The 124,097-nt window shown below is 37.4% G+C and overlaps 2 protein-coding genes and 1 long non-coding RNA gene across 5 annotated transcripts; 1 reads left to right on the top strand and 2 right to left on the bottom strand.

The window, feature by feature from the left end:
- Positions 1-4,969: 4,969 nt before the first annotated feature.
- Positions 4,970-32,425, bottom strand: LOC127516645 (uncharacterized). Of its 2 annotated transcripts, XR_007931043.1 has the most exons (4): positions 32,169-32,425; positions 13,309-13,876; positions 11,473-11,633; positions 4,970-5,577 (listed from the first exon to the last, which is right to left on the bottom strand). It is a non-coding gene; the product is annotated as an uncharacterized LOC127516645 (long non-coding RNA). The 2 variants fall into 2 exon arrangements; XR_007931042.1 differs by lacking the exon at positions 32,169-32,425 and having other exon boundaries at positions 13,309-14,522.
- Positions 32,426-61,964: 29,539 nt separating this feature from the next.
- Positions 61,965-92,687, top strand: slc12a4 (solute carrier family 12 member 4). Of its 2 annotated transcripts, XM_051899400.1 has the most exons (24): positions 61,965-62,227; positions 74,121-74,218; positions 75,176-75,307; positions 75,397-75,543; positions 76,705-76,759; positions 76,851-76,981; positions 77,068-77,309; positions 77,433-77,647; positions 78,779-78,943; positions 79,601-79,699; positions 79,848-79,905; positions 79,995-80,169; positions 80,551-80,669; positions 81,426-81,524; positions 81,776-81,895; positions 82,001-82,105; positions 82,738-82,906; positions 83,722-83,917; positions 84,022-84,191; positions 84,455-84,586; positions 84,685-84,792; positions 87,538-87,725; positions 88,095-88,228; positions 91,206-92,687. In XM_051899400.1, exons 1-24 carry the CDS (start codon positions 62,089-62,091, stop codon positions 91,295-91,297), a joined length of 3,288 nt encoding a protein of 1,095 aa, XP_051755360.1. In that variant the 5' UTR covers positions 61,965-62,088; the 3' UTR covers positions 91,298-92,687. The 2 variants fall into 2 exon arrangements, with proteins under 2 accessions (XP_051755360.1, XP_051755361.1); XM_051899401.1 differs by lacking the exons at positions 88,095-88,228; positions 91,206-92,687 and having other exon boundaries at positions 87,538-87,729.
- Positions 92,688-101,569: 8,882 nt separating this feature from the next.
- Positions 101,570-120,641, bottom strand: dpep2 (dipeptidase 2). The gene is made up of 11 exons (XM_051899402.1): positions 120,443-120,641; positions 118,283-118,425; positions 117,949-118,075; positions 110,132-110,261; positions 107,702-107,843; positions 107,451-107,520; positions 106,548-106,724; positions 105,669-105,753; positions 105,494-105,569; positions 104,952-105,087; positions 101,570-102,903 (listed from the first exon to the last, which is right to left on the bottom strand). Exons 2-11 carry the CDS (start codon positions 118,414-118,416, stop codon positions 102,715-102,717), a joined length of 1,266 nt encoding a protein of 421 aa, XP_051755362.1. The 5' UTR covers positions 118,417-118,425; positions 120,443-120,641; the 3' UTR covers positions 101,570-102,714.
- Between the last annotated feature and the right edge of the window lie 3,456 nt (positions 120,642-124,097).

Below are 124,097 nucleotides of genomic sequence, written 5' to 3'. Positions count from 1 at the left end.
ATGAATCATTTGATGATGCGCAAAATTCTAAGGTCTCTACATTATCAACATGCGGAAACTACAGGTCTTCTGTCATCCGATTGATAGTTTATAATTTTTTAGCAAGTAAAAGGCATTTTAATATAATTTTAAAAATGTCCAGTGTAATCCACTGATTTTCATGAAGTACACTGTAAAAATGATTGAAATTTTAACTGTAGAAGACAGTAAAATGTGACTTTAAAACACTTGTTAATTGGTTAACAGCAATTTCCCATAATATATACAGAGAAAAACATCTTGGTTACGTATGTAACCCTCGTTCCCTGAAGGAGGGAACGTAGATGTCACGTCGAGTGAACCGACGAATTGGGTTTCTTACTAGAGAGATCAATCTACTTCGAGTGTAACTAAATGAGCCAATGCACATTGGCATGTGATTTTTGCATCTGACTGCCACGCCCTGCAGCGTGGGTACAAATCTACTTCACTGAGGAGCCGAGCCGGTGACCCAGCAGCCCAGCAGTGGTACAGCAACTGTGGTGACGGGAGGTGACGTCTCCATCCCCTTCTTCAGGGAACAAGTGTTACATACGTAACCAAGACCTTCCCTTTCAGTCCGTCGCGTTCAACGTCACGTCAAGTAAACCAACGAATTGTGAATCCCTACCGAAGCACCACTGATGCTGTCCCTTCCAGTGCCCTGTGTAAGCCTCCTGATCACTCTATGCCTATTGGGGCAGAAGATGGAACAGGGCTCCTGAAGGGAGGTCTTATGTGGAATTTTACACATATGGACTAACCCCATAGGGCCGTACTACATATGGAAAATCCCTGGGGTGGCTCCGGCCCGGTTATGGAGGAAGTTACATCTGGCAGAGACGGCAGAGTGGGCTCTGCCAAGAGAAAGACACAGGCTTCCGATTAGGTCTCTACGTATGGGCACCCAGCCTAGCACCGGTTTTCAAGAATACAATGAGTGAAGGCCTGGCGCCGGGCACGCCGCCATGTCCGGCTGCTGAGGGTGATGGAGGAACTCAAGAGGGTTTGCCCCACAGGGAACTCTCTGGAGCAATATAAGCGCATACTAAGCGCGTCTTGTAGCTGGTGCTCGCACCGAAGTGATGGTGTCTGCTACCTCCAGGGGGAGGTCACCTAGAACCTTCGCATCCCGTCCAGAGACCAAACATGGAGTTTCCAGAGGTCTGGATGCGAGTGCCACAGGGAGCCCCGTCTCTGAGAAAGCAGGTCCTTCCTCAGAGGAATGCGCCAGGGAGGGGCTGTTGCGAGAAGCATCAGTTCTGGGAAGTAGGTCTGGCTGGGCCAGTAACAAGACCTGCTCTTTGTCCTCCCTGACTTTGCACAGTGTCTGTGCAAGTAGGCTTACTGGGCGAAACGCATATTTACACAGGCCCTGGTGCCTGCTGTGTGCCAGTGCATCCATACCGAGTGTTCCCTTGGTTAGGGAGTTAAAAAAGCTGGCAGTGAGATGTTTCTGGAGAGACAAATAGGTCTACCTGTGCAGATCCGAAGCATCTTTTAATCAACTGGACCACCTGAGGATGGAGTCTCCATTCTCCCAGAAGCACAGGCTGTCATGAGAGTTTGTTGGCTGCATGATTGAGCATGCCTGGGATGTGAATGGCACGAAGCAACCTAAGATGCTTCCAACTACAGAGGAGGAGATGGCGGGCGACAGGCTGGTGTGATTGTCACCATCTTGAGACGGCCGTGAAGCCAGTGCTGAAGCAGCCTCATATGAAGCAAACCGAGTGGTGTTACTGCCGCTGCGACTGGCATATGCCCCAAGAGCCTCTGAAATAATTTCAGTGGGGCCACTGTCCTGCCTTTGAATGAATTCAAGCAGTTCAACACTGACCGAGCACGTTCCTTTGTGAGGCGTGCTGTCTGTTCAACCGAATCCAGCTCCATCCCGAGAAAAGAGATCCTCTGCACAGGGGAGAGTTTGCTCTTTCCCAGTTGACCCGAAGTCCCAACTGGCTGAGGTGACTGAGCACCAAGTCCCAGTGTTCGCACAACTGATCTTTTGACTGTGCCAATATGCTGATATAATATGCTGTCGTCGAGATAGTTGAGAATGCGAACGCCGTGTTCTCTCATGGGAACAAGGGCCGCCTCCACGACTTTCGTAAGGACGCAGGGAGACAGGGACAGCCCGAAGGGAAGGACTTTGTACTAATATGCTTGACCCTTGAACGCAAAGTGCAGGAATGGCCTCATATCATCAAGATATGAAAGTACGCGTCCTTCAGGTTGATCACTGCAAACCAATCTCGGGGAAGGATGCATTCGAAAATGTGTTTCTGCATTAGCATTTTAAACGGTAGCTTGTGAAGGGCTCGGTTCAAAACTCGCAGGTCCAAGATTGGCCGTAACCCACCACCTTTCTTGGGTACAATGAGGTAGGGGCCTGTAGAACCTTATTGCGTCCTTCGCCAGTAAGACTGCGATCTCCGCCCGCAAGACATGAGCATTGCCAGCCTTCACTGAGGTGAACTGGATGCCCATGCACGCTGGGCGTGATGGTCCAGATGAGCCATCAAGACAGGCTGGGGAGTGCTAGCCAGTCTCTCAGAGACTGTGCAAGCAGGACCAGTGGGACCACATACGTACCCGCAGTGGGGTGAGTGTGCGGTGCAACACTTACCTGGTTCCACCATTGGCCAGAGGGTGCATGAGAAGGCTTGGTTGCATTGCCCGCTGGGGATGGAAGAGGAGGATGAGAGTGGTATGGTTCTACACTGCCCACTGCTCTTCGTACCCCCTTGGGACCCAGAGATGAGGAAATTGCTCTTTCTTTGATAATTTGTGTACTGCTGGGTGTAGGGCCAGTGGTAGAACAGAAACAAAATGAAACAAAAGATTCTCCACCCGGCCATCTTCCGGGGGGAGGGAGTGGTGCAGTCACCATCTCCCAAAGAGTTGCTCCCTCCATCTCTGGGTCGCCCGTCTCAGGGCCTCTTATGCTTACCGCCTCGCTCTAGTGAAATTCCCAAATCGCCGGTTCACTCGGCGTGACGTCAAACATGACCTACTGAAAGGGAACTGTAATTGACTTTACATTTAATGTAATTTTACAGTAAAATACTATTAAATGTACAATTTTACAAGTAAAAATAAGCTACTTGTGATGAACTTTCATTCATCCTCTTCATTCTCTTGTGTTACTCAGCATGTTTGAGCTTCTGGAAGAGGTATGTTCTCACACGTCATTCAGGTTTGGTTGAGCTTCTGTTTATGTACGCTGATCAATGTTTATATGTGATTAAAAGGCTAAATTAAATCTGTTCATCACAAAAAGCGATCGGGACAGAAAGCTCTCAGATTTCATCAAAAAGATCTTCATTTGCATTCCGAAGATGAACAAAAGTCTTACAGGTTTGGAACATAGACTGTAAAAAATATGGATGTTGTGTCCTTGACTGCACCCGTAGGTTTCTGAAGAGCATTTTTGAAGCCTAAAGTGGGACATCGCCATCTTGGCATCGCATCACTGCGCGTCACTCCCGGATAACAGAAAATGGGCAAAAGGCGGGATGTGGGTGGAGCTGAGGTGCTTAAGTATCTTAGACACTATCTAAAATATTAATAAAGATAACAAGTTATATCATGTTAAAATTCTAAGGGTTTACTGTCAATCTATGCTGTCTATTTTACAATATAGATGCTCCAGCAACAGTAATATTGTAATTTGTGTCGGGTGTGCAAATGACAACACGCAAAATCAAAACGGGACTTTATACCTTTGTAATTAAATAGTGATTGCAAGATGAGTCCAATCCGTAGCACTTGGGTAAAATGTCCATGAGTGTCCATTGAAAAACATCCAACCGCACTTTTTGTCCACAAAAGCATTAAATCCATGAAATATTGTTATATTGTCCATTGTTTGCATCACATTTTTTCTGAACGACCTGCTTTCCAACATTGTTCTTTAAGAAATTATGCAATCTGAGCACCGTTTATGTTGTAAAATTGTATACGATCATATACATTGGACTCTCACAAACAAATGAGCCCGCATCCAAAGTATAACTTTTCAAAATAGTGCAGCAGTTTTAGTTATAATATCCAAGCAGTGCTGTCAGAATTTGTGGTGTCTTGAGAGGCATATTCTCCAGCCATTGTCATTGTAGTAAATCTGGCGGACTTTTAGCCAATGACAAGATGATCCAACAACGTGTGTTGTGTTTATCTTCTGCATGCGTGCACATGTACACAGACGTACTGTCTCGACCATTAACCACACAGCAAGCCATATTATTTGATAATTGTATGAAATAATCCCGAAAAAAAGCACAAACATGGCAGAGATGCCAAGTTCAGTGGCTGGAATTAGCTAAGGTGACGTGATGTCTCACAGACAGCAGACAAATAGCTAGTAGTTACAGCAACTGCAGTCCACCTGTCACTCAAGTGGCCACTCCCTTAATTATGCAGAACTTTAAGGTTTAATATAATTTAAATGGATGAGTTATAAAAAAATTCACCCCCTCACAAAACCAAAACCACTTTTTGTACCAGGCTGTAAACATATTTTTTTTTCTGCTGTAAATTCTAGATGACAAGCCTGCAACCATTAGCCAAAAAAGCGTAACGGCTAATGCTAACGCTGCAGCTGCGATACTAATGCTAACGCTGCATCTGCGGTAAAGACTGCCAGTATGCAGGAAAGGAGACCTGAGGCCATTACACGATAGGCTGAGAGGTGTCGCACATGGTTATGTTAGCCGTTACGCTTTCTCCAAGAGAAACAGACCCTCTCCTCTCCCTATAATAATACAATCTCTGATTTGACTCCCTTTTGGAGTCTGTCTCTAGGGGCCAGTCGATGAATTGCAGTGTAAGTCACTTCCGTGTTGGCTTCAAGAGAGACCGCGGGAGGTTGCCGCTTGGTTTGGAATGATATGAGGGTGAGTAATTAATGACAGAATTTAAATTTTTGGGTTAACTAACCCTTTAAGTCAAGTCAAGTCAAGTCACCTTTATTTATATAGCGCTTTTTACAATGTAGATTGTGTCAAAGCAGCTTTACATTGATAACTGGTACATTGTTTGGCTGCACAGCAGCTCTTAAAGAATAGTGTCAATGCAGGCAGATCAAAAGCACTGTTGAATATCAAAATGTCAAGTCAAGTGTCCCCAACTAAGCAAGCCAGAGGCGACAGCGGCAAGGAACCCAAACTCCATCAGGTGACATCAGGTGGCAGACAAGTGGCAAATTGGTGTTAAAATGGAGAAAAAAACCTTGGGAGAAACCAGGCTTAGTCGGGGTGCCAGTTCTCCTCTGGCCAACAGTGCTTTGTTACAATTCAGGTTGCTATCATAAGTCCAATAGGATCGCAACATTAAAAGTATTTATTTCAGTTCCATCCAATTGAGGATCGTATTCATCACGCCGGTATGGACGGTTGTTGAGGAACTGTGTCGTGGCTGTCGTGTCGATGAGGCCTTCACAAGTGATGATCTAGTTGACTCAATCTCTGCTGATACTTCAGGGCTGCGTTGTGGTCGTGTCAAGGTGCAGGTCCTTGGTCTCACCTGGATACGGCCCGGATCCGGTTGACTACGGTGAACCTCGGGATAAACAGAAAGACTAATATTAGCATAGATGCCATTCTTCTTCTGATGTAACGAGTACATCAGGTGTTATAGGAAGTGTTCCCGGTTCCGGCTGACCTAATTTATGCAGCCTAATAATCCTTTAACGGATTTGGAAATATAAATTGGTAATGTTATGTGTATGCCAGGTTAAAGAGATGCGTTTTTAGTCTAGATTTAAACTGACAGAGTGTGTCTGCTTCCCGAACAATGCTAGGAAGATTGTTCCAGAGTTTAGGTGCCAAATAGGAGAAGGATCTACCACCTGCAGTTGATTTTAATATTCTAGGTATTATCAGCTGGCCTGAATTCTGAGATCGCAATAGACGTGAAGGACTATAATGAATTAGGAGCTCGCTCAGGTACTGGGGAGCTAAACCATTTAGTGCTTTGTAAGTAATTAGCAAGATTTTAAAATCTATACGATGTTTAACAGGAAGCCAATGCAGTGTTGACAGAACTGGGCTAATATGGTCATACTTCCTGGTTCTAGTAAGAACTCTAGCTGCTGCATTTTGTACGAGCTGTAGTTTATTTATCAGGCGAGCAGAACAACCACCCAGTAGAGCGTTACAGTAATCTAGCCTTGAGGTCATGAACGCATGAACTAACTGTTCTGCATTTTTCATTGAGAGCATATGTTGTAGTTTAGATATATTTTTAAGATGGAAGAATGCGGTTTTACAGATGCTAGTAACATGGCCTTCAAATGAAAGATTGGTATCAAAGAGCACACCCAGGTTCCTAACTGACGACGAAGACTTAACAGAGCAGCCATCAAGTGTTAGACAATATTCTAGGTTATTACGTGAAGAAGTTTTTGGTCCAAAAATTAGAATCTCTGTTTTTTTCTGAATTTAGTAGTAGGAAATTACTGGTCATCCAATTTTTTATATCAGCTATGCACTCCGTTAATTTTGTGAATTGGTAAGTTTCGTCAGGGCGCGAAGAAATATAGAGCTGAGTATCATCAGCGTAACAGTGAAAACTAACGCCATGCTTCCTAATGATATCTCCCAAGGGTAGCATGTACAGAGTGAACAGTAACGGTCCTAGTACTGAGCCTTGTGGTACTCCATATTGAACTTGTGATCGATATGACATGTCTTCGTTTACTACTACAAACTGATAACGGTCAGATAAGTATGATTTGAACCATGACAATGCAATTCCACTAATGCCAACATAATTTTCGAGTCTATTTAAAAGAATATTGTGATCAATAGTGTCAAATGCTGCACTAAGATCCAGTAACACTAATAGAGAGATACAACCACGATCTGATGATAAGAGCAAATCATTAGTAACTCTAATGAGAGCAGTCTCAGTACTATGGTACGGTCTAAATCCTGACTGGAAATCCTCACAGATACCATTTCTTTCTAAAAAGGAACATAGTTGTGATGATACTGCCTTTTCTAGTATTTTTGACAGAAAAGTGAGATTTGAGATCGGCCTGTAATTGACTAATTCTCTAGGATCAAGTTGTGGTTTTTTAATAAGAGGTTTAATAATAGCCAGCTTAAAAGTTTTTGGTACGTATCCTAATGATAAAGATGAATTGACGATATTGAGAAGAGGGTCTATGACCTCTGGAAGCATTTCTTTCAATAGCTTAGTCGGTATAGGGTCTAACATACATGTTGTTGATTTTGATGATTTAACAAGTTTAGACAATTCTTCCTCTCCTAAAGCAGTAAATGAATTGAATTTTTCCTCAGGGACACTACAATGCACTGTCTGACACAATACTGTAGTAGACGGTTGCATGGTTATTATTTTTTCTCTAATATTATCAATCTTGCAGGTAAAGAAGTTCATAAAGTCATTACTGCTGTGCTCTTTGGAAACATCAGAAGTTGAAGCTTTATTTCTTGTTAATTTAGCCACTGTATCAAATAAATACCTAGGGTTGTGTTTATTTTCTTCTAAGAGTTTTGAAAAATAGGCAGATCTAGCAGATTTTAAGGCCTTTCTGTACTCAATCATTCTCTCTCTCCACGAAATACGAAATACTTCTAGTTTTGATTTCTTCCAGCTGCGCTCCATTTTTCTGGCTGCTAACTTTAGGGCCCGAGTGTGGTCATTGTACCATGGCATTGGATTAATTTCCTTAATCTTTTTTAAACGCAAAGGAGCAACTGAGTCTAATGTGCTGGAAAAGACAGAGGCAATAGTTTCTGTTGCAACATCGAGGTCTTCTAAGCTGTCTGGTATGCTAAGGCGATGAAAATGATCAGGAAGATTATTTATAAAGCAATCTTTAGTGGTAGAAGTGATGGTTCTACCATATTTATGGCATGGAGGCAGTTTTGCCGCCTTGACTAAATGTAGTATACACGAGACTAGATAATGATCTGAGAATGTTGTCACTCTGCTGCAGAATTTCAACAGCATCAATATCGATTCCATGTGACAATATTACAATATTTAAGTAGCATCAAGGCCTTGCTAATTCATCAGAAAAGGGCTTTCAGGTTGTTCTGTAAATATGTGTACATTTTTACTATATTTGTATTGTTTGTTATAGTAAATAATTTTTTTTATTTTTATTTTTTTTTCAGTGTAACAACTTGTATACTATATTTTATTTATATTTTATTTAATTTATTGTAGTTTAATTTTGTAACTACAGAGCTTTGTCATGCTTTTTAGGGTTATCTAGTACATTCTGGAGTACATATTAAAAAAGAGGATCCCCACAAAACTGTATCTGAATCTTGAAATCAGAAATAAACATGCGGACAGTCATTTCAGTATTTTTAATGGCAACAAAAAAGTATAAAAAAATCAAATAAAATTCATTTCTTTTCTATTTCACCATGACACATTTGGCAAAGGGAAAGGGACTTCTTTCTCTCTTTTCTCAGACACTCACGCACACCGTATGTAATCTTACAGGACAAATGAAACAATGTACCCATGACCTTGTATTGAGAAATTAATGATTTGCTTATAAAGAAAAAAAAATGCTGAAAGACAAAAAAGTGGGAACGACGCCAATTAGTCTGAAAGACAGACAGACTACATGAGCAGGAGACAGCAGGAATTAAGTGCCTGAAAGGAGATTAGAGGCTTTATTCTGCTTCAGTTTGTCTAATCTCGGGACAGAAAATAATGAAGGAGAGAAAATGACAACCTTCTGCAACTGAGAGATGAACGCAGACTGGAAGAGACGGAAAACATTGTATAAAGAAAAATATGAAGAAAATTCAAAGACAACCAACATGAGAGTATGCGAGAGTGTGTTTAAAGTAAAAACTCCAGCATATACTATTACTAATACAAACTAGATTGAAAAGTTTGTAGACAAACTTTAAGTTGGCTTGAAAAAGCCTAGCCAGAAAGTTTGCTAAGGTACTCGGGGTGGTAATAGTATTCTGTCAATGAAAGTCTATGGGATTTTTCCATATTTTAATCGTCATTTGTAGGAAAACCATAAGTCGGATCAGTTTAAAAAGATATAGCAACCTGAGTCAGAACAGTCTAAAGGTCTGACCCGAGTTTGGTGGTTGGTTCAAGCCAACTTCATTAACTGTAAACTGTACTGAAATGCCACAAATCAGGGAACCTGGAGGTGAAAGATCTCTCCATCCACAACCTCTTACAGTAAATGTGTCTTTAACAAGCAAAGGTAATGGGTCACCAATGCACCAATGCTCCTCTGCAGAGTGTCTGTGTGTGTAAATAGAGGCACTAGAGTCAGATTACTGTATAATTGCTATTCAAGATTGACATTTTCAAAAACACATTAGGCAAACAATAGCAAGACTGAAACTAATTTATAATTTAAACTGTGCGAGTCAGCATTGCATGAATTGAGCAGTACGTGGTGGTAATTGCAAAAAATGATTAACATTCCTTAAGAGTGATTTCTAGCTTGGTTAAAAATGGCTGCAACATGCTGACTAAATTTGAGAGGAGACTTTTGGACTAAATATATTTATTATCAATTATTATTTGTCTTTAATAATTATATGAAATGCTCTTAATTAACAATCACTTTGAGTTTGTTTGCTATGAGCACAATCAGACCAATCAGTGTGCAATAAATCCCATCATTCCCTGTAAATTTTTTATTAGATTTTTTTAGGATTATGCTGACGGTTGAAGGAGACATGAATGGTAAGACCAAATAGTAAACAATTTGGTTTGATTAAATTCTCTGTTAACTATTCATTTGAATAAAGTTGTTTAAACTAACTTTAATAGTGGAGACTAGATAATCAATCGCAGATCTTTAGGATGTCTAGTGTAGTGTTTCCCAGGATAAGACTATATAAACTGAGGATGAATTATATGAATTCAGCTTCAGGATACCTTATATTTTATTTTATTTGTGTTTTGGTCATCCTCCTAAACTCAGTTATTCTGGTCTGTGTATCCTCCACTGATGAGAGAGAGATGACCTGTTCTGAATTTCCGCACTCTGCTCTCTCAGCGCTCCTGATACTGATAGATATTCGGTGCTGATAACACTTTCTCCTGCCTCTTTCCTTCTGCCTATGTCTTTCTCTCTCTCCTCTGCCCCACTCTTATTCATCTTATCTGCTGTGGTCTGCCCTGTGTTCTTGCTTAATGCACCAAAAAGGTCAAAACCACAAACTTTCATCAAATTTGCTTAGCCAATAAAAGTCAAGCTGGCTCTCCACAGACAGCCGGCTAATTGCAGACTCTCTGCAGCTGTAATGCAATTAAAGAGGTTTTTTGGTTTTCTTCATATTGAGGGCCTTGTTCTCTCCTTGTAATCCAATCGCTGAAGATTAATCCATGTGACCGCATTGATAAAATCTATACTTTCTGTCGACAGCCAGAGAAGACCTAAATCTGCCAAATGAGACAGAGAGTGTGTTGTTGTCCGAAGAAGATTAATTCAACATTTAGCAAAAGCCAAAATGAAAAACCCTGCTGACAAGAAGAAATGTTCCACAGCGGTAAATCATCTCCCGATAATTCCTATCATTATTTTTAATTACACATTGCAGTTTACCACAAAGGCTGTAAATTAATTTCCAATTTAAGCACCACTAACAAATGATCACCTTAACATGCAGCACTCAGAATCTATGTGAGCATTTATTCTGAATGGGTAATTAATATGGCATCAAGTATGAGCATCTGACACTTCAACAAATTGAGGTTTATGAAATTTAATTAAAATTAAAAATAATAAAATAAAATATTAAGATGCTGTATGATAATCCAGGTTCACCATACTGATAAGTAATATATTTTTTCCTTCATTTCTACCATCATATAGTAGGCCACAGGTTCAGCTGTGCTTATATTAGCTTCTGAATGGTAGTATTACACAGTCCACTTCACACGACCTGATTTTGCTGAGTTAGTTCCTGGGTAGATCCTGAAACAACGTTCCTGTCTGAAAATTTACTCCTAACCATTTCGCTAACCCTAAACCTAACCCCACTAGGGTAAAATGATAGGTTAATAACACTGATGCAAGCGCATAACCCTGGTTGTAAGCCTAAACTTGACATAAACTGTAAACATGTCCCTCAAATCTGATTGGCTGATTGGAATGTTGTTCCAGGATCAAAAAAGATGTTGATCCAGGAACATGTTGCACTTAGTGAAATCAGGTTCAGCGTTCACTTCCATTACTGTTTTCCCTATGGAATGACATCTGCCAGTGCTATGGTCTTTCGTAAGAGGGCTGCATCTCTAAAAGTTAGAAAACAGGTTCACTGCAGGGCATTTCCTCCCTTAACAGGGACTATTTGGGTGTAACAGAGGAAGCCAGGAATCAATGGTCTTCTTCAGTAGAGTAAATAATTCCAGTGGTTATTTTTGTTAGGCTGTGCCAGAAAGTAAAAGTATGAATGCAGTCCATAGGGTAGATCAGTCAGTTACCTTTGTAAGGCTGAGTGCAGATAACTGATTCCGGAGAACATGAGGGATATGGAATTTTGTTTTCCGGTAGATGCTAATATTCCATTTAGTTTCCAGTGAGGTGGGCCAAACATATTGCATGTGTAGGAGTACTGCAGCACCCAGATAAGCTGTGTTGTTGTCTGGAGAAATTCAAAACAATGGATGCACTATTACTTTTTCCAAGAAGCCTGCATTAAAAAAAAAACAAAAAAACAACAACAACAACAACAACAACAAAAAAAACTAAATAACTAAATATGTATAAAGCACTTTACAGTCTGAATGTGATACATTTTGACTCCTGAAAAATTGTATATTCATACAAACATTCAGCTTTCCGTACTGAAGATTATTTAACTTTTATGTACCAGGGGTTGATTTTTATTAATACAAATGATGATTATTTTAAATTATTATTAGTAGTAGTATTAGTGTTATTAAATTAAATATAATAGAATTACTAATAACATGTATTATTAAATATTAAACAGAATTACTAATAAAATAAAATTGTTATTTTATAATAATAATAATCATTTTAATAATTAATCAAAATAAAAAAATAATGTTATTTTTTATTAATAAATGTTTAATAATGTTTAATAAAATCATTTGAACAGAAATTTAATTTTTGTGCAGTTTTTCCAGTCACACTGTCATTTTGTGAAACTTTGCAAAAAGTATAAAATATTGTTTAATTGTGTATATTCAGGATACATAAATGCTAGCTATGAAATTAGCCTCTGTGTTACTCAGACTTTAATAAATATTGTATGGTTGATTTCAGTGATTTGGACATGCTTGAGAGCCTTACCATTATAGGTTATCTGATTGTTGAAAATGAGCAGCTAATGCAGGGCTGATGGGTCTTCAGCCGGCCAAAAGAAATTCTGACTGGATCAGCACATGCTGTGGCCACTGCACACTGAGGAATTTACAGTAATAGCAATTGTGGCCACTGAGGGTGCTTTTAATTACCAACCATTCCTTTCTGCCATGATTCTGTTCCACTCTCATGAGCAAAGATTGGTGGTGATGTTCAACTGTGTTTCCTGTTTACTCTCTCAAACACCATAACTTTTGAGACTTCAGACAGCCATCCCTGGAAGTTCTCAAACATGCTATAATTTCCTTATATATAATATTACTTTTAATATTTTTATTGTTTAAGAAAGTACTGTAAAGGGCATAGTAGGTATTCAGTTATACTGCTCACAAAACAAGCAAGAGATAACCATAGTGTGTTTGAGGCACTTACAAGTAAACTATGAACTGAAGTAGAACTGAATATTCTTTTCTATGTATGATAATCTAAATAATCTAATTAAATAAATACATTTTTGATGGACAGAAATTATAATTACCAACTCTACATACAATTGACAATTTATTTGCTGTACAACTATTTTAAAAAATATTATTTCCACGTACTTGGTCTATTTTAGTCATAGAATCAAAATTATCAAGGCCCCGCCCGCACTCCCACAGAATCGTTTAGTACAGATTACTGTAGAACAACTCATTATGTCTGTGTAAAATAAACAGTTATGGAAATGTAAAAATTAAAGTTAAAGCTCCAATCTCCTCCCGAAAAAAGTCTGTTGGTGCATCACTCAGAGAAGCTGTCAATCACAGCTGTCAATCATGACGTCACACCCCTGTTTTTATAGCATCAAATAACTAACTAAAACCAAACTTATTTTAAAAAACGAACACTTGAACTTACATCAACATGATAAATACTACATAAAATGACAGAAAACCTCTTTGGAAAAAAATAATTTGAGTGTAATTTAATTGTTTAGTTTGTCTCACCTCCTATTACATTATATGGAGAGGGCGGAGTTTATAACTTATACTGGGACCAAGCACCTGGGGGCGATCGAGATGCTTTGGCTTCACTTTTCAGGACTTGTGCAGCACACTTGGTTGACGCTATGGGGGACGCTTCCACATGAGCCGGTGTCTGAAGCACATTTCTATATGTGGTATTCTGATTGGTTGAACGTATGGATGTCGTGACGTAGCGTAGTGCGTCACAGAGTCCATAAATAGACGCCAGAAATGCACGTCGACAGCTTCTTTGTCTTCTTTGTCTGTTGAGCGCGTTTGTCTTGTATGTCTGTGAAAAAAAGTCAGAAGTTATATCTGTCAACATGTCAGGGTCATGTTAGGTTGTGTGTCACCTTATCCCTGCTATATTATTGCGGATGACTCTCACCCGATATGTGTGATGTGTATGGGAGAGGAGCATGCTAGGCAGTAAAAAAGCTTTACCGAGCCATAGATTTAGCCCTCCAGGCAACCAAGCAGACAACCCACACCATCTGATAGCATCCCCAGAGCAGCGTGGCAACTTCTGCCCAACGTCTCTCAGTAGGTCCTGAATTTTATGAGAAAAGGTTACAGAATTAATTTTGCTTCCCGTCTACCTCGGACGGCAGGTGTTGTGGCAACGAAAGTACACCAATTAGGAGACAAGAAATTTCTCAGCTAAGAACTGTGCTCCCACCTGGCAAAAGGGGCCATAGAAGATGTACACCTACCAGAGAGAGAGGCAGGCTTGTACAGTCAGTACTTGCATCTGGGACTCAGGTTAAACCCCAAGAAAAGTGTTCTTTCTCCCAAACAGAGAATCATTTTTTTAGAGGTAGTGTGGGATTCGACCACGATGCAGGCACATCAGTCTCCTGCACATGTGATTTCAAGTCTGATTACTGTAAAAGACATCAGGCTAGGTCAAGAGCTTTCTGTTTTAGATATTCAGAGGCTTTTAGGTCCTATGGCAGCAGCAGCCAACATTATTCGCTTGTGTCTGCTCAACAACAGACCATTTCGGTTCTGCGTCAAGAGCTCAAGAGTAGAGGTTTTCTTCCTTTGAATCATCACTCCAGGGTTGTAAGGGACACACGGCACAGGCTACGTGCTCTATGACTTTGGAAGAAGCCAGGGTTCAACCATCATGCTTCACAGTGGTAAGGAGGTACTTTTTACATTTGATCCATACAGTTTGTTTGGCAACTCAAACCATCCTCCTCCGTGCGTGTGGGGCCAATATAGACTAGTGTTGTCAAAAGTACTGACCGCGATACCAAGCCGGTAATGAAATTTTAAAAATGTGTGGAGCAGATTCTTAAACACCTCTGATTGGCCTTTGTGTTCACGTGCTCATCAGATATGTCTGTGATTGACCACAATGATCAACGCACAGGAGCATTTGAAAGCCCACGGAAGTGTTTGAATTTAAAAGCTTTTTTAAAGCAGGAGTGGGAACGTTTGAAAGCAGGCGTCTATGCTCCCATGCGTATCTGTCTAAGCGCTCGGTGAAGAGCCTCACTGATGTCTATTTACAACATGTTTTTGAAGCATTGATCATTGTAGCCAATCACAGACATATCTGATGCACGCATGAGCACAGCTGCCAATCAGACATGTTTATGAATCCACTCAACAGCGCTCAAAGCGTCACATTTTTAAAATTTCAGCACCGAATTGGTATCGCGGTCTGTAATTTTGACAACACTAATATAGACACACGTCCCCTTCCAGGCAGATTGTTACCATCTCCAGTTAATTTAAACCCATTGCCCATGTAGTGGAAATGAGTATTACTATAGTAATGTGACCTGTGTGTCACATCATATTTAGAGATGAGTGAAACAGGAAGTCATGACTTATCACTTAAGTTTTCCTGATCACTAATTGGAATATACTTCAGTTATATATATTTTTTTATTTATTTAATTTATTCCATATTTATATATGTTTGTGTAACTTAAAGGTCCCATGACATGCTACTTTTTGGATGCTTTTATATAGGCCTAAGTGGTCCCTAGTACTGTATCTGAAGTCTTTTTCCCGAAATTCAGCCTTGGTGCAGAATTTCAGCCACTATGAGACAGTCCCACAATGAGCTTTCCTCAGGATGTGCCATTTCTGGGTCTGTAGCTTTAAATGCTAATGAGGAGGAGAGAGGCGGGGCAAGGTGGAGGGTGGGTGTGGTCTTAACCAGCTTGCGGCCACGCTACCATGCGCTGATGTTGACAGTGGATGTATCGCAATGGCTCATAGACCCGCAGTCGTTCAAGCGTTTCAGTTCGACCCAGAATCCGATCCGGATGGAGAAGCACCGGATGAAGAAGCTGCAACTCAGCAGCTACAGCAGGACGTCTCAGAGTGGTTAGTTTAAAATTATCATTAAATTTTAATTTAAAATGTATTATCATGTAGCTAATGCTAGCCTACGTTGTTGGCTTTTCATGTTGCTCAGATTTGCTATCATATATATATATATATATATATATATATATATATGTGTGTATGTGTGTGTGTGTGTGTGTGTGTGTGTGTTTGTGTATGAAGACTTAAGATGCAAAAGCCTCTAAGTGCCGTCTGAAATTTTCTTCTAAAATGAGCATTTTTATCAAGCTTGTTTATGTTCAGTTATTTCACTTTAATGGCAATGAAAAGGACCTATTAATTGCCATTAATGTAAAAATTCTGAACCTAAACAAACAAGCTTGATAAAAAAAAAAAAAAAAAAAAAAACTCATTTTAGAAGACGATTTCAGACGGCACTTAGAGGCTTTTGCATCTGAAGTCTTCAATTACATCAAGCTCTGCAATCTGTAAATGTGGATATCGTGTGCACCGTAACACCAACAGCAGAACGGTTATCCAAACAAAAAAAAGAAATGTACAATACTCGCATTACAGTGTGTGTTTTGACACACATACTTGATGCTATCTACCTTTACATTAGCGACATTAACTGGGCTGTTAGCGGCAGAGCTAATGTTACAGCTACATTCTAAGGATAACAAGCTAGGTAACCATATACAGTAAAGCAAAAGAATTGTATAGTGTTACTTGACTTACTTGTCCGAGGTTTGTAGCTGCGGCAAGAAGAGTTGGTACTGATCCAGACTTTATTTTCAGACGTTCAGAAAGGCCAGCACTGTATTGGCCCAAGTTGAGGAAACAGTCGTCCGTAAAATGTTTGGCACAGACATACAAAACTTTGGGAAGTTGTGTCGGCGCATTGTTTTGGAAAATAAAATTAACCCACTGTTTCTTTATAGGCTCGGATGAAGGAACTGAAAATAGACTCTGGTGTTCATCTGTACATCCAAACACTGAGCAACTGCCATGCTTCGCTCGTTTACAAGCCATGATGTCCTGAGGAAAAAAAAAAAATAAAATCGCGCCCCCTCGCACGGTAGTAGCTCATTTTCTCATGGGCGGGCAAAGCAGAGAAAGGGGAGGTAACCTTTCCCCTTATGATGACATATGGGGAAGATTCCAGATTGGGTCGTCTGAGCTTTCATTTTCTCAAACGCGAAGCAAAACACCCAGGGCTCGGTTTACACTCATCGCCTTTTCTAGCCACTGGGCAACCATAAGCAGGCTAGGGGAACTCATATTAATGTTAGAAAATCTCATAAAGTGAAATTTTCATGCCATGGGACCTTTAACTTCAATTAAAGGTTAGCTTTTTGTGAATATTTTGAATGAAAGACTAGGAGGAGAAATGGCAAAAACAAATGTTCACAGTCAGTTTTGCTCATTTTTACCAAGGTTGCCAATTTTTGTGGAGCCCACTGTATATCACACTGGATTACAGATGCTATCACCCTCTCCAATGAGGTGTGGCTTCGCCTCTAGGGGTCAGGGCCCACTCCACTAAGAATGTAGCATCTTCTTCTAGTGATATTGCAAGACAGGATGTTTGTGTTGCCGCAGGCTGGTCCTCTCTGCACACATTCATCAGGTTCTACAGTTTGGACATGGATTTAACCCCATGATCTCATGTCCTTCAGGGATGATCCAAGTCCAATCTGCGCTCAACAATCATCTGTGCCTATACACAGCCTTGTGGGCAGGCTCTTTGGCTTGGGCCTGGCGACATTGGAATTGAAGTTCCCATAGCATCAACGCCATGACACAGTGTTGAGTTCCACTTGAAAGGGAACGTCTCAGGTTACGTATGTAACCTTGTTCCCTGATAGGGGAATGAGATGCTGCGTTGTGTTGCCACGCCCTGGCTATGTCTGTGCGTCTTCTTCAAACAAATTCAGTCTGTTGACACACATTTCTGGCATCTATCTATGGACACGTTGATACATTAAGACACGTGCTTCAAACACAGGCTCAGATGGAACCGCTCCCATAGCGTCAACACCATGATGCAGCGTCTCGTTCCTCTCTTAGGTTACGTATGTAACCTGAGACATTTTATTTTAGTATCATTTGTATACTATTATAGTTTTTGTTAATATTTTGGATTAAATTTTATTTTTATATTTTCCGTTTTCATTTTAGTTTTTGTTAAAGTTTTAGCCATTTTAATGTGTTTTTGAATGTTTGCTCCTTCAATCCATTTGAATATTGAAAAATATTTTCCAAGAATAAAAAGGCCACATCCTGAGGAGGCACAAACAGTGATATCGGCAAAACAGCATTAGAAACGTACACAGCGGAAAAATACACGGTGGAAAAATCTGATCAGTCCGACCTGTATATTAACTATCCAGTTAATTTGATTTGAATACAACCATTGCAGTTGTGGCAGCTGAAACAGATAGGGAGTGTCAGGAAGAGATCGATAATGAAGAGAGAGATGTGGATGCAACAGGTAGTTCGGACACATGTTCAAACAAAGAGTGCAAAATGTGCCATAAATAGTAAGCTGTCGTGTGGAGTAGATGTTTAAATATGTAAACAAAGTTCTTTGCAATTTGAAATATTATGAGAAGTTTTTATTGTTATTATTTTATTGTTGTAATGCATTTTAAAAAATTGCTCTCACAAATTTTTTAATACTTGCTCTAAGAAAGCTGCAGTAATAGTAGAATATTACTCCGTATAAGGAGGCAATCAGTGGATCCTAGAGAGTGTAGGGGAACAGAGCAGAGGCAGAGATTATGCAAGTTAAAAGCAGAGACAAAGACAGATTTTTCACAACAAAGATGTAAGCTTTGACTGACAACATCAAAAACCCTGTACTCCTGTGGGAATTCTCCTATCTCAAGGACTCCCTGGTGTGTAAGTAATTGGCAGTTGTAAACTGGTAGAAAAAAAGGATCAAATTTAGCAATAATAGAGAGAGACAGCAGAAAGAGAGAGAGAATTGTCATTTCTTGATGTTCAAAAGTGAGACAATCCTGTATGTTCATGCGCACACAGGCCTAAATGAAGTTGTGAACATATAAGGTGGGTGTTTTTGTTACATGGTTAATGGAGAGGCACACTCAATCAAAGTTGTTTTTCTGCCCTAATAACACACAACAGCACAGAAGCACACTTGTCATCAAACAGACTCCCACTGAGGCTTAAAAAGGAGACATGAAGAGAGACTGGCACTGAGCACAGACTTTGTGGACTAAACCAAAATCTACGACTAATTGGACTCTCATAACATTGGACTATAAATAACATTGTCGGTCCAATGGAGCATTCAGAGTTATTTGGAGAAAAGATGCTTAAACATTAGTCTATTTGTCATATTTTGATTACCACAGACCTATATTAGCTAGCCAAAAAAATACTTTAACTTACAGTTAGACATAGTATTCGGTGGAAAACAATGAACTGTCACTGTGCATAGGGTATCTGATTTTGATAGAGTAAAGCCATGGGTTCTAGTCTTTATTATGATTTTTGAGAGATTGAAATCATCTGTCTGAGAATGCCTGGGCATAAATCACTTTAATACATTCAATCCATGTAATCCATTTCCAAATGAAATTTTGTGTCCCCAGCCATAAGAGATACACAGTGGCACTCATAAGTAATCCTGTTTAGTGACATATCTCAAACAAACAAACTTTCTGTCTGTTCAGCCTTCCCTACTACAGAAGTAAACTACAGTGGATTAAATTAGCTTTAAAGCAGAAAGTTATGCCATACATGGGAATGGGGAATGATCTTCCCATCTTCCCTTGCATATTTAATTAAAAGAGGGTCAACCAAGCACCAAATGCAAGAAGAAATTGGCTTTGTCAAATAAATAAAACTCATCAGTTGGCCAGTAACTTCATTAGGAACTGCAACTTAATACTTGATATAAATTTAACTGTAAGAAAGATACTCTGATCTATGGAGCCCCGCACATGTCATGCAAGAAAAAAAAAAAATTTAATTGTGCGCACGATTTACTATTTGCATGATTTATAAATCGAGGGAACGAAATAGTAAATTGCATCCTTTGAAAAAGTTTTTTTTTATTTTTACATTTGTATCATTAGATATTTGTTACCCCTTTTCCACCAGCATGAACCGGGTGATAGATCAGAGCTAGTGCTATTGCCAGTTCAGAGTTGGTTCGACTGGCGAGCCTTCTAAGAAACGGTTTACCTTTCCACAGGCTAGAGAGCCACCACAGAGCCAGGTCTTATGTCACTGTATATGTCTCATTTTTCCCAGCAACACTAGCGCAGCAGCCCAAAACACAAACAGACCATCAACAATGGCTGACGTTGCGTTATTATTGATGGTTTGAAAACCTACATCAGCATCCAAACATGGTGAATCCAACGTGTTCGTGCAGCTCGCCGTAATTTGTATGGATGAAGATTACAATCGAGCTGCTATTAGCTCAATTAGCTGCTATTTCAAAAATGGCAGTCAAAAGTTCATCTTGTTGGTCACGATAACCCCACCCCCAGCCTCTGACGCAAGTGTTTTTTACTTCTAGAACAGCAATATTTTGGTGCTACTTACGATCCACTTTTCCTGGTTCAGAGCTGGTATTTTGGGTGTCGAAAGACAAAGAACTGATTTGAAACTAGGCTCTGGCTTTGAACCGTGGTGGAAAATGGGTACGAGTAAGCTGAAACTCAATACTTGCGTTTAAAAGTGTAATTCAGCAATTTCTCTCTCTCTTTCTTTCAAAAAAAAAAATCCTGTCATCACTGGTGCGCAATGAATTCTGAGGCAGGCAAGGCCGCAATGGATCCATCTGTTGTATCCTTCATTGCACGGGAAACAAAGGATGCATTCAGAGGCCGCTTTTGAAGGAGCCTTCATATTGGGACAGCATTCGTCGCGTCATTGTGATGCAATCGGCCTTCGAGGGATGCGGCCTGAATTGGGATGGAGCTTTAGGCAGATCGATTGTAATGACTGGACCAATCAAACACGCTATTGTTCCACTTAATCTTCACAACCCCTTAACCAGGCAGACTCCGTTTCCCCACTGAGAATTATCACCCCTTTTGCTTCACTCATACACTTCAAAGACATTTGGGACATTGATTGTTCTCAATGAGAGAACAGTACAGGCTACAAGAAACAGACGTGCAGTCCCATAGAAATGGAATCCTTTCCACTAATTCATTGACAAAACTGTCTAATGAATGGACATGCATTTCCTCAGTACTTTTTATGTATTATTACTGTTTGTATATTGTTTTTTATATTGTATAGTGTTATGCATGCTTGATGATAGAACTACTAGATAATGTAGCTCCATCTAGGTAGTGTCGCCTATCAAAATATTCTTTGTTTAATGACTCACACTTTGGTGGACATCACCTTCTCATAGGATGCAGTGTGTGTTTGTTATATTTATCAGAGTATAAATGGACACAAACTGCCAGCTTACTCCCCTTATGCAAATGAGTTTGCTTTCAAACAAAGGAACTTTCCCGCTTGAGAATTGCACCTTTCTAGGTAGACAATCAATACTGAGTGTTTGGTGGACGAACAGATTAATTAATTGTAATATTAATTCAGCTACATTAAGTTAATTTGCTTAACTGATCCAAATATTTGTAATTAATTAAAAAATTAAAATGAGTAATGATTAATTATTCTTATAAAATGGTTAGTTCCTGTCTTTGATTCTGATTGGTCAATAGCTGTGTTTTATTCATGATAAAACACGGCTATGACCGCTTCACCCAATGGTTCTGTGCATCACTACACAACACCCTTAGCAACCACTCTTAGCAACGTAAACTGTATGTTCTCAATTAATATTGTTCATTGAAGCTTACTGTATTATGTAGAAGAGTATTGTGCGAAAAAGATCGGGTGAGCGAGTTTATTACCTGCATTCAGATTTAGCATTTTCCTTCAGGTCAGTCCTATGTTCATAATAAAAAAAATCTGTTTAAATGTCCGATATATTATCTTTGCCTTTTAACAGTTAAGGGGTTTTCCCATGACTGACAGCGCTAGTCAAAGCATTTGTCAGTTGCGTCTTGTTCCGTGTTCACAACAGTTTAGTCTTTTCAATATAAAAGTCTTCGCTACTGACTGACACACTCTTAAAGACAGTCTTTGCCGCCATCTAATGGCGTAATAATGTAGCTTCTGTTGCTGTTCACGGCCAGGGACTATTTTTCCGGCGGAAGGAAGGCTTTTAGTGAAAGTTTACTTCATTAAAGTTGCATGATACATATTTTTGGCTTTAATAATTGTATTGTGTGGTAACCGTTTTATAAAAGCAATAAGGTACGAGAGGCTAGTGCTGTATCCACTTCGCGTCGTGCCTAAGAACAGCCGTGACTTATTCATGATACAGCACAGCCTCTCGTACCTTATTGCTTACATATTTCCCTTTTGAGCTAATTTGCGACACCATAGACCACAATGCAACATGATTGTGACGTCAAAGCAAGTTGCACTTAATTTAGCATCACCCCACACAACTCTAGTGTATGATATTAAGAGTTATTTTGACAATTAGCTGCATTTAATACTTAACATTAACTTTTTTGCTCACCAGCCACTGTGGCTACTGGCTCCTAGCCTTTTGACATCGATACCATGGGGAAAAACTTCCATATAGATATTTTTATTATCTCATTATTTGGCAGCAGGTATATTAGGCTGCTGTCACTTTAAGACCTGCCATACAGATCCATTATACTGTTACACATGCGTTAAAACATAACTAACTGTGAATAACTGTAACTGTTTACGTGAATACTCACCAAGACTGGCATTTGACATTATTTTGTGTGTATTTGACTGTTAAGCAGCGAAAAACATCTCAATTTAGTACTGAGAGTCGGCTTTATGCTCGCGTACTTTGGGTGTGAGCACAAAATCTGCATGAATGAGTAAAATTATGTGCAATATGAGCAATCCCACGTCGAAATTCAAGCTCTCTAACACCAACAACATTTATCCGGAACAAATGAAATGAGTGAGTGAGGGGAGGTGGGTTTGTGTGTCAACTAGCTGCCGGAAAGATGAGAGAAGCGAGAAAGCACAACTGGTAGCGTGACTATTCTGTGGAAATTGTATTGGAAGTGTTTCAGATATTTCAAAACCGATACGTACCGAAAATTGTAAAAAAAAAAATTATTATTATTTTTTTTTGGACAAAATTTCTCTTAGTTTATTATTTCAGATAGCTTTTTAAAAGACTACAATTGAAAAATGTATATTTAGGGTATATATAAATTAAAATTTAATCCGCTGTCAATGTCAAGCCCTGCTTGTAGCTACTTTAAGCTGACTGTTTTGTTGTTGTTGTTGTTGTTGTTGTTGTTTTACACAGTTTATTGTGTTAAGTTACATTATTACGCCATTAGATGGTGGCAAAGACTGATTTTATGAGTGTGTCAGTCAGTAGCGAAGACTTTTACATTGAAAAGACTGAATTGTTGTGAACATGGAACAAGACGCAAAAATGCTTTGACTAGCGCTGTTAGTCACGGGAAAACCCCTTAACTGTTAAAAGGACAAGATAATACATCGGACATTTAAACAGATTTTTTATTATGAACATAGGACTGACCTGAAGGAAAATGCTAAATCTGAATGCAGGTAATAAACTCGCTCAGTCAATCTCTTTCTCACAATACTTTTCTAGTTCTACATAATACAGTAAGCTTAAATTAACAATATCAGCTGAGAACAAACAGTTTACATTGCTGAGAGTGGCTGCTAAGGGTGTTGTGTAGTGATACACAGAACCGTTGGGTGAAGCGGTCATAGCCATATTTTATCGTGAATAAAACACAGCTATTGACCAATCAGAATCGAGGACAGGAACACATTAATATATTAAAAACACATTAATATATTAATATTTGTTTATATAAAAAATTTTAACAGCCCAAAGCATACATACAGGCCTACAGAATGGTGCGTAAACAAATTTATAAGGGAAAAATAATAAATAAAAATAAAATAATAAATCAGCTCCATATCGGATTCCAAGTGATCAAGGGCTTAGGGTGTTCCATTTAAACACATTTACGGGGTTTACGATATAATTTACATTCTATACTATATATTTACACACTTTTAAGTCAACCTGTGGCCCCCTTGGAAGTTTGCTGAGGCACCCTGGTTGAACATCACTGCCATAGAGTATGACAGGTTAACAGGCTGACTTTAGCAGTATGCTAAGACATTGGGCTAACCGCAGACTAAAAAAAAAGAAACAAAGAATAAGAAATATTTAAGTTGAGCATTTATAGTTTTAGTTATATAATGTGATAAGTGTATGATCTAAAAGATATGAAATTATGTAATGGCTGTCCATTACATCAAAAAGCCTTATGTAAAACTTTTAATGAAGACGTTTTGGTAGTAATCACAGCTTCCTATCAGCTGTTTAGTCTGATAACATGTTCTATCTCAGTCGTTTTAGTGGGGGTTATTTTGATGCTACAAAACTGCCTCACAAATGCAGAAGGAAATCCACCAGGTCACAGCAGTGGGGGAGTACAACAGCCAGTAATTCTTAAACCAAACCAGTGTTTGGAACGGAAGCACACTTGCTGTTTGCCAGCACGTGAATTCAGCTACAAAACTGCACAGGTTTGTTTAACACTACATAGCACGCATGCTTCCGGCACAGATGCTTAGTGTTTTGTCTGCTATGAGGGCTTGTTGACATGTCTTAAGTGTCACCTAGTGTGCAGTTTTAGCATGTTTTATTATCCCAAGTTGTATTACATATGGAACAAGTGGAAGAAAAATGGCTTTGAATGTGTTTGGAGTGCATGACATTGACTTTAAGAACATTTACTGAGGTGCAACTCAAGAGGAAATGAGAAATAAACAATATTTTCCCAAGGATATTGTGGACATTTGCCATCAGGCATGACATGTGTGTTTCACGTAAGCAAGTGCACGCGATAGAGAAAAGCAATGGGTGAAAGTTCATTTGGTCAGGAATGTTTATGAATTATCAATTTATCTATTAACAACACACTTTCCAGCATTAACAAAAACTATTATGAACTTGCAGTTTGGTCTTGGTGTAAGTCAAGAGATCACAGTATAAGTCAAACTCACTGGAAGTGATTTAAACTAAACACATAACATCCATTGTATTTGTAAGATACTTTTCCCATCATAATACTTTAAGAAGAGACAAACACAGATTCAAGGCAGAACTTACAGACTTGTGTTCTTGTTCCAAACCTGAGACATATTGAACTCAGGAAGCTCTCAGGAGCCAAAACAAACACAGAGACTGACAGTGTGGAGGGTGTTCCCCAAATAACAGAGATCTCCTCCAAAACCTGTGTGTGTGCTTCAAAAAAAAATAAAAAAAATAAAAAAAGTCAATTTAAAGGGGAAGCATCAACTTGTCAATACACTTAGAATCAACAATGTTTTATAAATGTTTCTGTAAATATTTGTCATAGTTGTGACAACTAAAATGAAAATAGGCCAATATCCTCTGGTTTAAAAGGTTGTGTAATATCTCCTCTGATTGTCCAGCTTGGTTATGCATTTATTAGTAACAGCAAAGAGGCTTTCAAAGTAAATTAATTATAGCACAGTGTAAACTCTTGTAATTATAGATCCACTGATTTACAGATTAAGCAATGGGAAATGAGTGTTTTTTTTTAGAAAGAGGCAATTCAATGGTTCATTTGGGGGCACTTCATTTTGTTAATTTAAGCGTTAACTTACACATAAATGTTACCTTATTGCTGGCAGATTCACATTTAAGTCATTGTTTTATTGTTTTACCTCTAATAAACAACCAAAAAGGCGTCTCTGTGTTCATAGAGGATAATATTGTGTATGTTTTATTTTTTGACTTTGATTTTTGGAAACTGGCTTTAAATGTTAACAGTACTGTAAACTCAAATGCTTTCTCATTATCTCTCCATCTCATTTCTTTTATTTATTTGTATTTTTACTTTATATTGTAAGGACCACCCATTGGCCAAATGACAAAATGCACTTGTGTGGGCAATAATATATGTAGTTCCTTTATTTGCACTTCTGTAAAGCTCACTTAATTTATTAGAATTTAGTTTCAATTTGATTCTAGCTATGTGCTTAATCTGACTCCAATTTCAAATGATTTTAAAACTTAAATAGTTTTGCTTTATTTTGGATATTTGATTATCTCACAGTCACAAACTCCACATCAGAGGATGTAGGGTTGACTAATACCTTTAAGTCGGCCACCACATGCTTGTTCATAACAAAGTGAAATCAAAAGCTCCAGGTGATGCGCCACATGCTCCATTCATTAATGGCCTTCAGTTTGAGCTATCCTGGACGCAGATTTGTGGTAGATTTTTTAAGAATTTAGCGTAAATCAAATATAACTTTTTGTTCATCAGGTTAAAATGTATCATGCCAGTTACATAATTATAAGCTTTTTCTTTCCAGATTAGTTGGTTTATTGTGTTATTGCATGCTGTTTGTTCTTGTAGAGATTCTTGTATTCTGTCTTATCAGGAACTTCAGCCTTACAATATCTTTCTCAGAATCAGCTTTGAAAATTTGCACCAAAATAATCGCTAAAAAGATGGTGGAAATGTATTTCACCAAGTCCACCACTAAAGCATCAGAGGAACGGTCAATCCAAATTGACGTTCTTTTCTTAGGAGATTTGAACAAAGTGGTACAGCAATCACTTTTGTTATCAGATGTCTAAATCACATTGCATGTCATTACATAATCATCTTCAAACATCAGCAAATGTGATGCAACATCACAGGGATTATTTCCCCATGTGAAAAAAAAAATCCATCAACATCCGTGACAAGAGCAACATTTAAGGAAAACAAACAGAGAACTGGATGGAGTCTGGATGTCAGGGACCACAGTGGCGGTGGATTGGTTTAGATGATATCTTAACCCCTTTAGGCTGAGGGGACAGAGACACACAGCAGAGAAAGCAAAGAAAATACATTTTCTTTGCTTTTGTAATTCAGAATAAATGTTTCACTGCATTTCATCTCACTCCATATACAGTACCTGCATATATGTTTTTTTTCTTGAATTGGCCTTTGAATTGAATGGTCTTTGTCCAGTCATATCTAGGCTGCTTCAGTTTTATTTTAGACCACAAGAGAAGGAAGTGATGTTGTCATCATGTCCATACCACAGAGTGGAGCAGCTCTCTTTGGCCCCATGAAAGATAAGGATTATTTGTAGCGCAGTCTTATTATTTGAAATGCTTTCTTTTAGTCATTTTGAGTGGAAGTTCCCCAAAACAGAAATGCCACTCATGATTTAAAATGTAGTAGGCTCATTTGGAAAAAAGGTGGATACTGGAAGCTAGCACAGCACTGAGATTTTAAAGTAAATACATAGTCTGCATAAAGTCCATCCGGTTGTCTGACATCACACATCAGTGTTTTTGGGTCCAAATATCCCAAAAGCAAAAAGCAAATAGCCACCTTGGAATTAAAAGTTCTATCTGTATTCTGAGAGGTTTTGAGATATTGAGTAAGGGTGCTCCGATTAGGATTTTTGGTCGATCATAGGAAGCAGTATGCCAATCACCCGATATCGTTCTAATTGAAGCCTTCTTTTTATCATGTAGAATTATTTATGGGAATGCTCCAATCAGGATTTTTAAGACATTAATTCAGGGCCTGAATTTTATTTTGGAAAATGGGGGGAATACATCTCACAGAAATGACTATAAGTTATTTAATAAAGAAATACGAATTGTATCTCACCTTCATTATAATTATTTTACCTGTGCCGGACAGAGATTGAGACAGCGCTGCTACATGCCATGTCATACCTCTCACGGCAGACGCGAGTCTTTATGATCCAATCATTAGAAGCGATTATAGCGATCAGTAGCTAATCAATCGGAGCAACCCAAATATTGAGCTTCAAAGTTTTTGCATTCCATTCAACTTTGTAGATAGAACGGATCTACGGAGTATTTGAAACATCGCGTCAACAAGTGGATTGTAGCTAACAGAGGTTAACAGGTTTCAAAATCTTTTCCTCCTCCAACCACACTTGGAGCTGATCGTAAACACACATGACCAAACTGTATTCGTACTAGTGTAAACGCTCATCAGTTTGAACAACAATGAAGGACCGTCTACTCACCTGTCAATCAACCACTGAGCTAAAACAAGAGATAAAACTTTGCTGGTGTTGTGCTGATTTCTGTGACCCAACGAATTACATGACCATAGTAGGAGCTGTATTGAGCTAATCTTAATCCCAATCCCAATCCTAATCTTAACCCTACTGTCTCTACATTATGAGTATATTCACATAATTCTGTGGGCCAGAGAATTTGGTGTGACACCAGTAACATCAGCATTAACTGTCCGATTGGAGAAGTGCATATATATACAAGCACAAGACTTGACGAAACTTCAGTATGTCTGATATCAACATCATGTGAAGCTCTTCTAAAGTACATCGCAGGTAATGCATTAAAATAGCATATAATTCTGCACGGAACATCATGGTTGTGCTTCTATTAAAGGGGTCATGACATAAGAAATCAAATTTGCCTTTTGATTTATAAGAGGTCTTTGTACCATTAAAACATCCTACAAGTTTCATAGCTTAAAACATCCTCTTCGTTATAAACAAAGCATTTATTTAACCAAGTTCCAAAAACAGCTTGTTTGGATATTGGGGGATTTGTGACATCACACAGGCAAATGTATTTGCATATGCCCTCCTCCAGAGCAAGACATCAATGAATAGTTTTATATCATCGCACCATAGGCCCCGCCCACTGGCGTTCAGTCGCTTAATGGCTGACACTTGCCTACACTAAATGCAAGCTGCATCAAAAGCAGATAGAACCCATTATGATCACTGACACTGTTTACACTGGATACAGATGCCATTCACTTTACTCCATGAGCTTGAGTCTGCCAACAAGAGGACAAAATAAGAATAAATAGAAGCGTAAAGGAACATTTACTTTTGATGCATCCTGTTTAAACAGCTTGTTTGCATCTCTCTCTCTCTCTCTATATATATATATTATGGCATGCCATTCAGGAAATTATTGTATTTATAATATGAAGTTTGAGTATATGGAATGAAAGTCTGAATATATGGAATGAAACTTGAATATATGGAATGAAAGTTTGAATATATGGAATGAACATCTGAATATATGGAATGAAAGTTTGAATATATTAAATGAAACTTGAATATATGGAATGAAAGTTTGAATATATGGAATGAACATCTGAATATATGGAATGAAACTTGAATATATGGAATGAAAGCCTGAATATATGGAATGAAACTTGAATATGTTGAATGAAACTTGAATATATGGAATGAAAGTTTGAATATATGGAATGAAAGCCTGAATATATGGAATGAAATTTGCAATATATGGAAAGAATTACAGTTACATCCTAAAAGTATTTTAGATTACCGAAGTGATTACTTTGAATTTTAATGTCATTTATTTCATTGAAACATTAATGTAATCAAAAACCTCTCTGAGTCTGATAGTCTGCAAAAGCATCCAAGCTACAATTCTACTCATAAGTTTCAAATCCTTGCAAAATACGCAAAATTTTAATAATTTAATAATTGAATCAAATGACGTGTGGGCGGAGTTTTGAGGCGTAAGAGGAAACTTTTTTTGTGTGTAGTATGGGTAACTGCCGCACTTCAGTAAAAAATATGATTCTGTAAAACATAATAATAAGAAACTTTCTCGTAATTATGACATTTTCTCATAATAATGACTTAGTTTCTCATAATACATCTCTCATATTACTTCTAAGCATGCGGACCAGAAGGGAGTAAAAGGCGTGAACACAGTAGGCATGGCACGTTCTGCAAAACAGTAGTTTTCATTAAAGTCAGTGTAAAATACAAAGTGTAATCTATAATCTATCAATAAATAACATTAATGATAAATGATCAGTAGGCCTATAGGCCATTCATTTTTTGCACCTATTTTGTGTATCAACAAGTCAGTACGTTTTTAAAATAATAGTGTACAACTTTACACACAGCACTCACTGATAGAAAAACGGTTTTACTGTACATCATGTATACAGTATAACACTGATATTTTTGCATGAATTGTGCTTTACTTAAATAGAGCACCCTAGTATCTCCTTAGACATAAAAACAACAAGTGACGATTCTCTGTCAACCAATCAACGTTCTGCAGAGTGTAGCTCCACCCTTTTGGTACGGTACTATCGTGCTTAGTACCCCAACGAAAGGGTCCCAAAAAAGTGGTACGGTACGGTTCGGAATTAGGGTACCATTCACAACTTTTGACAATGGAAACGGCAAAAATTGTGTATATTGTACCATACTGTACCGAACCGAACTGTACCGCTCAGTGGAAACGAGCCATGATTCAGATAATAAGTTATCTAGAATTATTAATTGACTCATCCTGTTTCTTAACAACAGTTTAAAGGAATATTAGATTTATCTTTTTTTTTTTTTTTTTTAATTTGGTCAATACTTTATTTACACATATAATACAAGATAACATTATGTTGCAAGTTAAATCTGTCCGTAGTTGTTAATGCTATTATTTTAATATTTGAGCTGTTGTTGCATTTATTAAAAACTTAACAGCTGAATTTTATTTTTATTTTCTTTGGGGGGAGGTTTGTTAAGATTTTGAATGTTAAAATAGGGGTCTCCTGGAAAAAAGGTTGGGAACCACTGGCTTATACTATACCGGGCTGTGGGTGTGCTGGATGATTACTGACATACAGCATTACTGACGTACAGGAGAGTTCTTGGAACATTAGAATATCGTTAGGGGAATGTTAGTATAACGTTAGAATAACGTTATAGGAATGTCAGAATAACATTAGGGGAATGTTGGAATAATGTTGGAATAACATTAGGAGAACATTATAGGAACATTAAAATAACGTTAGAGGTACGTTAAAATAACGTTAGTGTCACGATCTAGGTTTCAAAAGCATGACGAAGGAGATATCTTCAATAACATTTAAAGGAATACTAGGAACAAGGAACAAAAAAAATCACCAGGATATTATACTACAAACACCATGTAACTTAAACAAAGCTAGACAAAGGACAGACTGAAACTAAGGACATATATACACAGTGAACTGCGGAGTTAACAAGACTAATTAACAAGAAATACCTGAATTGAAGACACTAATTAATCTGTAAACCAAGGAGACAAACAGGCAGGCGCACAAGGAGAACTGAAACAATTAACAAAATAGAAAACTGACTATGAAACTGAAGACAGGGAAAAAGCATGAAAACAGATCAAAGACAAACTCAAAACGTGAAAGTTAGGGGAACTTTACAATAATGTTAGGAGAACGTTAGAGGAACATTAAAATAATGTTAGAATAAAGTTAGGAAAATGTTATAAACAATAGATAAAAACAAGATGGTTTGTAATACTGATTATAGTCCTCCATATATAGGATGGTTATCTTTAAATAACCAAAAAATAACTTATCATCAATGTTGTAATACATGTTCTATATAAGCCTCCATACATCCAATTTCCATATGGCTTATATTATACTGGATTGCGGGTGAGCTGGATGATTACTGACGTACAGCATTACTGACGTTGGAACATTAGAATATCGTTTGGGGAACGTTAGTATAACGTTATAGGAACGTTAGAATAACATTAAGGGAATGTTAGAATAACATTAGGAGAACGTTATAGGAATTTTAGAATAACGTTAGGGGAATGTTAGAATAATGTTAAGGGAATGTTATAATAATGTTAGGGGAACGTCAGAATAACATTAAGTGAACATTAAAATAACATTAGGGGAACGTTAAAATAACGCTATAATAATATTAGAATAACATTAGAATAGCGTTAGAATAATGTTAAGGGAACGTTAGAATAATGTTAGGAGAACGTTAGAATTACGTTATAGGAACGTTAGAATAACATTAGGGAAACATTAAAATAAAATTAGAATAATGTTAGGGGAGCGTTTGAAAAACGTTATAATAACATTGGGAGAACGTTAGTATTACGTTATAGGTATGTTAAAATCACATTAGGGAAACGTTAAAATAACGTTAGAAGAACGTTCTACAAACCAAAAACTAACATTGTATTTCCGTTTAGAAAACTTTCCTGGCTAACCAAAAACAAACCGTAAAAAAGTTAGAATAACGTTAGGGGAACGTTAGAATAACGTTAGGGGAACGTTAGAATAACGTTATGGGAATGTTAGAATAACGTTAAGGGAATGTTAAAATAACATTAGGGGAACGTTAAAATAACGTTAGAATAATGTTAGATTAACATTAGGGGAACGTGTCACAGACACGCCAGGCTCAACCATCACCCAATCACAGCGCACTCCTTCACCCGAATACTAAACACGCACACCTGCACCTCATCATCACAGCAATCACGGCACTTCAAAAGACGAACTCACACACTCACTGTCCGGACTCGTTAGCATCAAGACCTACGTTCATGCTCACCTTAAGGACTCCTTCAAGCTACTTACCTGTCTTCAGTGTGTTCCCAAGTCTCCTTCGTGATTCCTCCTCTCGTGTGAGTTCTCCTGTGTCTCCTTCATTCCAGCCAGTCTCTGCTTCCGCTACCTCTGCAAAAGAAAAGGACAGTATCAGTTCCATTACCATTACCAGTCACCTGCATTTACCTGTTCACTTACCTACACTGTTGATACTCTCTTCTCGTTGTTCAATATAACCCGTTACCTGCATTCCAGTGCCTCAGTCCCTTCTGTTTGTAACAGAACGTTATAATAATGTTAGGGGAATGGTAGAATAACGTTAAAAGAACATTAGTATTACGTTATAGGAATGTCAAAATAATGTTAGGGGAATGTTACAATAATGTTAGAATAATGTTAGAATAACATTAGGGGAACGTTAAAATAACGTTAGAGTAATGTTAGTTTAAAGTTAGTGGAACGTTAGAACAATGTTAGAATAATGTTAGGGGAACGTTAAAATAATGTTGAGGGAATGTTAGATAACGTTAGGAGAATGTTAGAATTACGTTATAGAAACGATAGAATAAAGTTAGGGGAGCGTTAGAATAACGTTAAGGGAATGTTAGAGTAACGTTAGGAGAACGTTAGAATTACGTTATAGGTACATTAGAATAACGTTAGGGGAATGTTATAATAACGTTAGGGGAATGTTAAAATAATGTTAAGGGAATGTTATAATAACGTTAGGGGAATGTTAGAATAACGTTAGGGGAATGTTAGAATAACGTTAAGGGAACGTTAAAATAACATTAGAGGAACGTTAAAATAACGCTAGAATAATGTTAGAATAACATTAGAATAGCGTTAGAATGTTAAGGGAACGTTAAAATAACGTTAGGAAAATGTTAGAATTGTGTTATAGGAACGTTAGAATAATGTTAGGAGAATGTTAGAATTACGTTATAGGAACGTTAGAATAACATTAGGGAAACGTTAAAATAACATTAGAATAATGTTAGGGGAACGTTTGAAAAACGTTATAATAACGCTAGGAGAATGTTAGTATTACGTTATAGGTATGTTAAAATCACATTAGGGAAACGTTAAAATAACGTTAGAAGAACGTTCTACACACCAAAAACTAACATTGTATTTCCGTTTAGAAAACTTTCCTGGCTAACCAAAAACAAACCGTAAAAAAAAAAACTGTCTAGAAACCAGAAAGTAATGTTCTGGCAACCAAACATTTTTAGCTGGGCCACAGCAAAAAAAACAAAACATTCTCCTAATGTTAGTATTTGGTGCCTGTTTCTTTGTTTTTGTTTTTTTGAGAATTAAATAATAAAGTTCTGGGAACATTCTTTTTAGGTTTTCTTTTTGCAACCAAAAAATAACGTTCCCAGAATGTTGCAGTGTGGTCATCTTTCAATAACCTAAAAAAAACTTATATATAGCGTTTATTATAACGTTGATGATAAGCCTCCATACATCTAATTTCCAAACTTTAGGAGAACATTAGAAATACGCTATAGGAACGTTAGAATAACGTTAAGGGAATGTTAAAATAACATTAGGGGAACGTTAAAATAACGTTATAATAATGTTAGATTAACATTAGGGGAACGTTAAAATAATGTTATAATAACGTTAGGGGAATGTTAGAATAACGTTAAGAGAACGTTAGTATTACATTATAGGAATGTTAAAATAACGTTAGGGGAATGTTAGAATAATGTTAAAATAACTTTAGAGGAACGTTAGTATAAAGTTAGAATAACATTATAGGAATGTTAGAATAACGTTAGGAGAACGTTAGAATTATGTTATAGGAACATTAGAATAACATTAGGGGAACGTTAAAATAATGTTAGAATAATGTTAGGGGAACATTAGAAAAACATAATTATAACGTTAAGGGAATGTTAGTATAACGTTAAAATAATGTAGGGATGTTAGAATAACATTAGGGGAACGTTAGGGGAACGTTAGAATAATGTTATAATAATGTTAGGGGAATCTTAGAATAAAGTTAGGAGAACGTTAGTATAACGTTAGGGGAATGTTAGAATAACGTTAGTATTACGTTATAGGAATGTTAAAATAACGTTAGGGGAACGTTAGAATTACGTTATAGGAATGTTAGAATAACGTTAGGGGAATGTTATAATGACGTTAGTGGAACATTAGGGGAACGTTAGGGGAACGTTAGAATAACGTTAAGGAAATGTTCTAATAACGTTAGGGGAACATTAGAATAACGTTAAGGGAATGTTAAAATAACATCAGGGGAACGTTAAAATAACGCTAGAATAATGTTAGAATAACATTAGAATAGCTTTAGAATAATGTTAAGGTAACATTAGGAGAACGTTAAAATTACGTTATAGGAACGTTAGAATAACATTAGGGAACCGTTAAAATAACGTTAGAATAATGTTAGGGGAACATTTGAAAAACTTTATAATAACGTTAGGAGAACGTTAGTATTACATTATCATATGTTAAAATCACATTAGGGGAACATTAAAATAACGTTAAAATACTGTTAGATTAACATTAGGGGAGCGTTAGAATAACGTTATAATAACGCTAGGGGAATGTTAGAATAACATTAAAATAACTTTAGAGGAACGTTAGTATAAAGTTAGAATAACGTTATAGGAATGTTAGAATAACGTTAGGAGAACGTTAGAATTACGTTAGGAGAACGTTAGAATTACGTTATAGGAACATTAGAATAACATTAGGGGAATGTTAAAATAACGTTAGAGTAATGCTAGAGTAATGTTAGTTTAACGTTAGGAGAACGTTAGAATAACGATAGAATAACATTAGGGGAACGTTAAAACAACGTTAGAAGAACGTTAGGAGAACATTAGTATTACATTATAGGAATGTCAAAATAACATTAGGGGAATGTTAGAATAACGTTAGAATAACATTAGGGGAATGATAAAACAACATTAGAATAATGTTTGAATAACATTTGGAGAATGTTAGTATTACGTTATAGGAATGTCAAAATAACGTTAGGGGAACGTTAGAATAATGTCAGAATAATGTTAGATTAACATTGGGGGAACGTTAGAATAACGTTATAATAACGTTAGGGGAATGTTAGAATAACGTTAGGAGAACGTTAGTATTACGTTATAGGAATGTCAAAATAACATTAGGGGAACGTTAGAATAATGTTAGGATAATGTTAGATTAACATTGGGGGAACGTTAGAATAATGTTATAATAACTTTAGGGGAATGTTAGAATAACATTAAAAGAGCGTTAGTATTACGTTATAGGAATGTTAAAATAATGTTAGGGGAATGTTAGAATAACATTAAAATAACTTTAGAGGAACATTAGTATAAAGTTAGAATAACGTTATAGGAACATTAGAATAACATTATAGGAACATTAGAATAACATTAGGGGAACGTTAAAATAATGTTAGAATAACGTTAGGGGAACATTACATTTACATTTAGATTTAGTCATTTAGCAGACGCTTTTCTCCAAAGCGACTTACAAATGAGAATAATAGAAGCAATCAAATCAACATGAGTACAACAAAATGTAAGTTCCATGTCAAGTCACAGTTTCATCAGTAAAGTGCTCGGGGTTTTTTTTTTTTTTTAAATATACGCAAATAGATGGAGAAAGAGCATAGAAAATCGCAAAAAGAAAAGTAAAATAAAAAGTGCTAATATTGCTGGATCAAGTGTTGATGAAAAAAATATGTCTTTAGTAGATTTTTGAAAATGGCTAAAGACTCAGCTGCTCGGATAGAGCGTGGTAGGTCATTCCACCAACCAGGAACAGACCAGGAGAAGGTCCGTGAGAGTGATTTTGTGCCCCTTTGGGATGGCACCACAAGGCGCCGTTCACTTGCAGAATGCAAGCTTCTGGAGGGCGCGTAAGTCTGAAGTAGTGAGTTTAGGTACATTAGAAAAATGTTATTATAACGTTAAGGGAATGTTAGTATAACGTTAGAATAATGTTGTAGGAATGTTAGAATAACATTAGGGGAACGTTAGGGGAACGATAGAATAACGTTATAATAATGTTAGGGGAATGTTAGAATAAAGTTAGGAGAACGTTAGTATTACGTTATAGGAATGTCAAAATAACGTTAGGGGAACGTTAGAATAACGTTAAGGGAATGTTAGGAAAACGTTAGTGTTACGTTATAGGATTGTCAAAGTAAAGTTAGGGGAACGTTAGAATTATGTTAGAATAACATTAGGGGAACGTTAAAATAACGTTAGAGTAATGTTAGTTTAACGTTAGGGGAACGTTAGAATAACCTTAGAATAACATTGGGGAACGTTAAAATAACGTTAGAATAATGTTAGAATAACATTAGGAGAATGTTAGTATTGCGTTATAGGAATGTCAAAATAACGTTAGGGGAACGTTAGAATAATGTTAGAATAACATTAGGAGAATGTTAAAATAAAGTTAGAATAATGTTAGAATAACGTTAGGAGAATGTTAGTATTACATAATAGGAATGTCAAAATAATGTTAGGGGAACATTAGAATAATGTTAGAATAACATTAGGGGAACATTAAAATAACGTTAGAATAACATTAGTAGAACGTTAGTATTACGTTATAGGAATGTCAAAATAATGTTAGAATAACGTTATAATAACGTTAGGGGAATGTTAGAATACCGTTAGGAGAAAGTTAGAATTACGTTATAAGAATGTCAAAATAACGTTAGGGGAATGTTAGAATAATTTTAGAATAACATTAGAGGAACGTTAAAATAACATTACAGTAATGTTAGTTTAACGTTAGGGGAACGTTAGAATAATGTTAGAATAACATTAGGGGAACGTTAAAATAACGTTAGAATAATGTTAGAATAACGTTAGTATTACATTATAGGAATGTCAAAATAATGTTAGGGGAACGTTAGAATAACTTTAAGGGAATATTAAAATAACATTAGGGGAACGTTAAAATAACGTTAAAATAATGTTAGATTAACATTAGGGGAACGTTAGAATAACATTATAATAACACTAAGGGAATGTTTGAATAACATTAAAAGAATGTTAGTATTACGTTATAGGAATGTTAAAATAACGTTAGAGGAATGTTAGAAAAGCGTTAAAATATCCTTAGAGGAACGTTAGTATAAAGTTAGAATAGCGTTATAGGAATGTTAGAATAACGTTAGGAGAACGTTAGAATTACGTTATAGGAACATTAGAATAACATTAGGGGAACATTAAAATAATGTTAGAATAACATTAGGGGAACATTAGAAAAACGTTATTATAAGGTTAAGGGAATGTTAGTATAACGTTAGAATAATGTTGTAGGAATGTTAGAATAACATTAGGGGAACGTTAGAATAACGTTATAATAATGTTAGGGGAATGTTAGAATAAAGTTAGGAGAACGTTAGTATTACGTTATAGGAATGTGAAAATAACGTTAGGGGAACGTTATAATAACGTTAAGGGAATGTTATAATAGCATTAGGGGAATGTTACAATAACGTTAGGGGAATGTTAGAATAACGTTAGTATTACGTTATAGGAATGTCAAAATAACGTCAGGGGAACGTTAGAATAATGTTAGAATAACATTAGGGGAACGTTAGAATAACATTAGAGTAATGTTAGTTTAACGTTAGGGGAACGTTAGAATAACGTTAGAATAATGCTAGAATAACGTTAGGAAAACGTTAGTATTACGCTATAGGAATGTCAAAATAATGTTAGGGGAACGTTAGAATAACATTAAGGGAATGTTAAAATAACATTGGGGAACGTTAAAATAACGTTAGAATAATGTTAGATTAACATTAGGGGAACATTAGAATAACGTTATAATAACGTTAGGGGAATGTTAGAATAACGTTAAAAGAACGTTAGTATTAGGTTATAGGAATGTTAGAATAACGTTAAAATAACTAGAGGAATGTTAGTATAAAGTGAGAATAAAGTTACAGGAATGTTAGAATAACGCCAGGAGAACGTTAGAATTACGTTATAGGAACATTAGAATAACATTAGGGGAACGTTAAAATAACGTTAAAATAATTTTAGAATAATGTTAGGGGAACATTACATTTACATTTAGATTTAGTCATTTAGCAGACGCTTTTCTCCAAAGCGACTTACAAATGAGAATAGTAGAAGCAATCGAATCAACATGAGTACAACAGTATGTAAGTGCCGTGTCAAGTCACAGTTTCATCAGTAAAGTGCTCGGGGTTTTTTTTGTTGTTGTTTTTTTTTTTAAATATATGCAAATATATGGAGAAAGAGAATAGAAAATCGAAAAAAGTAAAATAAAAAGTGCTAATATTGCTGGGTCAAGTGTTGACGAAAAAAATATTTTCAGTTTATATTTTTGCAGTTTTTTGAAAATGGCTAAAGACTCAGCTGCTCTGATAGAGCATGGTAGGTCATTCCACCAACCAGGAACAGACCAGGAGAAGGTCCGTGAGAGTGATTTTGTGCCCCTTTGGGATGGCACCACAAGGAATAATGTTAGAATAACATTAGGGGAACGTTAAAATATCGTTAGAGTAATATTAGTTTAACGTTAGAATAATGTTAGAATAACATTAGGGGAATGTTAAAATAACGTTAGAATAATGTTAGAATAACGTTAGGAGAACGTTAGTATTACATTATAGGAATGTCAAAATAATGTTAGGGGAACATTAGAATAACGTTAAGGGAATGTTAGAATAACGTTAGGAGAATGTTAGAATTACGTTATAGGAAAGTTAGAATAACGGGAATGTTATAATAATGTTAGGGGAACGTTAAAAAAACATTAAGTGAACATTAAAATAACGTCAAAATAACATTAGGGGAATGTTATAATAATGTTATGGGAACGTTTAAAAACATTCAGTGAACATTAAAATAACAGTAGGGGAACGTTAAAATAATGTTAGGGGAATGTTAGAATAACGTTAAGGGAATGTTACATAACGTTATGAGAACGTTAGAATTACATTTTTGGGACGATAGAATAAAGTTAGGGGAATGTTATAATAACGTTAGGGGAACGTTAGGAAAACTTGAAGGGAATGTTAAAATAACATTAGGGGAACATTAAAATAACGTTTAGGGAATGTTAGAGTAACATTAGGAGAACGTTAGAATTACGTTATAGGAACGTTAAAATAACATTAGGGGAATGTTAAAATAACTTTAGGAAAACGTTAGAGTAACGTTATAATAACATTAGGTGAATGTTAGAATAACGTTATGGAACATTAGAATAATGTTAAGGGAATGTTAGAATAACATTAGGAGAATGTTAGAATTACGTTAAGGAAACGTTAAAATAACATTAGGGGAACGTTAAAATAACGTTAGTATAATGTTAGAATAACATTAGGGGAACATTAGAATAATGTTATAATAACGTTAGGGGACTGTTGGAATAACTTTAGGAAAGTGTTAGCATTATGTTATAGGAATGTTAAAATAACGTTAGGGGAACGTTAGAATTATGTTATAGGAATGTTATATAACACGAGGGGAACGTTAAAATAACGTTAAGGGAATGTTAAAATAACATTAGGGGAACTTTAAAATAACGTTAGAATAATGTTAGGGGAACATTAGAATAACGTTATAACAACGTTAGGGGAACATTAGTATAACATTAAGGGAACCCATCAAAAAATTCAAAGTATCTGCTCTATTACATATAATTTATATTTAAAAAATACCCAAAACAGCGGCATTACAAGATGGAAATATAAACTAGAAAAGATATTTAAACTTGTTCTGCCCTTACTGTATGTCATGACACTGACTCACCGCTGAGTTGCCAGTTTTAGTGGTCTTTCCAGCTCTTAACACCGAATGCGAGCCCGATCTCATTTGGCGTGCTATTTATACGCAGAAAAAAAAAAACTTTGGCATGCATATGATATGCATGTGTTTGACGTGCATATAATACGCAGTTTTGGCATGCATATGATACGCAATTTGTTGGCGTGCATTATATGATATGCAATTTTGGCGTACGTATAATATGCCCCTACCCCACAACACTAATCGTACCCATTGCGTATCATCAGGGGCGCCGCTAGCAATTTTGGGCCCTATGAAAGAATATGAGGTTAGGCCCCCTACCACAGCCATTCCGCACCAAACATATAAGCCAAACTTGTCACGGATTGCTCTGAGACTTTGATTAGATCCAAGTGCAGCTTTTATTTGGAATATCCAGAATCATAGTAATGCCAGGCAAGAGTCAAAACACAAGTAACCAGTCCATAAAACAAGAAAACAAAAACCAGACAGAGTGCTCAGAAGTGCAGGTAACAATTTGCTAAACCTCGATGAAACTGACAGAAACAAACCAGGTATAAATAGGCAGAAACTATTGACATGAGTGAAGACAGCTGTGTGCAATGATCAGTGATGAGTCCGGGACAAAGGATTATGGGAGACTGAGTCCGATATAGTGAGGCAACAGTCCGGGGTGGAGTGCCCTCTGGTGGCTAACAAAGGCACTCCAGCGGGTGATCATGACAAAACTAGCTATCCAATATCTTTGATTGCAATTTAATACTGACCTTGTAGAAGAGGAAAGTCAACTGCGCCATCTCCTGGACACTCTTAGGCACTTAGGTTATCAAGCATCCAGGCCACCATAGTTGCATGCACCGATCACGCGAAGGGACAGCCAATCAAACCACCACATTGTAGGGTGACTGTTCACATAGAACCTTTAGTTTCGTTTTTGCTCAGTCAGAAAAGTACATATACATTATACTTAATGTATATGTACTTTCGTTTATATATGCTGTTCAGTTTCTAAAGCTTATATGCTTAAGGATGCACATTATATACATATACATATATATATATATATATATATATATATATATATAGCATTACAGTACTGCATACAGTTTACATCTAATGATGTTAGCTGATAATTTACATGTGATAATCTTATCCAGTTTGTTCCAAATCACTTAATTTATGTAATTTTATTTCTCCTTTCCTTTGTTTAGACCACACACATACACCTATACACAACCATGCACAAGATTGTATACCAATGTAACCAGTGAACTTGAAGGACATTAAAGTAACCTAACTGGAGTTCCTGTCTCTGTGTCCTTACCGACACTCCATGGCGATGACCAAGTTAACCTAAGAACCAGCAGACCTTCCCTACAGACCTATTACTTTTGCTATTGCTTTTGACCACTAGGTAGCCTATCAATATAGTTAGAGACCTACCATGGCTGTAGCTAGCAGATGATTTATTAGGCAAATGTAAATGTAATAGAAAATACAGTAAAGTAATCAAATAGAAAATGCACCATTCTTATTTGCAACATTCTGAATTGACTATCAGGTAGTGGTTATAGGGTCGATGTCTACTACAGTGAAACATCACGATGGACGATGACATCGGGGTGGGGGAATTTTATTTATTAGAATAAATTAAAAACGCTCGCTCTGCTCCGCGCCAGTGGACACGTACATGTGACGCGGGTCTGGAGAAAGAAGGCTTGTTTAAGATGCGCCTAGCCTAGCCTAGCCTAAAATGTTCATTTATCATTTGCAATGTCCGTTTGAGCATTTGATTTGCCGTTTGCAATGTCGGTTTGAGCATTTGATTTATTATTTGTGATGTCGGTTTGAGCATTTGATTTCAGTCAGGGTATCTTCCGTTCATTTTTTTTTTTTTTTTTTTTTTTTTTTTTTTAATTTGAAATCAGAAAAACGAGAAAATTGGCTTGATTTTTAGTTTTTTCGTTCTGGGATTGGAAACGAATAATCAGCTTGAATATTCGATCTCTACATGTTGGCGGGAATGAAACGCCTCTTTCCGCTGATTGGTCAATAGTCCCTCGCTCTACAGCTGTACGGATTCTTAATGCGTTTATACTAAATTGAATCTCTTTCTCATCAAACAACCAGACTAGTGAATGGCTTGACGCAAATCGTACCGGTGCAGAGTCAGGGCTTAATTCTGTGTAGACATAAATTCATCTACACGTGCAATATTAGTTTATCTCATAAATATTAATTTACTTTGCAGCTGCACACAACTACCCCCTAACCTACAACTTTGGCACACTGTTTGTTTTATTTAACTGACCAACTATAAAAATCTAGGGAAGCTGCTTGACGCACTGGGCAGCCGGAGCGAATGTAGTTCATGCTTCCCCGAATGAGGAAATGAAATTGCATTTAAGCATTTGATTTATCATTTTAGCAGCTGTTTTGAAACTATGATTTATTATTTGGTCTTTTTAAGCATTTGAATGTTCATTTTAATTTTGTTAGGTAAAAAACTTCCATACCCTACATTTAATTCAACAAATGTATAATATTCTAATTGTTCCGAATTCTCCATATAGTGTAATGACGAAGATGCGCACAGAATCAGCGCTGCACGTAACTGAATAGTGCACAACCTGCGCAGTTGCGGAGCCTACGCTGATTTAATAGACTGAGAATAAGCGTAGCGCTATAGAGTTGCATCAGCCGTTCTGACTGGAAAGTTCTCTGGATTGCTCGCATTATAAGGACATTGTATGAGTAACGGACAAGTAAGCCCAGTGTTATTTGAATATAATGTTATATTGCAAGTATATTTCTTGCAGATAGTTTTTCTAAGTTTATTTAATTATATTAATGCGACCTATTTACTGCACATGAATGACGCGCTGTATTGTATGCCGTCAATCCTTTGAAGTTAAATATAGTAATCAATCGCTGTGACTTGTGTAAGAAGAAGATACTTTATGTTGTTTATTATGTATATCTATAATGTAACACTTAAGTGATTCATCTGCTAATTATTATTTTTATTTTATTGTTATAGAAACCTTGCACATGTCCATCTATGTTGATGCCAGAGCAATCATTAAAAGGCTATCATTAAGACATGACTCTGAGTTCTCTGACAAGAATACTGTAGCGGTCAGCACACATCGATCCAGCTATAAATCCTAAATCAGAACATGGTCCTTCGAGCCAGATGCTGACTACTGCAGATATGTCATTGCCTGATGATAACCTGTCCAATCCAGATCATTCAGCTGGGAGACCAGTGAGACAAAGTAAGCTTCCTGCACCTGGAGGACTATGTTGTGGACTATAATTTTCCAAGGTCAGCTAATCTCCCACCATGCTCACTAGAAACACAGCCAAAGCCTTCTGCAGTGAACAGAGCTGGGGAAAAAGCAGTATCCTCGCCGAGTATGTCTACACCAGTACGCAAAGCAGAACAGGTCCAATCAAAAGATAAATTATCCCTGAGAGAATTGATGGAGAACATTTCTGCAACTGAGAGGGAGGAGTCAGCTGAGATTGCACGGCTCACAAGCAGACTGTCTCTTTATGAGAAAAGGCAGCAGTGTCGACAGGATATGTTAAAATGCATTAATGCTTTCCTATTGGAGGAGGAAGCAGACAACCTCTCACTCCAAGAAGCTGATATAGCATCTCAAAAGGGAGCACTGTTCATAACATTTCCTCGACTGCTCCACACTTTACAAAGACACCAGTTAATTTTCCAGAATCTCAGCCTGATATAATGAGCTCCAAACAAAGGAGAGCCGAATTACCTCCGATGTCACGTTCCAGTTATGCAGAACGTGACCCATGGTACCATAAGAGCTCAGTCTGCCCAGCAAACACTTCCACTGAATGAAATGAGTTCAGTCCACTCGATTCCATCGTCATGCTTTGTGTTTCCCCAATTCCCTACAGCTCCTGATACTGCTCTACAAGGACAGTTACTCCCACAAAGGCAATATGAAGACAAGTCACCTCCTGAACTTAGAAGGTGTGTAGGAGTTGAGGGTGCCCCCTTTTGGTCCAAGCAGCAATGGGCTACTAATCCTCCAACTGGATTACATTCGATGCAACACCCTGTACCTTTGGTTTATACTGACTGTCAGCACAATTATCCTGGTGCACACAGTGATCACTACCCAGCACAACAAGTAACTTGGCCACAGTATGGCAATTATCAGGCAGCTCCTTCACCTCCCATTAATTTATATGGAGTGCCAAAACCTTCCATACCAGACTTTGCTGTAGACAGTGAAAAGGATTTCGCCAATCTGAAACTAGCTTTGGATAATCTACTAGACTCTCATCCTGAGCTGTCAGAGAAATAGAAATATCACATGCTACTTGAACATCTTAAGCTTCCAGAGGCTCAAATGATTGGACAGTCTTGTCGACATGAAGCTCGGCCATATACAGCAGCAATGCAGGCTCTACAGTTGCATTACGGACAGCCACATCAATTAGCACAGAGCGAAATAGCAGCCATACTCAATGCTCAAGATGTGAAAGTCGGTGATGCTAGTAGTTTCCAGTCATTTGCCCTAAGGGTTCATCTTCTTGTGAGTATGTTGCTGTCCCTGGAAGGCCTGAGAGGCATTGAACTCAGCTGTTGTTCCCATGTAGACAGGCTCCTCAGCAAACTTCCCAAGTATCTCAGAGACAACTTCATTGAGTTCCTACAGATGCAAGGCAAGCTGAATGTCGCCAGTCTCAATCCATATAATCTTCAGGACTTCTCTGCTTGGCTGCAGGGTAAAGCTCAACAACAGCGTCTATCCAGTAGACTAGTTGAACGTTATCAGAAAGAGAAATCCTGCTACTCACTTCAGGGAAGGGCTTCAACTCGATCAAAAGGACAGGGTGCTTCAGTCTACCATGGAACAGAGCCTCAAATTGTCAAGGCACCTAAGCCGGTACCTCAGCCCTCTCAATGGAAGAAATCCAAAGTCCACTGTCTATTCTGCCACAGCAAAGAGCATTACATAACCCAGTGCAATGCAACCCTCATGCAATGGATAACAGAAGGGAAACGATGCTGGAAATGCAGCCGTTCACACCGTCCAGAGGACTGTAACCTAAGGAAACCATGTGGAATCTGTGGGGAGATGCATCTCCAAGCCCTCCATGGAATCGCTGAACAGCTAGCCAAGGTTAAGCCCACCAGTGCGTTAAACAGTAGGATCTACCTCACACCTTCCAGTCCCTCAGGTCGAGTACTACTGAAAGTTGTGTCTGTGTTTCTACATAATAAGGATAAAACAGTTGAGACCTTTGCAATATTAGATGACGGTGCTGAACGTACCATGCTTTTACCTGCTGCTACTCAACAGCTTCAGCTGGAAGGGAAAGAGGAAACCCTAGCCTTACGCACTATCCGTCCTGATGTCACATTCCTAGCTACCAGGACCAAACCTGGGACCATCCCTCCTTGGGGTCCTACTGCAATTTCAACAGCACAGTGTGGCAATCAGTGGAGACATCAAGGGTATGTTTCACCAGGTTCGCCTATTACCTGAGGACAGACCCTTACTGAGATTCCTTTGGCGGGATTTGCAACGAGAGATTCCACCGCAAGTATATGAATGGCAGGTGCTGCCGTTCGGGACAACCAGTAGTCCCTGCTGTGCGATTTATGCACTACAAAAGCACATCAAAGAACACCCACGCAGCACTTCTGACCTCATCCAGTCTGTCGAATCCAGTTTCTATGTTGATAATTGTCTGGAGAGTCTACCTACTGCTGCAGCAGCCAAGACTAGAGTGGATGACTTGCGAGCAATAATGGCGGATGGCGGATTTGAAATTAGGCAGTGGACGAGCAACCGATCATCAGTAGTGGCTCACTTACCGTCTGATGCTAGATCCCAGGACATGGAACTGTGGCTGGAACACAATCGATGTGACCTTCAAGAACCCACATTAGGACTCTGCTGGAATTGTGAAACAGACACACTGGGTTACAGCTACCGACCTATCGAGCATTCAGCACTGACAATGCCTACAGTTTACAAGATACTAGCGAGTCAGTATGACCCTTTGGGTTTCATTGGGTTTCCTTATACCACCAGATTCTCATACAGCAGCTATGGTCAAAGAAAAGAGACTGGGATGACCCAGACCTCCCTGCAGGTCTGCGTGAATCTTGGAATGTCTGGGAGAGTGAATTACTACTCCTCAGCACAGTTTCAATCCCGCGTTGCTATGTTCCTGTAGCAATGGATAATCCTGGACTTGAGCGTCACCTCCATGTTTTCTGTGATGTGTCAAAAAGGGCATATGGAGCGATAGCATATCTTTCTACAACTCATGAGGGCCTCACTAATGTCTCATTCATTATGGCCAGGTCTAAAGTGGCCCCTAAACATCAACAGACCATGCCACGGTTAGAGTTGTGTGCGGCGCTGGCCGGAGCACAGCTGGCAAAATTAATCCAGACAGAATTGTCATCCTACTTGCAACAGACCACACTATGGACAGACTCTACAATCGTCCTAGAATGGCTACAGTCAGAGTCATGCCGGTTCAAGGTATTTGTCGGCACTCGTGTATCAGAAATACAGGAACTGACAGATCAGCGATCATGGCGTTATGTCGACTCACTCAGCTGACGACTTGACATGAGGCAAAACACTTCTAGAGCTTACTATACCCAGCAAATGGAGTAACGGGCCATCTTTCCTTTTGCAAGCTCCAGATAAATGGCCTAAGAGACCACACATCACTCAGTCATCTAAGTCCAATGAACTGAAAGGTCTGACATTCTGCAGTTTTGCATCAGTACCACAGAATATTCCAGATGCAAACCAGTTTGATTCATGGAAGGACCTTGTCGAGGCTGTACGTCAGCAATGCCATGGGGCGGCTGAGCCAAACCAGATTCAATTGATTAACAGTTACCGTGAAGCAGAAGCTATTTTCCTACGAGCCTGCCAAGCACAAAGTTTTTCAGACGAGCTTGTATCTCTAAGAGCAGGCCAGCCAGTACATATCAGCAGCAAACTCAGAAATCTAGCACCAGAGCTGGACCAAACAACGGATCTCATCAGAGTAGGTGGGAGGCTATGGCAGTTACAGCAGGTCAGTGACCTTGATATCCATCCCATTGTCCTCGACCCTCATCATCCCACTACCATGCTTCTCATTAAAGACTATGATGAACGGCTGCTACATGCTGGCTCTGAAAGATTATTTGCCAAAATCAGAAGACAGTATTGGATCTTGAGAGGTCAACAAGTCATTAAAAAGTACCAAATTCACCAGAATGTCAAAAATGGGGAGCACAGCCTAAAGTTCCTCAAATGGCAGATTTGCTAACGGCTCGCCTCTGCATCTTCCGCGCACCTTTTTTCTCAACAGGTGTTGACTGTTTCGGGCCATTCATTGTGAAGATAGGCAGACAAAATGAGAAACGGTGGGGAGTGATTTTTAAGTGCCTGACGACACGTGCCATTCATTTGGATCTCCTTAATTCACTGGATTCAGATTCCTTCTTACTAGCCCTCCACAGGTTCATTGGTCAGTGAGGCAAACCAGCAGAAATAATTTCTGATCAAGGTACGAATTTCAAAGGAGCTGACAGGGAACTCTAGACAGCTTTCAAGGAATTGGAACCACAGCTTCAATAACAACTGGTAAATTACAAGATTGATTTCAAATTCAATTTCCCTAATGCGCCACATTTCGGAGGAGCATGGGAGCGGGAGATTCGTTCCATCAAGAGTGCACTCCAGGTCGCTGTGGGAACTCAATCACTGTCAGAAGACGTACTTCACACCATCCTAGTTGAAGTGGAAGGTATTCTTAATTCTAAGCCTCTTGCATACGTTTCAGCTGACGTGGCTAATCCCGACCCTGTAACACCGAATATACTTCTCATGGAGCGGCGGGACGCTTCTTTGCCACAAGCCGTTTATGCTTCTGAAACCATAGGACGCCATAGATGGCGGCATTGTCAAAACTTAATAGATCAGTTTTGGATCCGTTACCTACGAGATTACCTGCCAACCCTTCATTCCCGCTACAAATGGCAGAAACCGACAGAGCGCCTTACCCTGGATACAGTGGTAATGATAATTGACCCCAACCTACCACGAGCCCAATGGCCTATAGGTCGTGTGGTGAAACTCATTCCAAGCAGAGATGGTTGCATACGAACTATTGAAATTCAAGTACGGGATAAAATCTACACACAACCTGTAGCCCACCTTGTCCCTCTTCCAGGACTGCCAGATAATACAGAAAATCTGCAAACATAAAGAATTCTACTACTTGACACATTTGCTGCTCAAATGTGGGGGCGGCTGTTCTGAATTCTCCATGTTTAGCGTAATGAAAAAGATGTGCACAGAATCAGCGCTGCATGTAACAGGATAGTGCACAACCTGCGCAGTTGCGGAGCCTACGCTGATTTAATAGACTGAGAATAAGTGTAGCACTATAGAGTTGCATCAGCCTTCTGACTGGAAAGTTCTCTGGATTGCTCGCATTATAAGTACATTATATGAGTAACGGACAAGTAAATCAAGTGTTATAGGAATATAAATGTTATATTCCAAGTATATTTGTTGCAGATAGTTTTTCTAAGTTTATTTAATTATATTAATGCGACCTATTTACGGCACGTGAACGACGCGCTGTATTGTATGCCGTCAATCCTTTGAAGTTAAATATAGCAATCGATCGCTGTAACTTGTATAAGAAGAAGATACTTTATGTTGTTTATTATTTATATCTATAATGTAACACTTAAGTGATTCATCTGCTAATTATTATTTTTATTTTATTGTTCTAGAAAACCTTGCACATGTCCATCTATGTTGATGCCAGAGCAATCATTAAAAGGCTATCATTGAGACATGACTCTGAGTTCTCTGACAAGAATACTGTAGCGGTCAGTGCACATCGATCCAGCTATAAATCCTAAATCAGAACACTAATAGTTAGTTTGTCCTCCATAATTTTAAGTATACTGCTCTGACCCTTCTTGGCACAGAGGGTACAAGTTCATGACAAATTGTCACATCTGTCCTGTTTAACTCCTGGATGATGACCTTTTTAAATGCCCTGATCTTTAATGGGGAGTGTTGCTCAACTTGTCTCTACAGAACAACAACTCAGGCAATGTCGAGAGAGTAGCATCTTCTGTTTCTAGTTTTTGTATTACATCATACAGTGGTGTGTGAATTCATGACAGCATTGATAAAGCACAACTCCCTCACACCTTCAGTACTCATACATCCCTTCATAAGAGCTTTACTACCACTGAACTTCACTGTGGGAACCAGGCACTTCTGGAAGACCTGATTATTTCAGGGCCTTGTCACAAGTCCATTGTTTCTGAATTTCTGTGTTACTTTTGCTATATTTTCACACTTAAAATAATGATTTGGTAATCCTCTTGTACCACTGTCCTCTTTTGTGCTAAGAAATAAGTCTCCTGACAGTTCTCTCCAAAGTGGTTCTATTGTTGTCAGCATTGAGTCTGAGAATGATTCAGTGGGCTATATAACACTTTTAATTGTCAAGAAATTACTTCTCTTTAAATGTTTTTGGTTCAACACTTACATGTTGATCAAAAATTGTCTTAAACTTACATCAGAAAATTTTTATTTAGTTTTATTTAGTAACTTTCAGGAGGGTGTATTAATTTTTGCAACACAACATTTTATCACTTTGTTAAGAAAATCTTGTTTTCCTGAATAACTTTGACATGCTTCTTTGGTAACTGGAACATCATATCTCTAAAGAACCCTAACCTGTTCTAAGTAAAGTGTAATTGCTGAATTTGTTAAGTTTCAGACGGGGTGTACTCATTTATGCTGTGCACTGTATAAAAATATAAATATATATTATTTATTTATTTATTAACATCATAAGTGAAGCTCAAAGAACATATTAAAACCATATTAAAAAAAAAAAAAAAAAAAAAATCCATGTCATGAACACTTTAAAGACCAAGAATGCCTGGGAGAAACGGTGCTTTTGGTGAGATTTTTTCACGCTTTCTTTAACGTGTCTGACCACTAGTGATTAGATCAACTGAGACAAATCCTAATACCAGGTGTAAACATGGCCTTTGTGTCAGTCACTCCTCTCTCTTTTTCTAGAAGTATTTCTGTCTTGAGATCTCACAGCTGACTTGACACCAAAGTAGGCCTTAGCACAGAGAAAATTCACAGACTGTTTCACAAGGACAATAGGTCTACCTTGAAATTATTTGTGAATTTCTTATCGTTTGTAGCTTATGTAGGCCTATTAATTTCTTGATAAAAACACCATTAAAATTAAACATTTCAAGCTAATATTTACCCAGATATTATAATGTAAACACACTTCCTTCTGGGCATAAACAATGTAGTTAATACAGCATCTGAGAGACCCTAGTCCTCCATTATAAGTTTATTCCTGCTGGACGGTCATTAAAGTCACTCTGCTCTCACAACTAGTGCTGTCTGTAAGTCTGCTTGAAAGGGTAAGGCCTGCTCTTCAGCAACCAGATTTATTTTAGTTTTATTTGGCTCTTAGTCAAAAACACTGTCAGTGAAAGTGGCCGTTTAGATGGGAATCAATTCATAGGGCTGTTCTGAAAATTCCTGAAGGGCTTTAGGGTGCCATTAAAAAGGATGTATTTATTTTTTACTTTGAATTACTTGAGGAGACAAAGCTGCATGTGCAGCAGGGCGGGTTGTAAAACGGCATCAGATGAAAGAGTGATTGGAATCTAATAGGAAATGTTTTTGTCACTTTTGTAAGAGTGTAACTGATGAACAAGACCGTTCCTCACTGTTCTTCTTTGTTTCGGAACCTGTCCGTTTAATCCCTTCAGTTCATATAAACGGCAATCGCGCTCGGATCCGAGACAAAACAATCACTCCGAGATCGCCAGAACGTGGTGGTTCTGCCTGACTGAAAATGAACTCTGGAGCGGTTCGGTTAAAGTGAGAAAGCAACCCGACTCAATGATTCTGTTAGCTTTCTATTTGGCTCCTCTTAATCTTAAAATGTTGTGTAATTGCTCTTCTTCGTGCATTGCAAGAATGCTGTCGTCGGGATAAACAGGTAAAGCCACAATAAGCCCGCGGAGCGAATTTGTCAATCTTGATGACGCAGAGGAACGTATAAACAGGTGAACTCTGACCAATAAGAGGACAGAGTTACTCACATGTGTGACTTGCATAAACACATTTTGGTAGGCTTTGAAATGTTGCCTTGCGAGAGCGAACCGAACAATGAAGAAAATGCAACATTGTAACAGATTAAGTCCCTGTTTCGGAACAAAGCAAACAATCTACAGGTCTGAAAACGCCAGACTACAGCCCGGAAACATTCTGTAGGGCCTACTTCCTTTGAATCTGCACTTTATAAAATCAGCCATCGAGCCTCGAAAATGAATTAGGTCCAGTAGGAAATAGAATTTAACTAAATGTTCCAATAAAAAATGTTGAAAGAAATATGATTGTATCTGTTATGTAATAAGAGTGTGTCACACTTCATTTGCGTCAATGCTTTGCAGTGTATACGGTACAGTAAACACCACTGAGCAAACAACGCCATCTTGGGGTTGCTGGAAGTAGACTAAGCAATGTTCAGGTGTTGACTTTAATAGAAGAACATTAGCGACATCTACGGTGCAGTAGTTTAAATTACATATTGATCTACCCTTGACAAGACTGCATTACATTTAGATTTACTATTATTAATATACAAGCATTATCATCATCATTTATTTCTCTCTTCCTACGCAATATGGTGAATTCAGGTTGACTGGGACACCTTTTCCAAGACATCTCAATGTCAAAAAGTGTCCCAATCACCCTGAATTCATATTCACATATATATAGGGGAGAGTGGGACACAAACTAACACTTTTTGACTTTCTCAGTTTGTGTAAATCTATTTAGGGTTCAGAGAATTTCTTTTGTTCCACCTTAATTTCACACGTCTGGTACAATATGTGGCTTTGTTTCATTAATACAGTGTATACTTTTTTCTTTATTTACCCCGAAAGAAGGGAAGTGAAATGTGACAACATGCCCCATAGGTGGGGCACATTGTAACATGTGATGGGGCACGTTGTAAAATTATCATATGCCAGCTTAAAATGTTATCTGATTTAATGGGAAAAAATATATACATGACAAACTAAAATATTTTGTCAATAAAAAATTTTTTTTTTAGAAATTCAAATTTAAATAATTTTGTAGTTTGACAATGAACACTCTGCAGAACACAGCTATACAACCTAGGTCAAAACAATACAGGCAAACATATGAAGAAACATATTCAGCATTCAGAAAAACACAGAGGTGAAAAAAACACTCCCCTTCCTCCACTCACAGCTCTCACAGAACAGGGGATAAATAGACGAGCCAGTACAAATGCTGTAAATTTCTTGAAATGATATTTTCAAAATGTTGAGGATCTTCCTCTCAGTCTTTATTCACCTTTTTTCCCCCATGGTTTCTCAACAGAAATTCATAAAATTCATAAAAGTTAATTATGACAATTATATCTATAACTGTATAGAACAGCATATAGTTCTAATAGCAGGGCACATTGTAACGCAGTGTTACAACAAACCCTATCTGCACAACTGGAATTTAAACCTGGTTAGAGTCTTCTGCTAGTTAGTGAAGCATTAAAGAACTATCTAAACTGCTAAATAACAGATGGGAGATTAAAATAACATCAGATTTGTCTTATTTTAAATAAGCACGAAAAATATAGATGAAAAATTAACTTAAGAAATGTACTTTTAAATTACTTTTTACTTAATTAATTATTACTTAATTTACTTTTTTTTTTAAACCATGTGTGTTACAACTAACCCCGCGTTAGGTTGTGCCTCGCGCTCCCCTATATATATGTGTGTGTGTTTGTGTGTGTTAGTGAATAGCCTACTGTAAGAATGGCAATTTCATAACAGTGAAGCTGCACAAGTTTCAGCAGTTATTATAAGTTATTATAAGCCCTGAAGCAACATACCATGTTCAGCAGCACTTTCTTTAAAATTACTAGAACAAGAGGGGCAGCAACAGCTAACAGTAGTGTTGAAAAAGATGGGGGGAGGGGGAATCAACAGATGCAGATGAACCCAAATGACTTACCAAAGTCATTACCTGCAAAAATTTCTTTTATGGCTGACAATAAAAAAAAAAAACTGTAAAGGGTGTTGGCTGTAATTTTATTTTGTATTGAAAGTCAACCTGATCCTTCTGACTCTTTTCATGTAATTACATGCAAAGCTGCTAGTGCAAAAGAATGAGAATACGATGTTGTAACTTGTTTAAACTGGTCTAGGAGGATTTTAGTTTTTCTTACAGTAGCTTTCGTACAAAACCAGTATCAATATTCAGCTTATACATATAAACAGAAACTTTTCAACTAGTAGCTTCATAGCATAATTGCATTTTTTTTTAAAGTGCCCCTATTATGGCATTTGAAAGGTTCCTATTTTTGTTTTGGGAATCCCCAACAACAGGTTTACAAGCATGCAAGGTCAAAAAACAATTTCATTGTCTTATAATATGCATTTATTTTTATTTATTTTCACCAACGTATTGCTCTATTCTTTATCATAACTCTAAGTAATAACAACGAAAAACATTTGATACATTTCTAGACCATTGCGAGCGAACGCATATTGCTGTTAGCTGGTTAGTCAGAGATCTACAAGCTGTGCGGAGCGTACACAACACACACAACTAAATACATAGTGTGCATGCTACGGAGAACATAACAGCAACCATTATTAATCATACTTACAGGTTGTGATTCAGAGGACGAAGAAGCAAATAAACTGGGTACTGACCCATCCTTCAATAACAGCTTGCAAATCCCTCATTGAACGCATTTAGGTTGAAGAAGCAGTCATTGGTAAAATGACGAGAGCACAGCACAAGGTTCGGGCTATACTGCTGTGGTATCATTGTAAAGATGAACTTTAACCACTGATTCTTCACGTATTGGCAGTGTTTGAGGGGTTTCCTCAAAGTTTTCCCTGGTGTCTGCGCGTGCAATAAGTGGGCGGGCAATATGCTAATGTTTCGTTTTGACGTCACAACAAAACGGCTTGGGATTCATTTTACAAACGACTCGTTTAATTGACTCAGAGTCGACTCTTACATTTGAGAGACAATAACTTTATATACGGTGCACTTTCAGATGTAAAACTTTGCAGGATGTTTTCATTCACTTAGAGCTATGTTACACACTACATGAAAGATAATTTTCAAAAATCCATAATAGGGGCACTTTAAATTAATTTGGTCTTGTATTAAGAGACCATGTTTATCTGGATAGCTGTATGGCTTGAGGCAATGCATATGGTCTCCATTGAAAGCTGCATATAAAACCTCTGCCTTAAAGGTGGGGTAATCATTTTTTCAACTACACTGTTTGGAAGTTAGTCGGGCCGATACCAACAATAAACGTCCAACCAATCAGCATTAGGGGGCGTATGACAGTTGTGGAGACAGAAGGAGCAAGAGGGAGATTTGAAAAAAAAAAAAAAAAAAAATGCAGACAGAGAAATGATGAGACACAATACAAAAGAGCACAAAAGAATATCACTGGACTGAAGGTTTATGACTGGGCAAGTGGTTTAGGACCTGCTGTCATGATTGACTGGGGCTGCTGTGCTGTTTGTGATTAACAACAAATTCTGGTTTGTATTTACTCTTGTGTACTGTACGTTCATTCTTTGTGCTTCTTTGTCGTTCGTTCATCAACTGCACTTTATTTTTCGTGAAGCTTTTTTTTGCGCGTCAGTTGTGATACACAGACATCCACTCTCGTATTGCGTGTGTAACAGTGGCTAGATAGTGAGAGTTATGCAGGTAAACCACTGTGCACTGACAATTGCTTGAGAATGCCATGTTTAGCGTCATTGATAGTGCACTCGCCTCGCATGCCTGCCAGAAGCGGACGGGCGGGGGTTCGAAACCGACTCGGAGCAGGGTGGTTAGGATTGTAGAATGAGTTTTGGAGGTGGAACAATGAAGAGAGGGGTGGGTTTGTTTGGGTTGATTTCAAATATCAACAATGTCCAACAGCGTTGTTGAAAAAATGGATACCCCACCTTTAAAGGGTTAGTTCACCCAAAAATGAAAATTCTGTCATTAATTACTCACCCTTATGTCGTTCCACACCCGTAAGACCTTTGTTCATCTTCGGAACACAAATTAAGATATTTTTGATGAAATCCGAGAGGTATATGACTCATCTATAGACAGCAATATAATCACCACTTTCAAGGTCCAGAAAGGTACTTAAGATATCGTTTAAACAGTCGATGTGACTGCTGTGGTTCAACCTTAATTTTATGAAGTGACAAGAATACTTTTTATGCGCAAAAACAAAAATAATGACTTTATTCAACAATATCTCCTCTTCTGTGTCATTCTCATACGTTGTTTACGTCCAGCACTTCCGGGTTCTACGTCAGAACATGACTCATTATTGGCCGGCTCCTACGTCAGAATCACATGCATGCGTCGTGCTGCTCACATGATCAGCTTTGGCAAATACTGAGCCGGCATTCGGACGTAAACACGGAAGCCTTCACTGTATTTACTGCATCAACTGCGTAAGGATAATGACAGGGAAGAGAAGAGAATGTTGAATAAAGTCATTATTTTTGTTTTGTTTTTGCAAAAAGTATTCTCATCGCTTTATAAAATTTAACATTGAACCACTGAAGTCACGTTGACTGTTTAAATGATGTGTTTAGTATGGTGATTATATTGCTGTCTGTGGACGAGTCACATACCTCTCGGATTTCATCAAAAAGATCCTAATTTGTGTTCTGAAGATGAACGAAGGTCTTACAGCTGTGGAACGACATGAGGGTGAGTAATTAATGACAGAAATTTCATTTTTGGGAGAACTAACCCTTTAAAAGTGGCACAATGTACAGTTGTGAAGTTATTATCTGTCAGATTTTCCTGTCTGAATGTGAAAATAGAAGCAGCTTTGTTTCAAAGAAAGAAACTCTATTGAAAACACATTCAGATTATACTGTTGAGCTTGAGTACAACATGCATGTGTCATTCTCCCAACAGTAGGCCTACTACATGGTGTTTTTCTTTAAATGGATGTATTGTAAAGTTTGATCAGGCTCCAGTCCACCAGCGGGAGCCTTCACCTGAATATTGAACTCTGTCACTTCCTGTTCCTGCCACATTAGTTCCTGTCTTGTCATTTTCTATCACCCTGTATTTAAACCAATTCTGCATCCCAATTCACATACTATCCTTCCTAAATAGTAGGGCTGTCCTCGACTAAAGATTTTTTCCGGTCGACTGATTAGTCGATTAATAAGTGATTAGACTGATAAGTGATTAGTCGACTAATTAGTCGACTGATGACTCAAGCACACACATAAAGCTTGCCACGGCGCACCGGCAGAAGTAATGATCATGAATGTGTCGGGGAAAAACAGCAAGGAGACTGATTTAACATTTTAATAATTAATTGATACACAGTATTTGCCTATATACACATTTCATACGGATTACATAACCTGGGAATATTTGTTTTCCATTTGAATTGGTTAATTTAAAAGTAGACATTTCGCTTTCTATAGATATATTTTTCATGCCTGTGAGGCAAATTTACATGGAGTTTAGGTTCTTTTTTTTTTCTTTTTTTGGCACGCTGAAGTTCACGAAGAGAGACGGCAGAAATTGGACCCTGTTTGCTTTCATTATTTTACAACAGTACAACGTTTTGTTGTTATTGTAAGAGTGCACAAATAAAAGTAGACACTTCACAGATTCAAAAGATGTATTACTCTTATCTGTATGACCAAAAAAATTTTGAAAACAGTGTGCTGTTTTTGTATGACCAAAAGTATTTTAAGTGCAAGTGGTTGCACCGGCGCCTCCATGTTAGCTTTCATGCAGTAAGCATGCTACTATTCAGCTTTCACACTCCGCATAAACACTTGAATAGCCCACATTTTTCTAGGTTAATGTTAGAGCGAGTGGCCATGTAAAGTTGCTACTACTTACATATTTCAGATGATAAGCCATATTTGAGGTCGATGAATGATAGGTGGGCATTTGGATGTCCTGCCCTAAATTAACTCAGTTACATCAAGGCAACAGACCTGCTTCTGATTATGCTATTCAGTTTCGCCCTCTTGCAGCACAAAGTGGGTTTAATGATGTCGCTTTGAAGAACATTTTTCCTTCATGTCTGTCTGTTAAATTACAAGCAGAATTACTATGCAAAGATGACTCCCTCGACATCTCCTCGTTACCCTTGCTATCAAGATTAACAATCTCTTACGAACACAACCAAGTCCGAAGTCTAACTTAGCTTATGTGCCTACTAATACTGCTCAAATATCATTTCAGTCTAGTCCTACTGAAGCCATGCAAATAGGACAAACTCACTTACCGCCTGATGAACGGAGAAGGCAATTACTCGATCAACTTTGCTTCGATTGTGGTGAATCAGGTCATCGCTGTTCCAACTGTCCTGTTAAACCTGCTGCCATTACCTATTGAGTCAGTCACATCTTTAATATTGTACAAATCAGTTTATGCTTGTCACTTCCCATCATTTTGTCAGTTGCTAATCAAGACCACCATTTCTCAGTGTAAATACATTCTGGAGCTGCTGCAAATGTGATTCATGAAGATTTAGTGACGCAGTTGAACATTCCTATGGCCAAATTTGAAGCCCTATCATTGTTACTGCCATTGATGATGGTCCCATCGGTAAAGGTTGTATCACTTGTAAGGCCCGCCCAATTGGCCCAACGATGGTTTCCAATAAACGGGTGAAGGTTTCTGCGTGTTCGGTAGATTAAAGTCATTTAATTCCAATTAAACTATTATCTGACTCCATTTTATTATGACCTCGAATTTAGGTTAGAATGTCAATTGATTATTTAGCTAGACATTTGATTATTCTATTTAACTCTATTGAAATTACACCCGTTCATCTGGATTCCTATAAGGCTTTGAGTATACGATCTCATACTCACAAACTCATCAGTCTTGGTCATTATACAGAGGCGATGACAAATATTCTAGAGGCTGTACCGACTTTGCTCATTCTAGAGTACATTATTTAGTCCCCATAGATCTGAACACACTGAATTAAGGTAAGACTATATCTAACCAGAGGTCATGACCATAGAAATAAGCTGACCAACTTAACTTCCTCTAATGGTAACTTTATATAATCATGCGGTGGTTTCCCACGTACACTTAGTTAGAATAATCCTACAATAATCAGAGGTTGAGGCCCACCCCTATTTAGATTGGCCTAGCAACACTCTGTTGCTCTAAATGGAAAACCCATTATTAGCCTACACAGTCTAAGTATACATAACTAATGGCAATGTGTTAGTCAGAGCTCTAAAATATCAGTTGGTGTGCCCCTCTGCTCCACCTAAGCTGTACTTTAGTCCGTTACTAACCTGACCGTAGATTTATGGGGTTATGGACTTAATGTAATAGATTAAATAATTTCAGAGTAAATCAGAATAAATTCAAATGTAACAATATATTAGTCAGGTAAATGTATCATGCCAATTACATAATCAATTCAAAGATAATCAATACAATACATCAAATGCTCAGAAATAAAGAGTAAAAGATGAATACCTGACATCAGAAAGATACATAATGCTGAATGTTTGAAAGACAACGCATTACGGGCCGAGCTGGCTATGGATTTATTAGACCATCCACCTCTTCTGCTGCATTTAGGTTCTTATTTGCTGACAGGAAAGATGACAGCTTAAGATCCCTTCTTCTATGGAGCAATTATGGGAGGCCCGGCACTACAAGTATCTGGTTATGCCATGTGGGCTGGCCAATGCACCTTCAAAAAAAAAGTTCTATTTTTGGCAAATGTTAAGGCCCTTTCACACCTTTCACACCAAAAGTGAAATGAATAAGCCTCAGGCTGAAGGACATGCCTGTACTGCAGAGGGCGCAGCTCAAACAAACCGTTCAGCTGTGCTGTCATTCTGGATTGCAGCAGAAGATGCAGGAGAAGAAAGTTCAACACTCTTCAACAATAAAAACAAAACAAACAAGCAAAAAAAGAAACAAATGTGATATTTACATAAAGTCTCTTTTACTTATTGGTATGGTTGAATTGGATAATCAAAAGTCAGCAGCGAAGACATTTTATGAGATTAAATACATAAAGTAGGCATATATTTGTGTAATTTAACATTTAATTATTGCAGGTTTGCATAATATTCTGAGTTTGCATTTCACTGTTTTTATTCATTTTGAGGAATACTGAACCTGTAGCCAAGAATCCCTTTTCATTATCAAATAAAGTCCCCAATGAGTATGCTGACTTAGTCAAGGTATTTAGTAAAGACAAGGCCACCAAGTTGCTACTTCATTGCCCCTGGGACTGTCCCATCGACCTTTTTCCTAACACCTCTCCACCTTAGAGCCGTGTTTACCCACTGTCCATTCCTGAAACACGGCTCTGAAACCACGCCTGAAACCAAGACGATGGAAGAATACATTGAAGAAGCATATTTGTGTAATTTAACATTTAATTATTGCAGGTTTGCGTAATATTCTGAGTTTGCATTTCACTGTTTTTATTCATTGTGAGGAATACTGAACCTGTTTCTGTGCAAGTGAGATGAGTAAATGCCTGCTCACATTTAGTCTAAAACTACAATAATCATCATGTTTACACAGCGTACACAATGCCTCTGCACCTCACTCACGATTTCTCTCAACATGGGAACAGGAGAGGTGTCTGTCAATAAATTGAAAATTACTTGAAAAAGGTAATCTGGCTACGTAACTCGGGTTACTTGTAATACTTTACCCCCAACACTGTTCATGTCAATGACCTTCTGTGTCTCTCCCTAAAAGGAATGAAACACTGAGTGTCTGACCATGTCTACACCGGGCGCAACAGTTGTCGCATTGTGTTGCGCTGCACCGCAACAGCTTGAGGCTGTCAACACTGGACGCGACAAAGTGACTGTTGCAAATCCATTTGATCTTCATGTCAGAAGTAGCTGGAGTACTTGAAATATGTTTTAAATAGAATGGAGCATCAGTTTTCTGTCTGGAATTTGTCACGTCGCATCTAGTGTAGACAGCATCACTGATTATGAGTTCTATCAGCTTTTGTCGTGTCATCTTAGTAAAAAAGTATGTTTACTTCTTGAGTCACTGAGAAAAAGTGACAACAGAGATTCTCTCAGAAGGAACATTTTCTCTTTCAGACTGAGACAGGTGGGAGCAAACACAAAGGTGGCCAACAGCTTTCAGAACCATATGAGACATATACAATACCTATGTGAAATCTTTTGTATAAAGTGTGTGTGTGTTTGTGGTTCACGTTTATCCTACATTATGGGAAGAAAATGTCCCCAAAAAGATAGCAATATCTTCATGGTCCCCATGAAGAAAACATCTTATAAATCATAGTAAATAATGTTTTTTTAAAATATAAAAACGCAGAAAGTTTTCTGCTATTGGTAGGTTAATGTTTAGGGTTAGGGGATAGAATATACAGTTTGTACAGTATAATGTCTATGGAAAGTCCCCATAAAACATGGAAACCCAACATGGGTGTGTGTGGCTGTTATCTTCAAACACTCCTACTAATGTGTAATGTTTTAAATGAACACAAATAAGGTGTTTGGCTGCCGAGTATAGTTTTGATAAAACAATGCATGCTGTAGTAAATTTAATATTTTACAATTTTATAATTTTGATATAATTGTTTTCCAGAATTTACACTACCATTCAAAAGTTTGGGACCAGTGACTTTTTTTTTTTTTAGTACTTTTATGCAGCAAGATCAAAAGTGACTGTATAGACATTAACATTGTTACAAAAAAAATCTATTTCAAATAAATGTTGTTCATTTGAACATTCTATTAAATATTTATCATAGTTTCCACAAAAATACTGCAGCACACTGTTTTCAGCGCTGATTATAATAATCTTGAGCACCAAATTAGCATATTAAGGATGATTTCTGAAGGATCATGTGACACTGAAGACTGGAGTAATGGCTGATGAAACTTCAGCTTTGCCATAATAGATATACATTTTAAAATATTTTAAACAGAAAGCAGTTAAATTATAATAATATTTCACAATGTTGCTTTTATGGTATTTTTGATCAAATAAATGCAGCCTTGGTGAGCACAAGAGACTTCTTTCAAAACAACCTTTTGAACGATAGTGTATCATATATAATTCAGTACACCCATTATAAATGTTTGCAAACTGTAAGAGCAAAAGACTCTTTCAATTACATCTTATAGTCCCTTTAAACAAACAAACAAAAAAAATCCAATAGCATTTAGCTTTAGGCAGGGCTACAATATGACCTGACCAAAATAGAAAAAAATGGAAAGCTTAATTACAGACTACTCCAAAGGCTCCACATCTTTTGTGGTCTTGTTGCATGCAGTTCCTTGAAAGGACATGTTTAAACTGACAGACACCAACACCCTTATGTCTTATCACTTAAAGATGAGAATCTCGCAAGAAAAGACTTCACTAAGTTCCAGACTCTAGTTTGCACATATGCTGACGATGCCTAAAATAGGATTTCTACATTTTGGTGCATTTCCAGTATATATTTGGTCAAGGTCAAAACTACTATTTTGTGAATGTGTGATTGAGCTGTTACCTATTAACTTGTTGGAAAAGGCTGCTGTTTGTACACTCATGTCGTGCCAAGGTATTTACCATTTCCTTTTGACATGCAGACAAAATCCATGAAAGGTTTTCCCCTGTAAAACAGAAAACAAAGATTTTAGAATATAAATGGTATAATGTTTTACTTTTAAGCTGCTTTTATGCAAAGACTGTAATGGGTCTGGATTTTATCAGTGGTTATTTTCCTCATAAAGATTGTGATTCACATATGAAGCCGGGAAACATGAGTGAGAGTGAGAGCAGGGGGAAATTGTGAGACAGGCCAAAGTGTCAGAGCCTCTCTATTTGTCCGAACAGGAGGAGGGACTGGGAGAAGAAGGTGGGGACTATGCTAATGGATTGAGAGGAAGTGAGGGAAGACTAGAGGAATGTGTTGGAGATTTCAGGGAGAGTTCAGCTGGCCCGGGAACGTGCTATCTGCCAAAAGAAGGGAACGAGAGGGACAGATACTCACACTGAACAGATGAAAACATGCCCCATTTCACTGTTGTACCAGTACAGGATAACTCACCGTCCAACTATGACAGCCTGGAGGGAATAAACTGGGTGGATTACAGAGACACAGGACAGGGAGGATACCCTGGACATGGAGACACAGTTAGCTCAGATGGTAAGTTTTCATTTCATGTATCACTTTGTGAAAAACATTCCTCTCAGCATAAAACTTGGGGTTAATTGCATCAGGAGCTAAGATCGAAAGTTTATTTAGTTTAAAAGTTAGATTTGATTTAATTTCATTTCATTTAATTTAATTTCATTTCATTTATCATGAAAATTGTTAAGTCACTAACGTCATAGGACACACTACTTACATCCCAGTTGTTGGGAAGTTCTGAGGGACCTTTATCAAGTTGGCAAAGTTTCATTTCTATAAAATGACGTATATTTGATGTAAGGGGAGGGATATAAAAGTAACTCAAGCTGAGACTCTTGGCACAGTGCTGACATGCCAGACACCACTGTGGTGACAAAGGAAAACAATCAAGAGGCAAAGCAGAGGCGGGACTGGGGGGTCTGCAATAATGGGACAGGCCTCAAGTATTCATGGACACAAAAGATGGAGCCCTCTCTTTATGCCAAGACAGCAGCTGAGGGTTTAACTGGCATTTATTTCCTACATATTTTCCCTTCCTTTCTCTAGCGCATTTTAAAGAGAGAAACAAATGGTAAGATGTGCAGCCCTAAGGCATGATTAAAAGACGTCAGGATCTGTTTACTGCAGCTGTAACTGACATGTTGAAAGACCACCATGTCTGTGGAAACACAGTTGTCTTTTTATCCTTTGTGTATCAGGGTAAAAGGGTTCAAATTTGGGTTATATAGTTATACAGAGTGAGGCTTTTCTAAATGGAATATGTACACCATCACACATACAAATATATAGCCAATGTACTGTATACTAATATTTTACCATTAGTAAGGTGAAGGGATGAGAGCATTACTGAAGTTGGTCATGTTTTTGCGTATAGGCTTTTTAAAAAAAAAAAAAAAAAAAATGCATGAATCAGTGTGTGACATTCTGAACTTGCATGTTGAAATGAATGAACAAAGTGAATCATTGAATCAATCACTGCAGGGGGGAAAAAAAAGAAAATTGTATATGCCTTACAGCACACCATAAGGAATAATTATACAGCTAATTATAAATTAATCACTGCAACAGCAGCCAAAAAAAAAAAAAATTATATTACACATAATCTAAGCAAAGCAAAGAATTAGTAGTATATAATCCAAATTAAAGACATACCTAAAAGAACATTTTATCGCAATATATAAACATATATACAAAAACTGATTTTCACGTCACACATTTCCCACACATTTTTGATAATCTAATGTTATCACTAGCACTTTAAATTCTCTCTCACTCTCTTTCTCTATGGAAATGACAGGCTGGAATACTTGCAGAAGTACAATTACATAATCCAATTTCTTAGATTAAAATTTCCTAGCAGAAGATGTGTTTGTCCATGACAGGGCAGGTGTGTATTGAATAAATCCTATGCTGGCCCTGGATGTGTTTGCATGCCTGTTTGCGATTTTGGGGAGTAATTTAACATAAATCATCACTTTAGCATTCTGATCACCTTACAGACACGAGAAAAGATGGCAGCATAAATTATGGGTGATAATTGAGGTGGTAGATCTCTTTATACCAGTTGAGTTTGTATGATTTTCTATGTGTAAGCATGTAGGTTGAAGAAGTCTTATGTAGCAGTCGCACTGGTGTATCATTTAACTTTAGGCAGGGCACAGCAGAAGGAGGGTGTTCACACTGCTAACTTTGTTTTTTAGTGTGTCAGCTCAGCAATGTTTAAAGCAGTACTACACACTGTGGTCTTTGTGCTGAAACAGGCCTGTAATGGAAAAGCATGAGCTCTCATTCAAACCCATACACCACGTCATGCATTACTTCCACGTTACTAAGAGGAAAAGAGATGAAGAGAGGGAGGAAGACAGATAAACAGTCTTTTTCCTAAATATATGATAGAAATAATGTACAGTCCTGTTCTGTGTGTCCAACAGGCTTTCAGAGATCATTAGCAATAGCATTAGCTAAGAGAGAAGATGTTATCCCAGCTGGTTGTCTTTGACAAAGTATTTTCTAACACAACTGAATTTTTTTTTTTTTTTTTTATATATAAGTGGTACAAAACAAACCCAGCTGGTGTTCCACTATACCTCAACTGGCTCCTGGCAACCAGGGAGGTGGTTAACTTTTTTATAACCTGAAGGAGTAGTTATTTGACACAGGAAAAGCAACATTGTGCTATTTTTGAGTAGGACCTGCCTGGCAGTCCTTAACACCACGAATGTCTCTGACTCCTCAAGGTAACAGTGTATTACTTCTTGTTGAAAGACAGCTGTACCTGAGAGACAGGCACAGAATGTCTTAAACTGACTTATCGCTTACTCATCTCATATATGAAATTGTTTGGTTGACTTCATCAAGATCAGGAACAGAGCTAAAAAAACAGGTATAAAAGCAGACATTGATACGCTTTGGATCGTACCGTGGGTTCATCTAAAGCTCATGTGCTGAATAGTGGCATATCAAGCTCTCAAAATCTGCCATCATTGCTACAATTACACTATTGTTCCAAGTTTAGGGTCAGTAAGATTTTTTTATTTTTTTTTAAAGAAAATTATACTTTTATTCAGCAAGAATGCATTAAATTGATCAAAAGCGACAGTAAAGGCATTTACAACTTTAAGATTTCTATTCTATTCTATCTATTCATCAAAGAATCCTGAAAAAAATATGTCAGGTTTCCACAACAATATTAAAGGGTTAGTTCACTCAAAAATGAAAATTACCCCATGATTTACTCACCCTCAAGCCATCCTAGGTGTATATGACTTTATTCTTTCAGACGAATACAATCGGAGTTATATTAAATAAGCTTTATAATGGCAGTAAATATAGGATGAGATTTTGAAGCCCAAAAAAGTGCAACCATCCATAAAAAATAACCACATGGCTCCGAGGGGTAAATAAAGGCCTTCTGAAGCGAAGCGATGCGCTTGTGTAAGAAAAATATCCATATTTAAAACTTTAAAAACTAAAATAATTTGCTTAATTAGCTCTTCGAGAAAAAATAAAGGAGTCCTAAAATTAGGACTGACATGGCAATCATTTTTAAGAGTTTCTCCTAAATCCGCAAGCTACTTTTAGCTTTAAGATGTTTTGTGAATACGGCTCCATGGTATTTTTTTTTTTCCTAAATTTTTGCTCAAAGAGTATTTCACAAAGCTTTTTAGTGCTAAAACTAGCTCCTAAATCTGTGAAAAGCTAGGAGTAGTCAAGAGGACTATTACGTCACTAAAACCAAATCACAAATAATCCTAATGGCTGTTGCTTTCTCCCTTATCTTTTCCACTTCGCTTCTTGTCTACTGACTGTCCTATCATAATAAAAAGGCAAAAATGCAAAAAATAATAAACATTATTTATTTATTTGATAAATAATTAAATAAAAAAAGAAAATAATGTCTGATTACCTGTGGCAGTTGTTTTAAGAGTTCACACTTACCACTTTCATTTTGAAATTTGTGGGGACATCCCAGGAAATGAACAGGATAAAGTATTAAGGTTTTTAGTCAATACTGACCTTAACAATATGTTAATTAATGAATTCAGTAATGTTACAGGTAACTAATAAAGACAAGGAAGCAGTTTAACAGACTTTACTCTGCATAGTGAAATGCAATAGTCAGTGTCAATGTATCTACTGTCTTGTTCCTTGCTATTTGAAGAAGCCAAACAACTCTGCATTTGTCATTAACAGAAATGAACTGTTGATATATTTGTTTCACATCAATATTGTCCAGTTTGTCCTGGTGGGCATGGCACACAGCAATTGTTCTGAGCATGTTTCTAGTCTCCTGGATATTGCCATCTTTGTGGGGACATTTTGTCCCCATAATGTAGGGTTTTACACACACACACACACACACACAAACACACACACACACACACACGTTTAGGTTTGCCACATGCCACTTATCCGTCGATTGTCATTTAGCCCATTTTAAAAAACTGACCCTGAGTCAATATGCGACAAAATTTGCTCCGTACTTTTGTGCAAAGAACTGTTGATTTCACCCTCACTTACCGCATCTAGGTTTCGGACGGAGGAGCCAATTGCCGCTTCGCACAACCAAACGTAGCTACGGCCTCTCGCAAGTTAGAAAGAATAAACAAAGCCAACCAGTTAAGCGATGTGGGTTCAGGAGGCGGGACTCAGATCTATTAAGTAGGCTACCAGGAATTGTGCCTTTTTCACAGAACGCTCTTTTTTATTCTAAATGTGATGTTTCCTGGTTAAACTAAGTAGGCTACTACATAAAAACTACAAGACACAATCGGACAACAGTGGTTATATAACGGTTAGTTCCTATCCTTGATTCTGATTGGTCAATAGCTGTGTTTTATTCATGATAATGACCGCTTCACCCAACGGTTCTGTGTATCACTACACAACACGCTTAGCGACCACTTTTAGTAACATAAACTGTTTGTTCTCAATTGATATTGTTCATTGAAGCTTACTGTATTATGTAGAAGAGTATTGTGAGAAAGAGATCGAGTGAGTGAGTTTATTACCTGCATTCAGATTTAGCATTTTCCTTCAGGCCAGTGTTCATAGGGCCTAATAAAAAATCTGTTTAAATGTCTGCTGCAATCTTGTCCTTTTAACAGTTAAGGGGTTTTCCAGTGACTAACAGTGCTATATAAAAGTATAAAAGTCTATAATATAAAAGTTTTCGATACTGAGTGACTTAGTCATAAAGACAGTCTTTGCTGCCATCTAATGGTGTAATAATGTAACTTCTGTTGCTGTTCACAGTCAGGGACTATTTTTTCCGGCGGAAGGAAGGCTTTTAGTGATTTTACATGAAAGTTGCATTGATACATATATTTTTTGGCTTTAATATTTGTATTGTGTGGTAACCAATTTATAAAAACAATAAGGTACTCGAGGCTAGTGCTGTATCGTGAATAAGTCAAGGCTGAAGGGCGTTGTTAGACACGACGCGAAGTGCCTGCAACTCCTTCAGCTGTGAAAACTTTCGAGGTAACTAGGTGAGTCGGCTGTGTATACTGTATGCCTCCTCTCAAGCTGATTAAATAGTGCTCCTCCCGAACTTTGTTTATAAAACATAATTTGTCGCTTGAATTCTGCAGTCTCTAGAGATGCAGACATGTAAGAGTCTAACAATTAGCCGAACATATACTTGTTTAATTAGTAACACTTAGCCTACTTTTTAAAATCTTTATTTGAAAATAGCAACATGATACATCGTTCTACAATATTTCTGACAGAGACCCCTCCCCTATCAACCAATCACTGTGTGCATAGTTAGTAAGCGTGATGACATCATCCATAGCAACGAGGTCAACCCCACCCTTTCTCTTAGCTTAAGACTTCAATTTCTTAGTAAAAGTTGGTCTCACCTATTTTGTGAATAGGTTTTAAGAGAAAACTCTTAAGAACTTTTACTGCTATTTAGGGGAAGTCTTAATGGTAAGATAAAATGTTTTGTGAATACGGCCCCTGACCTTCTGCCGCCAGTCTGACGGTCTGACTATGCGAGACTAACAATCAGCTAGCTAATAATTTTAGGTAGAGGAACAAATTCATCCTGACATCACAAGATAACAGGTTATTAAACACAACAACAAATTCACAAGGTAAATAAAAACTGGCAAATAGAAAAAAACAATGCAATACTTTTAATTATTCATGCCCAAGTGCATGCTGGGAAAAACACAAATTGATCTTTTTAGGTGTAGGCCTTGTGCTGGTTTGACTTTGTCATCTATTGTAATATAAAAGCTATAATAATAATCATTATATAATAATCAGTTAATTATTTGCAGGGTTTTATTTGCATTATTTACTTGTTTTTTGTTGCTTTCATTGTGCTTTTGAGTAAGTATAGTAGGCTACATATTTTTTGCGTTTTGCTAATGTTTTTAATTATTGTAGCTTCGTCACAGCTTCTTCTCCCTCATTAATGCACATCAAAGCCTTCGTACGTTCTGCTCTCCCAGCATGGTTCAATTCCACAGACTTATTCAACTGTACTCATCTAATTCAGTCTACCAGTGATGGGCTATTGTGTAACAAACTTCTCTTCTCAGAAAAAACACGTAAAACAGGCAATACATCCCTATCGTTTGTAAAGGTTAAAACACTCTTGTAAAAGTTTGCCTGCATAAATGACATCATCTGTAAAATGTTAAAAGTTATTTACAGGGTTAAAATGAAACATGCATATCTAACCAGTTAGCATTAATATGGTGTGAAAGACATTCATTTCCAAAGTATCCTATACACTGCAGTAAATAAATAATGTTACTTGCATTTAATATGACTGTTCTCAAGATACTCACTGGAGCTGGCTGAATGAAGGATGAGGAGAGTGATGTGTCTGTGCAAGGCGAACAGTGTGGGTTATGCAGTTATGTAGTTTATGAGCACAATGGTTAGTCTCAAAATGTAAAACACTAATACAAAGACAGAAAGACTAAACACACGAGTGAACACTTACACGCCGGATATTAGTATGACAATCATGTCAAGCAACCAAGTATGCCATCATAACACAATAGCTAGACCCCCTCCAGGGCTAAATTGGCCTAAACAGCATGACTTTGACTGTTGGGTGTAACGCGTTACTAAGTATTATTATTAAGTATTAAGTAACGCCTTACTGTAATTAAATTACTTATCCACTGAAAAAGTAAAGTAAGGAATTACTGTTCATTTTTAGGTAATTTAATTACAGTTACTTATAATTTACTTGCGTTACATACTGTAAATTAGTTCAACAGTTCTGTATAAATCAATATTTAATTTAAAATCTAAATTGGTCGTCTAAAGGTAAAAGTGAACGCTGCCTCTTTAAAATAGTTAGCTGTAGTGCAGTTGCGCGTGAGTTCGCAAATTCGCACCAGTTGGCTCTCTGAAGATGTCGGCAGAAGCGAGTGGCTGTTTTGCCGAGTGGAAATATTCCAATTACTTCACTTTTTTTTTTTTTGACACAGGTAGGCAAGAACATTACGGTAAAATGTAAGCTGTGTCCTAGGGAGAAAAAACTGCGCGCACTCTCTGAGAGACGGTCTTCAGTCAGTGCGTTCTCAACCAAAGCGCACACACATAGCCGCCTCTCGTGAGTGTCATATTTTCGCAGTTAATTACACATAAACGTTCAAATACACACACAGTTGTCAAAATGACCGTCTTGGCGTATATTCGCGTTGGTAATGTGAATGTGAACAGTGTAACGAAGCGAGACTCAGGCGGGGATCCATTTGCTAGCTTTATTATAAAAGAACGTGGTCGTACAGGCAGGGTCAAAGCAGGGGCAAACAGGAACAGCGGGGACAGGCAGAATCGTAGTCAGGGTACAGGCAATAGTCAGGGCAGGCAGAAAACACTCACAGAACAGTATACCAGGCAAGGATCAAAGGTAGGCAGCAACGGGTCGATAACGGGTAACAGACAGGATCGGAAACAAACAGGCAGACAGGAAATAAACGCTCAGAATTGCAACAAGGGTTAACAAGACTTCGCAATGAGGTGGTGTGTGTGAGAGTCTTTTATAGTCCAGGTAATGATCTGCAGGTGTGTGTGGCAATTGGTGATTGGAGTGGAGTGTGCATGTGATTGGAAGGGAGGATTGTGGGAAGTGGAGTCCAGGAACTGACAGGAACAGACGGTGATCGTGACAAACAGTGTAACAGCATATTGTCTCCGTCCATTAGCAGCCTTTAAAACATGCTACTGTCTACTAGTAGCTGTCTGTATTATAAATGATAATCAAACAACAAAAGAAAAGCTTTAATAAGGATTAATCTATATTTAATTTATACAGTTATGACTATGCAGAGTTATTTTATATTTGATTATTACATATCTGTGGTATTTTTACTTACTACTATTAGACCTACCTGAAAAAATACATAGCATTGTTTTATTTGTATCTGACATCCCTATTTGTTACTAAAAAAATTAAGTATTATAGTATGTTTTAAAAGGCTAAACTATTCCATGTTTGACTCATATTTAAATTCTTAAAAGAGTTTCCTTTCTATTGTCTATCCGGTCAAGGTTTAGAGGGATTTTAAGTAATTAGTAATGAGTCGAATTACTTATTGAGTAATTAAATTACTTTTCAGACAGAGTAATTAGAAAAGTATTTTAAATACAACATTGATGATGTAATTAGTAATTAGTAATTAATTACTTTTTTGAAGTAACTTACCCTGCCAAGCACTGCTCATAATGAAGACATTAAATGTTTAATAAATGGGATGTTTGGATAATTTCATAAATAAGCTTCTTACCAGCCAGTTCATTTCTTACTGAGGTTAATCAGCTTTTGCATTTTCCAACACAGAGTGGTTTTGTCTCTTCAATATGTTCCACTTTGGAGGTAAATTTGCAGTATTTGCACTGAAGCTGGTCTACCTTTGGGCTATTGTCTGAGCAACAATTTGCAGATGTTTGAACTGAACTTTTCTACAGCTGGTTGCCAAATGTGCCTTCACATGTACTGTGGAACAGCAGCTTGTGTGTGTGATGTTTCAAGACTGTTGAAAACAACTTACTATGTAGCATGTAAAAATGATAACTATACAATCTTCACTGTGAACAAATGTTCTTGTTCTCTAAATTGAATAACTGTTGCTATAGTAAGCATGTGAAGTCTCTCAGACTTCAGCTCACACTAAACACTACATTTGTGAGTTTAGTAGGCTTGGCTTTGATCTGCAGCTTTTGGCATAGTCCTGTTAATGTGTTCAGACCTGCCACCATAAAGCTCTTGCTTCCTCCTCCTGCAGACACATGGCAAGAGACATTCTTTGAGCGGGGCCTGTCATTTCTGTTTTGTTTAGAAATAATTAAGTAAAATGCTGTAAACATCTTTGTAAACATCTTTGTAGTGTTCAAAATCGATCCACATTTTATCATTAAAAGATTAGTTCACTTTCAAATGAAAATTAGCCCAAGCTTTACTCACCCTCAAGCCATCCTGTATATGACTTTCTTCTTTCTGATGAACACAATCGGAGATATCTTAATAAATATCCTGACGCATCCAAGCTTTATAATGGCAGTGAACAATACCAATGAGTATGAGCTGAAGAAAATGCTTCTATCCACATCCAACCATCATAAACATACTCCACACGGCTTCTGCCTTCCGTATTCAACATATGAAGAAAGTGTAAAACTCTTGCAGTTCAAAAAGCTTACGCTACGTCCTACGCCTTCTCTATTCAATTTACAGAAAAAGTGTAACTGACACAACGGCAGTTTACACTTTCTTCGTAAATTGAATACGGAAGGCGGTCTGGCAGAAGCTAGATATTTTACTTCATAACTTGTTAAATATGGATATTATTTTACACAAATGCATTTCTTCACTTCAGAAGGCCTTTATTAACCCCCCAGAGCCATGTGGAGAACATGTTTATGATGGATGGATGTGGATGGAGGCACTTTCTTCAGCTCATACTCGTGACCCCTGTTCACTGCCATTATAAAGCTCAGATGGGTCAGGACATTCATTGAAATATCTCCGATTGTGTTCATCAGAAAGAAGAAAGTCATATACAGGGTGGCTTGAGGGTGAGTAAAGCTTGGGGTAATTTTCATTTGAAAGTGAACAAATTCTTTAATACAGATTAAGAAAAGAACAACTGTCAAAGTATAACCCTAGATGGCAGCATTTGACCATTCTTATTTAATAAAGAACATATTCCAATATAAGACTCCATCACTGCAGAACTTCATGGCTGTTACATTTTACACATTACATTAAACGACTGTTTAAAATGTGTTATCATTCTGGATTAGAAGGTCTTTATTGTGATTTTCTTGTGTGTTCTTGACTTTAAACACTTATTGTGTGATTCTGCTTGGATATTGAATCTGGTGTGTAAGATGGTAGCAGTGTTTGTAGTTTGTGATCAGTTGATGGAATGGAAAGCCTATGGAAAGTCCCCATAAAACATGAAAACGTGTGTGTGTGTGTGTGTGTGTGTGTGCGAATATTGATGTCCCTCTCTCTCTCTCAGTAACAGTTAATAGTTCACATTGACCTGGATATAGACTATGACTCCTCAGAGTGCTGCCTGCCTTGCTGTACATAGACAAACATGATCCACAACAATGCTAATGCAAACTCTACCTATAATGGCACATTAACCCTGGACACAGGTGAGTGAGACCTATAGAAAACAAACAGAGAGGGCAAAGAGATTTCAATCTTGACATCAGACCATGCTACTATCTTTTCTTATTATTTATTTATCTTGTGTTTATTTGTTTTTGAGCAAAAATATTTGGTCACATCTCTTATGAGCTTATGAAATTTATTGCAAATGTTGAAATATGAAAATTCTTCTTTCCCCTCTCAGATGGACAGTTAGATGGACTGGCTAATGTATTCAGTGTGGCTGTCCAGTGCAAAAAAAAAAAAAAAAAAAAAATATATATATATATATATATTCTAAGTAGGACAATACAGACCAAACTGCTTAATTGTGATGAACATGACAAATTTAGTAGTGCTGATCTATCACAGAAAGCATAATTAAGACTGGCACTGTATTTGGGTGCCTCGTTTTGGCTGTGTTTGTATTGACATTTGTTGTGAGAGCAGAGAGTGTGAGGACACAAAACAATCAAACTGATTAAGTGTTCAGATTCAGTGACCTGATTAAAAAACATAATGAAATAACGAAAGAAAGGTCAGAAAGAGAGGGAGAGGGAGAAAGAGGCAGGGAAGCAGAAATACAAAATGTGTTTAATGCTCGATGCCAACCTTAGAAAAGGGTTCAAATACTTGAGCAGCTGCATGGCATTTTTTGTTTATTTAGATTCATCATCAAGTTCTTTTTAAGCTGAATCATTAAAAAAGACTATAAATTAAGCTTCATTATTTGACCACTGTTAGAAATCATCAAATGTATAAAGGCTGTGTAGAAAGGGTGCAAAAATACAGGTAAAATTATTTTTGCTTTAAAGAGTTTTTATGTGTATTCCTCTGTACATTTACCTTATGCTTCAAAATGCCATTTTCTCATTGAATTTGTTTGGAGGTTGGGATTATCAGCCTATTAAATCTAAGTAGGCCTAGGACAGGAAATTACATAGTCGTGGGTGAAAAAAAAACATATTCTGAGAAAATAAACCCCACCCTAAAAGTGGCTGGATATTTTTTTTCTTTCTTCCTTTCAGTCTCATTCTCTCTCACTGGTGAAAAAAATCCTTCAACAGTTGGAGGGGATATAAATGTTAAAGCAAGAAATAAGTTATATCATAATATGTGTGATGATATACTAGGTTTAAAAACAGTAAAGTAATTTAAGGATGGAGAAAAAAAAAAAGAAATCTAAAAGCTAATGGACACCATACACATATACACAAAGAAGACTCTTTTCAATAACTCAAAGTACATATAAGGATATGCCTGTTAAATCCAGTAAATAAGGTATAAATGTATTTTTGTCGTGACACCTGTGGTGTTTGGCATGGTAATGGGTATGACAATGTTGTATGTTTGGTCTTGGTGGAATAGATCTGCTACGCTGCTTCTGCTTTTATTGCTGCTGCTGCTGTAGGTTATTGCTGCTGCTTCAGTGCAAGTACGGGACTTGCTACTGCCAATACATACACGACACGCTGCTGTGAGCAAGAAAGAGATGCTGCTGCTGTACAATATAGCACACATGAATTACCCGTAGAAGATCTATACAGGTGGAGCTGGGGAAGGTGAAGGGTTTCTGAAGCGCGCTGCACTGCTACCAATGCTAGCAAAATATTTTGAAGGTTGAGCATATGGGCTCATTGGCTATACTGATACAGCAGGAACCAATCAGCTGTGCCCTATAGATAACGATAGATTACGAGCAGGTTGAGTTAAAGGACCTATTAGCCTGCGCCATCTAGAGTTTCATGACAGAACTTTGTATTCCCCCTCCAGGTCATGGCAATCATAAAGAAGACAGTCCATTCCTCAGCAGTTCAGACTCAGCATCTAAGAGGAATGACTTCTACGACAAAAACCTGGCTCTGTTTGAGGTTCATTTTTAATTTTCCTTTCCTTCTCTTTGCAATATTTCCCACTAAATGTATAATCTAAAATCTTAATTTTAGCATTAAAGGGTTAGTTCACCCAAAAATGAAAATAATGTCATTTATTACTCACCCTCATGCCGTTCCACACCCGTAAGACCTTGTTAATCTTCGTAACACAAATTAAGATATTTTTGTTGAAATCCGATGGCTCAGTGAGGCCTGCATAGCCAGCAATGACATTTCCTCTCTCAAGATCCATTAATGTACTAAAAACATATTTAAATCAGTTCATGTGAGTACAGTGGTTCAATATTAATATTATAAAGCGACGAGAATATTTTTGTTGTGGCAAAAAAACAAAATAATGACTTATATAGTGATGGCGATTTCAAAACACTGCTTCAGGAAGCTTCGGAGCGTTATGAATCAGCGTGTCGAATCATGATTCAGATCGCGTGTCAAACAGCCAAACTGCTGAAATCACGTGACTTTGGCGCTCCGAACCGCTGATTCAAACGCTGATTCAAACGCTCCGAAGCTTCCTGACGCAGTGTTTTGAAATCGGCCATCACTATATTAGTCGCTATTTTCTTTTTTTTTGGCGCACCAAAAATATTGTCGTCGCTTTATAATATTAATACTGAACCACTGTACTCACATGAACTGGTTTAAATATGTTTTTAGTACATTAATGGATCTTGAGAGAGGAAATGTCATTGCTGGCTATGCAGGCCTCACTGAGCCATCGGATTTCAACAAAAGTATCTTAATTTGTGTTCTTGAAGATTAACGAAGGTTTAACGGGTGTGGAACGCCATGAAGGTGAGTAATAAATTACATTATTTTCATTTTAGGGTGAACTAACTCTTTAATATCAATGACATTAACACAACAATAGTGAAAACATTTGTGTAGAATTCTGCTATACATTTTGTGGTACTGAGGTGTATGTTTCCATAGGAAGAGCTGGACATCCGGCCAAAGGTCTCGTCTCTCCTCAGCCGGCTGGTCAATTACACAAATGTTACTCAGGGAGCCAAAGAACATGAAGAGGCAGAAAGTGCTGATGCATCCCGGAAACAAGTGCCCAAGGTTATTAAAAAATTAAAAAAAATCACTCTTACCAAAATAAAAATCATTTTTCTGAGAGACTTTTCTCTTTACTGTTTTTTTCTCTGTAGTCACCGAATATGGGCACGCTGATGGGAGTGTACCTGCCATGTCTGCAGAACATATTTGGTGTGATTCTTTTTCTGCGTCTCACCTGGATAGTGGGAACAGCAGGTGTCGTCCAGTCCTTCCTCATCGTTCTCATGTGTTGTTCATGCGTGAGTTCTTGCAGACACACCCTTATAAGTACACTATCAGGCTGTGTTGATCATGGTTTGGCCACACATTTGCCTGAGTATCTGTCCTGTAAACAAACAGCCTAGCATTGCATTTAAGCAGTTTGACATTAGCAATGGACAATTGTGCAAAACAAGACACAGACAGTATGAAATAATATAAAAGTATGTCAGTATGTCAAATAATACGGAGCAATGGAAATAGTAAACCAGTAAAAAGGTCAACACTGACAATTTAACTGCAAATGGTGGAATGCTGAGATGAGAGAAAAACTAGTGACTCTTCCATTTCCTGATGCTTTGTATATAAAAACTGTTCTCTTAGTTCACTCAAAAATGAAAAATGGGGTTTGTTCACCTAAAAATGAAAATTCTGTCATCATTTACTCACCCTTATGTTGTTTCAAGACTTTTTGTTCATCTTTGAAACACAAATGTGTGTTTTAAAGACAAATAGACTTTCAATAAGGGTTTAGAACGACATGAGGGTAAGTAATTGATGACATTTTTTTTTTTTTTTTTTAATTTTTGGGTGAACTAACCCTTTAGGTCTGGTTGTGCATGACTGAATGCTTTGGTAACTTCTGCAGCATCACAGGTTGAGTGCAGGAACAGTGCAATCCTATCTGTGTGCTTTTCTCAGATAGCACGTCTGATAAGTAGCATTTTAAAACATTCAAGTTTCAACTTAAATAGTAAGCTTACATGCTACATTTTGACACGTGGAAGAAAATGTATATCAGATGTTACTCAGCTAACAAAAATATGTTCTAAGAATGTTTTGCTAACGTTCTCATTAAGTTATAAAAACATTATTTTTGAATGTTATCCAAACTTCTGACGTTTCCTGTTAGCTGGGTAGGTGTATTAGGCTGGAAAACGTTTATTAAATTAATTTGAGATTACATGAATCAACCGGATTACATTATTAGATTAAGTTGCTTCTTTCACTGCAGAAAAATACCTACCCCTCAAATGCAGCTGTTATTGATTAGTCAGGCAGGCAGTAGAATGTGAGCTCTGTAACTCTAGAGAGTTTGATATAAAGAAAGCACAAGATAGCCCTTTAAGATAATATGTAACATAAAATATAGTTAAAATGTTTAAATGCACGATTTTTATTTATTTTTTTATTTTTAACAGACAATGTTAACAGCAATCTCGATGAGTGCCATAGCCACCAATGGTGTAGTTCCAGGTAATTTGTAGTGTTTATACACCTTTGTATTAGAATGTTTCACAGTCTAAACACACACAAATGTATTGATCTATTTATTTTTAATTGGCAGCTGGTGGAGCCTATTTCATGATATCTCGGTCTCTGGGCCCTGAGTTCGGTGGTGCAGTTGGTCTGTGTTTTTATTTAGGCACAACTTTCGCTGCTGCCATGTACATACTGGGAGCAATTGAAATATTTCTGGTCAGTGTCCTTTTATTATGACAACAACACACACACAATGATCCAAAACCCCAAATAATCCAGCTCTGAACATGTCTTGTCTACAGAAATACCTGATTCCCCAGGCTGCCATATTTCATCCTGCAGATATTCATGCAGGGAGTGGAGCAATGCTGAATAACATGCGGGTATATGGCACAATATGTTTGAGCCTTATGGCTGTAGTTGTCTTCGTGGGGGTCAAGTATGTCAACAAATTTGCCTCCCTCTTCCTGGCCTGTGTCATAATCTCCATTGTTTCTATCTATGCCGGAGCTGTCAAATCCATCTTCCAACCTCCTGAGTTTCCGTAAGTCTTTCTGTAATATGTTGATAGACAAAACTAAACACAAAATGTAATATTTAAATTAAAATATAATTAAATACAAATAAGTATATCAGGTTTTTTTTTTTTTTTTTTAACCATGTGTAGGATCTGCATGTTAGGAAACCGGACGCTGGTTCGTGATTTGTTTGATGTTTGTGACAAGAAAGTAGTTGTCGGTAATGAGACGGTTCCCAGCAAGCTTTGGAAGAACTTCTGCAGCTCTGAGAATTCCAGCAGTGCTCATTGTGACGAGTACTTCGCTCAGAACAATGTTACAGAGATCCCGGGCATTCCAGGGCTGGCCAGTGGGATAATTAAAGGTGGGGCACACCAGTGGTGTGCGGTGGTGTTTTAAAATGAGGAGGCAAAGTCCTCATTTATGCCCCTGTTACATAATTTTAAGTTAACATTACGTAAAAAGAGAGACCAAATACAATTCTATTTTGTTATTTTTACACTATGTAATGTTCTATTTATTAAAACCAAGTATAAATTTCATCAAGTTAGTGTTTTTACTCATTTATTCCAAAATAATAACTAAAGGCAGTAACAATTTAAACAATATATATTATTTATATTATTATTAACTAATATTCAGCTTTTCTTTTTAATAGTTAATTTATTTTCAGCAGTCATCAAGCTTGTACGTACACACTGGTCAGTGGTCACAGACACAAAGATGTACCTTTAATTTCACCACGCTGATCATGTTTTCAGGCCATTTCGAGTTTGATTTTGACATGACACAAAGTGGTGATATGTAAGTGACAGTTGTTTACTTACTTTTTAATTAGTCTTCTCATTAACGCCATCACTGTCTTCATTCAGGCCGATTCGACAAGAACGCACACGAAAACAAGAGGCGGGATTTATCACACGAACCAATCATGTCCAATCATAACCGATCATATTCAATCATAGCGCGATAGAGGCACTGCCTCCTCTCACGTGACTTTCCCCCATTCATTCTCAGTTACCCCCCACTAAACCCACCGCACGCTATAGAGGCTCTGCTTTATTTCTATGAGCTGAAGGGAGACACAGAGACGCGGACTCCCCGCTGTAATTTTACCTGCGGGTGTCGCTGTTTGACAGTGTTTTTTTAGAAAAACGAGTGACTTTTACACTTTTTAATGTCAAATTTTGTAACATTTGCGTTGTTTTCTTTTTGTAATATCGATTATTTTCTCATCCAGTTTTTTTGAGGAGGCACTGCCTCCCTTCCCTCCTCAGAGGAAACGCCCCTGGGACACACTTGTCTGGTTCACAGCATGGGTCTAAAAAAAACAAACAAACAAAAAAACTGATTAGAAAATTATATCATATATTTTAACATGATGAAAAAAAGGCTCTCCTTTTCTGGGCATTTGCCCTTTGATATGTATTATATGTGACTTTATATATGTATTTATTTCTTTTTCATTTTTTCATTTTTATGCATGTATGTGCAGAAAACATGTGGGGGGATTACATGGAAAAAGGGCAGATTCTCGAAAAGGCAAGCCTGTCCTCTGTTGATGTCCATGGCTCCATGGAGACCTTTGGCTTCTATGTGTCTGCTGACATTGCCACTTCCTTCACCCTCTTGGTGGGAATCTTTTTTCCTTCTGCCACAGGTAAATGTCCTCATAATATGTCCTCTGGTTAAGAAATACATTTATTTATTTATTTATTATTACATCCTCAAATACTTGATTCTGGCTGGTCAATCGAGGAATCGAGCAGTGTATTATTAGTGTTTGCTAGATGTAAAATAATTTTAAATTCTGTCTGCGAGGGCCACTATGGAAAGCAGGCAGAGTTGCCAAGTCCAGTTATTATAAGCAAATTTGGGCTTGTTTTTTTCAAGAACACGCATATAAATTTGGGCAGTGGAGGTTTGCCTTTTTTGGACTTATTTCCAGAATACAATTGCATATTTGTCTTCTTGTGGTTGACACCCACAGAACAAAACAAATGACCCCTTTATCGTTATTTGTGTGATACATGTACATATACAGTGGTGTCAGTGACAACCCTGTCACCTGTCAGTCGACATACATATTATAATGAACTTTTCTGAGTAAAAGTTTTAAGAGCTTAGCCGAAACTAAGTCCAATCATTATTTAATGCTCACGTATTTATTTATTTGGCAAGTAGCTGTGTAATAAGCTGTATAATGTATAGTCAGCTCAGCTGACTATGCACTATCCTTTACGTATCTAAGTACTATGACTTCAATGGAAAATTACTTTAATTTCAGTATTTTTGTCCCTCTCTGTCTCTAAAACAGGCATTATGGCAGGATCAAACAGATCTGGAGATCTAAGAGATGCACAGAAGTCTATACCAATAGGGACGATTCTGGCCATTACAACTACCTCTCTTGTCTGTATCCTTTATTGCTGTTAGTACTAATATTATGCTCAGAACAATCCATCTAACTATTACTCTTATCAACAGGATGTTTTTTTAAACAAACTGTGAGCAATTTTGTTTTGCATTCTAAGTTACAAAGAATTCCATGACTCATTTGACAGATTTCAGCTCTGTGGTTCTGTTTGGGGCCTGTATTGAGGGAGTGGTGCTGAGAGATAAGTAAGCTGTCTATCTCTAGAGCAAACAAGTACAAATTTTTAGATGGAAACAAGCATGTTGTGTCTCATGTTCTTGCATATGTTTTTTAGATTTGGAGACGCCGTCAGAAAAAACTTGGTGGTTGGCACCCTGTCTTGGCCCTCTCCTTGGGTCATTGTGATTGGCTCATTCTTCTCCACAGTGGGTGCAGGACTTCAGTCCCTGACTGGAGCTCCCCGCCTCCTGCAAGCCATTGCTAAAGATAACATCATCCCTTTCCTTAGAGTGAGATATCTAATGATTTATCGCAAAATATCTAAATAACACACTCCAGATCTTTTTTCACAATGTTGATGTTATTCAGTACAGTCTAAAATAGCAGCATTTTTTTTTAAAACTGTGGTTCGTAATATATTGTAGATATACTGTTTTAAACCTTAAAACAAGACAGATAAAGTTAAGAGGAATTTCAGTGAGATGTAAATGTGCGTATTGTGAGTTTCTGGTTTATATTTACTTCCTTTTCTGGAATGCCAAACCACAAAAACCATAAAAGCAAGCATTTGCATGTCCTATGTAAAATGTTGTTCCTAATATGTAAATATGTGATGCTAAGAGCTGACTTACTTTTCATCCCCGTGTGTCCATGTGTTTGCACATGTACAGGTCTTTGGACACGGTAAAGCTAACGGAGAGCCCACGTGGGCTTTGCTTCTGACGGGACTCATAGCAGAGCTCGGCATCCTCATTGCATCATTGGATATGGTCGCACCTATTCTCTCCATGTGAGGACACACCACAAATGTACAAACACAGATTCAGTTCACACAAAATAATTTATTTTAACAGCTTATTATGATGTCATTTTTATAATGAACATCAAATGTTAATGAATTTTATTTATTTATTGCTTTCTGAAACATTTAAAGCATATTCTGAAATGTATATTGATTTCTATTGCAAACAGATCTTATTGGTAAAATGAAGGCTAGATATCACTCTACAGTTGCTACTTATCTAGTCACATTTTTATCTATATATTACTTTATACAATACAGATTGTTTCAAAGCAACTTCACAGTAGTAAACAGAAAAATAACGATCATCAAATATGAGACAAATCGAATTCTGCTGTAAAGCAGGTAGAAGACAATAGTGTCATCATTATTCAGTTTAGTTCAATAGCTGTGTATAGTTCATCAATAATGAAATGAGTTTAATTCAGCTATAAGCAGTTCTACGAAAGACAATAGTGGCATCATTATTCAGTTTAGTTCTATAGCTGTGTATAGTTCATCAATAATGAAGTGAGTTTAATTCAGCTATAAGCAGTTCTATGAAAGACAATAGTGTCGTCATCCAGCTCAACAGTGTCAGTGCAGTCAAATTGATAATTTTACAGAATATTAAATGTCTTTTAAAGCAACTTATGGGCTCAGCACATATGCTACGTTCTTGTCAGAATTTTTTTACCTGGATTGTCATTGCGTGTATTACATGTCACTTATTCTAATATATATATATGCCTGTTTACTTGACAGGTTTTTCCTGATGTGTTATCTTTTTGTAAACTTGGCATGTGCAGTACAAACACTTTTAAGAACACCAAACTGGAGACCACGGTTCAGATACTACCACTGGTAAGTGGTACATTTCGATTCTGTGTGCATACATATGATCATATTTGTACAAGTTCTGAGAACATCTCTTGTAGTCACATTTGAATCCAGGACAAACTGTGATCACAAAACTCACTGGCATTCAGCTCTTGATATCCGTTATTTACTTCCTTCAATTATTTAAAAATGACCTTTAATAAAACAGTTCACTCCTTTGTAGTGTAGAGTAAACTAATAGGTCTTTTTATGATGCTCTCTGTTCTCTCTCTCAGGGCTCTGTCTTTTCTGGGCATGAGTATGTGTTTAGCCCTTATGTTTATCTCCTCTTGGTACTATGCCATTGTAGCAATGGGCATTGCTGGTATGATCTACAAGTACATTGAGTATCAGGGGTAAGTGATTCCTAATTACATCCATAAAACTGACATCTGAAATTAAACTGAAATCACCAATTGTCCATCTTTAGTTTACAAACCTTTGATCCTTCTCTCTTTTAGAGCAGAGAAGGAATGGGGGGATGGGATCCGTGGATTGTCTCTTAGTGCCGCCCGTTACGCACTCCTTCGCCTGGAAGCTGGACCTCCCCACACCAAAAACTGGAGGTTGTCTCAAAAGCAAATTTAAAAAATTATCAGCTGATATTTTCCAAAGAACATATTTGGAAATGACCTGGGAACACCTTCAAATAACATATTTAAATAATGTTTAAGAAGCAGGAAGATATTGTTTGAATAATGTACTCCTGCAGGCATACTTCAAACAGTGTTTGTACTGACAGTAACACATCAGTATTAAACTGCAGTTCAAAAGTTTGTGGGCGGTCAGATTTTTTAATGTTTTTGAAAGAAGTTTCTTATGCTTACCAAGACTATTACCAAAAAATGTAAAACTGAATTATTCTTGTGATCACAAAGCTGAATTGTCAGCAGCCATTACTCTAGTCTTCAGTCTAATATGCTGATTTGGTGCTCCAGATTTGGTGCTTTTTTTTCTTATTTATGTTGAAAAAAGTTGTGCTGCTTAATATTTTTGTGGAAACCATGTTGCATTTTTTCAGCATTCTTTGATTAATAGAATGTTCTGAAAAAAAAAAAAAAACAGCATTAATTTGAAATATAATTTTTTTGTAACAATATAAATGTCATCAAAGTCACTTTTATTTAATATAATGCTTTTTTTATGATAAATACTGTAATTTCACTACAATCACATTAAAATAAAATAATGTTAATAGGCCACAGCTGCTGGTTTTGCTGAAGTTGGATGAGGACCTACATGTAAAGTATCCCAGAATGCTTACCTTTGCCTCACAGCTGAAGGCAGGAAAAGGCCTAACCATTGTAGGTTCTGTGATACAGGGCAACTTCCTGGAATGCTATGGGGAAACACAAGCATCAGAACAGGTGAGGAAGTTTCCTGATTTACATGCACTTTTAGCTTCACCTTGAATGTAACCATGCTTTAAAATTACAGATGCAAATATAGTAGTGGCAAAAAGTGATGTTCCAAGGAAAATCTTTAACCTTTATTCAAATATTATTAAAAATTTGTATAAAGACTTTGTTAGCATATTGCATAGTTTATTATTGCATAGTGCTTGGAGTCAATTGCTTTATTTGTGATAACACAGTGTATCAAGCCAAATTGTGAAGACAATTTTTGGCCAGGCTGTCATACAAAGAAATTATGAACACATGCAAGAACAAGAGAGCACCAATGGAATATTAATAATTGATTATGTTGTAGTGTAGTGTATGCTTTTTCCTATGAGCTTTTTGCTCTTGTATAGTAAAACAAAACCTGTAGCTGTAGTTAGCCAAATAATTGTCAGATAAATACCTTGACCAAGTTCAGTGGATTTTTTTTTTTTTGTCCCCTCATATTTAAAATATTTTCCTCATATTTTGGATGGTTTAATCAAACTTGTAGAGCCATTAAAAACAAAAAGCCCCCTCAGACATCACTTTTGGCCACTACTGCACAATGATCTTCATCAAGATAAACCAGCTGTAGTGGTTATATACCTTTGCAGCCATATTCAATATTTGTAGTTGCCAAGAGATTTGGTCTTGTGTCTTTTAAGTTCCATATCAACATCTCTGGAGTGTGCTGAGAAATAACAAGAGGAAACATTTATATATTAAAGTAGAAACAATGGATTTTGATTTTATAGTACTGTAGTTTTCTATGGCAGTGCTGTGTTTGTACCCTTCACCAGGCAATAAAGAACATGATGGAGATTGAGCGGGTGAAGGGCTTTTGTCAGGTGGTGGTTGCCTCCAAAGTGAGAGAGGGGATCGCACATCTGATCCAGTCCTGTGGTCTGGGAGGAATGAAGCACAACACAGTTGTTATGGGTTGGCCATATGGCTGGAGACAGAGTGAAGACCCACGGGCTTGGAAAACCTTTATTAGTAAGAACAAGATTTATTTGAATGATGTGCACTTGCAATTGTCTGCACTGAAACACAATAGGCTGAGGTTAATCTACTCCCCTTTCATATACTCTCACCTGTAGATACAGTCCGCTGTACTACTGCTGCCCACCTGGCTCTGATGGTCCCAAAAAACGTGTCATTCTATCCCAGCAATCATGAGCGCTTTACTGATGGATATATTGATGTCTGGTGGATTGTCCATGATGGTGGAATGCTCATGCTCCTGCCTTTCCTTCTCAAACAACATAAGGTGAACAATTATCAATTTAATTTAAAAATAATAATATTAACATTAGAATGCAACATAAAATTGACCACAGTTTGGAATGTGAAGTTCAAATACTGAACCTTTTATGTTGTACATGCTCTTGAAAGTGCATAATTGTATAATTGTAATTATGCGATTATGCAGACATACATACATGTGGTCGCGTGTGAATATATATATATATATATATATATATATATATATATATATATATATATATATATATATGTATGGTTCTTGTACAGGTCTGGCGTAAATGTAAGATGCGAATCTTCACTGTGGCTCAAATGGACGATAACAGTATTCAGATGAAGAAGGACCTGGCAACCTTCCTGTATCAGCTGAGATTAGAAGCAGAGGTGGAAGTGGTTGAGATGGTATACAGAATGCTTTTTCTTCACTATTAATACATCCCACCCAATCACAAAAAGCATTTATGCAATAATTTCATGCTGTCAAATGTACTTACTTGCAGCACGACAGCGACATCTCGGCATATACGTATGAGCGGACACTGATGATGGAACAGAGGTCACAGATGCTAAAACAAATGAGGCTCTCCAGTGCAGAGAGAGACAGAGAGGTACAGTCACATTCATTATGTCTGCTCCTTACTAACACTGTCTTTTATCAGCAGCAGAATAATCTAAAAGTCATTAAAGTATATTATGAAATGACAAACAATATTATGTCTTTATATATATTTTTTTGAAATATGTCAAAAAAAATATTGAAATTAACAATAATACACCCTTGCTGTATTACACCCTTAAGTATTTACTTAAATGTTACAAAAAATGTTGCTATACTATGGTATTTGCATATGATAACAGATTTCCCCTATACTTACACTTCTGTATATCACTATAGGCTGTTTTAGAGCACGTATTCTGCTACATTTGGCTAAATCTTACATTCAGCATCTCTCATTTAACTTTACTGGTAGATTTTGCTATTTATTTTATTTTACAAGAGTGTCAATTTATGTAAAAATGCTTTTAGAATGATAACAGTTACTCTGAGCCCCAAAGTTAGTCTGACATTCACTGATGGATATTTTGAATGCACTGATGAAGTGCGACCTGCAGCTGCCTGATTTCATGACAAAACGCTAAAGTTACACTTTAATGCATTTTGTACACAGACAAAAAAAAAGTTGCATATTATCCATGAAAGTCTTTGCATTATTTCCTGCACAAAATTCTAAAACAAAAACCGATCATACATTAAATTAATTCCATTTTAAATAAAATATTCATTTTCGTATTATTTAAATGCATTTTGTGAGCTAAATATGTCAGATCAAAGTAAAAAAGCACAAAAAAATGAAAATTAAAAATTTAATTTCTTCTTAGAGACTTATGGTGATGATGAGATGTCAAAAACATTTTGTCTGCATTGAGCACTTCTGTAATTTTTTTATGGCATCCGAATATTTTCTTGAAGGATATTCACACTTTTGTGCTCTTTTACTTTGAACTATGAGGATTTTTTTTTTTTTTTTTTACACCAGAGTAACATGATGGTGCATATACAGTGGGTACGGAAAGTATTCAGACCCCCTTAAATTTTTCACTCTTTGTTATATTGCAGCCATTTGCTAAAATCATTTAAGTTCATTTTTTCCCCTCATTAATGTACACACAGCACCCCATATTGACAGAAAAACACAGAATTGTTGACATTTTTGCAGATTTATTAAAAAAGAAATACTGAAATATCACATGGTCCTAAGTATTCAGACCCTTTGCTCAGTATTTAGTAGAAGCACCCTTTTGATCTAATACAGCCATGAGTCTTTTTGGGAAAGATGCAACAAGTTTTTCACACCTGGATTTCGGGATCCATCTTTCCCTTGACTGCAACCAGTCGTCCTGTCCCTGCAGCTGAAAAACACCCCCACAGCATGATCCTGCCACCACCATGCTTCACTGTTGGGACTGTATTGGACAGGTGATGAGCAGTGCCTGGTTTTCTCCACACATACCGCTTAGAATTAAGGCCAAAAAGTTCTATCTTGGTCTCATCAGACCAGAGAATCTTATTTCTCACCATCTTAGAGTTCTTCCATGCGGGCTTTCATGTGTCTTGCACTGAGGAGAGGCTTCCGTCGGGCCACTCTGCCATAAAGCCCCGACTGGTGGAGGGCTGCAGTGATGGTTGACTTTCTATAACTTTCTCCCATCTCCCGACTGCATCTCTGGAGCTCAGCCACAGTGATCTTTGGGTTCTTCTTTACCTCTCTCACCAAGGCTCTTCTCCCCCGATAGCTCAGTTTGGCCGGACGGCCAGCTCTAGGAAGGGTTCTGGTCATCCCAAACGTCTTCCATTTAAGGATTATGGAGGCCACTGTGCTCTTAGGAACCTTAAGTGCAGCAGAAATTTTTTTGTAACCTTGGCCAGATCTGTGCCTTGCCACAATTCTGTCTCTGAGCTCTTCAGGCAGTTCCTTTGACCTCATGATTCTCATTTGCTCTGACATGCACTGTGAGCTGTAAGGTCTTATATAGACAGGTGTGTGGCTTTCCTAATCAAGTCCAATCAGTATAATCAAACACAGCTGGACTCAAATGAAGGTGTAGAACCATCTCAAGGATGATCAGAAGAAATGGACAGCACCTGAGTTAAATATATGAGTGCCACAGCAAAGGGTCTGAATACTTAGGACCATGTGATATTTCAGTTTTTCTTTTTTAATAAATCTGCAAAAATGTCAACAATTCTGTGTTTTTCTGTCAATATGGGGTGCTGTGTGTACATTAATGAAGAAAAAAAATGAACTTAAATGATTTTAGCAAATGGCTGCAATATAACAAAGAGTGAAAAATTTAAGGGGGTCTGAATACTTTCCGTACCCACTGTATCTGTGTTTGCCGTGATCGTCTTTTGGGTAGTATTTTATTGTAAAATATTATTTTGGAATCCATACAGTTTGTTTTGTGGACTACATATTACATAGAATACATATTACATTTATAAAATGAATAATTTGTGGACAAAATGCATTTTGTGACATGTTGGGTGTATTTTGTTTTCTGTTATCCACAAAATTAAAAGTGCATTCACCATTATGTCCATGAAAATAATTTTGTAATTTAGAATTTTGTATACAAAATGGGAAAAACGCAACTTTTGAGTGTACATAATGCATCACAAACCAAATCTCATAAAATACAGCATTTAGTGTCACAAAATTAAGCAGGTCACATTTGGTGACCCATACAATTACTGACACGTTTAATGTCTTGTGACATGTCTGTTGACTGTAAAAGCCAAATACATGCAGTAGCAACTCTTTAAACTGTGGTCTCATTACTTTTTACTGTAGGCCCAACTAGTGAAGGATAGACACTCGCTGATCAGAATGGGCAGTTTGTATTCAGATGAAGAAGAGGAAACCATTGAAGTATTACCAGAGAAAAACCAGATGACCTGGACTAGTGAAAAAATAGAAGCAGAAAGACGAAACCGAAGCAATGCCCCAGAAAACTTCAGAGAACTAATCAGCATTAAACCGTGAGTGGGCAAGCAGGAACAAGAACTGGAATGCACCACTGCACAATATCAACACAGTATTTGAAATAAAGTTCGCAAGTTTTGCTTTTTATCTTTGAACAGTAGACCTATTTGTTTTTTTTATTAGTTAGCATAAAGAGAAGAGGATCACTGACACATCTTCCTTGTTGTATTTGCCTTTTTTTTTTACATAAGTAAACTATGAATGTGTGCATGCTTTCTTTGTAGCAATGTAGCTCTGTCTCTTGTCCACAAAAGCAAATTAAAGCCATAGTACTTTTTTAATTCCACACATTTGCAAAAGATGTTGATCCACCTTAGTTTAAATCAAATTTGGTGTGTGTGTGTGTGTGTGTGTGTGTTTTACAGTGACCAATCCAATGTTCGGCGGATGCACACAGCTGTGAAGCTGAATGAGGTTATTGTTAATAAATCTCATGATGCCAGACTTGTGCTGCTAAACATGCCAGGACCTCCACGCAACGCGGAGGGAGATGAAAACTGTATCCTTCATAGAGAATGATATGCTTTAAGTACAGTACTACAGTTGTTGTTTTTTTTGTTTTTTTTTAATACATACGCTTGAACACATTTCTTAATACTTGGGTCACTTTTTTAAAACTCTTTACACAATTACCTTTCAAAGTGGAACTCAACACTCCGTCTTTGAGTTGAAACTATGGGAACACTTCGCGTGAGCCAGCATCTGAAGCACTTGTGAATATACGCCAATTTTAATTGGCTACTGCAGTCAATTGATGTCACCAGTTATATAAGGGCACCTAGAGAAAACGTCATCAGCTTCTTTGTCTTCAGGAAGCTGTTTGTGTGTACATGTGAATATTTCTGTCTGTTGTTGGGAGAAAATAAAATAAACCATGACTAGCAGATTTATGAGATGTGTAATGCCGTGTGTGGTTTATCACACCAGATGGCACCCATGATTTGTGTGTCATCTGTTTAGGAGTGGATGTCCTTACTATTCTCAGCTTCAGAGCATAATTGCTGTTGCACCCCCCTCTCTCATCAGATGCCATCTCAGTTCAGGGGCTTTCTGTTTATTCATCTTGAAGATGATGGCAATTCCGCCACTCGCGTCCCACCGCTTCGCCTGGCGCTGGTAGATACTCCCACTGGGATAATACAGGGCTTACGAGAGAGAAGTAGGCAATACTGCCACTCGTGTCCAACACTCTCTTCTGTTGCCTCTCCAACATGGATGAATATAGACGTAGTAGAGATGTGCTCCTTCTGTAATCGTAGCTGATAGGCTTATATAGATGAAGCAGGTGGGCCACTCGCGTCCCACTGCTTCATCTATCGCCTTTCCAGTTCTGGAGGCATGGAGGTGTATGCCTCCCTATGTACTCCCTCTGTAATTATATAAATGGGTTGTTACAGAAGAGGAGAGTGGGCAATACCACCGCTCGCGTCCCACTTCCTCATCTATCGTCCTCTCCGGTACTGAGAGTATGGAGGTAGTAGCAATATATTCCTGTATTAGCATAAGAATGATAGGCTGGTGTAGATAGAAGAAAGTGGGCAATACCGCCACTCGCGTCCCACTTCCTAATCTGTCGCCTTCTCTGTACTCGGAGTACTTGGTAAACACACTTCCTATGGAATCACATTCATATGGATGCATGAAAAGTATGGAAACAACATGAGTGCACTTCCCTTATGAGGGAAGGGGTTGGTTACAGATAAGGAAAAGTGAGAATGACCATTCTGTCGCCCCCTTTGGGATGATACGGAGGTTGTATCAGCATGTGGTACCTCCTTCTCTGTGGCTCCCTATATATGGTGGAGGTGGGCTGTCGACAGGCATTGTAGAGACCCCATTTTTGATGGTCAATGATAGAGAGCAGGAGGATGTGAAAGCTGCTTTAGGTGTTTCATTTTCATTACTCTCTCACCAGACTTCCCAAAATCACTTTGTGATTTTCTTTAGGTAGAGCGGCAGTTGAGAGACCACAGCTCTCTTATGAGGACTCTTCCATCCCTTAGGACAGGATGCTAAAATTTATACGGTCCCTTCGGTTAGTTTACCCCTTAGAGCTGCCCCCTTCCTTTCGGGAACTGCAGTCTGCCTAGCTAGCTCTACCCTGGGACAGTTATGCAGGTAATTATACAAGGGTATTAAGCTGTGGACCTCGTACCCCAGGCGTGGAAACTCTTGGTCACTAGGTGTGCTGTAATGGCAACTTTTTTGTCTACACCAGGGGTTGTCCAAACTCAGTCCTGGAGGGCCACTGTCCTGCAGAGTTTAGCTCCAAATTGCCTCAATACACCTGTCTGGAGGTTTTTAGTATGCCTAATTAGACCTTGATTAGCTGGTTCAGGTGTTTTTAATTGGGTTTGGAGCTAAACTCTGCTGGACAGTGGCCTTCCAGAACAGAATTTGGAGACCCCTGGTCTACAGCCTAGCTCGCTGGGTAACTGCACAGCAGAGTGGGCAGGCATTTGTTCAGTATGACTTTCAGTGTGTTCAGTTTAATATTAACGTTCCCATAGCATCAACTCAAGGATACAGCCTTAAGTTCCAATTCAAAAGGGAACATCTAGGTTACGTATGTAACTCAGGTGCTGCATCGCGTTGCTATACTTCCGGCATGCCTGTACGTCTTCCTTCAGACAATCTGAAACTGATGACATGTTCTCTAGGTGCCCTTTTAGAGTCGGTCGGCTCACCTGTAACGTCATCTGACTGCGATAGCCAATCAAATTTGCTGTGTATTCATACGTGCTTTAGACACCAGCTTACGCAAAGCATTCCCATAGCATCAACTCGAGGACACAGTTACTGTTTACATATGTAGCCTAGAAGTTCTCCTTACCAACTTTCAACTTGTCACACCAGTTAATTTGACATTGAAAATGTACTAACACTACCAAAACACTTCACATGTCTCAAATTAAGCCATTCTTCCATAACACTAGCAAAGGTTGTCACTCAAAAAAAACACACTTTTAAAAACACCAACAACAGGTACCATAATACGTTTTCTTTTGTAAAATTTCTTTACAAAACAAGAATGACAGCTCTCTAATGTTTAGAATTCACTGCAGTATGTTACATGGTCTATGTTTACATAACAGTACAAAATTATTCCTAAGTTATGCCCTTTTGTATAGATAGTAATGAAATTGAAAGACTAACACCTGTGTAGGTGTTCAGCTACATCTAACTGTTTTGACAGCATTTCATTTTTTAGATTCAGAATATATTTCTATATTTTATTAATGTAGAAATATAGCAAATTGCTGTCTTAATCAGTTTTGTATTACGTTAGGTTTTGGACTTAAGTTTAACAGTATGCCTTTTACTGGCAAATGCTAGGTGGTTTGCATTTTGTAGCCGAGCAATGATAAATGATCCAGAGTTTAGCCGACCATGAAAGTATTCCTCATTTGGGCAAAACCGCCCTATAATCTATTGTATAAATTTATTGATAGGCTGTTTCTTTAACTCAGTTTCAGATATGGAATTTCTTGAGGTGTTGACTGAGGGTCTAGAAAGAGTGTTGCTTGTGAGAGGTGGAGGTCGAGAGGTCATCACCATCTATTCCTGAAAGGCCAAAGATCAATATAGACCACTGTTATTGTGTGTTACTGTAAACTATATTTAGTGAAAGTCAAAAAAGTGGTGTATAAAGATTATGCATACTGAACATCTTATGCCAGCCTAAACATAATTAATGATAATTAATGATAAACTGAATGGCACAATTTATTAATTTTACTTTAAATATTTCAATGGCATGTTTGGGCAGATGTGTACCTTTTCAACTGAACCCATTCCACATTCATGCCATAACATTTTGCATAGCACTTTATTTTACAGTCCTGTTTCACATGAACATACTATGTACTTATGTAGTAATCACACTAAGTAGATACTAACCCTGAATCTACCCCTAAACCTTAGGTTAACCCATGTAGTTACCTTACACTACTCAGTACTTTTGTGGGTAAGTACAGTGAAGGAGCACATACTGTAAAATAAACTGCAACCACATTTGGAATCACATTGGAATTTAGGCCATGTTTGCACAAAATAACAGATGCTTATGTGAAACATTAAATAGACAATCCCCTTAAAACATTTGAGCTTTTGCCACCAGTACATATCTCTGATGAAGCAACATGCACTTGCTAACATGCTAACAATCAATTCGAGATAATTGTGGTTTGGGTTAGAACCAAGTGAAATATTTCACAACAGTTAACAGTGACTCATTTTAAAAATGTTACATATCCTTTTAATATATAAAATTACATGCATAACTTTTTTTCTATATAGGATGGCAATATATATATAAAGTACACTCGATTATCTTGACTTTCACTGGCCAAGTAACAGATCTAGTACTTCCTAGTACATTCAAGACTGCCATTCAGAACACAAGTGCTTAACTTAAATTTCCATGAGTGCTTCTATTTTATTTTTTTTTGCCTTTATTTATTTGTAGAAACTCCCCATTGTATTGGAAGTATTAGCTTTAGAAAATAACCAAAGGAGCTGGAATGGGATAAATATATTGGATATGAATAGCTCTGTAGATTTTGTAATTTATAACTGCATTTTTATCACTTGTTTTTAAGAGAGAAGAGTTTTTTTTTTCAATGTACTGAATTTTAGTATGCAACTCACACTGAGGAGGAGACATTTTGGATACTGATACAAAGTCTTTATTCTTTTTTAGGGCATGACAACTGTACAGACAATATACATTTGTTATACAAATAGAAGAAAATATTTTTGACTAACAACATTTATATCTGGAATATAAAGGCAATGATCTGTTACTGGTTGTATAATGTTACATCTGTATAGTTTTCAATGTTGAAGAGAAAGATTAAACACTTCAATGAAACATGAGGTATATAGTATTAAGATACATATATTTTAAAAACTATAAAATATAAAAGTTACAATAAAGTGCACTATGAATTACAGAATATGCTTGTATTGTATATCTTATTTTTGCCTTGGAAAAACGACAACCTTTAACTGTACACCTCATGGATTAACAAAAAGAAGCTAGCTAAAAACAGGTGGTATTGCATCAGAAAGGTGACGAGTATTTTTTTTCTTCTATAATAATTTATATTAAAGTATTATCATATTATTGTATTGTATTATAAAGTGTAAGGCTGGAAGCTAACGCTGCTATTTTGAACCAATAATCGGAAACAAAAAGCAGTTGAAAGATGACGTGCATAATTCAGTTATTTATCTGACTCCAATATAATTAATCTGACTCCAATAAAGTTGTTATTTTTTTACCTCTTATTCATTAAAGGTAAAAGTCTTTCTTAGAACTGATAAGAAAACGTAGGATTTAACCTGAACGTTTAGATAACGAAAGTTACAATCAGTTTAGCTTTCAACATTATCAGTTACAAAAGGAAAGATTCTCAAAACCTTTAAAGCAGGCAAAGTTATTTATTAAGTTACATGTTTAAATATACAAACAGTAGAATGGAACAACATACTGTATAGAAAACTTAGTTGTAATGAATAATGCACTGCTGTACATGCAGAAGAGGCCATAAAAGCCTTTCTTGTATTAAGAGGTTACGCATCGGTGTGCGGGAGTGGCAGGGTTAAAGCCTTTCTCCCCGATCAACAGTTACCTTTTCCTTCTTATACTCTGAGCAAAGCATTGTTATACATGAGTGGAATACCAACACCCAAAACCAACTGAGAGGAAACCAAAAGATATGGCAAATGGGTGGTGATCAAGAGGGAGAGAAGTACATTAACATATTCTCCTCAATGCATGTTTAAGCAATACCTAGATTGTACATTAGGATACTTTAATGTCTCCATTAAGTACACTACCATCCAGTTCAGTTTATAAGCTGTCAGATGAGACCAAACATGACATATTTAGAAAACACTAGTAGATAAATAGTATGTAGTTGAAAGCAAATATGTCCTGTGAAGCAAATGGTACAGATGTGTCATTGAGGTGTAAACGACTCTGTCTCTCCAGACAGAACCATCCTGTGCCTGGAGTGTCCCAACAGTTCCCAATCAGCATATTGATGAATCCCTCGCACTAGATAGGCATTAGCATACTGTGATGATGAAGGCCATTGTGCCAAAGGAATGACTGCAGGCTTGAGAAGACTGTCAGGCGAAGCCGATTTAAGAACTTAGAAGAGCTTCAAAAGGAGTGGACTGAAGCTGGAGTCAGTGCATCAAGAGCCACCGCACATAGACGTCTTCAGGAAATGGGCTACGACTGTCACATTCCACGTACCAAGCCACTTCTAAACCAAAGACAACGTCAGAAGCGTATTACCTGGGCTAAGGAGAAAAGGAACTGGACTGTTGCTCAGTGGTCCAAAGTCCTCTTTTCAGATGAAAGTAAATTTTGCATTTCATTTGGAAATCAAGGTCCCAGAGTCTGGAGGAAGAGTGGAGAGGCACAGAAACCATGTTGCTTGAAGTCCAGTGTGAAGTTTCCACAGTCAGTGATGATTTGGGCTGCCATGTCATCTGCTGGTGTTGGTCCACTGTGTTTTCTGAAGTCCACAGTCAAAGCAGCCATCTACCAGGAAATTTTAGAGCACTTCATGCTTCCTTCTGCTGACAAGCTTTATAGAGATGCTGATTTCATTTTCCAGCAGGATTTGGCACCTGCCCAACTGCCAAAGGTACCAAAAGCTGGTTCAATGACCATAGTGTTACTGTGCTTGATTGGCCAGCAAACTCGTCTGACCTGAACCCCATAGAGAATCTATGGGGTATCGTCAAGAGGGAGATGAGAGACACCAGACCCAACAATGCAGATAACCTGAAGGCCGCTATCAAAGCAACCTGGGCTTCCATTACACCTGAGCAGTGCCGCAGGCTGATTGCCTCCATGCCACGCCGCATTGATGCAGTAATTCATGCAAAAGGAGGCCCAACCAAATATTGAGTGCATAGAAATGAACAATCTTTTCAGAAGCCTGACATTTCTGTTTAAAATATTTTTTTTATTGATCTTATGAAGTATTCTAATTTATTGAGAGAGTGAATTGGTGGGTTTTTGTTAAATGTGAGCCAAAATCATCACAATTAAAAGAACCAAAGACTTAAAGTACTTCAGTCTGTGTGCATTGAATTTATTTAATACACAAGTTCCACAATTTGAGTTGAATTACTGAAATAAATTAACTTTTCCACGACATTCTAATTTATTGAGATGCACCTGTATAAGCAGTGATGGGAAAAACAGTGTTATAAATAAACGGCGTTACTAACGGCGTTACTTTTTTCAGTAACGAGTAATCAACAAATTACTTTTTCTCCCTTTACAATGCCGTTACCATTACTGACAAAAAAAAAAAAAAAAATGCCACGTTACTATAATTGAGCACTGAAGAGGTATTCATCTGAGTAGTCTCTCTCTCAGCTATAGGACCTGCAAAGTTTTTTCTAGTTGACTAGTAGTTGTTCATTTAAGCTATTAGTTGACTAATCACATTTATATTAATTTAATTTCTTAAATACTGGAGAGAATAAACCATAATAATGAGCGTTTAATATAGGCTATATAGCACTCAAGCGCACACATGAAGCTTGCCATAAAGCACCGGCAAAAGTAATGATTATGAATGTGACAAAAACAGCAAGGAGACATTTTAATTGTTTATTAATAAAGTAATGTTTTCTGAATCAGTGTCGGCTGCAAAATTGAAGTTGACATTGCTGACTCTCATCATCTCCGCATACTGGGCGCGCCTATAGAGAGAATGCACATTTCTGTAAATTAATTTTAAAAAATAGAGACTCATGTTCAGCTCATGAGATGATAAAATTAAGTAACAAACATCACATCTCATACTGCCATAGCATATCAGTAAAAGGCATCTGTTTCTTTCATTCTGTCTGTCTGGTGTTTCTTTTTTGTAGAAAATCGTGGTTTGGGTTAGAACCAAGTGAAATATTTCACAACAGTTAACAGTGACTCATTTTAAAAATTAAAAATGTTACATTTCCTTTTAATATATAAAATTACATGCATAACTTTTATTCTGTATAGGATGGCTATATATATATATATATATATATATATATATATATATATATACACACACACACACAGAGTACACTCGATTATCATGACTTTCACTGGCCAAGTAACAGATCTAGTACTTAGTACATTCAAGACTGCCATTCAGAACACAAGTGCTTAACTTAAATTTCCATGAGTGCTTCTATTTTTTTATTTTTTTATTTTGCCTTTATTTATTTGTAGAAACTCCCCATTGTATTGGAAGTATTAGCTTTAGAAAATAACCAAAAGAGCTGGAATGGGATAAATATATTGGAAATGAATAGCTCTGTAGATTTTGTAATTTATAACTGCATTTTTATCACTTGTTTTAAAGAGAGAAGAGTTTTTTTTTTGTTTTTGTTTTTTCTCAATGTACTGAATTTTAGTATGCAACTCACACTGAGAAGGAGACATTTTGGATACTGATACAAAGTCTTTATTCTTTTTTAGGGCATGACAACTGTTCAGACAATATACATTTGTTATACAAATAGAAGAAAATATTTTTGACTAACAACATTTATATCTGGAATATAAAGGCAATGATCTGTTACTGGTTGTATAATGTTACATCTGTATAGTTTTCAATGTTGAAGAGAAAGATTAAACACTTCAATGAAACATGAGGTATATAGTATTAAGATACATATATTTTAAAAACTATAAAATATGAAAGTTACAATAAAGTGCACTATGAATTGCAGAATATGCTTCTTGCATTGCATATCTTATTTTTGCCTTGGAAAAAAGACAACCTTTAACTGTACACCTCATGGATTAACAAAAAGAAGCTAGCTAAAAACAGGTGGTATTGCATCAGAAAGGTGACGAGTATTTTTTTTCCTTCTATAATAATTTATATTGAACAAAGTTTTATATTATTGTATCGTATTATAAAGCATTATTTATCATCTGCAGATATATATAAGCAGTGATGGGAAAAACGGCGTTACTTTTTTCAGTAACGAGTATATAGCACTCAAGCGCATAAATAAAGCTTGCCATAAAGCACCGGCAAAAGTAATGATTATGAATGTGACAAAAACAGCAAGGAGACATTTAAATTGTTTATTAATAAAGTAATGTTTTCTGAATCAGTGTCAGCTGCAAAATTGAAGTTGACATTGCTGACTCTCATCATCTCCGCATACTGACGTGCCTATAGAGAGAATGCACATTTCTGTAAATTAATTTAAAAAAAAAAAAAAATAGAGATTTATGTTCAGCTCATGAGATGATAAAATTAAGTAACAAACAAACAGCATTGTTGCACTATCTCATACTGCCATAGCATATCAGTAAAAGGCATCTGTTTCTTTCATTCTGTCTGTCTGGTGTTTCTTTTTTTGTAGAAAATCATGGTTTGGGTTAGAACCAAGTGAAATATTTCACAACAGTTAACAGTGACTCATTTTAAAAATGTTACATATCCTCTTAATATATAAAATTACATGCATAACTTTTTTTCTGTATAGGATGGCAATATTATATATATATATATATATATATATATATATATATATAAAGTACACTCGATTATCTTGACTTTCACTGGCCAAGTAACAGATCTAGTACTTCCTAGTACATTCAAGACTGCCATTCAGAACACAAGTGCTTAACTTAAATTTCCATGAGTGCTTCTATTTTTTTATTTTTTATTTTGCCTTATTTATTTGTAGAAACTCCCCATTATATTGGAAGTATTAGCTTTAGAAAATAACCAAAGGAGCTGGAATGGGATAAATATATTGGATATGAATAGCTCTGTAGATTTTGTAATTAGGGGTTCAAGCGCGTAGCGCTGAAACCCTATTGTAATAGTTAAATTTTCCAAGGATCAGCATTCTCCCCTAAAAGTGATCGGGCAGACCAAACCGTAAGTCGTAGAGACTTGAAACTTTGAGGGCTGGTAGTACTCATACCGCCTACAACGTCACCAAGTCTCGCCCCGATCGGCCTGACGGGGGCGCTACAGCGGTCAAAAGTACAAAATGGCTCATAACTCCTGAACCGTTCGGCCCAGGCTCAAGTGTCTTATCCATGGGTTTCATGTGACGTCACTGTGTTTTATCGCTGTCATTTTTGTGTCCGGTCACAGCTGCGCGACCTGTTTCAGTCTATGGTCACAGCAGCCACAATTACCAGAGGAAGATCAACGAAACTCCCAGAAAGTTCACAACAAGGTTACAATATGCCTGGGATAGGTGGTGCTGTTAGCTGTTTAAACGGTCGTCGGAGAAACCCAAGAGCTACAATTTTATTCGATCCCAAAGGAGTTAGTTTGGCGGAATTGTTGGCTTTCAGTCAGAAGGGACCACACCACTCGCAGCCAAACAGCAATGCACAACATTAATAACTACTGGGACTGTCATTTACATAACATTATGATGAGAGAACACTATTGTAATAAAACGTTGTGAATTCTCTGTGTTGTTGTTTCAGTGTTGTGGGAAGTGCGCGTCTACTACATAACTTAGTTCAAGCTTCACTCGAGCACTCGCGTCATTTCGTGCAGATAAAAGTCGTAATACTAAATGTATGTAGCCTATAAATATCTGATTAATCTCATATAGGATGCGTTTCGTTAACCTGCAGAGATTTATTGTACTGATGATCATCTTGCTCTCAAACAGCAACACAAAACATTAATAACTATTGAGGGCTGTGTCTTATTCATAACATTATAATTGTATACACTATTGTAATAAAACGTGAATTCTTTGGGCTTAGTTGCTGTGTTTCGACGTGTTACAGGAAGAAAGGATCCACAACAGCTGACTACATAGTTCAAGTTCATCTGTGTGTGATTTTGTGCAAATAGTTGTAATATTATTTTTATTTTGTATAAATATCTGAATTATCTTATATAGGATGTGTTCCGTTGAGTTAATTAACCTTCTTGCTCAAGTTTGGGTATTCATTCTCTTCAGCTTCAGCGTATGCAGCTCAAACAGCAATTATGATATTTCAAACAGTCATTAAAGATGTTTACTATTATTGCAATATTAAAAATGTTTCATGTTTTTTTTTTCAAAAACATTAATGCATTATTTTTAATAACTAGCACTTGTATTGTTCTCGTATTATTTTCATCAACATATGGTTTGATTAAAATCATTTCCTTATTTCCAATTATTTATTCCACCATGGCACATGCATTTCTTTATTGTCTAAATAATGTTGTCAAATGACTTGTTTGCAATTAGGTATTTTATGTTATTTTATTTATATTTTTGTTAGGTAATAGATTTTTTGGTAACACTTTCTCCGGTTTACGGCGATGAATATGTACAAGATATCCACCTTATTCTCGTGGGCACTACTGTAATAATGTTTTTAAGGGACAAAACACAGTTGGGTGTAATAAAATAAGGATCACAAACAATAACAGATTTTTTTTTTTTTTTCCCAAATATCGATATTTTTTCCAAATCGTCTCAAGATATCATTGCTGTTTGAGCTGCTCGTGCTGAAGCTGAAGAGATGAACACCCATAAACTGAAGTGCTTTGCTAGAAGGTTAATTAACTCAGCAGAACACATTCTATAAATGATAATTCAGATATATTTATACAAGATAAACATAATATTACAACTTAAATTTGCACAAAATCATGCACGCATGAACTTAAACTAAGAAACGTAAATGCAGCTCTGTTGTTGATACGTTCTTCCTGTAACAACACGCCGAAACACAGCAACCATATAAGCCCAATTCACAACATTTTATTACAATAGTGTATACAATTATAATGTTATTAATATGACAGCCATAATCATAGTTATTAATGTTTTGTGTTGCTGTTTGAGCGCTAGCTAGAAGCTAAAGATGATCATCAGTACAATGAAGCGCTGCTGTGTTGCTGTGTCGGACACAAAAATGGCGGCGGGCATAGCGGAAGTGACGTTTTTGAAACCCAAGGATATCGTTGGAATCCTTGGCTCAAGGCGGACAAGATGCATGTCTCGGATTCGTTCGTCACGCTGGCGAAATTTTTGGGTATTTTGGGTTTTTTGAAAAACCTACTTTTGCGAACTAGTCCTAGGTTTTTGACCCGATCGGAACCAAACCAGTGCAGAAATGTTCTCTGGAGTCTGAATATCAATAATTATCAAAAAAAAAAGTCGAAATTTTGGTTCACGGTCGCCAAGGGGCGCCAAAACGTACGATGTGGGCAGAGCCACTTCTACTAAAATGGCTATAACTCGAGGAAGAAATGAGATATTTGCACGTGTGTTTGCAGATATTCACATGTGTACGGGCTCAATCTTTGGTCACGATAAAAAAAATCGCGTCGATTGGACACTAGGTGGCGCTATAACTTGAAAAAAATATGAAAACAGCTGTAACTACGCAACCGTTAGTCCGATCGACTTGAAATTTGGCGTGCAGTGTCTTGGTCCAAGGGGGCATGATAGTCTATGAGGACATTGGCGTATCTCAAAAAACATGGCCGCCATCGGCCAATGAATTTTGAGCACCTATTAGACAAGGTTAACGGAGGCAGACGGGAACGAAACTCGGTGAGCATGTTCAACTCACGGACCTGGAGGTCTGTAAGAATTTTGAAAGAAATCGGCCACTAGTTGGCGCTAACGAGTTTTTACGCCTCAGTAATCACGTGGTGTTTAACAGATCCACACAATATGCATATCATTGGATAGATCTCCTCATTCTGAACAACTTTGCCTCAAGAACCAATGCTGTCAATCAAATCATTCATAAATTATTCGCAAATATGTGAAAAACCTACTTTTGCAAACTAGTCCTAGGTTTTTCACCCGATCGGAACGAAACCAGTGCAGGACAATTCTCTGGACTCTCTAAATCAATAATTATCAAAAAAAAGTTGAACTTTACCCTTTGGGTCACTATATCTGGGTCATTTAGAAAATGGGCGTGGCTAAATATACCCAAAAGCCTATAAAGCCTAAATGAGATCTCAGAACTTCACAAAAATAGGTGAGCACATGCAGCATTGCAATGGTCACAAGCACCAATTTTTGTGTAGATCGGACCATAGGTGGTGCTATATCTGTTAAAAACCTTTAAAAAAAGGTTGTATATAACTGTGGGTGTGGTTGACTTATTTTCACGAGAGTCACGTCCTTAGACTCCTGAATCCTTGCCGAGTCCAACGATACCAAACATGCTAGGTTTCACCTTACGGTTTGTGCCACGTGGTATTTTAGCGCTTAAAAAACTTCCGCGAATATCTTTGAAACCGTTAGTCCGATCGAGATGAAACCACCGTAGGAAACACGAAGCCTAAGTTGATTAACTAAATGTTAAAGCCCAAATGTCAAAATTTTGATAGGAAGGGGGAAAAAAATCCAATCAAAGTCGCTCATGAGTCATTTTTTATGCTCTCCTATATATAAGTGTCTATAACTTCAAACCGAAATGAGATATTTTCACCAAAATTGGCACACATATGTATGGACACACTCTGAGGACACCCCAAAAAAGTAGTGGAGATCAGGCAATAGGTGGTGCTATAACGGTCAAAAAACCTTTAAAAGCCATGTTTTTCCTTACTGAATTGCCTGTATTGGCTGTAAATGGTCTTTTCCATCTATGATATAAGTGCTTACATGCTTGCTAAATAAAATATTATACCTTTTTATGTGCTTAAAGGCCTTAAATGCTTGAACCCCGGTAAATGCTGCTTGCAGCTTTAATTTATAACTGCATTTTTATCACTTGTTCTTAAGAGAGAAGAGTTTTTTTTTTTTCAATGTACTGAATTTTAGTATGCAACTCACACTGAGGAGGAGACATTTTGGATACTGATACAAAGTCTTTATTCTTTTTTAGGGCATGACAATACAGACAATATACATTTGTTATACAAAAAGAAGAAAATATTTTTGACTAACAACATTTATATCTGGAATATAAAGGCAATGATCTGTTACTGGTTGTATAATGTTACATCTGTATAGTTTTCAATGTTGAAGAGAAGAATTAAACACTTCAATGAAACATGAGGTATATAGTATTAAGATACATATATTTTAAAAACTATAAAATATGAAAGTTACAATAAAGTGCACTATGAATTGCAGAATATGCTTCTTGTAGTATACACCTTATTTTTGCCTTGGAAAAAAGACAACCTTTAACTGTACACCTCATGGATTAACAAAAAGAAGCTAGCTAAAAACAGGTGGTATTGCATCAGAAAGGTGACGAGTATCGTTTTTCTTCTATAATAATTTATATTGAACAAAGTATTATCATATTATCGTATCGTATTATAAAGCATTATTTGTCATCTGCAGATATATATAAGTATACACTATGGCTTTCTGGTGCTTCCAAAAGTTTAATCTCCAAGTTTGAACAGTTCAACATGTCAACTTGCTCAGTGGTGTGAGTTTGAAGTGGGATTACTTATTGGTCCAAGTTAAGAGGTAAAAGGAGTGTTTGAGAAATGTTTGGAAACAAATAATAATAATAATAATAATAATAATAATAATAAAACTTATTTAATAAAAAAATAATAATTTATTATATTTACTGCTACAAAAAAGAAACACCAGACAGACAGAATGAAAGAAACAGATGCCTTTTACTGATATGCTATGGCAGTATAAGATGCAGGCAGTATGCTGTTTGTTTGTTACTTAATTTTGTTATCTCATGAGCTGAACATAAATCTCTATTTTTTTATTAATTTACAGAAATGTGATCTGTACACTAGCTATGCATATTAATAAACCATTATAAACTGTCTTCTTCAGAAACTGTTACCAAACATAAATTTCCAAAACTGTCAAAGACCTGAGTGTCAGTTTCAGTCAGCAAATTTACTTCAACTGCTTGTCTTGAGATTTAAATCAAGCGTTGGCAAGGCAATCTCAAAGCAGTGTCGTAAAACATTGGATTTAGATAGTGTCTCTGGATGATTTGTTGTTTTGATGTTAAGACTACAGTAACTGGATCAAAAGTACAATAAACCAGGCAATAGCTCTTACAGGCATCAATGAAGCTTTTCCATTTCGATAGCTACCGTCGGGCCTGGGTGGTTTAGTCAGTATCGCACGACAGCTGTTGTTTGCTTCCAAAAATGGGATTTCAGCTTCGCTGGGTAAAGTATTTCGCATATTATCACGTACCTGAACATATGGAGACAGAGACAGAGAGAGAGAGAGAGAGAGAGAGAGAGAGAGAGAGAGAGAGAGAGAGAGAGAGAGAGAGAGAGATTTAACATATTTCCAAATGTGCTGTGACCACACTGAATGATATACTTTTAATATACTTTTTTTTAATGTAATATTTTTTTTTTTAATATATATATAAAAAAAAACGTGTTTTGAAATTTCTAAATATATTTAAAGATCTACTATCTACAACTAAAAGCAAATTAAAGTCACAAGAAGACAGGGTTTTCTGTAGCTTGTGGAAGTGATATGTAAGGCTAATAGGGAAAACAAGTGAAAAATAATCTTTGCGTTGGTTGCGGTCCAAACTGAGTGCATTTAGATTAAATCTCCTCAGACTGAATGTGCAGAGCCAGTGCACTGACATTTGGAGGAACCTTATCACACCTTATCAAGAAGAGCATGGTAAGGTGTGATATGCATATTTATATGCTAGGTATCTGGTCTCTTTCTGTCATGGTACTCTGGTTTTGCAGCAGTTCACTTATAACTAGGGATAGGAATAGTAAGAGACAGATTTGAGACCTTTTGTTTTAGGTGCTGTTTTTTAGTGGGTGTTGCAATAACTGTAATTTGAAGCGGTCAGCTGAGGGTGGAAGATGAGAAAATATAAAGTTTCTGGTTTATTTTTTGTTTGTTTTTATTTATTTTTATTTTGTACATGGCTGTAATGAGCATAGGTCTTAAAGGGTCATGAAACCCCACAACACATTTTTTTGAGATGTGAACAGATATGCACAGGTTGAATGTCACTGAAAACACTTATAGCACTTGTAAAGTTTAGTAACAAGTGGAAATTGGTTATTTTTGCATTTTTCAGAGCAATTTCGTACTTCCGGTTTGAAAAGCAAAGTCGAAGCTACGTCACAAAATCTGACGTAGATTTGGGCCTCGGAGCGTGTAGATAGGCTTGCGGGGCGAATTTACGTCACCCAGTTCTGAGCGCTTCTCTGCATTTATTCATGAGAAAGAGCTTGTACAGACCATAATTGCGGTACTATGCATGAGGAAGTATCACTTCTGTTGCTTCTGTCTCATTGCCTATTGTTGACTTTCAGAGACAAAGTCAACAATAGGCAATGACCTATAGGTGCTCATTTCCTCAGTGCTACAACACAAAAATGCGTTTCCCCGCGTCGCAGGACTTTAAGTTTACAGTGATCAGATAAATTAATGGGGATCACTGTGTGCAGGACAGAGAGGCAGTAGGAGTTTTAAAAAATAAATAAATAAATAAATAAAAGGAGCTGGGAGGAATTTCCATCTGGCTGTAAAGACCACCATTGTAGTACAAGAAAGGAAGAGACAGAGGAGTAAGATAATCTAAGAATGTGTATAAAAAAAGCTTAGGGAGTTTACTTGGCAGGGCTGTCTTTTGGAGTTATCCAGTGCCAAAAAGAAAGAGTCAAGAAGAGGACACCTTCAAAGAGTTAAAAGCTTTGCTATATTCACAGAAAACCAAAAGGAGATTCACAGGTGCTGAACTGAAAGGAAGGAGACAAAGGAAGATATTTGGAACAATGTTTGTAACCAAGCAGATCTCGCCCCCCATTGACTACCATAGTATTTTTTTTTCCTACTATGGTAGTCAATGGGGGCGAGATCTGCTTGGTTACAGACATTCTTCCAAATATCTGTTCAGAACGTATATGTAAGTATACAATAATCTTAAAAATAAAGGTCCTTTTATTGAACAACCTTTAACATCCATAGAACCTTCCCATTGCAGAAAAGTTTCTTTATAGTGGTTATTTTAAGAACTTTTCACTGAAAGGTTCTTTAGGGAATTAAAAATGGTTCTATGGCATCACTGCAAAAAAAAAAAAAAAAAAAAAATATTGGAACCATTATTTTTAATCGTGTATCAGTGTTATATTCACTATCGTTTTACTATGCGTGTGCTACAGTATATATTTGTACTACCCCTAAAGAGGCCACGATTTATAGATACTTTTCCTGACCTAACTGAACTGGGAACTGAACACAAGAAATTATTTCCTGACCTTCTCAACCTTTTGGAACACTCTAAGGAAGTTCAGTCTTAGCACTCCTGCCAGCTCTTCCTCACTCCAGTTCCTTGATATCAGCTCCTCAATTAGTGCTGGGTATTTGGAGACATCCTCCAGCCCTTGAGGGAATCTGTAATAACACCGGTACACATAAACACACACAAACAAAAATATAAGGGGCACAAGCCACGTGGGCCATGTGGAATCTGCATGCTTTTCTTTGTGATTCTCAGGGATATGTGTGGAATTCTTCAATGGATTTAAATATTGAAAAATGTGTTAAATGGTGCTGAGAGTACTACAAACTTATTGGTAGCTGAAAACATTATCAAATCAGCCAAACATCTATAAATGGGCACATATGTAAAACGGTATTGTTGTAATATTCTACAGAAAACATTGAAGATTTCTGCCAAAATTAAAGCATGGATTCCATGGAGGCACATTAGGCAAATAAACACAAAAAAGTGTGCATTTTATGCATGAGAGTTCTGTAACGTAAATGTAGATGAGATGTAGACAAGATGTTTACTTGCCCTTGTGCTCCATCAAAGTCTGCTCCAATCCCAATGCTTTCAGCACCAATCAGATCCTTTATATGATCAAAATGATCTAAAAAAAAAAAAAAAAAAAAAAGTTTCTAATGAAAACAAAATAAATAAATAAATGTAAAAAAAAAAAAAAAAAAAAATTGTATGTCTGTTGTCTTACCAGCCACAGTAGACACGTCTGTGGTATCTGAACATGCTACAAAAAGGCTGTAGAAGTTTACCATGATAAGCCCACCATTTGCTTTCTAGAAAGAGATCAAAGTCTGTCCTTTTCAAAATATCATACATGTTATGTAGGTAAAAGTAGACAAAAACTGCTTGTTTACTGCCAAAACTTAAGCGGAATGTGCCACTATTGTCTTTAGTGAGTGAAATCAGCATTTTAGAGCTTTGGCAACTGCCAATTTATTTTTTTTTTGTCTAAAGCCTTATTCGGATGAGACTAGTAGACAGACATTTCACCCAATGTCTGTGATTTCATGTACTGGAACTACAGAAGCATTACAGAAGGTCTTCAGCTGTGCTTGCGTGCATCATGTATGATGTATATTTTAATAACTTTTAATGAATTGAAAAGTAATTTAATGAATTATTTATTGATATAATTTTAATTTATTATAAAAACACTATAAATAAACTTCACACAAGTTTATAGAAGTGGCAGTTTATAATAAACTCACATAAGTGAGCACAGAAATCTAGACAATTATCTTAGCTGACACCTGATATTGAAATGAGAAGTCTTAGCAGTTTCCACGATTTGACTCTATTTATTAATTTTGTTCATTTTTAATTTTTCCGTTGGAATATATTTAAATAAAATGAAAGCATGTGGAAGATTGGTGCACAAACAGCTTCTCAGGTAGGTCAAAAAACACATGAGGAGAAACACTAGGATAGTACAATATCAGCAATCACATACATTTGAACACACACACAGCAGTTTTGGAGAGTATTAAAGTCACAAAGTACATCTGTGAAACACAAATTAGTCCTGACCAAATAGGGCTTAATGTAGCAAACCAAAAATCAGTCTCACCAGACGCTGCAGCAGGTCGTCAGGTACGTTGCGAGTATTGTTACAGATAGCATAGGCTGAGGAGTGGCTGAAAATAATTGGAGCGGTAGAATGATTCAGCACTGCTCTGGCTGTCTCCCAGGAACTATGAGACAGATCAATCAGCATTCCCAACCTGTTCATCTCTTTCACCACTTCCTGGGGTGAGCAGGTGGAGATAGACATTTGGAAATGATTAAATTCATTAAGTACTAATACAAAGCAGTTAGTTCTGATCCATTCTGTTTAATTCAAGTTAGGGTAAATTTGTATGATTTGTATGATGTAAATCAAACTTAATCGGTGCCAAAGTGAATTTCACTGCAAAATATGTACTGATAATTGTTACACTTCAAAAACAAGTATATGCATCATAATTATGAAAACAGCTTTTTTTCATTAAGTAGATTCAGATTTTGAAGAGTGTGCTGAAGTTTCTCATGTACTTGATTCATATCACATAATAGGTTAACTGTCCACAACAGCGTAATGATGTTTAGATGGACATCTTTCATATCTCATACAGTAGGTAGCAAAAAATTTAGCAATTTTAGCACACATATGCTCAGAAAACTACAAAAACATTTTTTAAGAACAATGAACTACTGTACAAACAGGATATAAAAATCATCATGAATATTTCCTCCATGATCGAAGGCATTTTTTTTAGCCTGTCTTTGGGTTCAAAAAGAGGACAAAAGAAAGGGATTTCCAAATATAGAAGTCGAAAGAGGCCTTTAATACAGGGTCAAATTCCCCACTAAATACAACTGTAACTTTGGTTCAGCTATCTCAGGTTAAACATCTTATAATATTAACTTAATCCACATCGGTTTCATTTTATATTGATTTATTGACTCATATCCATCAAGAAGAAAACCTTACCCTGCCAAATTCTGTCAAGCTGTTGTTCTTCCGCTGGTAAAATGAGTAAAAACTAGATGAGCTCTCAGCCCTACAAGTGACATAACAGAAGAAAGTTTAATAATTGAACTATATGAAATATATGTCTGTAAGTATGCAGTATGTGTTGTATTTGTGCTCCTCTCTCAATTCACTATTAAAAAACATGTTTTTATGACTGTACACATTATTATCAGCATGTGTTGTACTATACATGTATGGTGAGTATTTACCATGGCGTGTTGCAGGTGTGTGTGAGGGCCATGGATCTTACTCCAAGCTGGTAGAACATGCGTAGTGCTGGTAAACTGCTGTCGATGGAGTGGCCTCCCTCCACACTGATGAGACATGCGATTTTTGTACTATTCCTCATTCCTTAAACACACATTCACCCACAAAAATATTTATCAACAATTGAAAGACACAAATATATAAAACCATGTGCGATCCTTTTATTTTTATCTCCTCTCCACATCAATAATAATCTATTTGCTTTTATATTTCCCTGTAAAATGAGGTGAACAGATCATGTGCTGCGATCATGGCCAAATACAGCTGTAGTTGTTGCTAAACCAGGCACTTGTCATTTAGCTAAAGTCAGCTGACACTGTTCAGTCTTCAAACAGCTACGTATGTCCACTATCATGTTGTCATGGTCTTAGGTCTTACTACATTATATTAAACAACATCTATTAATCTCTATGGCTTGTTAATATAGTACTAGTTTTGGTTTGTGTGGCCCAGGTATTCCCTACGTTGTAGAGTACAAATGTCCCCACAAGGATAGTAAAACCTGAAATTATTGACATTGTGGGGACAAAATTCCGGTCTCCATGAGAAAAACAGTTTATAAATCATACTAAATTGTTATTATTATCGAAAAAGTAAAAAAGCTAAATGTTTTCTGTAAGGGTAGGGGATAGAATGTAAAGTTTGTAGAGTATAAAATTATTATGTCTATGGATAAAATAAGTCCGCATAAAAAAACAAAAAAAAAACAAAACTTGAATTGTGTCTTGAATTGATGCTTGTTTGAAAGGTGATCCTTAAAGTCCATTGTTGTCACTGTATATTTTGACTATGTCAGACATTAAGAATGAGTTACTTCTTACTCCTCAATTTAACCGCATTTTGTATTTAAACATTAAGAATATCAATTTTCTGAAACTATGTCACTCAAGAGTACTACACTTATTTCACACAGAACACTACTGTTCAAAAGTAAAGATTTAGAGTAATGCCAGCTGAAAATTCAGCTTTGCCATCAAAGGAATAAATTCCATTTTAAAATATATTTAAATAGATTATTTGTTTGTTTATTTTTATTGCCATATCAGCATCTATGGCTATTTTCATGGCTATTTAAATGTTACATTTAAATCTACTGTTTTACTGGATTTGATCAAATCAATGCAGCCTTTGTGAGCATAAGAGACTTCTTTCAAACAATTATTTTAATATCTTACTGACCCCAAACTTTTGAACAGTAGTGTATATGAAATGCAGTCTGGATGTTTTACAGCATTACATATAGCCTGTATTGGTCCAATCTTGTTCAGTGAAGATATCCTTAGACAGGTAGATGGTGAGATTGCATTGTCTCTTCTCATTTCACTTACACTGCAAGTGTGGACAAGATTGTTAATTGGAATTCGCTGGAGATAATTTACAACATCCTCGCCTGGAGAGGCTATTCATGTGCAAACCAAAGAAACCTGAAGGCATAGTTCACCCAAAAATGAAAATTGTCTATAATTCTATAATTTACTCACCCTGATGTCTTCCAAACATGTATGACTTCTTTCTTCTGTGAAACACAAATTCTCTAAAGAATGTTGGTTACCCGACAGTGGTAACACTTTATAATAAGGTCTCATCTGTTAACATTAGTTAAATGTATTAACTAACATGAACTAACAATGTGCAATACATTTGTTGTGATATTCATCTTTGTTAATGTTAATAAAAATCCAGTTGTTCATAGTTTGTTCATGTTAGTTCACAGTGCATTAACTAATGTTAACAAATACAACATCTGAGTTTAATAATGTATTAGTAAATGTTGAGAAATAATCATTAACTAAGATTAATAAATGCTGTAGAAGTGTTGTTAATTCTTAGTTCATGTTAGCTAAAGTAGTTAACTAATGTTAACTAATGAAACCTTATTGTAAAGTGTTACTCAGACAGTTTTGGTTACCATTGAAATCCATTGCATGGGAGAAAAAAAAAAAAAATTCTCAAATGACTGTTTTTACAAGAGGGTGAATAATTGACAGAATTTTCATTTTTCTGAGTGAACCATCCCTTTAAGCAACAAACTGCAAGAAGATGCATGACATAACATTATGGGGAAGCCTGTGTTCAATTGGCAGGAACCACAGATGCTTTTTACTTTTTTTTATTGATGAATAGATGAATAGAGAAGACATGTCTGGACTAGAAGCAATATCAGTCATGGGAAAACTGTGTCAAATAGTTTTCTACCGACTGTAGATCTCCCTCAAAATCACAAAAAAAAAAAAAAAGAAAAAGAAAAAGAAAAAGTTTTTTGTCTGTTTCTTAATTTAGATGATATACCAATTTTATAAACATTAATATTACAGCATGAGTATTTCTAACAGAATATTACTAGTCAGGTGGAGGTTAAGGGGCTACAGTACCTTCAGCTGTGGTGACCAGTTCCAGGTATGAGGTTTCAGTACATACACGACGAATTACATCAATCTGTTCCAATGTCAGTCTGACAGCATCCTTGTCCTGAGCCGTGCACAACACGTACGCTGCAAAAACCTGACAAATATCAAGGGCTTATTTCTCTCCAGTCTGGCACAAACTGACAAAAAAAAAAAAAAAAAAAGAGCAATCTGGATGCTCACTTGTGAGCCCAAACTGTTCAAGGAATTATTTTAAGGAAGAGTAGTAAAACACTTTTTTGAGCAATTGGCAGCTTCAGTGAAAACAATGACATATTAAAGAAATTATACAGTGTATATCTAAAAATCCCTGTTAAAAACAGCTGTTTTTTGTGATGTAAAAAAAAATCTAAGAATGATAATTAATTTCAGAACTTTTGCACCATTAATGTAAAAATTACAACATATGGGGACAGCTTTACTAAACAGGGCAAATTAGCGTGAGAGCGCAATTCCATAAATGCGCCGATGGGAGTGGCGAGTTTTGCGCGTGATCTGCTGAAGTGCAAATTAAAGAACACAGACACAGTGTCATTTACATAATGACCAACACAATCTACCAAGAGCAGTGCAAATTAGCGTTGAGTCGTAAATAAGCAGAGCTGATGCTCATCAAGTGCGGGGCAACACAGGCGCAACTTGTTACATGTAATGTATGGATAATGTCTTCCTCTGGCATTCCAAAGAAATTAACACGAGTGGAAAATATTTTCTCCCTTCTACCACGCACTCTCGGTTCTCTGCGATGTCTCCTCCTAGCAGAAACAATTGCAGACATGTCGCAAAATGGGTTAAGACATGCTTTTTTTGGGCGATAAATAATGGCTTAAATACCAGCGCTAATTTTGCACTGCGTGTCTTTAGTAAACCACGACAGTAGTTTAACGCCAAACAAGGGTTTGCGATGGCGCAAGCTGTTAGTAAATCTGGCCCATGGAATTCCAATGATAACCAAAGTGACACATTTCTAAGAAAAAAAACACACAAAAAAACACTTGCCCCCGGTTTTACAGGCAAGGCTTAAGCCTAGTCCCAGACTAAAATGCATGTGTGAGTTGTTTCAACTGAAAGCAACTTTAGGTTACTTACGTAACCCTGGTTCTCTGATAACATGAGTGAGGTATTTTACTATGGGAAATGCCTCAGGGCGTGACCAATCCTGGAAGCACCAATTACCACCACGTCTGTCAGTTAACAGACCAATCACAACAGTGATGCAGGAGTCCTGCCTCCCTAAATATATACCACTGATGGTGGTCCCTACTTCATTCTCAGCATATCTCTTCTCCGTGCATTGCAAGTAGGGAAGTGTGGTGAGATACCTCGCTCATGTTATCAGAGAACTGAGGTTAGGTAAGTAACCTAAATTTCTCTTTTAAACATTCACTCGGTATCTCGATATCTTAGGACGGAATAAGCCAGTGATGGCTCAGTGACATCCAGTCTATAAAATCGGACAAATGTGTGAGGCGATGCCCAACTTGCTGCTGCACAAATGTCCTGAACTGAAACGCCCTTAAATAGTGCCCTTGAGGTGGCCATACCTCTGGTAGAATGAGCCCTCAGCCCTTCTGTGGGACAGAGAACCATGCTATTATAACCTACTGTAATAGCTTCCACTACCCAGCGGGACAGGCGCTGATGTGAATGAATGAATGAATGGTATATTTATATAGCGCATTTTCTATGTACAACTGTACACCCAAAGCGCTTTACAATCATATCAGGGGGGTCTCTCCTCATCCACCACCAGTGTGCAGCAACCACTTGGATGATGTGACGGCAGCCACAGTACAACGGCGCCAGTGAAAGTGTGAAGTTCACTAACCCCTTTCGCGGACAAAAGAGCCAATAATAAAGCAGCCTTTAGCAAAAGGAGCTTTAATTCCATACTCTCTATAGCCTCAAAAGGGGACTGAGATAGTGCATTAAGGACCACAGACAGATCCCACGGCAGAATCCGAGGCTTTGAAACCCTGTGCAAACCCCAAAGAGCCACTTTGTCCAGGTCTAGGTGAAAAATCTCCCCACACGCTTGAGAGAGGAGGTCCCTTTGCAACGGAAGTGGCCAGGGCTGGTCGCACAGGAGTTGAATTATGAATTCTCTCTGTCAGCCACAACTTCTCTGGCCAGTTTGGGGCGATTAGTATGACTGAGTGACCGCATTCCCTTACTCTTTTTAGTGTTGGTACGATCAGACTCAGTGGAGGATTCGCATACAGTAGTGTGTTTGGCCACAGGTGCGCCAGAGCATCCACACCCATAGGTGCACCATCTCTCGCCAGAGAGTAGAGGTCAATGAGTGTTTTTGTGCGAGGCAAAGAGATCTACGGCAGCTCGGCCAAACCTCTCCCACAACTGGCTCACTACCTAAGGGTGGAGAGTCCATTCTCCATACAGAGGATTTCCTCTGGACAGGAGATCCGCCCCCACAATTATTATTCCCGGGACATGCATTGCCCGTAGTGAATGAAAATGCTCCACGCCCCACAAAAATAGTTTCCGTGCCAGACTGTGAAGCTGAGGGAAGCATGTGCCTCCGTGGCGATTTATGTATGCCACCGCCATGGTGTTGTCTGACCAATGATGGAGAGTGCACATGCAGAGTGACGTCACTATCATTTTGCGGTTGAGGTGGCGTTTTGGACACAAGCACTGCGCCGTTGTCCAGTGCTGGAACTCCCTCATTCACAACAGTTCCAGTAGAATGACAGAAACTGTCAAGAACATCAGCCCCAGAAGACGTAAACAAAGTCTGAATGGAACTCTGTTTCCTTTTTGAAAAAGGGATAAACAGTCCCCGAACTGGTCTGTTGCACTCCTCCGACAGAAATGCTTGATACAGGTCTGAGTTCAGTCTGAGACCCAGGTAAATTATCTCTTGTGTGGGCACCAAGCAGCTTTTTGTCTTGTTTATCTTGAAGCCTAAGCTCTCCAAATGAGACACAAGCATTTTTGTCTCTCTCTCTGCCTGCTGCCATGATGCAGCACACAGTAATAGATCATCCAAATATGCTGATACTCTTAGACCCATTGTTCTCAATGGTGTCAGAGCTGCTTCCACACATTTGCTGAACACCCTTGGGGCTAGTGACAACCCGAATGGAAACTGTCAAAAACTCGTAGGCTGTGTCCCCCAAACCTGGGGAATTTTTTGTGTGCTGGGTAGATGCTTATGTGAAAATATGCCAGTCTTTGGAACGAATACATTGTGATAACGTCTTTAAAGTCAACATTTTGAATTTGTATTTTCTGAGGTGTTTGTTGAGGTTCCGTAAATCCAGAACGGATGAGCTCAGCCTGATATGCTGTGAGCAGTGAGGTAGCATTTAAAGGTCCCATGTCATGCTGCTTTTTGGATGCTTTTATATAGGCCTAAGTGGTCCCTAGTACTGTATCTGAAGTCTCTTTCCCGAAATTCAGCCTTGGTGCAGAATTTCAGCCACTACGAGCCAGTCCCACAATGAGCTTTCCTTAGGACGTGCCATTTCTGTGTCTGTAGCTTTAAATGCTAATGAGGAGGAGAGAGGCGGGGCAAGGTGGAGGGTGGGTGTGTGGCCTTAACCAGCTTGCGGCCACGGTACCATGCGCTAATGTTGACAGTGGATGTATCACAATGGCTCATAGACACGCAGTCGTTCAATCTTTTCAGTTTGACCCAGAATCTGATCCGGATGGAGAAGTACCGGATGAAGAAGTTGCAACTCAGCGGCTACAGCAGGACGTCTCAGAATGGTTAGTTTAAAATATTGTGTCTGGATACGGTACTTTAGTTGGTTTGTTTATGTATGCTGTTACAGTTATTATCATGTAGCTAATGCTAGCCTACGTTGTTGGCTTTTCATGTTGCTCTGATTTGCTATCATATTATATTATATATATAAATAAATTATCAGCTATAGACACTAACCAGCGCCACTATATTAGTCAGACCTCTGCCATTATTACATCTACCTTTTTGGTTTCTTCATAGGCTCAGATGAAGGAACTAAAAAAAAATACTTCGGTGTTCATTTGTACATCCAAACACTGAGCAACTGCAATGCTTCGCTCGTTTGCAAGCCATGATGTCTCTCGAGAAAAAAAAAAAATAGCTTATTTTCTCATGGGCAGGCAAAGCAGAGAAAGGGGAGGTAACCTTTCCCCGTATGACGACATATAGGGAAGATTCCAGATTGGGCCATCTGAGCTTTCATCTTCTCAAAGGCGAAGCAGGATACCCAGGGCTCGGTTTACACCTATCGCCTTTTCTAGCCACTGGGGGACCATAGGCAGGCTAGGGGAACTCATATTAATTTTAAAAAACCTCATAAAGTGAAATTTTCATGCCATGGGACCTTTAAAGCTCTGACAGCCTCTTCTCATCATATAAATTCCTCTCTGTTCCCTGGCCTTCCTGGTGTGATGAACAGTCAATAGAGAGTTTAGCAGCTGCTTTCCTACACATTTCAATAAGATCTAAGTCTCCCTGTATGGGGAAGGGAGTCTCACCTGTCTCACTGCTAGGCCTGGAGGAGAGATTAGGAGGGAGAATTGCATCCTCTTCATCTTCCTCTAAATCTTCTTCCAAGAGACGAGCAATCATCTCATCATCTTCCTCCTCCTCTTTATCCCCCGCCAAGGGGTCTGATTCAAAGAGAGGGAGAAGTTCGGGAGAGATTCCGTCCTTTAACTCTCCCCATCTACATTTGATTTGCTGAGCAGCCTTGTCTTTTTCCGTGGGTGGCACGGAAAAACTTAGATCCTCCTTATTCACGGCCGGGACTCGCATTCTGCACTCTAATACCCTTAACGGGAAAAGAGACCAGTGTGGGCAGCACGAGCACGGCCTGTGCGTGTCTAACTCCCAGACACACAATGCATAGAGGATGAGAGTCTTTGGACGAAATCATAGACCCGCAAGTGCACAGGTGAGAGGGATCTTTATCTTTAGCTGCGCAGCTAGGTGGGTTCACAGTCGCCATAACAGAGATGTGAACACAGAGATATTAATCTGTCACACCACTCAAGGAAAAATGAGCTGTAACAGCTCGAGATATGAAAAATGAGAACTCGCCTCGACGCACTAGTTCCCACCAGAAAAGACAGCAGAAGAAAAATATTCACTTTGACAGTGAATATACCCTCGGAAGAATAAAGGAATAAACAGCCACATTCGGAGACGTACCAAAAAAAAACAAAAAAAACAGCTCATTAATTGAAATGTTTAGTGGCCACTCCCTGCGAGGATCTGCTAGGATAGCTTCCCAAAAGGATCTTCACGGGGAAGAGAACGAGAATGAAGTAGGGACCACCGGCAGCGGTATACAGGTGCTGGTCATATAATTAGAATATCATCAAAAAGTTCATTTTTTTATTATAAATTATTTTTAAAAATGAAACTTTCATATATTCTAGATTCCCCACATGTAAAGTAAAACATTTCAAAAGTTTTTTTTTAAAATTTTGATGATTAGAGCGTACAGCTCATGAAAGTCCAAAATCCAGTATTTCAAAATATTAGAATATTTCCTAAGATCAATCAAAAAACGGATTTGCAAAACAGAAAAGTTCAAGTTCTTTAAAGTATGTTCTTTTGTGCACTCAATACTTGATCGGCACGACATATTACAGCAAATGACTTGCTCCTAGCACAAATTACTGCATCAGTGAAGTGTGGCATGGAAGTGATCAGCCTGTGGCACTGCTGAGGCACTATTGAGCCTTCAGATCATCTGTATATTGTTGGATCGACTGGTTCTCATCTTTCTCTTGAAAATATCCCATAGATTCAGGTCAGGCATATTGGCTGGCCAATAAAGCACAGTAATATCATGGTCAGCAAACCACTTGGAAGTGGTTTTTGCACTGTGGGCAGATGCTAAAGTCCTGCTGGAAAAGGAAATCAGTATCTCCATAAAGCTTGTCAGCAGATAGAAGCATAAAGTGCTCCAAAATCTCCTGGAAGATGGCTGCATTGACTTTGCACTTGATAAAACATAATGGACCAACACCAGCAGACGTCACGGCCCCCCCAAATCATTACTGACTTCAGAAACTTCACACTAGACTTCAAGCAGCTTGGATTCTGTGCCTCTCCAGTCTTCCTTCAGACTCTGGGACCATGATTTCAACATGAAATGCAAAATTTACTTTTATCTGAAAAGAGGATTTTCGACCACTGTTCACTGTCCAGTTCTTTTTCTCCTTAGCCCAGGTAAGATGCTTCTGACGTTGTCTCTGGTTCAGAAGTGGCTTGGTAGTCCTTTTCCTGAAGATGTCTGAGTTTGGTGACTCTTGATGCGCTGACTCCGGCTTCATTCTACTCATTGTGAAGCTCTCCCAAGTGTTTGAATCGGCTTTACTTGACAGTATTCTCAAGCTTGCGGTCATCCCTGTTGCTTGTGCACCTTTGCCTACCCAATTTCTTCCTTCCAGTCAACTTTGCATTTAATATGCTTTGATACATCACTCTGTAAACAGCCACCCCATTCAGTAATGACCTTCTGTGACTTACTCTCTTTGTGGAGGGTGTCAATGATTGTCTCCTGGACCATTGCCAAGTCAGCAGTCTTCCCCATTAGTGTGGTTTCAAAGAACAAGAGATACCCGGAATTTATACTTTAGGGATGGTCATTTAATGAAACTCAAATGTAAATATTCTAATATTTTGAGATACTGGATTTTGGACTTTCAGTAGCTGTACGCTCTAATCAACAAATTAAAAAAAAAAAAAAAACTTTTGAAATGTTTTACTTTACATGTAGGGAATCTAGAATATATGAAAGTTTCATTTTTTAAAATAATTTACAATAAAAAAAAATGAACTTTTTCACGATATTCTAATTATATGACCAGCACCTGTATATTTAGGGAGGCGGGACTCCTGCGTCACTGTCATGATTGGTGTAATTGGTGCTTCCACCCCGAGCCATTTCCCACAGTGAGATACCGTGCAAATGTTTGAAAGAGAACTTGCACTGACATATCTTAAAAAATGACAGTGCCAGTTTTTTGGCTCAAGATGCACACCAATAATGTTTTTTTATAAGGTACATTTATAAAAGCTACTTAAATGTCCTAATTGAACTAAGGTCTAATCCTGGCTTAATCTAAGCCTTATCTATGAAACCAAGCCTTGGAATAATTAACTGCATAAGTGTGCACACCCCTGAACAACTTAGTTGAAGCACCCTTTGATTTTATTACAGCAATCATTCTGTTAGGATAGGTTGTCTATCAGCTTGGCTCATCTTGACTTTGGAATATTTTTGTACTCTTTGCAAAAACGTTCCAGATCTGTTAAATTGTGAGGGCATATCTCAAAACCACTCAGAATGCAGATAGAACCTTATAATTCCAAGGTGGCGATTAATCTTTCTTTTCTGAAGCCATTCTTTTGTTCATTTAGATGTGTGTTTTAGAGGAGAGCGGAGTTCTGTTAACTGTTAAAAACAGGCCACAGGTTAAAATTTACAATTCCGAATAGGGGGAATAAATTCTAGGTGTAAGGAGTTGCTCAATAACGAATTATTTAGTATACAGTTTGGGTGAAACTCTACAAACCTAATAATTAAATATTTATATATTAATGATATATTTAATATATTAAATGAAACTGTACAATTCAGAAGCTGTGTGTGAATTTGGGGAGTTTGGGGCAGAACAACTTTGTGCATCAAGCCCAGCACTTGATCTGTCTGTGTCTTTAACAAGTCAGTACACACAAATGTAGGTTTGTGACTTTAAATTTACAAATTACAGGATATTTAAAGATATAAATTCAAGTCAAAATCAGAAATTACCTGCCCTCCAACATGACCAGCTTTGAGGCGACTGATATCTGTAACCGCATGAGCAATGTTATGCAGACTGAACCTGGACAATCTGTTGTTATAAAACATTCTCAGACGTAGTGCAAGGTCATTGTGTCTAAGTAAAGAGAAAGAAAAGCAGTATGAAATCAAAAGACATCACTGCACCATTTTTATAGCAGGTGGTGTATTTGTTTGATAACTACAGTACAACCCGATTAAGTAATTTGCCATTCAGTATTCTCAGTTGTATATCATAAACCAGTTATGTTTAAAGTACAGATTAAAAATACATGTGAGTGATAAAGTGATAAGTGAGTCCTACCCATCAATTAGTGGATATTTTTTCATTATATCCAGTGCTCTACTGGTTTCGGATATTACTCCATGAAGTGAGAGAAGGGTGCATATGAACCACGGTATCCGTGTGCCACTGCCTGCTTCTTTATATATGAACATCCTTCGATGCTGATAATAAAAAGTCATAAAGGATTTGCTCTATTAAAATTAAGTCATAATTTGCAAGCAACTGACACGCACAGTAACACGAGGCAAAACTGTTCAAAAGAGCATGTATTTATATATTACTACTTGCATCAAATTCCACTATGAACTATAAAATGTAGTTAAGGTAAAATGCAAGAAAGAAATAGCTGAAGGAGAGACCTGGGCAAGTTGTCACATGGGGAGGTTGTCACAAGTGCTGTATTTCAGCTCTATTTAAATATCCAATTTTTAAGCTTGTTTTCTACAATTCACTGATTAAAATGTCTGTTGTCCAGAACAATGATTTGTGCTTTTCAAGTTTTACTAGCAGGGTTATTCTACAGAAACGTCCACTTTTCTGTCCCTAGCCTAGCCCCAGACATATTACCATGAAAAACACTTTAGGATTACAATTGTTTTATATTTTAAAATGAAACAATATGTTACTTGAACAATTACACCTTCTTGAGCCATCAATGTGGCAATATTTGTTTTTTAATTAATTATAAGAATTCCAAGCGCCACAGAAGTGCTTGTCCTCACAGTCATGTACAGAGGGAAAGTGCTTTATTTTGAGGTCAGAAACAGGTTTTTCTACCATTTAAAATACAATAATGTATACATAACTATCAAATATATGATGTAAATGACATAAACAAAATGTGGAATAAATATTATAAAATATATAATGAATGTAGTAGTCCCCTGGAGTTGTGTCACTGGTGTTACCATTTAACAAAAATTTCTTATTTTGAAATAAAAATCACAATGATGACATCACTTGACTTCCCTTTTCCTATTTCTTGAAGATCTATGAAGAAAAACCCATGGAAAGTCCACTGTCTCTTTTCAGTTGTCAGAAATTTTAATCAGAAAATCATAATTTCATATGAATTTTTAAAATGTTGTTTATGATCTTTTACGAACTGCTTTCACTAAGTGTCAATGATAAGTCTTTGATTGTATACCAAATGTAACAATTTAGTCCCATCTACTTAATTATCGTTGAAGAATAAGGATCTTTGGTCTTATGTATGCATCACTGGTGATTCATTGTCACTGGTGTTACTATTTTTTGTCTGTCACATTAAATAAAATGTGTCATATGTGACATGATCATAATTTTACATCCATTGAATTCTGCTACACTTAAGAATTAAGATTTAAAGGATAGCATCATTACTTGTTTATAACTGTTTTTCAAATATTTTTATTGTTATAGCAAATGGTTGCGCAAATGAACTAACATCTTCAATCACACTTTTAACAAACCTGATTAAAATAAATAACACATAATCTCCTTATCTTTTGCATTATCATTATTTTTCTGTAATTCTGACTGCATGTGCTGAAATAATTGAGAAATAACATTTCATAAAAACCTTTAAAATTGCCAGAGAACTAAGGTAACACCTGTGACAAAAAAAAAAAAAAAAAAAAAAAGGTACATGCGGTCTTTAAATAAATGCACAACAAAAAAATATTATCATTTGTCATTGTCATTTATGTGTATTCATAAAGTCAAAGCGTAATCTAATAATGTGGTCTAAGTTTAAATGTTAGAGAAAGAAACACATTTTAAGACATCTTGCCATACCAAAAGTGGACGTTTCTGTAGAATGAATGACCCAGCATTAAAATATGTTATGGAACATACAGCTTAAAAAACTAGATAGTAGGCTATTTTATACGCCAAGCCTTAGTTTGCATTCTTCTTAACGTCTCAAAACACTGGCCAATAGCCTAATGTAGTGATAACACGCCTCGCTGTGAGTTACCATGCGTTTAATTTATTATTTTTTTCCTGGATAAAACGGTGAAGATGTTCAACAGTTTACGTATTTTTATAGTAGATTTAACTATCCAGGGAAGAAAAAGCAGTGAACGGTAAAAAGTGTTAGAAGATTTCCCCTACTCCGTTATGTCAAATAGTATCAAACACGCCTGAAATGTCCATCCATAAAATACACAGTACAGTATAAATACTACTATTACTCACCGCGTCAGGAGGCTTGCTTCAAAGTAATCATGGACTTGCAGAGTTGTTTTTCTGTGCGGAACCTAAAACACTTGCACGTGCTGTCCTATGCAGGGTTGCCAGGTTTGCATAACAAAACCCGCCCAATACTAGCTCAATCGCGTTCCGGGGTCCCCGGTAAAAATTCCGTTTCGGAAACGCTTGATGCTGTGGTCTTCGATGAAATGTCGCCCCCTTCCGCGTGTTTCTTAGTAGGCACATAAACACTGTCATAAGTCAAGGGTAACTGGACGCACGTGAAACACACACACACACACACACACACACACACACACACATACATATATATTTTTTCCCGGTTAAATTAACATTACATAAAAAGAGAGACCAAATAAAATTCTATTTTGTATTTTTACTATAATGTTCTATTTATTAAAACCAAGTATAAATTTCATCAATTTAGTGTTTTTACGCATTTTTACATTTATTTCAAAATAATAACTAAAGGCAGTAACAATTTAAACAATATATATTATTTATAAACTAATATTCAGCTTTTCTTTTTAATAGTCGATTAATTTTCAGCAGTCATCAAGCTTGTATACACTGGTCACTCACTCAGACACAAATAGGCCTACCTTTAATTTCACCACGCTGATTGCTCACGAAAAACCCCTGCAGTCATCATGTTTTCAGGCCATTTCGAGTTTGATTTTGACATGAAATAAAGCGGTGATATCTAAGTGACAGTTGTTTACTTACTTTTTAATTAGTCTTCCCATTAACACCATCCCTATCTTCATTCAAGCCGATTCCACAAGAACGCGCACGAAAACAAGAGGCGGGATTTATCGCACAAACCAATCATGTCCAATCTTAACCGATCATATCCAATCAAAGCGCGATGGAGGCACTGCCTCCTCTCACGTGACTTTCCCCTATTCATTCACAATTACCCCCCACTAAACCCACCGCACGCTTTGGGGGCTCTGCTATGAGCTGAAGTCGATTATTTTCTCATCCAGTTTTTTTGAGGAGGCACTGCCGCCTACTCGGAGGAAACGCCCCTGATATACAGGTGCTGGTCATATAATTAGAATATCATCAAAAAGTTGATTTATTTCACTAATTCCATTCAAAAAGTGAAACTTGTATATTATATTCATTCATTACACACAGACTGATATATTTCAAATGCTTATTTCTTTTAATTTTGATGATTATAACTGACAACTAAGGAAAATCCCAAATTCAGTATCTCAGAAAATTAGAATATTACTTAAGAACAATACAAAGAAAAGATTTTTAGAAATCTTGGCCAACTGAAAAGTATGAACATGAAAAGTATGAGCATGTACAGCACGCAATACTTAGTTGGGGCTCCTTTTGCCTGAATTACTGCAGCAATGCGGCGTGGCATGGAGTCGATCAGTCTGTGGCACTGCTCAGGTGTTATAAGAGCCCAGGTTGCTCTGATAGTGGCCTTCAGCTCTTCTGCATTGTTGGGTCTGGCATATTGCATCTTCCTCTTCACAATACCCCATAGATTTTCTATGGGGTTAAGGTCAGGCGAGTTTGCTGGCCAATTAAGAACAGGGATACCATGGTCCTTAAACCAGGTACTGGTAGCTTTGGCACTGTGTGCAGGTGCCAAGTCCTGTTGTAAAATGAAATCTGCATCTCCATAAAGTTGGTCAGCAGCAGGAAGCATGAAGTGCTCTAAAACTTCCTGTTATACGGCTGCGTTGACCTTGGACCTCAGAAAACACAGTGGACCAACACCAGCAGATGACATGGCACCCCAAACCATCACTGACTGTGGAAACTTTACACTGGACCTCAAGCAACGTGGATTGTGTGGCTCTCCTCTCTTCCTCCAGACTCTAGGACCCTGATTTCCAAAGGAAATGCAAAATTTACTTTCATCAGAGAACATAACTTTGCAGCAGCAGTCCAGTCCTTTTTGTCTTTAGCCCAGGCGAGACGCTTCTGACGCTGTCTGTTGTTCAAGAGTGGCTTGACACAAGGAATGTGACAGCTGAAACCCATGTCTTGCATACGTCTGTGCGTAGTGGTTCTTGAAGCACTGACTCCAGCTGCAGTCCACTCTTTGTGAATCTCCCCCACATTTTTGAACGGGTTTTGTTTCACAATCCTCTCCAGGGTGCGGTTATCCCTATTGCTTGTACACTTTTTTCTACCACATCTTTTCCTTCCCTTCGCCTCTCTATTAATGTGCTTGGACACAGAGCTCTGTGAACAGCCAGCCTCTTTTGCAATGACCTTTTGTGTCTTGCCTTCCTTGTGCAAGGTGTCAATGGTCATCTTTTGAACAACTGTCAAGTCAGCAGTCTTCCCCATGATTGTGTAGCCTACAGAACTAGACTGAGAGACCATTTAAAGGCCTTTGCAGGTGTTTTGAGTTAATTAGCTGATTAGAGTGTGGCACCAGGTGTCTTCAATATTGAACCTTTTCACAATATTCTAATTTTCTGAGATACTGAATTTGGGATTTTCCTTAGTTGTCAGTTATAATCATCAAAATTAAAAGAAATAAACATTTGAAATACATCAGTCTGTGTAATGAATGAATATAATATACAAGTTTCACTTTTTGAATGGAATTAGTGAAATAAATCAACTTTTTGATGATATTCTAATTATATGACCAGCACCTGTATATATGGGGGGAGGGGGGTGTTTTGAAAAGTTTTTTGTTTTGTTTTTCCCTTGAAAATAAATCACAAACCACAGTGGAGCTATACTATTTTTGGCAGCTGTTACAGAAACATTAACCTTGAGTTTTGAAGTATTAGACAGATTAGATAGCTTCGATATTTGGCTACTATTTACAATTACACTAATATCCTGTAATTTGTAAATTCTTCACTAATAATTTCTGATAGGAATGCAAAATCAATCAGTAGGCCTATTGATATTTTAATTTTGAATAGAATAATGAGACACAAACCTCTATATCAGTGGCGGTTCTACATTGAATTACACCCTGGGCGAGACCCCGGTCTCGCGCACAGACGCGTGTGCGAGCCTTTGAATGTATTTGGCTGCAGAAAGACGCGTTCGGCGTGTGCACTGCGCACTATCTAGTGGACATTTGTTTTCAAGCACTCAGTTCACTCTCGCATGGGCTTGTTGTACAGTACACACACTGTCCGTGCCATCACAAAAATTGGGCTGCACGTGGATGGGGAGTGCGGACGTCCGCGAACTCTCCTAATGACGAAAATTTCGCGATGCGGACGCCCGAAGTATACTTTGGGGTTAAGCCCGTAATAGCGGGCCCCCAATCCGCCCGGGCCCATATGCATGTGCATTCCTTGCATGCCCAAACGCTACGCCACTGGGAGAGACCCAAAGGTGAACTGTCCCCCGCGCCGCGCTCCCCTTTCCCCTTTTCACACAGCTTCTGTGCACGGCACCTTCTCAGCAAGCAGGGGCGCCAATTTGCCAATTCCCCACACAGTGAAATGATAAATAATAGAAAACCTCTTCGCGGCGGCGGTTTTTTTTTTTTTTTTGTTAACTGCTCGTACCGCCCCCCGTGTATCATGAAAAAATGCCGCCCCGTCACTCTGAAATTAGTGCGTGCTGACCTTCTGAAAATCTCTGCCTGGATTGAAGCGCGTGAAACAGAATAATGAATCCCGGACGGTCT

Source organism: Ctenopharyngodon idella, chromosome 7, assembly GCF_019924925.1.
Source record: "Ctenopharyngodon idella isolate HZGC_01 chromosome 7, HZGC01, whole genome shotgun sequence".
NCBI lineage: Eukaryota > Metazoa > Chordata > Actinopteri > Cypriniformes > Xenocyprididae > Ctenopharyngodon > Ctenopharyngodon idella.
The sequence above is the reverse complement of the archived record's forward strand: the minus strand, read 5'-3'. Positions and strand labels throughout refer to the sequence as shown.

Bases quoted from the DNA above. Each gene is read 5' to 3' on its own strand.
- slc12a4 (XM_051899400.1), top strand. From the start codon at position 62,089: ATGCCCCATTTCACTGTTGTACCAGTACAGGATAACTCACCGTCCAAC. The intron at 74,219-75,175 runs GTTCATTTTTAA...ATGTTTCCATAG, and splicing joins AAAACCTGGCTCTGTTTGAG to GAAGAGCTGGACATCCGGCC. The intron at 87,726-88,094 runs GTGAGTGGGCAA...TGTGTTTTACAG, and splicing joins GAACTAATCAGCATTAAACC to TGACCAATCCAATGTTCGGC.
- dpep2 (XM_051899402.1), bottom strand. From the start codon at position 118,416: ATGTTCATATATAAAGAAGCAGGCAGTGGCACACGGATACCGTGGTTC. The intron at 110,262-117,948 runs GTAATTTCTGAT...GATATTTGTCAG, and splicing joins CTGGTCATGTTGGAGGGCAG to GTTTTTGCAGCGTACGTGTT. The intron at 107,844-110,131 runs GTACTGTAGCCC...TGTGTGTTTAAG, and splicing joins ACTGGTCACCACAGCTGAAG to GAATGAGGAATAGTACAAAA.